This window comes from Tachysurus fulvidraco, chromosome 19 (assembly GCF_022655615.1).
Source record: "Tachysurus fulvidraco isolate hzauxx_2018 chromosome 19, HZAU_PFXX_2.0, whole genome shotgun sequence".
Taxonomy (NCBI): domain Eukaryota; kingdom Metazoa; phylum Chordata; class Actinopteri; order Siluriformes; family Bagridae; genus Tachysurus; species Tachysurus fulvidraco.
The window spans coordinates 10,516,685-10,632,766 of record NC_062536.1 but is presented as its reverse complement, the minus strand read 5'-3'; the positions used below and the strand labels follow the sequence as shown (position 1 = coordinate 10,632,766).

The 116,082-nt window shown below is 36.0% G+C and overlaps 1 protein-coding gene across 3 annotated transcripts; it reads left to right on the top strand.

Moving 5' to 3' along the window:
* The first annotated feature begins 60,753 nt into the window (after positions 1-60,753).
* On the top strand, positions 60,754-109,042 carry LOC113645482 (xylosyl- and glucuronyltransferase LARGE1). Of its 3 annotated transcripts, XM_027151096.2 has the most exons (15): positions 60,754-62,177; positions 78,170-78,362; positions 83,986-84,260; positions 85,003-85,085; positions 92,193-92,316; positions 92,723-92,894; positions 97,129-97,233; positions 97,823-97,935; positions 98,452-98,577; positions 99,536-99,691; positions 99,953-100,116; positions 101,844-102,122; positions 102,303-102,449; positions 106,886-107,081; positions 107,896-109,042. In XM_027151096.2, the coding sequence occupies exons 2-15, from the start codon at positions 78,173-78,175 to the stop codon at positions 108,091-108,093; spliced, it is 2,328 nt and encodes a 775-aa protein (XP_027006897.1). In that variant the 5' UTR covers positions 60,754-62,177; positions 78,170-78,172; the 3' UTR covers positions 108,094-109,042. The 3 variants fall into 3 exon arrangements, with proteins under 3 accessions (XP_027006897.1, XP_047660382.1, XP_027006899.2); XM_047804426.1 differs by lacking the exons at positions 60,754-62,177; positions 78,170-78,362; positions 83,986-84,260; positions 85,003-85,085 and adding an exon at positions 91,306-91,453; XM_027151098.2 differs by lacking the exons at positions 60,754-62,177; positions 78,170-78,362; positions 83,986-84,260; positions 85,003-85,085 and adding an exon at positions 91,742-91,986.
* The last annotated feature ends 7,040 nt before the right edge of the window (positions 109,043-116,082 follow it).

Below are 116,082 nucleotides of genomic sequence, written 5' to 3'. Positions count from 1 at the left end.
TCTTTTTCCAGTTCAAGTCATGTAACATTATAGCTAGTGGAATACACTGAAAAAAACAACAACAAAGATTTCTCTTCCAAAACAGTTGATAATGATGATAATGTTTTTTGGATGCATTTTTTGTTGCTCAAAGTGCCGGTGTAGGACTCAAAACTGGACCTGTTCAGTCCCTCACAAATCACATATCTAGCCATTACTGAAGTTTGGCAGCTACATATATCAATAGACTACATGTACGTGTGCTGTAGCCTAAAGCCAGTGCCTGGGTAAACAATCCTATAACACAGGAGATAAAGAAAGAGAGAGAAATGGCTTCATTGCCCAGCTGTCAATAATTTGTTTCATCTAATGTGGAGCTGTCATCTTATAAGAAATATAAAGTTTTTAGTACAGGGGCAGCCAACCTTCTGTCCAGTGGGCAGGTATAGCTGCAGGTTTTCTTTCCAAACAAGACTGGTTAATGGGTTGGCCTTCAGTCAAATCTGAGGTTTGGCTCTTGTTTAGTTGCAATGAAAACTGCAACAACACTGGCTCTTTGTGTATAAGATTTAATGCCAAGTCTTATGGTATTGAAAGATCAAGTGAAGGAAGTTCCAGTTTCACTGAGAATGCACTTTCTGCTAATTAAAATGGGATTATTCAAATAATTCTAACTGTACTTTTCAGTTTCTCAAACTCAATCACAGTAGCAGATTTACCAGTCAAATCAAGAAATCAAGAAGTTTTTATTGTTATTTTAACCGTATGCAGCTGATACATAGGAGTACATAGTGGAATAAAACAATGTTTCTCCAGGACTATGGATATATAAAACAATACGGAGCTACCTAAGACAACACAGAGCTAAGAACTAAAAAGTGGACAGTGTGCAACCCAGTGCAAGCAGTGCAAGACAAGGACAGTGCAAACAGGCAATGCAATTCTCACAGGACAAATACATAAACTAATGCCGACAGGTAATTTTACATTAAATGCCAACAGGTCATTTAAACTAATTTCCCTAACCTGCGATTCTTACAATAGCATGAATCATATGTAACTTCACATAAACAGAAAATAGTAGAAATGAGCAGATATATACATACAGACCTTGGGTACCAAAAAACAACCCCCACAAAAATCTACACATATAAAAAAATCATAAGTTGTCCCATAATTTCCTCTAATGTTAAGGTGTCCCAAAGCATGTCATGTGAAATTATCCAATGTATCTTTTTCATTTTATAGACATATCTGACTGTTATGTATTTGATGCCACTTAAGTAATCACTATTTACGTACATTGTTTTTAATGCTAGATGGATTGGTCTCAGTGTTTCAGGACAATCAAAAAATGCAATAGCTCTCAGTTCTTCAGGAAGAAACACCTTAATAAGAGGTGAGAGGAGAATGACCAGACAGGGTCTGAGCACGGATGAGCACAGATTCATAGAAACAGCACAGGAGAAGCTATGAACGAGAGATGTGATTTTTTTCAAAGCCTATTTTGTATTTTTAACCAGATATATAAAGTGTGTTCACCATTTACAGTCAGAAATCTAGCTAGAATTGAGTCAGAGGGCACACAATGGTTCTCCACACAACCTGCTGAAATAACCAACTACATAGAGTAGTTCACCATCACTGCACATGTCCATTCAATTACGTTTTCATCCAAATCCCTGACAAACATGATTCCTCCTTTCTGTACAACTGGCACATTTGTGGAATCACCACAGCATCACTGGTGGCCTTCTGTGTAAAACATTTGATGAGAACTGGCAACACAATTTGTGTTTTCCTTGTAGTCTCCTCACATTGCTCAGGGTTACGTACAAGCTTCCAGATTAATCTCCCATGAAATTGAGTAGGGTGATCCTGTTTTTGCAGAGGGCAAGTGCTATTTGTTGTGAGGTGCACAGAGTGACTTCAGAGTTGAACTACATGCTTCAGAACCGTAAGTGCAGCAAACTGTTAGAGGAGAGAAAGAGAAAAGCAGTTACAACGACATGGTTAGAGAAAACACTGTGGACAGTGATGGAGTAGATAGAAAAGAGTAAAACAGATAAAGCAAGAGTTTCTATCAAGTGAGATGACTTGGCTATTCATGATATTCACTGTGGGAAACCGGTTATGGTTTTAAACAACTGAAGAACATATACACAAAGATGGATAAGAGGGATTCTTAAAAACAGCAGAGTCACATGAAAGGAATCTTGGCAAAATTAGTTTACAGTAGATGCCGTGTGTATAAAGAAACAGAAGGTTATAAGCTTAAGAAGATGGATCAGATCTCTCTAGATTTGATCTACATTAAAATATGTGATCAATCATCAACTTGCTCCATAATTCTTAATTCTACCTAATGGCGGTTTAGTTTCGCTGAATGTTTTAAGAACAGAATTTTTTAGTTTATTTGGTTAATTTATATATATATATATATATATATATATATATATATATATATATATATATATATATATATATATATATATATATAAACATACATATATATATATACAACAACAACAACAACAACAACAACAAGAAACCGCACCTTAAACTAACCTTTGATGAACAACACTTGTCATATAACCATTAGAGGATGTTATGTTCCAGGTACATTTTGCGAATAGTGCTGACTTTATAAAACCAAAAAAACCAAAAAAAAACCAAACCCAACAACAACAAAAACCCAGAATACAAAACATCAAGCTTTATGAAATGGTTCTCTGAAAAAGAACCTAATTGCAGCTGTTCCGTGTTTGCTGGTCTAGTGATTTTAATATGATATGGTTTCTTTATTATGGCTTTTGCATTTTGTATTATTGGGGAAGAGTAGGAAAGGCAAACTACTATAAAACACTGAACAAGCTAAACCAAAAATGAAACAAGACTGATATGTCTTTGGTGAATGTGTTTTCAGTGGTTTTTATGGGATTCTAAGACTTTAATTCTGCAATCTACACACAATTTGGCTGTTAATACTGGTGTATTTGTGTCTGCAAAATTTTACTTCAACAACACAAAGAAATTACAAATAAAAAATATCGTACAGCTCTTATTATTTCCTCAGAATCAGACAAGCATTAATTTCATTCTGATAGGCAATGAAAACAAAATGTATACTATTCTTCTCCATACCACAAAGGTCCTCTGTCCAGGTCCTCTAACCGGGATGGTTTTTAATTCACACTGGAGGATTATAAATGCCAACAAAATTATAAAATATAAACCTCCCTCTCTCTTTCTCTTGACTTAATGTAAGATGAAATGTAGCATGACTATTGATACCATGTCTCTAAAATATAGCTGTGTTCTATTCAGCATATTCAGTCTGCTTGCTATTCATGAAGATGTAATTGTGTAACCTTCGCAATGCATTATAGTCCAGTCTGTCTCTAAACATACAAGAATATTTAAGGATGTTTTTTCTGAAAGAGAAAAGCTTCACATCATTACATGTAATTGCACATGGCCCTAGTTCAGCTTAATTATGTTTTCACCTGCCTTTGTTTTCTCTAATACTGGGGAAATTCCTATTGTAATGATGCTTAGGCAAGTCAGTGTGCTATGAGACTCTAGGGATCTTTTCTGTTAACAAGCTAGCTGCGCTAATTACTCCACCATTACTCACACCCCTGAATGAAACTGTGGATTAGTTGCCACATAGGTGCAAACACTGACACAGAGTTATATGAGTTATGTTTATATAGTGAGAAGTGCAGACACAGTGGATAGTAATACACAATACAACTCAGTAAAGACTAAAGACTAACATGCTAATATGAGTGACTGCTCTATATATGTGCATGGTGTGGAATTTTCTTATAATATCTTTTTTCTCTTGCAATATCAATGCGTCACAAGCTTTATTCATTGATGCATCACTCTCTGAAAATTGGCTAGAACCATATGTAAGGAACAATATGAGTTTCCGACTCAATATACAGCAGTTTGTAGGTGTTTATACGGCCGGGACACTTTGACCGAACACGTTTAGTTGTGCTGCATTATATATTCTTTTTAAACAAGGCCCTGACAAATAAAGAAGCCACAGGATACAAAATGTTATGAAATCTCAATGTGTGCATGGAAGCTAGGCTTTATCAGAATTTTCTTCAAAATTGTAGGTTTTTAATTGCTAAATTAATAGAAATGTTAATAATGCTCATGGTTTGAAGAACAAACTTACCAAGCATTTGTCTGCTTTGCATACAGCATACTTATATGTGCATCATTCATAATTTTGGTTATCAATTATTGAAAAAAATTCAGACCTTCATAAAAAACAATTTCTATATTAATCTTTCTCTGTATATGTGCAAATTAACTCTATATATGCCTCTGTATGGTTTAATGGTTATTCTATGTAGGACTCTGTGTTGATGGATGATAGGAGAATGTGTACAGTCCTGGTAGGTGAGAAAAAAACAACCAGGACCAGGCACCTAATTAAGATTTATTCATGCCCTATAGAACATGGTGCATTTTGGGTTAATAAATCTCTAAGGAGTTCCACCCTCTCTTTCGGTTGCTAAACCCACCATATCTTTTTCTCTTCCTCTAGTGATCTTCTCTGCATAGTCTGTGACGATAAACGGTAAATCAGATATTAAGTGACTCAAAATTATTCATTATACTGCAATATTATTTCACTGAGAACTTGCCTGGAGTTGGGTGTATTTGGATGGATGGACACTGAAAATGGCAGAGTTGCATTCGTTAGCCACAGTCATGGACTCACAGTGTGTTTCTATTTAGTGCACTGGCAGGAAGAGACACCTGTTTTACCCTCGATCCTTTTGGCAGTATGGACAATGTGAATGTGTCAGCAAAGTGTTTTTAATAAAGATCATCAAATACTTTTTCAGGGGTCATCAGTCTTGTTCATGTCTGCACATTTGACTGGGTGGAGGGATGGAAGACTTCCAAATACAATGATTAATGGATACTTAGTTTATATAGTCACACATTATACAAATAAAATTAATTTATGAAAGCCAAACATAAGACAAGACAGTGCTTTTGTTATTTGAGCTACTTTTGTACAGAACAGAATTAATTTATCAAGCAGCACTGAATAATGAAGTAAGAAAAATGTGTGAGTTCCTTGAGCAGTCATATATATCCATGCCACTATGCTTCATAAGGAGATAGGATACTTTGGATCTTCATTTTGCTCCAGACATTCCTCTTTCTATCATTGTCTTCATCACAATTTATCACAATTATTCACAATTTTCTATCAACTGTGTCCTTGAAAAGGCTTTCCTCTGTCATTGTTAGCACGCTGTAGCCCCATCTATGTTTCCCTGATGCTTGCTGGCAGTTGTGTAATACTATCTGTCCTCAAGCAGGTGTGCTTTTCTATTTATTCATGCAGCCTGATTTTTTTTATCGATCTGAGTTCTCTGTAAGGTTTCTTCCTAACATTGCAAACTTTTATCTCTGGTTTGTTCATTTGGGTCGACAAAAAAAGTTGAAATTGAAATTGTCAAAGAAACAAATTTCCCTTATTATCTTATTGAATTTTTTTTTCACAAACTACTGTTGTTTAACATGAACTTACAAGTTGTTTGGTATTGCTACACTTATTGGTATGTTTTGCTTCTTTACAACATTCCAGTGTTTGTTTTCTGAATTTTTATATTTTTATTCCAAGTTCCATAGAATTGCAGGTATTTTGCTTTCATGTTCAGAGATACACATTACCAAAAATCAACTGAGCAGTGGCTTAGTAAACAATAAAATTTGGTCCCTCATATGAGAGAATTCAAAAAGTATTAAATTAATTCCATGTTTGAATCCCAAAAAATCCCATCCATGGTTGGGAGTCCAAGAAAGTAAAGCAATCCGAACCAAAAATCAGAAAATAATTTAAGAAATAAAAAATAATGCTTGGGTACTTCAGGCCTGATTTAGGAAGGTGGTGTATATCAGCAGAGTTTGTGCACTTTTCCTTCAGAAGTTATGTAGTATACCTTGAACTACTTTATACTATAAACCTATGGCAATATAGTAAAGGTGTGATTTATAACGAAAATGTGCAGTTTGATACCTGCAGTATATTTCTGAGAACGTAATGATGAATGAACATCTTTGAAACCGAACCCAATCGATATCTTGTTGCTACAAAATCTCTTTAAATATTGTCCTAGGGGTACGCAAACGTTTTCACTCAGTTATATGAAACACGTCACACAGCTCAGGAAAAGTAGACAGCCCAGTACTGACAGTGCACATTACTAATACAAATGAAATGAATATATTCAAATATACAGAACTGAGAACACGTCGACCAATGCATAAAAAATAATGCAGCTGGTCCTGCAGGCTGTTAAAAGATAATAGGCTACACAGTCTGTCAGCTGTTGTATATATAAAAGAGTTCATGCTCCTCCCTTTGGCAAGGTTCAGTCAGTGACAGAGTGTTCGCCAAGGCTATTTCGGCTCACTCCCCACAGCTGAGACGGACATTAAATCGGACACTGCAGATGTGTTTCCTCATTTCTAGGCGGTTTCTGACAGTACACCTGACATTTAATAGATTATAACCACGCAGCAGGAGAGACTATGCATGTTATAGAACAAACTGCCTTTAACACACTATTGCTTTATGTCCAACTCTATATGTGCAATTGTGTGTGTGAGTTTGGCCTGCTTTTGTACTTATTGATCGGGTTTAGGAAATGGATGAGTTTACAGTTAATCCCAGCAATTGCTCTGGAGGAATCTCAGGTTAAAAAGTGTCATTAAAATGTGCCTAAATATGCTATCAATTATGTACGAAGGAAAGGCATTTCAATTTAATTAGAATTTAATTTACAGTATACAGCGCTTTCAATGATGCACAAAGCACTTGGAGTAGGTTTAGATACCTTATGAGCAAATAAGAGGCACCCTGTGCAAAAAAAACTTCCTGAGACAACATGAGGCAAAAAAACTGCAGAGGATGCAAACCTTTTCAGGGTGACACCAGATAATGTTATAATAAACCATTACACTTCTACACATTCTATATCATAAAGTCAAATTGTACTAAATCTACAATGAGTGTTGAAAAAATGTTATTAATATATTGAGGAAAAAAATCAGGATATTCTGTAATATTGCAGCTTAGGTACAAATCTGCAGCATCCAGGAAAGATTATTATTCACTATATTCCTTTGAAAGCCAAAAAAAAGCTTCTTTACAAAAAACACACATTCTGTAGTTCCTAAGCAAAGAAAGTGAACGTGAATTCTTCACTGAACCCTGTGTGTCAAGATTGACATATTAACAATATAAGCATGTCATGGAAGATGTCAGATGCTCTCAAGTCTTGCCAGTGATATAAAAGTGTCATGTTACCAATACTAGTTATAATCATAATAACTGCCTTAATGTTTGATACCAAAATGTTCCCTCATTTTGTCACTTGCTAACTTGACCTTTAGTTGACAGATAATTTATGTTATGATATGTGTTCCATTTCATATGTTATGAAAGTGTCCATTAATTTCATCTATGAAATTTCTTATGACTAACTTCTAAATTACTACATTGATCTAAATCAGTTCTGTTGAAATGTTTGGTTCAATATTATTAGAAAATGCCCATGACCACCAGTCTGGCCATTTAACTACTTTAATATAGTTACAGGGCTCTCAAGTTTTGAAGACAGTGACATCTCCAACCCCCCAGCCCCCTTGTTCTGAGCAGGTGTTGTCAGTGAACAGGCTGTAAAACTGTTGGCTAAGTTACAGACACTCATGAAAAACTGATGCTGATTATCTGGGAAACTTTCTCTAACAGCAGCCAAAATGTCATTGTTTGTGTCACAAACAAAGTAACATTACACCAGGATATCATGACTTACTCTGTGCTCAATGTGATGAGTGAAAGTGGATGATGCTGAACAATTCCAGGATTTGCTTTTTTTTCATTGGTTGTTGTTTTAAATCTTACCTAGATACAATAGTGCTATTTTCTGATTGGCTATTGTGTAGCCTCTTTTTATGATTGGCTGATAAGTGTCAGGCTCGAACAAGAGCTCCAGATGAGACGCGCTTGATTCCTGCTTGGTACCATAGAGACAGCGGTGCAGACAGATACTTTTTGGGTGCTGTGGCATAGTAAATATATGATAAATAGTTTTTCTGCGTGAGAAATACAATGTGTGGCTAAGTGTCCTCTCTGGAACACAAAAAAATTCTGCTTTTTTTTTTTTATCCAGGGCAAGCTGTGCTACATTATCTCAGTGAATTTACTGGTTATTTAGTACAGCTAACATGATCAGTTATTGATTGTTAGCTAGCCTCTATAGCTGATTTTGGCATCTGTAGGACTATTAAAGCACCTGTGACTCTCTTGATGCCAACACAATTTTCTTTGGCCTATCCTTCTCTGCTAAAAGCATACAGTATCTACCTGTTATCATGGAATGGAAGTCTTAACTTTCCATTAATTTAAAAATCTACCTTTCATAGTTGTATTAATAGAGTTAGTGAATAGTCCACAGTATTTGCCTTGACTAAAAGACTTCTCTTTTGGCATAAAGAAATTGGTTTAAGTTGACAGTTATGTTTGCATTACAGGATGTTAGCCGGAACTACTCTGGAATAAAATAAATATTTTTTTAAAAACGTTTCTAATTTCACTATTTGCATTGTAGCTACCTACACATGCTTACCTGTATTGTTTGAATTAATATTTTATTTGCCTTTGCATAAAATCACACATTTCTGCCCTTAGGCCTGGCACTACATGCAAGGTCAACATCTGAGCTGGTGTGGAGGATTTAAGTGGATGACTCAGTGTCCAGTGTGACGCTTCGCTCAATGTGCAGTCATGTGTGATGGATTTAATTGTCATTACATTTCACAGTCCATAGTACAGGCCTGTGTTGCCATAGAGACATCTGCTCAAGTCGTTTCTCACACACTGCCATCTGTTTTATTGACAGCTAACATGATTCACCTGTTTTCGGCCTGTTTGGTATGTGTAATCCATTAGTTTACCTACCAAATTGACATCTTGTCATTTTTTTGAAGGCCAAATGCTGTAAAGGTCAAGAACTTAAGATGAGTTGCTTTTTGTAAGCGAACAGACAATAGCAATAATCTCCAAAAAATGAAAAGCCTTTTGATCTTTTCAGTCCCTGTCAGATAGAATAAATTGGAACTAAGGGAGTCTGTCAATGCTTGACTTCTAGATGTGGATACCAAGGTTCAATAAAGAATATAAATATGACTATAATATTCCCTGGTTGAATATGTGTGATATTAACCCAGTGAATCCTGCAAACATCAGAGGCTGACAGTGATGTTTGCAGAAATATTGCAGATTATCAAGGCTGTGAATATCAAAAAATTGGAAGAAAGTGTCCTTCAGCATTAGAGTGGTGTAATTTTCATGATGGCTATAGTCAGTAGTGAAAGAGGATATCATGATGCATGGCATTGTGATAGCAGAACAATAAATGTGTGTCAGAGAGTGTTGTGATCTTCAAACAGAGATGAGAAGCGAAAGGCACAATGACTAAGCTTTCCGTTTGACTTTTGCAGGCAGATGCATGAAAGAGCTAATGACAGCTGTAGCCCCATTTTCAGTCCCAACAGACATTCATCATTAATGCTATGTTACATTATGCCCAGAATTAATTAGTGCAGACACCATCAGGCCTGATTTATGAAGAATCTCTTTGCCGTTTGTTAGTTTCTGTTCCATCTGTTCTTTCTCTATAATAGGGGCCTCAGATGTACAGTTCAAATTTTCACTGTTGCCAACACTACTGGTCCAGCTCATCAGTCAGTCATTCATCATCCATAACTGTTATATCCTGCTCAGGGTGGCCGAAGTTTTCCCAGGAATCCACCCTGGATGGAATGCCACACCAGCTCACACACACACACACACACACACACACACACACACACACACACACACACACACACACACACACACACACACACACACACACACACACACACACACACACACAATTTAGAGTGACCTGCCCAGATACTGGTTTGTTTTAAGAAGGAAACTATACACGCAGTGCCAGTGGTCAAGATCAAACCGAGCCCTTGGGTCTATGAGGCTGGCAACACTATTCTTTGCTTCATTGTGCTGCCCTGAGTACTGATTGGCATTAGATGTGCTAGAGCAAAACAGTTGGAGTACAGTACCTGACCTGATAATTGCTGCTTAAAAAAATTATTGAAATATTGATTTCATTTTACTATTCATCATATTCCTGTTTGATGTATATTTTTACAGTCTTACAGTATATAAATCTCAACATATTAACAACAAACATTTGTAGTGAAATGCATTATTAATGACTAAACTGTAATTAAAACACTGTTACTAATACATACATGTAAGACTATATTGAGTGCTGTCCACAGATGCCAGCTTTGATGCACATCAAGCTCTCTTTGAATCACGTTTCTTCATCTTAAAATTCCAATGTAAATCTTTTAAACTACAAATAATGCTTAATCGCTTAAATATCCAGGGTCCTTACATTTCTTGCATACCCATATCTCTTAATTTCATTGTAGTTGCTGAAAACATTCATAAGAGTTACTGAATAATAATTAAATTTTTCCACCCTTCTCAAAATATGTTAGAAAACAATATATTTAGAGCCTTTTCATTCGAAAATCTGTACAGAACCAATAAGAAAAGACCTAAATTAATTCACTTTGAGGACCTGCTTCTATAATCTGCCACATATCAGTTCAATATGCTCTACTGTAAAAAACGACACTCAATTTGTGTGAAACTTGAGGGAACAAGATGAGAGTTGTGCGGCAGGTATTCATAAGCACTTTTGAATGTAGTAGTGGGAATCATTCTCTCTGAATAAACTCTGATTAATGTAACTCACTCCCTCTGCTACTTTAATTCAAACCAGTAACTGGAGGGAAAAAATGGAGTTCTGTAATGAATAAGGAAGCTGCCCTGGGTAGCGATAAAAGAAGCCACAGAAGGACTTGAATACTGATTTTTTTTTACCTTTAAACATAATCTCTTGGGGTAACCTATTATGTTCCTTATACTGTCAGAATAACATTGTCATGTGGATATGGAAAAAGTATCATTGACAGCTAATAACAGGTAACTGAGAATAATTGCTTTCTTAAAGATGCAGTAAAAATGTAAGGAAATTTCAGTATTTGGAGGCCTGTGTAGTAAAAATCTAATATTTCCAAGAAACTTATGTATGATGTAACTTCTGCAAATTTTTATCTGAAAGTGAATGGATGGTCAATATCCATCAGATTTTCAAAGCAATATGATTTCAATATGCATCAGATTTTCAAAGCAATATGATTTCAATATGCAATCAGATTTTCAAAGCTTATGGAATAAAACGTTCTTGAGGATGTACGTAATTACCTGTTGCAATTAGTATGATTTCATTGGTGTTACAGAATGCTAGAAGAATAACTTCCAAATTGTGTCCATTGATCCACACCCAGGTGCCAAACTGATTTAAACCTTTGAATTTGTTTGAGTTGCTGTCGAATTCATCACCAACACACTACAAAGTTATCATAAAAAGAAAGTAGTGACCATTTCAGTGCATGGTTTAGTTTACAATCCCAGTTTATGTCCAGATACATGAATGTCACTCTGTACAACTGTGGGGAGCAGAAAAGCATCTCAGAACACACAACAATCAAACCTTAAGGTGGATCGACTCCAACAGCAGAAGAATCTACTTCTGTCAGCCACAAACAGAAAGCTCTGTATGCAGTGGGCACAGGCTCACCAAAAGACTGGAAAATCTCGACTGGTGTGATGAATCTAATAAATTTCTGTTAAGGCACACAGATGGTAGCATCAGAATTCCACGCCAAAATAATGAATGGACCAAATCAGACTATAGTCCAGCTAATAAAGGCCTGTTAATAACAATTATCGCTTGAATGACATAACCTGTTTCAGTATGGTTGCTGGCCACAATGTACACATCTTCTAAAAGCTACTTCTAACAGTAGTTTAGTCTCTTCTTTGTTGAAATGGGAGATTTCAGGAGCACAAAGAAGATGAGTTGGATGGACATATACAACAGTATTCGTTTGACATAAAGTGAAAAAGTAAGGTCATAGTCCAGACTGAACTTTTAACAATTGTTTATGCCAGATGCAGACATGTGCAGAAATATGCTAGCTAGCATATTTAATATATTATAAAGAAAATGAAAAGCATAGAGGAGAGAGCTTGCCATGGTAGAACAGCATTAACAGTAACAGGTACAGTAGTATTAGTGCCTCACGCTTACTTGTGTACTGTGGGGTTTCATTTGGGTTTTGTCCCATACCTGACTCCTTCAAATTGCTCCTAGATGTGAATAGTTGTCTGAATGAATGAATGCAGAATCAAGTCACATCTAGGGAAAAATGAAAAAAGACAAATTTATACAAATATAAATAAGCTGGTGATTCCCACCACTAGATTGGCATCAATTGCAGGTTGCATTCCTGGCCTCGATATTCCTCTGGATGGACTGGGACCCTGTTCAGGATAAAGTGTTTACTGAACATCAGTGTGAGAGTAAAAAGGGTTGAAAAAAAAAATCAGCTCAAATATAAATCAGGACCTGCAATAAACTTTTGCAATAAAAAAAGTATTCATTCTGTCAAAACTGCATGCAAACCATTATACTTTTTGTGACAATTTAAGGACAAGTACAAGAGAAATAGATGATTTTTATGTAATACCAGAAGAACAGAGAATACACAGTGGTTTTGTTTGAAAGGGAAAAATTCAACACATAAACAGAGAGGCAATATTTTCTTCCGAATTGCATTGGACAATTGAAAACTCGTCTGGACCCACCAGACAGCTACCTCTAAAAAGAAAATGTGGACTATGTCTGAGGTAGAGTAGACAAAAACCGAACTATTTTGCTATTCTTAACCCACAATTTGTTTGTTCTTTATTTTCACAAAGAGAGCTTTTCTCAGTCTTCATTCGAAGGGCATCAATATCTGTACTAACCGGACTTTGCTGACAAATGAAACCCATCATAAAAATTGACATACATATTTCAAGCATATTTAAGATACACAATTTAAGATAATGATGACACTTAAAAAATAGAAGAAGGAAGAGCAATGGTGAAGATGCTCTGGAATGGCATTCTGAAGTTTATGTAACTAATTTCACTGCTTGTAAGTTTGGCATGAAGAAGAGATGACAAATCATTCTTGCTTAAGGTCACTGCCAATTCATAATAATATTGCTATGAAGTGTTAAACTTAAGCTACGACAATGTCAAAGTAACATTTTATAACATCAATTTATTTGTGTAGCGCTTTAAACTTAAATTTCACATTGTCTCAAAGCAGCTGTACAGAATAATAAAAAATAAAGTTTAAAGTTTAAAAATAAGTTACTTAATAAATAAATAAATAACAAGATTAGTTGAGTAACTTTATATCTTTAAGACACGTAAAACACCCACATTTGCGCAGCAATGCCTGTACTGGCTGTTTTAGTTGCAAAACCTAAATGTAAGAAACGTATTTAACTAAAGTTATGATAACAAAGAACTTTTCAAATGTGTTAAATTAATTGTATTAATATCTGCCGGCAGCGGCGGGTTGAATTTACGTCATTACGTCATTACGTCATTGTGAATTACGTCATTATGTCAGGGCGTAAAAGATCTGGTGAACTGGATTATTGAACTGGTTCATTTAAATGAACTGTCTGAAAGAACTGGTTCGCGGGAAAAGAACCGAACTTCCCATAATTAGATGGGACAAGTGTTCAAAGCCACTGTGTATGTCATATAGGTGATTTCAGTAGAATAGTTAATAGTTATATAGTAGGAAAGTATCTAATCAGGATTGGACAAAATGATACAAAGGGGAAAGTCTTTAGAAATGCCAAAGGTTAGCAGGAATAACAGATTTTGTGTTAAAGAAATAAATTGAATAGGAAAAGTTAAGCTCATTCAGTAGATCAGAGATACTAATTTGACATTCAGTGACAGAAAGTCTATAGGCCATTTGTACTGTAATGTAAATATAGAGTATAGAGTATGACCTTGTCAACGGTTGGGAAAAATAGGCAAGCCTTGACTTTATAATTAAAGGATCAATCAATGTCAAAATGAATGTTAAAATTGTAGCAGGTTACAGTAGGCAGCTCATAGACTGCTATTATAGAAGTGTGCTTGGGGATTAATAAATAAATGCATAAGCTTAGACGTTATGAAAATAATTATTCATTCATTCATCTTTAGTAACTGCTTTATCTTGTTCGGGGCCAGTGTGTATATGGAGCCTATCCCAGGAACACTGATCACCAGATGGGAATACACCATGGATTCCAGCCCATGTGTAATTTTTCCATGCATTTTATGGACTGTTAAGAAATATGAATTCAGCACTGTGCACTGAGGTAGCATTTTGCCAAAAGAATGGTAAAATCTGGGTTATTATCATGACAATGACAGCCTTTTGACTAGATACTAGAAATTTAATTTCAAATAAGCATTTCTCAAAACAGTTAAAAATATTATACAAAGATATCATATAGTTCCAAAATGGCTTATACAGTGTAGCCTGCTTGGATGTTATGTTTTAGAACACAACATTTTTTGTATGTGATATACAGTATATATTTTTGATGGATGAATGTATTGTTATGGCTCTTTAAGTTGCACTCTATCCTCAAACATAGTTAATTGATGTCTTAAGCCCATTGGTTCAAAGGTTTGGCTGTTAATTTGGACGCGTGTGATTGGATGGGGCGGGACTTTGTCGTAATGGTGATTGAAGACGAGAAAAGAGAGTCGGACATTTTGGTTTGTTTTTTTTTTTGTGCTGGACAGAGGTGTCGCTCATTATAAATAGTTTCTTTTCACTTTTTACTCCTGTCAAGGTGACAGGATACAGTGTCCAGTAGACACTTTAAAACCAATAGTGACTTTCGTGGAGTTATTTTTCTCTGTTTCCTGGATTCATATTGCCAAAGTTTGCTGCGGATTATAGGTGTTGTTCCCGAACTTTCATTTGCCGCTGAGGGAAAACGTGCTCATGTGTTCGTGTATCACCAAGACCATGTTCGAGTAAAGTAAGTGGATTATACTTTCTTTGACCCTGGATTCAAGACTACAGAGTGATTGTGAGTATAAGTTTTTTTTCTTTCTTCGTGGTTTATGCCGATAAAAAGAAGGCGAAGTAGCTTCTCGCCCCAACGCTCACAAACATCGTTCAGGCCACGTTTTTCTTTTTGCTGTTTGTTTTACTACTGTAAGTTGGTCATGACCATAACCTGGTTGAGTGAAAGATATTAGTAAGGTTCAAGTTAGTAAACTCATTACGAATTCTAAGTAGTTTGTTAAATAATAAAGTAATACTTTATTGTTTTATTCACTAATGACCATTTAGGTAATGTTATGTTACACTGCTAATTTTCTTTGTTTAAATTCAATATATATATATAGCTACTGTGATTTGTTTTTGGATCTAGTTAACGAACCCAGAGTGCTCTTATCTTAAAGGGTGGGATAGGAGTGCTACAACAGTATATATACATATTAGCTATAAATTAGGGCGTTTTTACACCTGGTCACTTCATGTGATAGCTATGATTTGTTAAAACTGTTCCATTTACATTAGGCCACATAAATTCGTCTTGGCGAATCGGATATCAATCCGATCTTTCTACTCCCGCCCAATATGCAAATATTTCATCTCATTTCTGGGGTAATTGAAATGTATCACGCTTTGGTGTGTGTGTGGTTGCTACAAAAAAACAGCATTTACTGTTTGCTGCGTTTTCGCTGGCGGCAGCAGTGCATTTTAAGGCCCAACGAGACGCCTGGGTAAAAGATCGGAGCCAGGCGCTGGTGGGAAAACACATTTGTTTCTGGCGCGATGCACGACTCTCGAGTCACCTGCGAGTGACGTACTTCCGTTTGGGAGGAGTATAGCGCTGACGTATGTGGCTTGAACAATTTACACCTGTCTAGTTTTATCTGAAATGCGTCCCAGACCACCTCCTGAAGGGGTTTGAACGATCGGATTTATATCCGTCTCGAAACCGTTTCGGAGGGCATTTACACCTGGTCTTTTTACGATCGGATAGCTATCTGATCACAGAAAACGCATGAAGTGAAGCCCCATAATGTGTTATCTATATTTTTACATATCTATTTGTCTAATTGATTTAGTGCAGATTTAATTTGAATGGCTATATCCTCAACACATGGACTATTAAGTAGGTAGCATCCTGGAAATAATACTTCCTGAAATAAAAACATTTGTGCCATTTTAAATAGCCCATGTAATTAAAAGTATGAGGTTAAAATCCAACATACTGATTGATATTGCTTCATTGTCTAATAAAAGGCCAATAAAGACTGATGATGCCTGAATTGCAGTTATTTGTGTATGTTGTGGATGTGTACACACTCAGTTACACAAAGCACTGATGCTCTAAAACAATATCAATGTTTGTCGTTGGTTATTAGGAGGGTCTCCTTAAGTTGAAAAATAGACAAATGAGTTGTATGCAAATCTTTTGTGCCATATTACTGTGTGGTAGTTGAACTCTGAGGTTTTCTACTTCATCATTTTGAGCTTAACTGTAGCAGTAACAAAACTAAAACACAGTAAGCACACTTTCTCTGACTCAGAAACCCTTCTAGTATATGTAACAAGAAACCTTACACTCTCTGTTAAAGGAGCCAAACCTGGGTTGAAACAGAGACTTCCTTGACATTACCTATCTCCACTTCAGAGATCTTGGCCCATATTTACCAAAGAGCTTAGCGAAGGGGAAGAGAAGTGCTTGTAGTCTCAAGAGATGAAGAGGTTACCATTTTAGAAAGGGCAATTAATCATGAACACTCAGTGTAAAAGGGAGAAAGAGGAAAGAATATGTTGTGAAATATTAATCATCTGAGCTTCTCATGAATTCAGCTGCTTTTCTTTTTTGCTGCAGCTGCTTTTCTTTTTGCTGCAGTGGACTGCAAAGAGTTGAGGAAAGGAAAACGTATTCGGCAGAAATGGACAGTACTATTGAGGTAATCCTGTTCTAGACTTTGACCTTATTAAATAACAATTGCTTCAGAGCTAAAGAGAAAACTAAAAGATAAAGGTAAAAAGATGAGAGATACTGATTTCATTCAGTGACATAAACACACTCTAGTTCTCCGTGGAGGAAGTCACACATTACAACTACTCATTTTATTGTAATTAAGTAAATTTTTTCGTGTACTTGTACTTTTATGAGTAAATTTGTACTAAAGTACATATAGTACTGTCTATTTCTGTCTATTTCATATAGTACTGTCTATTTTCTATTTAAGCCTATTAATTGATTTCGTTATTTTTAAAATCACAATTCATTTCTGAGCATGCCTAATAGACCAATGAAAAGGCAGATTTACGTTAGCTGACCGTGATCGTACAGTAAAGAGGTTATTGACTGAAAGTTTGGGACAAATGGAGATTAAAGACAACAACGATGATTAATCTAAAGAGTGCAGAAATGATTATTGTGGAGGATGAGTGCCCATGGCCACACCTGTAGGAGCTGTTCACCTATACTGTAGGTGTGCTGATTTGCCATCTGCTGTGATTTCAGCCTCTAGTCTAAAAAAAAAAAATTATGGTAAGAAGACTAACAAACTCTATTTGTGTGGTTTTATTTATTTATTAATATGTTTAGAGGTGTTCTGTGATTTGCGCAAATAGGGTGACTAGATTAATAGCAAGCTAATACGGTTTACAAAGTTTCAAAAGTGTTTTTAGTCTCTTTAAATGTCTCTTGTAAAATGTCTTTTGTCTGGATCTTGTCTGATTTAGCAGTTACCAATAATTCAATAAATATCACCAACTAAAAAGTAACACTTATTGAGTAGTTTTTATGAAGAGTAATCCCATTTAAAACCTTATGTTTCTGTTCAACTGTGCTCCTTCTTGCAGGAGAACAATATCTTTTAAGAGTTTCAGGTTTCCGGCCCCATCATAGCACAGAAACTGCACTTCTTAAAGTTACAAATAACTTGTTTTTGTCTGTTTTATTGTATCATCTGTTTATTTTATGTTTATCTTTGACTTTGTTCAGCACTTTGGTCAGCTCTGCTGTGATAAATGTGCTATATAAATAAACTTTACTTACTTGTTCTTAGCTTTAGACCAAGACTGCATCTCACTCAGTTCTACTTGATCTTAGTGCTGCATTCAACGCATCACAACATTCTCCTATATCGCTTACAAAATTACACAGGTATTCAGTGACAGGCTTTAAGTTGTTTTAAATCCTGCCTCTATGATCGATACTATTTTGTAGGCTTAAATGGAGAATCCTACAGTTTATTTACAGTTCATTATGGGGTCCCTCAAGGATCAGTTTAAGGACCTCTGCTATTCTCCATATACAAGTTTCCCTTGGTAAACATAATCATCAAGACATACGATTAGTTTCCATTATGCTGATGATACTCAGTTATATATCTCACCAAAACCATAAGAAATATCTAAATCGTCTAGGTTAACAAAGATATAAATGAGTGGATGACCTGTAATTATTTATTGTTGTTTTTGTTGAATCAGAATTTATCGGTCCACAGAAGCTCTCACAATTCAACATCCATGTAGGGGGATGTACTGTAACTACTAGCTCCACAATAAAAGACCTGGGACTTTTGAAAATCATATCACCCATATTACAAAAAAAGTCGTCTTCCATCTTAGAAGTATTGCCAAGCTAAGATGCTAAGATGCTAGTTCATGCATTCATGACCTCCAGACTGGACTATTGTAATGCATTACTAGGTGGTTGTCCTGCATCTTCAATAAATAGGCTACAGTTAGTCCAAAATACAGCTGTTGGTGTTCTCACCAGGTCAAGCAAATATGATTATATAACCCCAATTTTATCATCTTTACACTGGCTACTCATGTATCTATCTAGTCTTATAACATGCTACAATCCTTCATGTTCTTCGAGATCACACATCTCAGGACTTCTGGTAGTTCCCAGAATATCAAAATCTACTAAAGGTGGAAGAGTGTTTTTGTATTTAGTTCTCAAACTTTGGCATAGTCTTCCTGATAGTGTTTAGGGCTCAGACACACGTTCCCAGGTTGAATGTAGATTAAATGTATTAATGTAGTCATCTCTTTAGTCAGGTATACACCGAATACATCCCATAATCTTGTGCTCTAGTACAGCTGATCAAATGCACCTTATCATCTGGTTCCTGCTAACATTATGAACATCAGCTAATACCTCTCCACTGCTTCTTTTTTTTTCTACCCATACTGCGGCATCCAGAGATTGTACCAGCTCCAGTTGTGTTCCATGCTATGAAGATTTTGGACCGTAATTGAGATGAACCCTGTGAGGATCCTAAGGCATCTAGAGATGTACCAGCTCCTGCTGCATTGATTCTGCTTCATGAAGTATTTGGACATTTTAAGAGGAGCCAACTACATGTGGTCTTTGAGGACAACAAACTCCTCATCAATACACAATTGCCGAACTGTATATTTATAATCACACCCACCAGTTTCACCCAAATAAGGATGAGGTTTCATTTTGAGTATAGTTCTTCTCAAGGTTTCTTCTTTTATCTAAAGCGAGTTTTTCCTTGCCACAGTTGCCTCAGTCACATCAGGCTTGCTCATTGGGGATAAATACAAACGCATTTAAATATTAATCTTGAATTTTCAAATTAATCTTATTGTAATATAAAATTTATTTGTATTATGTTTATGTTCTGTAAAGCTGCTTTGAGACAATTTCCTTTAAGTGCTATACAAATACATTTGACCTGAATTTTGAATTGAATTATATTTCAGTAAAAATAACATGGGGAAATAATGCTAATATAATACTAATCAGCAAAATAAAATTTGAATGTCTTTAAACACCTAATCATCATGTAAATATATAATTATACCACATGCAGTGAGCGGCTACTTTAAAAGTGTCTGTTTTATAAATGATATAATCCTATAGAATAGGGTCAAAAAAGGGGGATTTAGAAATATAAAATACAACAAAATAAGAAAGTAGAATTGATTAAAAATATATTCCAAAATAAAACAGTTATTGTTGTGAAAGTGTTGGAGTGAAAATGATGGCTGAGCTGATCTTTCCAGTCCTGATAGCTAATTGTAGTAATGTCAATATGACAAAGAAAAAAAGCAGCATGAGGAGGAAAGAAACCTAATAACTTAATTTGATAGAAATTAGATATTGAGATTGATTTCTAGAGCATGATATAATGAGAGTGAGATTTACACAGATATATAGACCGGGATTAAAGCATGAAGATACCAGTGTGAATATATTTCAGCACAAAAATTAGATTGAGGCCTCCTGAGTCTTTTTGTTTTTCTGAAACAATCAGTTTCCCTAAAAGCCAACTCTGTTTCTTATTTCAGTTCCAGCGTGCAGAAAAAGTGCACTATGTGCCTGCAATTTATACACCTGACTTTGTATACGTCCCTAACGGCAACACTTTGGGTTGACCCCCAGTCCTCCAATCAACAACCCAGATCTATAACAGACACGTAGATAGGCTATTTATTCATTCTTAAAAGATTTGTAGTTTAAAATTTGGTGTAGACACTGACTGTGAGAGAATGGCTAATATTGTCCTGGCACATACTGTGAAGGCATTAAATATGAAAAGTATACAAGGATTGAAGAAAGATTTAGGATTGTAACTCTGCCTTGCATCCTATTGTCCAAAGTGTTTTATTCCTTATTTATTGAATGTTAAACATAACCAAAATACTGTTATAATTATCAAATTAGTGTGTTGTTCACATAAACAAATACATTACCTACTACCTATTATTAACCACAGTAACCTGCTTGATCTGTCTATATCTTAGCTAGCACATTAGACACTTTTTTGCCCCTATCCGATTAAAGAAGGTTAGAGACAAATCACTTGCACCATGTATAATAGTCATCATATTCACACCCTTAGTAGAGCAACTTGTAACCTCGATAAAAAGTGGAGAAAAAGTAAACTAGAGGTTTTTAGAACTGCATACAAGTACAGTATGTCCAGCTATAGACAGGCTCTAAAAGCAACTAGGGTTGAACACCTTTCTAACTCATAGAAATTAGTCAAACAATCCCAGTTTTTTTTATTTAGCACAGTGGCTAGATTAACAAAAATCAGATATCTGAAAACACTGTTACTTCACAGTTCAGTAGTGAGGACTTTGAGATTTTTCACTGATAAAATTAAAGTATCAGACACAAAATAGTGGATGTTCAACCCCTGACAGCATCTACACTCACACTCTGCACTCACAGCTACAGTGCTTTACAAGTATAGGATAGGAGGAGCTAGATTACTTTTACTACAGCTAAATCAGCAACGTTTGTTAGATCCCATTCCAACTAAATTGCTGAAAGACGAACAAATTTCAACTACTCATGATACTGTAATTAAGTACATTTTTCGGGTCCCTGCTACATAATTTCAGCAATGTAACAGTACTTGTACTCAGTACTCTTTCTGAAACTGCTAATTCTTTAGAACAGGATATGGTCACTGTCAAAAATCACTTTAATGTTTCCTTTCAATATTGTTGTTAAAAATCATCTGCATGTATGCCAAAACAACCCATTTGTTTTTAGTAAAGGTCTCTACATAGACCCGATTCTATAAATACGATTCCATTCTAAAATGGAATTACATATGAGTGAAAATATTTGCTTTCCATAACAAACAAGTTTGACTCATTTCTATTTGAAAACTTTTCACTTCACAATTCTAATAACTTTCAGCAATCCACAAAAGCTTTGCTTCAGTTGACATTGAAATAATCACCATTAGACTATATCTACAGACCCTGCAGCATTTCACTGCAATCCTATTGTTCCTAAGCTGCCTCTGTAAACACAATTTCTACTCAGGCCAATTCCCATCTAATCAGACTAATGAAACTGCACTGCAAACACTGCTTTGTTTTTGGAAGGAGCTGCTGATTTTGCTTATCAGTAAGTATCATATTAGCGCTAGCAGCAGGAGGCAGCTGATGGGAAATAGATGAACTGATTCCACCACTTTATAGTTTCTCCTGTAGATAAATCCTTTTAACTGCAAACTAATAAGGCTATAAATTAAGTCCTAATATGGGTGTCTTGGTATAAGATTTATATTTTTGAGCTATTTATTTCATTTATCTTCACTAACCCTTTATCCTGGCCACAGATTTATTCCTTTTCCAGGAAAACTGGGTGTGAGGTGGGAATACCCTCTAGATATGATACCAGACACTCAGAATTTTCTGCTAGGTGTATTGTATAAATCAATTTTCGCTCTTAGTTTGCTTCAGGTTGTGGTTTATACCTCTTAAGGCACAAAATCTTTGGTTTATCATTGGGTCTGCTGGAGTACCATAGTGTTATTACAAGGTAAACTTCATGTTCTTTTTGGATTTAATGGAATAAAGTAATGAGTGGCATTTAAAATGTGCTGAAGCAGTGGGATTGTCAAATGCCTTTTTGTTCATAAATGTGTGTGCATTACTACCTCTGGAAATTCCACACTCCCTATTAACTCAGATGTAGAGGAGCATTATGTCTCATTTCTCTCAACCCAGTCTTGTCACTATTTATATAGCCTCATTTAAATATAAATAGTGTACTTCATCTAAATAATAACAAAATCATTAGCTCATTGTAGATTTCTGGGATGAATTTCTTTTAGGGTAGGGGACTCTGTAAGCACAAATCTGAGCGCCCCCCCCCCCCAAATAAATAAATAAATAAATAAAAATAAGACACAGGTAAGAATCATCACATCGGTTTGACCCATGTCTAGGTGTTCCTTCTACCACACTTAGATTTGGGAGAGAAAGGAGGGCACAGACATCCCTCTAATTATGACCAGTCACATAAGTAAACACAAGATGTTTAAATTAGATTTTTTTTGTTCAAATGTAACCCCTGCAAAAATTTCACTTGATTGTAATTAAATTAAAATGTCCGAGAGCAATATCTACATAATATGCTTCACCCTAACTAATATACATCTATTTACAGAGAAGGTCCTGACTGCTAAAGTGTACCTGATATCACTTGATATGGCTTAATATTCTGCCAATAATGTTATTTTAGTACAGTAATGTTTAATGGATTTAAATGGGAAATTTATGCTTCACAAAATCCATGTGTAAACATGAAAAAAAAATAAAAGGGTTGAATGAGCATTTTGTCAACACATGAAGCTAAAAATAGATTGTGTAAAATAAAATGTGTAAATAAAAGTGCACCTTTAACAGTACAGTCATGTCACTATAATGGCCAGTGTATGGAAGCAGAATTTTGGACTGTGGAAGAATACGTTAAGGATAGCATGAAGCTTTTGAATGTCTCTCATGGTCCCATTTGGCAGCATTCTTAACACAGCTTAACACAATTAGATTGACTTAATTTCACTGTTATTAAAGCGTAGAGCAGAGAAGAAAAAAAAATAATAAAGCAGTTATTTTTTCCCTTTAGATGGCATGTAAAAGGATGCCAGTACATCAATGAGAAACTTTTATTTTAATTAGGAGAAAGAAGAATTGTGTTTTAGTGTAATAGTCATTGCCGTGTAGAAAATTACCGTTTAGTAAATAGTAGTTGCTTGGGAAACAAAAACTTGCTCTTTAGTTCTCTGAAGAAGGCTTTGTGATACACACTATTAAGATCATTTTCTTTTCTATTAAAAGTGCAAGAAAGAGAAAATGCACTCAGGACCTTTCTGTAATTTGCGATGATGCTTCTTAAGGCAGCTGAATCACTTTAAGTAGGTGTGTGTCAAACCTATTGCAGCTTCCTCAACACTGCTCTCTTAATGCACTTTATTGTCAAATCTCATTCACTGTGGTTTGAAAACAAGTCCACTGTCCAATGGTTTAGAGGAAAAGAGAGACACGTTCTATATATTACCTGTAAATTATTCATTTATGACCGTGGCTTGAGACAGTAGATCCTCAGCTGCCACAGTCCTTCTGCTTTTGTTTCTTGCATCTGCACCCTCTAATCATGCCTTTTATCTGTTTTCTAAATAGACAGAACATTAAGAATTAATGAAGGATTTGCCCTAATAAAGATTTTTTTCCGGATTCTAATGTCAAATATCTGGCAACAGCGTACACTCTTGCACTATCCTTCAATTTATATTCCTCATTCCCATAACAGCATACTATACTTTTTTGCTAGCTTTGATCTCATTGCTGAATTGTATATTATAGTTAGTGAACAATATACATTAAAAAGAATGAAGTGAATAAGGCAGCCCACTCACTATACAGCCCAATGTTTAAAAAAATAAAAAAGATGAAAAAATTATTTAGGAATTAATCATAGAGGATTTCTGATGACTTGATATACATCAAAGTAAAATTTGAACATTGGGAGTCATGTGCTATCTTAAAAAATGAGATGCTACAGATATTTGACAGCTGAGATTCTGTACAGTCTGGTATATTATTTTGAATACTGGGAGCTAGAATCTATAATACATAATAAAAGTCATTTTTGTAGCACTGGGTAGACCCTGGTCCTCAGGAATATTGTCCACATTGGCATGTGAATATAATATGTAATGGTGCAAAAAAGTCTTTACAAAAGAAACGTACAAATCAGACACCTAGCATTTTATTCCATGGAAACAAAATGATCTGTTTCTATATTAGCCCACCTCACTTCACATTAGGTCTTTTAGCTCTGTCTCAATGAGTAATTTATGGTGATTTTAGGTTACAATTTCTTTTCTAAACAAACAAAGAAATAAAGCTTTCTGGAATATAGCATAGGATTTTGTCATTGGTGATGCATGGCACAGTCACGGTCTCATCTTCAGACATAAAATCCTTGAGTAATTTCGTAAATATCCAATCATTGCACCGCAGACATGAAATTTTCGATGGTATGGAAGCACATTTTCAGTATCTACAAAATAATTTTTCTTTTATTTTATAAGCTTTTATTTTCTACTCTCTCGGTCACTGTCTCTAACTTTACTCAACTGCTCTTTTTTAATCAGAGGCTCAGGGGCATTTTAAAAATTGACAACATAGACATCACACTTATACTGTTACTCACAGTAAGAGCTCATTTAAAAATGAATCAGAGTGAGATTCCAAACCCCAAAGCCATTTATTTAAAACTGCCTCTAATGCACCAACAATGTATCACTAATCTAGAATTGAATACATTTTTGAGGTACTATTTAGATGATGGGTTCCAGGTTTCTGTCAATGCCATAATAAACACTTGTAACTTGTTAAAGAAAGTGGCCTATTCAGAAGATATCAGTAGATTTTACTTACCAGATATTAAAGTGTACATTTTGGCTAATTCACCTTTAATGTGTTGAGATATTGAAGTGTAATGGATGGAAGAATATTCTGGTAATATGTAGCACTGTGTAAGAGTTTTCACGTGTTTTATATTTTATATTTCATTTTAATGTTGGACTGTCAAGCAGAATCAAGCATTTGCTCAATCAATTTCCACCAATCATTACCCTTTAATCTAAAACACTTCTATATCTCATCTTCTTGTAGTCACAGGTGCAATGCAAGATTTTTGACAAAATTAAAAATATTATTTATTTATTTATTTATTTATTTATTTATTTATAGATTTAATTCAGTCTAGAAGCAGTTGGGAAAAATATTTATCAAATAATATATTTATTAAATTCAAATTTTATTTGTCACATACATTTTAAATTTGAATTTGATATATATTTCCCTGAATGAAATCTAGATGTTTTAAATAAAAAATAATAATTTTTGTCAAAAATCTTGCATTGCATTATTTTCCAAGTGTGTCCTACACTGGTCTCTAGTGACTAAGATCTGTGTTAGTTCTTCTTAGTTAATATTCTCAGAAAATGGAGGGAGGGGAATGATGTACTAAATAGCCACTGTGGAGCAGGAACTGAGTAGGCTCTCTAACCCTAAACTTAACCCTGGGCCACTAATTGCATTTTTAGTTCTCCTGCATTTCTTTTTCTCCTAGGTAGCATTAAATCAATCCCTGAGTTAGCATGAGACTACAAAATATTGAGAACACTGGGTTCCTGCTTCATGTTGCATATGCAGGTTTTCCAGCTTCATGTTGCATATGCAGGTTTATGATGCACACGCAATAAAGGTAAATGTCCCAGAACATACAGAGCAATGAGCAATTACAGTTATAACATTTCACTGTGAGAGGACTAGATGAGTCAGTTGTGTATTTCCAATGTGTTAAGCCTTAGAAAATGAGCTAAATAGTACTTGAAACAGTATAACAAATATATTTTGAGTGTCCTGATTCATGTAAATAAGTTCCACAATGTGGCTACTTCAATCTGAAAAATGCTGCTTAATTTTTTTTTTTTTTTTTTTAATAATTTTTTTTTTAATAATCTGGAAAGCTGTCTGTGAAAGCTATTATAGTTCATGAACGTAGATGTGCTGTACCTAACAAAATAGCAGTGTCTTATGTATCAAATCCATGCGCCATCTCATTTGATCCCAGAATGCACCTCAGCATCTCTGAAATCAACCTTGTGAACCTCCGTTCTGCTCCAGGAATTCATTTAATGATAGATCTAAACACAAACTAAGTGGTCCAGTGAGACATTGCCTGTGCATATGGTAGTGGAAATGCAGTGTAATACCAAGGGTTGTATTCATATTATTGGGAGTGTATGAAGTCAAGATGTGAATGCCACGGTTTACTCGTTGTTTGTAAGACATCTGTGCTGTAGTGGTATAGTGTTAGTAGAATGTAATGTATAAACACAGTGATGTACCAGGAAGAAGTGTCTTGCTTGTATTCAACTTTAAGTGTATTTATGTACTTTGCAAAAGTACTGTATGTAAGGATTTGAGCAGATTATACAGCAGTATGCAGCATTATGCCAATTATAATAGTAACACAAGGTTTCTTCTTTGTGTGTGTGTGAGTGGTGAAAGTGCAAGTATCTAGGATGGTAAATTCTTCCTCTCTTTCCCTCCAGAGCTTTTTGGTGATTAATGGTACAAATTCAAAGCTTCAAGGTAAGTGATGCACAGGCTGATTTTTCAGTATGAATGTGACACTGGTATAATGTTAAAGTCATCAGAGTAATGAGGTGACTCAGGCACCCAACCCTCCTTCATCTGTCTTTATTTAGTCACATCCTCACCAGAGACAGTCATTCTCATTCTACTTGAATCTAACATCTTGGACAAACATGTGTGCAAAATTGTGGGAAGTATAGTGTAAAAGATTGCATAATCTTCTGAAAAATGAAGATGACAAAAATGAAATGAAGTATTTTTTTTTTTTTTTCCTTCCCTAGTGTATGAGGATGCAGAGGAAAACTGGTTCATTCTGGACTCACAGCTTTCACTCAGTCAGGTTCAAATTCACACTCCTGCATTACATCCTACATTCCTGCAGTCTGCATTTCACTTCCTGATTATGATATCAATGTTTCCTGCATAATTTTACTGTCACGCTGCCTTTATAATTGCCTCAACCAGTTTCATTTCATCTTAGCAGCTTCTCCTTTGTAATATTTGACCCTGAAGGCTATACACTTTTACTGAACTCAGGAAGGTGTGATATCTGGTTTTCTTATAATCAGTTAGGACACAGAGAGACACTCAACACCTTCAAAATAGTTTCCTGTTCAATTTGCAAACCATTGCAAAAGCACTTAAAATTGCCCTCTATAAAGTTTAAATAGAAAAGGTTTTCAAGATCACTGAAAACAGTTTTTTACAGTAAACATTTTACTGCATTTAGTATTTCAGGTTTTTATCTCTCTGAAAAGTAATGCTATTTTGTCATTATAAAAAGTAGAGACAAGCTGGAAACATAAAGACAGAAAAGGGATAAAATCATTAGGACTGTTTGCTTTTACTGTCTCTCAAATCCTATAAACCTTGTCTATTTCCTGTAAGTACAGTATGTGTTATTTTGGGCTAAAAGTCATAATATGATTTTGGCTTAAGTGTCGTGAAAATACTTTTAAATGGAGGGAAATTTCAGTCTTCAGTATTTCTGTCTAGAATTTTTTTACAATTTGAAAATGTTTCTGAATAGTGGCTTCATTTAGTGTAGGAATGAGTAAGTGGTTGCCTACAGAATTAAATATTTACAAGATTTATTTCCGTATACTTCAAATGAAAGATCAATTATAAAATAAAACTAACTAAATAATGTTAAATCAATAGTTATCATGGCCATATTTAATATAATCTTAACAGAGTGTAATGTGCAGTTAGATATATATAAGAAGTTGTCATAATCCAAAGCTGGGGTTAAAACGCATCTAGTTAACTACACAGACATCAGATAATCAACATTCAGAAACAGTGCAAGCAAGAATCATAAAACCACAAACAATGCATCGAAGTCTGCACCACATGCTGGTGCAACCAACAGGAATGGAGAGAACAGGGTATAAATAACAACATGCGATAACAATGGGGTAAATAACCAATAAGAGGACAGGGTGGAGAAAGCACAAGACAGTTCTATTTGAAGAAAAAAGGAACCATGTAGAAACATACCGTAAACAATAAAAGGCTAAATATTGCACTTGAAGGATTCTTGTCTTTTGTCTGTGGAAAGTATAATTCTAACTATGTATAAATCTAGAGGTTAATGCATGACATGACATAATAAAATCAGGCCTTATTTCTTACATCCTAAGTTGGCTTTTTAATGTTACATATCAATCCAGGCTCAGCGAGTTCGATCAATGAAGTTTTCAAATTCAAGCTGGATTAAAAAGAATTTGGCAAATTAAATTAAAGATGTTGATGAATATACAGACATATGTTAGAACACCAATTTATAATTAAATTATAGAATTAGTACAAAAACCTTACTGCAAATAAAATTGTAACCTTGAAAATAAAGGCTATTTACATTGGTATTATACTCTGAACTATGATTTGTAATAAAAATTGATTTGTAAGAAATACTGTAATTCAAGGTAAGATTTTAATCTAGTAAACTGTATTCATACAATTTTATTAATATTTTTTTCAAGTACATGCAAATGCTGTTACTGCATAATAAAACGGTACCAACCCATTTGTTTTTTTTTTTTTATTGTGACTGTTACATAATTTTCATTGTTACTTTTAGAAAAGATTACAAAAATCCTGTTATATTTTATTGCTGTAAGAAATGACATAGAAAGCCAACACTTCAATGTCTAGACACTTTTAATTTGTCTACAGTTTCAGACAATATTTTAATATATCAACAATGAATTTCGAATTTTTTTTTTTAAATAAACCATTATTATTCACTTACATGCACTTAAAAAGTGCCAGAGTATTGACTTGACTATAAGAAGTGATTCATGGATATAAAATTGATCAGCTGAAGGCTATTTTAACCTTATTACACCTTTTAGAATATTTAAAGGATAACATGAGCAAATATAAATATTCTTTTTAAAATGGCATGAGTATACATATTATGAACTATGATACATTATCTAGCTGGCCTTCAAACAGTCTTCTGTCAAAATTCTTAAATATTCAATATGTTTCCATAATTCTTTCCCGACTGTGATGGAATTAATTCTGCAAATTTATTATCTATGCAAATCAACTTAACTAAAGTAGGAATTTCACGATGCTTCCCATTAGTAAAATATCGGACAATTGTATAGCATATTGTGCACTTAATGGCAACATGCTACTGCTAACACAGCAGAAATCCTCCATTGTATGGGATAGCAAAATAAAATATATAATTGAATGTTAAATGAGTAGTGCACCATTGAAGGAAACTACAGATCACTTATACTTAATAAATGTTGAAGACTCCTGAACTTGGAGTACACCTGTCAAGGAACAGGAGTTATTTGGGTCTGTGAGACAGAGATAAACTAAAACAGCAGTCTTCCATTAGCCACCGTTGCTGTCTCTGGGTTGGTTAGATTAAGACTTCAAGCAGCAAAAGGCAGTGACATGCTCTAATTGATTTCAGGATCGATGCATGTTTAAAAAAAAAAAAAAAAAAAAAAAAAAAGGCAGTGGAGTGGGTGAAGATTTTGGTAAACATAGTGAAGGCAATTCTGCACATGAACAGACTGGATGCTTTCTCAGCTCCCTTTGCAAACAATCGGTTGAAATGCTAGGGTGGAAAAAAGAAACAGAATCTGATCACTAAAGTAAGATAAATAGAACTAGTTTGCTGTAGTAATTAAACTAAGTGCGTTGTTTTCTTTTACCTTGCGGTTGATGTGAACTTGCTTTAGTGAATTATCTGCCAAATGAAGGTACAGTGCTTAAAGTATGGTGTCGTTTGTCTTTGTCATTTAAAGTGAAGTCTATTTAAAAGAAGGGTTTACAACACCTGTGTGTTTAGGTTAAAATATTTGGAGAAAATCCCATGGGGAACAAAATTGTATTGGCTGATTGGATAATGTGGATGGATGCTGCTGTTGGAGCTTATTGCTGAAAAGTTTGTGTATTTGCCTCCAAGGTGTCACAGTTTTCTGACAAATATCTGAGTATAGTGTCAAGTTTCAGTAAAATTGAAACTGAGCTTGTGCAAATTTGGAATTTAAAGTAGCATAGAGTTTAATGTAGTGTAATGTCATTTTTAGGGACACATCACAGCTGCACTCTACTCTCTAAAGCCTTTCCTGTCTATGCAACTTTAACACCTTTGGCAAAAGCATGTCTGCCCTTTAACATGCATGCCTAACAACATCAGAATAGATCCACTGCTTGGCAATATATGACAGGTATTATAATACTTTTAAAAATAAACTCAAATCGAAACCAGTATTAAATAAACTGACTAGAAGAGGGGAAAAACGGCAGGGTTAGCTTCTCTCAACAGGCATCATCAAAGTGGTGAATCACAAATGAACATAAACCAACATGGTGTAATATTGCATTATGGCAAAACAAACAGACCACATACTATCCAACAGCCTAACTGGAAAATCAGTAATAAAGATTAAAATACATGGAAACAATAAAACAAGTAAATAAGAACACCTAGGAACACATACGGTACTAAAAGATCTCCTAACACAAAGACGAGGCTAAGGCAAATTATGCTTCTTCATGGAAACATAGCAATAATACAATGTCTTTCACCTTTAATTTCATGTGAAATCAAACACCTTTAAGCTCGAAATCAGCTCTCAGATTCTGTAGGTGCTAATTCCCCTGCTGCTGAGAAGAACTTGTAGAATTTGCATCCATAGCTGTTTATTCTCTTGTCAATGGACAGCCACTGTAAAGCTAATTATTTTATTACTCACCTTTTGTTAAACTATCCCACCCCAGTTTGGCTTGAAGGTTACCCTGGGTGAAGAGGTTTCATTTAATACCTAAAAAGTTAGCATCAAAAAAAGCAATCAGTCATTTCTATTCGCCTTGTTCTAAGAAGAGGTTTTTGGCTTGCAGTGGGAGTAAAGCTATCACAGGTAAGAGCACATAAAGCAGCAGAGCGTCAAACAGCACAGATTGTGTTTAGATCAACTGCCTACATATTAGTTGCATTCCCTCAGGGGTTATTGAATGAATGGTAGGGCTTATAGAAGGAGCTGCTCTATCAGATTGGAACTTGCCCCAACTAAATTTGATGAAAAGCAATATCAGTGAAAAAATAATAACAATCTTCCGACCTGGGAGAGCCACAAAACAACTGAAGAGCCAGTCAGCATGGTGTACAAGGTCAGAGAAAAATGAAATAAAGACAAAACTCTATTTGCTCTTCATCAACCAAAGTTAGCCTTTCTAGAGAGGCCACAGTTCTACATAAAAAAAATAAAAAAAAACTGTGGAAAAGAGAAAAGTCCTGAAACAATAAAAGCTAATTTGTCAGGCAAATATCGTTGTGTTTCCTAAATGTGCACCTTGCAGACAGAGTGATAAAAACCAGAGCTCATTAGTACACTCAAGTGAAAATAAAAAAGATCATTAGAATGAATGTATATAATAGAGCATTAGACAGCGCGCGCGCGCGCACACACACACACACACACACCAATGTATTTTGAAGCACTTCCCACAAAACTGCATGAAAGGTTCATTTAAGCTGCTTTTTTTCCTATTCTCTTTTATATTCCTTTGACACTAGTGTTTAAATATAAATGCGCTACTTGAGATAATTATAATAATTAAACAATTCTGCCAGACAACTGTGTTCATGCAGAGGAAGAACAGTTTGAGCTGTACACTCATGCCTGCTGGCTCTTCCATTTCCAACACTGCATTACAGTTCCTCAAAATAGATATGTTATCAACCCTGTGAGACATTACAAGCAGTGATTCGTCATCTTTATTCCACTCGCTGCTGTTTTAAAGTCATAAGTTTTTGTACTTTCTTGATAACATTATTGTTAACTTACAAAGAAAATAGAGATAAAATATGCTTAAACAGAAAATAAATGAATGAATGGGTGGATAAACGATCAAGTGAACAGGTAACGTCTTGTAAGAATATTCTCATCTCCACTTTCCCAAATTCTTCAACGCTGCAGTGCAGTACGTTGTGTGATCGGGAATCATGAATCATGATCTCAATTGTATGAAAGTCTATTTTTCACTTGAGTATGAACCACTTTAGCTATTTGAGGGCATGAACTAGGGTGCAGTCAAAATGAACTAGAAAACACAAAACTGCAATTAAGCAAACCAGCATTTCTATTTCACACACATTCTTCTACAGACTCTATCAGTAACCAAGTAATAATAATAAAAAATATATTTCCTACATGATTCTTTGCTAAGTACCAATTTGATGTGGGTAGTTACAAAATATCCCTGCTCATCCTCTTTCCCAGTCTCTTGTCAAGGAGTTGAGGATGTTGTTTATCTCTAATCCTTTAAATTTCTTCATTCTAATAATTAACTTGGAGGATAGACATCATCAATGGCCAAGCTATATGGGAACCTGAACATTTCCAACAGACACTTACAGAACATTGACCTAAATACAATGTTTCTGATGCATGAAAGAATACCTCAAAAGCTGCAAAAATACTGCTGAGTTTGCCTCATCTTCCTCTGGTGTTACACAGTTGCAGCAAGGACTGAACTGAGCAGAAGATGTGACAGCAGAATCCACTGGGAATAAAAAAAGTCATTCCCAGTCTATAAGGGACAGGAACAGCACTGGGCTGAAAACTCCACTAATCAGTCCCTTGGAAGAAGAGCAAGTGCCTTTACCACAATGAAATGCAAAAGAGGGGTGTGCAGAGGGCATGGGCCAAATGCAAGAGCTGTTGGAAGCAATGATGTACAGTAAAGTGCAGACTTAGGAGGGGCTTAACATATTTCACACACCTCACATACAGAGACAAACACTGTACATGCAGAAGCTGTGTCTCATTCTCTAAGCTTGAGGGTATAGACAAGACATGTGAGTTCTTAATGTCAAAAGCAGCATGAAACAAAATGCTTCGTTACACAAGCAGTAGCTCTCATTTAGAGTTCTGAAAAGGAGCGCTTTATCAGATCTATGTAATTGCACTTTGTACCATTTAATCCATGACATTGCACTCTGCATGTCCATATCTTACACATAAAATATACCCTGTACATTTAGTTAGCTTAGTGCATTTATATTTATCCACATTGCACTGTATTTCTTTGTTTTTTTACATACTTATTTGTAATTTGCATATAATAGTATATTTTGGCCATCTATGTTACACTCATTCTATAAACCTTCAAGTGTACCTGGCGAATAGAGGGTCTGAATGACCAGTGGTGGACTCAAGGGCAGGGACACAGGGACATTGACAGGTGTTGCAATCTGATTTGGCACTGAAGAGATCTTGTCCTGTCATTTGTCACTTCACAGCACTTCACTGGCTCAATTTGAAAAGATTCACAAAAGTCACACCAAAATCCATTTCAAAGGTGTGTTCTACCTTGATAACTAATGGACAGCCACCAGATTAATGTGACCGCCCAACAATAAAGGTTATACAGTTACACATGCTCCATGTTGCGATTTAGGATATTATATTCTGTGATCACATACAGACAAACCATCACGCTCAAAGCAGGTAATACTCTGAACGTGCAAGAGTGTGCATCGTAGTAGTGCCTGTTTTCTGTGCTATGTGGGTTAGGGAATTAAATGACTTATTCATTTATGGAATACAAATCCTTTGATTGACAAAATTCTTACTAGATACCCTTATAGCATCATAAGTACTGTACAATGATTTGCTTTGATTACTTTTGGGAAACCGGATATTGCTGCAAATTTTGCTTTGTTGTTGGCCTTTTCACCAAACGTATAAGGAATTCTGATGGATCAAATTGTCAATTAAATTATACTAACCAATACAGCTGACATTTACTGTGAGCTAATTGCACTTTCCTAGTAACTGTTTGCCTGGATTCAAGAAGTTCAAAAACCTACAAGTGGGCAGATTATGCACATTGGTCCTCTAATCCTGGGACCATCTCAGCACATATTTCAAAAAGAATGGCACTTGAAAATGTAAATTGGCTCAGTGGCCAGTCATCAAGGCAATGACGTCTTTGTGGCATCTGAAAAATGTTCTGAAAATAATTGTTCGCTAGGTATGGTCTTATAACAATACCAAAAACACAGCCAATAGACAACGGATCATTCTGTAGCTTATCAAAAGACCTATAAATATGTAAAGTTTGTAAACTTTGATTCACTTAGTTGCACAATTTGCCCTAATATGACCTTTGAATGATTCTGAGTCGCAGTAATGTACTGTATGGTGTCAGAAGGTTATTATCGCTCATGATGACTTGGACATGCTGTCTCCACTAATAGAAAAGGAAACTGGCCTGGAGGTTCAGAATAAAAGAAAGTATAATGGAAACTTTTATAGGTAGCCATAGTTCTATAAAGAAACGGAAGACTACCAGGGCACAGTGATTCACTTGGGATGAAAAGATGGGCAGAGGATAAGCATGACATAGTGGAGACCTCTTATGAGTTACTCATGTGGAGTTATGAGCTAACCCTAACCCAGTTTCTTGGAAAGGAAACAAGCAAACTGAAAAACTCCACTAGTTCTGAAGGAAACTGTCCAGGTAGTTCTCATTTAAATGTATATTTGTGCAAGCACTGTAACTGGTGTTTGAAGAAATACAACTGCTATTTGCAACTGCTAATTTCCAGACATCATATTATATTTTTATGCTACTATTAGATTATTATTATATACTCTACTATATACACTTTACACATGCATTAATGTCAATATCAAAATTTGGTATAGTACAGATTTATCTGAATGCTGTACCAACATTTTTATGGTTCTTCTAAAGTAAATGATATTCCATTTTTCTGAAAAGTTCAAAAACACATTTGCTGTGTCAGCGGGATTGAATAAGAAACATCATAAAGAGATTTGTATGATTTGAGAACATCCAAAACAAATGAATGTGCATCCAGTTAATTGCTAATCCATATCCATTTATATGCTGAGGTAGTTCATTTTAAAAGTTGTGCCTTTAGAGGTTTATTGAATTCAGAGACCACAGAGAATCACAGCAGTAAAATTTAATCTGGCAGCCATTATGGATTAACAGATATCATCAGTGTCATTACTGTGATCACTTTATTTTTAAAAAGATTTTACAAAATGACATGGCAAAAAAAATAATGAAATTTTCCTTATTCGTCTGACAGAAAGGTCAATCTGGAAGATAAGGGAGATGGGGCAGCCTATGTAAAGATATTCTTTAAACATAATTCTGGACAGGCAAACCGAGAAAGATCCCCAGGTTAAACTATAAGAATCAAGAACGACTGCTTAAGATTAGTATCATCTTATAGGGATTACAATATTTTTGGCACCCATAACAGCTTTCCATAAAGGATCCAGGATATCTTTTTGTATCTGATCATTAATTAGTGCCCAAATGAAATAATGACACACGGGAGGAAGTAACAAGCACAATATTTAGTGCTGGTTAGTTCCGTGTATAGCACCAGACACACAAACACCAAAAGGGTTTATTCCAGACCCCTAATGGGAACATCAGAAATGCATTTACCATATTGTTGGGAGATTGTGAGTTTGTATCCTGGTGATGCTACAGCCATCTGTGACTGGGAGTCTAGAGAGCAAAATTGGTCATGCTGTCTAGGTTGGAAGAATGTCATAATCTTTCTTCCCTGTCAAACACAGTGACAGTTGTGTGTGTGTGTGTGTGTGTGTGTGTGTGTGTGTGTGTGTGTGTGTGTGTGTGTGTGTGTGTGTGTGTGTGTGTGTGTGTGTGTTTGAGCTCATGTATTCAGATGAGGGCAGATAGCTCTTTTCTCTGAGTGTGTTACCCTACTCTGTAACACAGCATGAGCAGCATGCCAAAAATATGTCTTTACCCTCCCTGGTAGGACGCTGTTGTGTGATAGAGAGAGCTGGTTTTTGGGTGGAGATTCAAACAAACAAACAAACATAAATGATATTTTTATTTATATAGAGCAGAAATTCATTTCATTCATAAAATTCTTCAATATTATTGCCTTTTTTGCTTAAAGCCTGTTTTAGTGGTCAATAAAATTTTAAAGCTTTTTGTCAGTAATTTTGTTGTGCACTAGTTAAACAAATAGCAAAGAAGAAAACTATTTTAATTTAAATACATCTTCCATGTTAGATTTTTAAAGTGAGGGCTCCAACAGTGTAAAAGACATTGAACTAGAAGCCTGTTTTTCTCCCATTTGGTTCAGTTATTGTTTATAATTGCCTTAGAGAGGGATAGTCAAGCACGTACTTCAATATGAAGTTCTTACAACTGCCCATACTTCAATATGTTTAGCTGACCACATTGTAACATAAGATAACACTATTGATCCCAAGGGGAAATTAGAGTTTTCCAGCAGCATACATAAGAGACAAGGCACAAAAAACACAAGAAATAGAGTAAGAATGAAATAAGGATAAGATTAATTAAATGTAATAAAATATTTAAAAAAAAAGAAAAGAAAAAAGGCATGCATGGCATATGTAAATAGTTAACATATATATGTATCATAGGCATCTCTTTCTATATTGTGTTGCAGTTATAGATATAAGCAGTAAATGTGATGGGGAAGAATATTTTCAACCATATAATTCTGCATTAAATTTGTCCTTCATATGAAAACGCTTAATAAACTTTTCTTATTTGTCTTATGAAGGTTGCATCAATGTAAAAACAATAACGTTCTATTTTCTACCACTTAAGGCAGGGAATCCACAAAGGATGATTTATGATGTATAAGCTCATGCATATTCAGGCCCTCCTCACACACATACTATGAGACTATGGAGAAGTGATACCATGGGGGAGGGAAGCTGGTACATCCAGCTGGTGGACATTTTTTCCTCTATATACACCAAGGATGGTCTGTTGTATTTCAGCCCTATGGAATTGACTCTTTGCTTTCTTCCCTCTATTTTAAGCTACAGTTCATAATGATGTTGTACATAAAGTCATTGATAGCTGTTGGGTAATTAATATCATCATAGAACATTTGTAAAACCTTTTCATTAATTCACAGATGTGAAAAATGTCCGTTATAAATGTGTCTGACAAAGGGACATTTATTTCTTTAAAAAAAACCCAAATAGTTCAGAATGTTGACAACTGTGTAGTTTTACTTCAGATATCAGTTGTAACATAGCTTTAACCTGGGACTTAATAAGATGACATGTGAGATGATCAACCCTACTCCTCCTCTCCAACCTGACACACTGGCTCATCCTTACACACCACACTCTCTGACTTTGTATATGTTTAATATTAATTCTTCTTTTCACAGTTAAATGTGTGGTAGACCTTGTGACAGCTCCCGTTCCTATCTTAGTCCCTCTGGTCATTCATCTTTCATGGTAGATTAAACCGCATTAGACACAGGCCTAATTCGCTCTCAGTGTGCATAATCCTTGCCCACTGAGGCTATGATTGTTCTGCTTTTAGGAACCACCCATCTAGGCACAGCATTATGATCTCACTCCCACCAACAGATATACTTCTCCCTGTTATCACCCCAGCACCCACCCGTACAGAACTGTACCTATCAAATACCTTTGATTCCCTCAAATCTCTGCAGCATATCTTTATCCTGTAAGCTCAGAGGAGGAAACAGATAGCCACTGTTGCCATGACAGCCCAAAACCTGGGAGAGCACATCCTGCTTCATACTGAATCTCCTTTTTGATTGACAGATTGCTGGGGCTCAGTCGTTTGTCCTAGTTAGTGATCTCCTGCACGTCATGTCCTCCTCTGTACCTCCAGCTCAGATGTTTTTGTATGTAAGAGAAAGGCTGGAGTTTTTCTTATTGTTTCTTATCTTGTAAAGTATTCAGTAGCTATGCTGCTTTGCTTCCAATGTTAAATATGTGTCTATAGTTTCATGTACAGAAGTTTGAATGGGACGTTTTTACTATCAAAATGGTTCAGGCATACATAATGAGAAGAGGATAAGTGTTTTTTTTTCTGGTTAATACAGTATATTGTTTTGGGTAAAATGGGAGTTGGTAGGAATATGGTGAGAACCTGTGAAACTTCTCACAGTGAGATAGGGTCCCTGGTACTCCGTGTGTGGTTGTGTTTTATAAGTCGGTAATCTAAAATCTATTTAGAATCATATCATATATATTTTACTATTATTTACTTTAACCATTTTGTTTGAAGTTTGGATTGGAAATGTGTACAATATTTCCATGTGAAGTTTCAAACAAATATTTAAAATCATTAAACTTTTAAATCTGAGTATACACACACACGCACGCACGCACGCACGCACGCACGCACGCACGCACGCACGCACGCACGCACGCACGCACGCACACACACACAAAGCACACAATATATTTCATATAGTGACATATGACCCAGTGTTTCTAGGCAAGTCATGATGATAGAATGCTAATGGCATATAAAGAAATAAAAGGTTGTATATTGTCAGATGTAAACACCTAAATTAATGAAGAGGCTTTTAGCCAGGACTCTTGAGTGCTGAATACTAACAGGAAGGCTACCGTGTCTCATGGACTTTATAGCAAACAAGCCCTAAAAAGACTGCTTATTAATATTTTATTTGCCATGAATTTTTACTGGAAGCTAGTGTACTATGGTTAAAGTAAGGCTCTGGTGGTTGTACTGCCATTTTACACTACTGGAAAATTCATACAATTGAAGTCACATTATTATAAGAAGAGGATGAGGATGCTCATTTCAACAGATTCTTCCAATCTCCTCCAAACCACACAAATGAATGTGTTTTTGAGTTTAAACTCAGTGGAGCCATTTAAAAATGACAGTCTATGGGCTCAGCGTTCAAGCCATCATTGTGAGATTGTGTGTGATTGTGTGTGATCCCAACAATGCCAGTTCTGTGGGTAGGAGGCATGTCATAGAGGGAAGGGGAAACTGTCCTTCAAGTGTGTTTCAGTGCGACGCAGCAAGAGCAGCAGACCAGAAAATTATGTCTCAAAGGAAGCATGTGTTAGCATGTTAGCCTTCACCCTATGTATATACTGTACATTTTTGTGATTGTACATAGATAATTTTTTTGGGATATATATATACACTGAATATAAAATGATGGCAGAGTTTTGTAAAATAAAAAGTGTACACATGACAAATAACATAACTTGGTTCCATATATTTTTGTCATCTAAATGAACTGAATCAAATCATGCACTTAAAAAAAAATTGAAACATCAAATCATCATTAGCAACAACTTTGAAAAGACAGGTCTATTTGAGAGTGGATGAACTAAACAGACTTCTGTGAAAAGAATGTGCTATATTGTCAGTGACAATGTTTTGATTGCTTTAGCCAGACACCTGTCAAGCTAAAGAGACATGTGTCAGAAGGAGGACGTCATTCATTCATTCATTCATTTTCTACCGCTTTATCCGAACTACCTCGGGTCACGGGGAGCCTGTGCCTATCTCAGGCGTCATCGGGCATCAAGGCAGGATACACCCTGGACGGAGTGCCAACCCATCGCAGGGCACACACACTCTCATTCACTCACGCAATCACACACTACGGACAATTTTGAGGCACGGGGAGAACATGCAAACTCCGCACACACAAGGCAGAGGCGGGAATCGAACCCCGACCCTGGAGGTGTGAGGCGAACGTGCTACCCACTAAGCCACTGTGCCCCTGGAGGATGTCATCATTAACTTAAATTTGTCCTTATTATCACAAAAAATGTACATAAATATCATGCCCTATTCAAATTATGTTTGGATTATCTGTCATTTCATAATTTATGTTGTTGCCAACTTTAAGGATGATTTAGTTTTAATTTACATTCTGCTCAAAGACAAGACTGGACAGGGTTTTAACACATTAATGAAGCAGACTGAGATGTTCTATGGAAGGATGGACATTTCCTCTGAGGTTGACTGACTTTGTGTTGTTTGTCAGCTGGTCAGTTTGACTGATAAGTCAGAATTTCTGCCATTCTACAGAAAGATGGCCAGCCTAGCTAATGGAAAGAGTGTCTGTCACTCTGACAGCAGTACACTGTCTGCTGACAAGGCATTTAAACAGATATGAAAGCTTTAGGATCTCAATATGGCAGCTTTCCAAGATGCCTTCTCAACATGAATGCCATCTCAGCACAATGTATGAATTTTTAAAATGAAATATTCCAAAATGTATATAGAAGTCATCCACATTTGATAAGAAGTGTCGAAATGCTGTTTAAAAAAAAACCAATAACTTCCTGTGCAGAATAATATATTAAATAACTAGCCAAAATAAAGACAGCTTTACCTGGTATTAATTGTTTGTCAGGTATGTAGCTTCACCTTTTTTACAGACCTATTTGTAATGCCATTGACTGAAGTATTAGCAGTCAGGTCAGGTAACCTCATGCTTTATAGCTTATATTTATAAAAATATTTCTCTTCAATTATTAATTTTACACTTAATCATATACTGCCACAATAAAACACTATGTGTCAATGATTTAATTTCATAAGAAGAAATGGTACAAACCAGTGAGTCACATAATTGCTTGGCATTCCTTTACTGCAGAAAGTCAATTTCAAATGCAGTTTCCCTGGTGATCATGACCTCATGTTTAAAATGGACGACTTTAATCATAATTAACAATGTGCCGTGATCAAATTGTCAGTCTTCGACACAAAGCACTTAAAATTGTACTGTAAGTCCCTGGACCGAATCATTCTAATAAAAGCAAGTCCTCAGTAAGTACGTATGAAGCAAGTATAAATTGCCTTAGGTTCGTGTGATAGTGTGTGTGATAAAGTTTGAAGTCATATACTGTATATTGCTTCTACATATATATATGACAAAACCTGCACCACATTTACTTGTTTTTTTAAAAACAAAATCCATGGGTTTCCCACAAAGACCATTCTTTTCCTTCTTGCTGTTCTGAGACTAGTGGCCTAGACCCTGGTTGTGCATCTGCCCTTTTCTGTAATAACACATTTATTTCTCTGATCACTGTATACTGAGTCACCCATTGCTCTAATAAGATGTTCTGTCTCCTTTGAAGCCGTTCCTACAGCTCTTACCTCGCAACAGGCTTGCAGTCTCGCTTGCTTTCTGTTCAAGTGAAAAAATATTTCTTTCTTTTTCACCTAATACAGACATCTCTTATCTCTTAGCAATCCCCTAGTCCCTATCGAGGATGATTTCTTAAGCAAATGTTATTGGATGTTTTATTAACAGGCCCAAATATACATTTCAAATATTTACTGCCATTTTCAATTTGTGCTGAAAGGACAGGAATTGAGAAATATAGAAGTATTTTATCAAACACTGTGCTTTCACTGTTATTAAAATAATTTATTGCAAAAGTGAATGCAAATGGAAATGGAACACCAGTTAAGCTAAAAGGGAAAATACATTAGGTGAATCTTAAAGTGAAAGCATTGGTTTAAGAATTAGCATCTCATCCATGATTAGCAGAAATGAGTTTTGATGGTATTAAAGTCAAAGACAAGGAAAAGTCCCTTTTGGATTTTTTTTTAATAAGAGAAATATTAGACTGATAATAAATTAATTTCTAATTAGAGTCTAGCTAATTAGACTAATCAATGCAAGATAAACTGAAACATTATACAGAACACTTCTTTCAGTTTGTTTTCAGTATTCAGTATATTTGCTTTCAGTTTGTATACAGTGTATATATATCCAAATACTGTACATCTCTCATACAGAGTTTTTCTTCATAGAGTGTGCTGGCATAGAGTCGATGTCATGGGAACATTGTATGAAACAAATATGGAAATGACATATATAAAAACTTCACACAGACAAAATCCGAGGCAAGAACAAGCTGCAGAATCTGTGTATTTTACAAAATACTTGGTAACACTAGAATAAAATATAAGACAATGTTCAGGATAGATAAAGTGGAATTTATTATAATTAGGATTATTATAGTTATCTGTGGAATTACATTAGAAATTAATTTAAACAAGGCAAAGAAATAAAGATTTTTATCAATCTGTGTTTTTTACTGAAAGTAATTATTGAGATTTTCATAGTAGTGAAGCTGTTAGCAGACATATAAAATAGGTGTAATAGAAACTATTCTGAAAAGGGATAATAATATTTTTTCTTAAGTTGTAAAGAAAGAGTTGTAGGTGGCTTGCATCATATAGTAAATGGCCAAATGTTTGTGAACACCTAACCAACACAACAATATGTGCTTTTGGGACATTCCATTTCATATCTGGTCCCTCCCATTTCTGTTATGCACCTCTCTTCTAGGAAGGCTTATGACTGGGTTTTGAAGCATAGCTGTGGGGATTTGTGCTCATTCAGCCACAAGAGCATTACTGAGGTCAGACACTGATGTAGTGTGAGGAAGCCTGGTGTGCAGGCAATGTTCCAATTCATCCCTAAGATGTTCATTGGGTTTGAGGTCAGCAGACTTTTAGCAAAAGTGTGGACTGAAAAATCACCAGAAACCACACAACGAGCTGAATAAAGCAATTTTATTTTACTGTCCAAATATACAAAGTCCAAATACATGGCAAAATATGATTATAATAATATGGAGACACGGTTTTCTCTTTAGCACAGATCAATGCATTTAACATAAATCTAATTTGGTTTGCATAAATGCATAAAATGTTAAATTAACAACTGAATACTTGTGGACATGACTGCAGCAGCGGCATGCTTATAATACAATCATGTAATCATACAATCGATTTGTTCATAATTGGGTACCACCTGTGAGCTTTTGAATATATAGATGGTAATAAGAATAAGTTAAACAGGAGTTAATCAGATAAAAAAAAAGACACCTGTTGTAACTTTATTTAACCGACTGGGGTTTATTTACTCATGAATATTGAAGAAGCAGTCATTAATTACCTGAAGTCAGTCAACCACCTGGGACATTCTCACTGAACGCTATATTAGGAACACTATACTAAAATGAATAACAGCCTCAGCACTTTGTGCCATGTACTATACAAGATTTTGGAAACATTCCTTTGAGATTCAGGTCAATGTTGATGTGATTGCATAACATGATTTCTGCAGATGTTTTAGGAGTCTGTTGTGTGAAAATCCCAGGCGTTCAGCGGTTAAAGATATACTCAAACTAGTTAGTCTGGCACCAGTCAAATACTGAGATCACATTTTTTCCCCTTTCTGATGGTTGATGTGAACAATACCTGAATATGATGGTCTGTATCTACAGGATTTATCACAGAACTTCTGCCACATGATTGGCCGGTTAGATAATTGCATGAATTAAATGCTTGAAAACAGGTGTTCTTAAGTGTTCAGTGAGTGTATGTCGATAATTTTATTGTTAAGAAGAGCAATGGGCTGGATCAGCAAGTACTGTTCATTACAAGCTTGATCACTAAATTATAAACTGTCTCAAAATCATGAGCCTAGAACATCAAATCAAGCATTTTGGGTTATTACCAAATTCATTTTTGATTAAAATAACAACCCAACTTTTGTTATGTGAAGCTGGCATGGTTCATAAAAACTGTATTACTGGTTGATCAATTTGGTGGCTCTCCATTTACTCTGCAGCTATTACCAAGGTGGAATACACATTTGAAATAGTGAATTTAATAGAATATAGGGAATTTAATATTCAGTTAATTTGGCTTTAAAAGATAGACTTAAAAATTAAGCCATGACATCTATAACACACAACAACATCGGTCTGGATTTGGTCTACAAACTGAGGCAGCAAAAACATTTAGCTTCTTCTTTTAGTTCTTTTCGGGCCCTGTTTTTTAAGGCAATGTTTTTACATTGTACATAATGAGGTCTACTGCTGATATAATTAGCTGTCTTTGAGTGAACAGGCCAGGAAATATTACCTTTTAAATATGCCTTTTCCCCACACTGGGTACTTGTCCTAGATATACTCAATAGTAAACTATAAAATCCCAGTGAGTATTAAACATAAATCAATATTTATTGTTCAGTATCTGTATACAACTTACCATATCCAAAGAGAATGACATTAAATCTGATGTTGAATTACAGGGGGAAAAAAGACAAAATCCCACCATGTGCCAGAAATGACATTAAATATATCATTCTAATGAGCACTCCAAAATTCCATAGAAGCAAGTGAAAACCATATTAACTAGTTTAAAGTTTAGATGTGCTATATGATAATAGTATATAAGTGTGCATGTGTGGAAAGAAAGAATTTCCCTGAACACTTGACATATTACACAAAAACTCACACTATTATTCAGCCAGGTCATCAAACTGATTGATTTGGTATTCAAAATTGTATTCAAGGTAAAAAAAATAAAATAAATAAAAATTAAGAGACGTGATCAGAAGGTCAAGAGTTTGAATCCCATGTCCACCAACTGTCCACTGCTGGGCCCTTGAGCAAGGCCTTTAAACCTCATTTGCTTAGTTGTATATTAATGAGATTAAATATTAGTTGCTCTGGATAATAACGTCTGTCAAATTCTATAAATAGAATGAAAAATCTACTTACTGTCCCAAGCACACAATGTATATCCAAACTGCTGTACAGTATCTTCTAACCTTAATTCTGCAGTTACCTGAAAAAGACTCTGCTTATTTTTTTGCCATTCAATATCTGATAAAAATGTGTCAGTTTACTCTATTCCAATTGCAGTGTATACATATAAATTTACATTTCTGAAAATATACCTTGGCAAATACTGATTTTGTCTTGTATAACTATTTGTTTGACTAGCAGACATCATCCTAATGATTGGACGCACTGCTGGGCCCCTGAGCCTTAACCCTTAACCCTGAGCCTTAACCCTCAATTGCTCAGTTTTATAAATTGAAGTAAAATGTAATTCACTCTGGATAAGGGTGTCTGCTAAATGCCGTAAATGTAAATTTAAATGTAAGTAGAGTTAGTAGAATTTGTATTCATCAAATAGTAAAATAGAAAAATTAATAGAACTATTGTCAAGTCATGGTTAGGAATAATGATTTCTTCTTTCCACCCCTGTCCTCCCTTATCACAAGCATAAAATCCAGAAACACACCAGCATCAGTGAGTCAGGTATTAGAGTTCTATCCACCTGGATCTCTGATCATCGGCTTCTTGTCTTGATTTTGTCTCATAATTCTGGCTGATCCCACCATGATTGCAGCCAAGTCTCCACCAATGCAAGACACACACAGCAAAATACCCAGTGTTGAACTAGCAGATGCAAAGCTACAGCTAGACATTTAGCAAGATCTTTGTTGAACTATACCACACTGAGGATACTTTTGCTGCAATTCTCCACTGATGCAGCCGCTGACTAGACTGAAGTCACTTTACGGTTCAGGGCCACACCAAAGAGACATCAACAGAACTATAGTTTTTCTCTATGCCCTTTTTTTAATGCTGTTAGTTTAGCTAGAACATAATACATAATGCAGTTTGACTTTTTTTTTGCTCATTTCTCTTAAAAGGGTCTAAACAGTTGTCCACACTTACAGTGTGTGCCTGCTATAAAGCTAATTTTTTTCTCATTATACAATTGTCGACCTATCAACGACCTCCACTTCATTTGTACATGCTGTATTTTTAGTTTTAATATTATTTGTTTAACAGTAAACATTATTTTACTGCACTCTAAAATATACTTGGTTCATTTATTTATTTCACAACCATTTCTAATCAGACAGATTTGACTACCTAAGAGAGTTGGGCAGTGATTCAGACTTTTAAATCAGGCCACAATGAAACAGCTGTCTCATAGACCTGCTGCACTGTTCCAGTGTTCTAGTGTGGATTTTAATGGAGAGTGGATTATATGACCAAAGACCAAACCTCAAGCATTTGTCTACACTGTGTTGCATACCTTTGGAGAATTTGCAATATACGTAACATTTAAAAAAAAAAAAAATTTTAAATGAGAAAGTGTGAGTGAGAAGAGAAAGCAAAACAAATGTATCATATTTCATATAGGACTTAAGTTAATATACAGAATGACACAATCTTCAAACAAAACATAACAAAAATGAAAATAAGGAAAGAATCCCTGTTTGCATGACTTTAGTTCTTAATATAATGTATTGCCCATTTTAGCGTCAATGATGGCGTGCAATCTTTTGCAATAACTGTGCATGAGGTATTTAATTATTGCAGGTGGTATAGCTTCCCATTCTTCTTGGCAAAATGCCTCCAGTTCCTGTACATTTTTTGGTTGTCTTTAACAAACTGCAGGTTTGAGATCTCCCTAAAATGTCTCAATGATATTGAGGTCAGGAGACTGTGATGGTCATTCCAGAATTTTACCTTCAACTGCCTTAGCCATTGGAGGATCAACCTTGGAGGCTTTCTCCTGGCAACTCAACCATGCAGGTCATTTGTGTTCAAGTACCGCCATATTGTGCTCATTGAAACAACACCACCACTTTTTTCCAGAGCAGCCTGTATTTCTCTCCAAGTTGTTTGTGTGTTTTTCTTCTGGCAGTAGTGGGTGAAACATTCCTTGGTCTACCTGACTGTTGCTTGGTATCAACAGAACCTCTCATTTTCCACTTTATTAGAGTTTGAACAGTACACACTGGCATTTTCAAGTGTTGAGAACTTTTTATATCCTTTTCCTGCTTTATAAAGTTCAACTACCATATTACTCAGGTCCATTGGCAGTTCTTTTGTCTTCCTCATGGTGCAGTATCCAGTCAGAGCATCACCTCATGAGCTAAGTAACTCACTGACTATTTATGCACCGACATTAATTACAATTACAATGAGTCACAGGTGTGGAAACATCATTTTAATAGCCCTTTAAACCTTTGTGTGTCAACCTGTGTGTTTATAATGTGGGCAAACATTCAAGGATATGTAAACTTTTGATCAGAGTTGTTTAGGTAATTTCAGTTATCATTAGGTTTTAAAATACAGTATAGGAGTCAAACAACTATGCGATAATTAATGACTTCACATGACCACTATCCTTAAATACAATATATATATATATATATATATATATATCTATATATATATATATATATATATATTTATATATATATATATATATTCGCCATATTTTCCAAATAATTGGCAATGTTTACAATTTATTTTAGGGTATGCAAACTTTTCAGCACAATTGTATATTGAATTGTACATGAACTCTGTTTAAAGTTCTGTGGACACACATAAGTATATTGAGTTCAAGAACCAGTTGAGAAGAATTGAGTTCGACCGCTCTCCCAGTTTAAAATAAAATCATTTTTTATATTTTGTGTGCAATTGCCAAATATTTAATTCAGTAAAGTAATTAAAGTATGCACTTTTAGGTTGTCATATATTTACATGAATTTAGCAAAGAGCATAAAACAATTCAGTAATAATTTGTGTACAAATCACATATTTGTTTTTGTCATACTTACTGAATACTCATCAGGTTTTTTTCTAATGTGGCTGTAGGAATTTGTGCACATTCAGCCTACAAGAGCATTTAGTGAGCTTGGGCAAGAAGCCATGGTGCACAGTCAGCGTTCCAACTCACCCCAAAGCTGCTCAGTGGGGTTGAGCTCAGGGCTCTCTGCAGGCTGCTTGAGTTCTTCCACAACAACTTTGGAACACCATGATTTTATGGAGCTCTCTTCCTGCATGCGGCATTGTCATGCTGAGACAGAGTTCAGAAAGGCTCTTTAATTTCTGAATTTAAATTAAATTTAAGCTGAAATCTTTAAGTTACAGCATACAAACATCTTCTAGACAAGTGTGTGCTTTTAGTTTTGTAGGAACAGCTTGGGGAAGGCTCACACTTGGGTGTCATGGGTCAGATGTCCACATACTTTTGCTTATATAGTGTAGCACGCTGTCAATAGATAATTTATTGTACAAAATGTCCCTTTATTTGAACTTATAACAGTTCACATGCTGCTGCCTCTTTTTCTAAGACTTGATGATCTCTAAGGATTTCCTGTTTAAATATGTGGGTGATGAAACAGAATGTAAATAATTTGCCTTCTGAAACAGCTATTGTAATGGACTTGTGTCAAATATCTCAAATTCACAGTGATTGGAAATCTTTTAGGTCCAAGGACATAATAATAAAATAAATGGAGGTAATTTTCCACACTCATATACAGTATTTTGAGACTAGGAAAGTTAGAGAAAATATATTAGTAGCAGTTTCCAGTATCCATATTTTCAACCAATTAATTACATCTAATACCTTATTTTCAAGGTATAATATACAGGATATTTTAGCTGAAACTGCATGTCACAAAAAGAAAATGTCCTGTTAATAAAATAAAGATAAATAGAAATTACAAAAAATGTATGAAGAATGACATATGAGAAGTTTTATTCTATCTAGCTTCTGAACTCTCTCCTGTCTTAAGCCACACTCATGTCTTCTATTCTAATCCATCATCCGTTAATACTTCTGCTGAAGTAATTTCCCTATATATCGAAACTCATTATGTCCAACCAGCATAATTGAAGCACAGAGTGCATCATGAAAGAAACAGGCTGAATTGAGGCTAATTGAGGTTGAATGAGACTGGATGCTGCATCTGGTGTATGTTGGACATTTAGTTTTCTGACGATGGCACAAAATGCATCAGTGGTGTTGGATGTGTTTTTATCTTTACCTGTATACTATTGATTCAACTGCTGATGGTAGGAACTCAGTGTATTCTGATATCTATTATAAATGTTCAAAATTCTAAAGCAATTATAAGTGTATTATACCTGGTGTGTGTGTGTTTGTTTGTTTGTGTGCAGTTGAGAAAAAAGAAGGAGAGAGAGTTTTCTCCTGTTCATTATAATCATTATGTGCAAAATCTTTCAACTCACATATGTTTATTGACTTCAACAGATTGATCCCAAATCTGCCTCCACTCCTAAAGACACAATAACCGTCAACGCTGATGATTACAATCTCTGCCTGACTTGCAAGGAGACCAGTAACAACACTAATATAATTTCTCTCTACATGGTCAATAAATATGTAAATGATCAATTATGCAGGGCAAAATGTTTTCCAATGCTGAAAGTTATATTCAAAGTCATGTTCTTAAGTCCTAACTATAAGGACATCTCTCTTTTTCTCCTCTCTTTGTTCTCAGAGTTTTTGAAACTTGTCTTGATTAATACAGGCCCTGGTTCACAAGTTAAGAATGAATCTTATTAAAGAAGTCCACATTTAGTTTTAGAAAAAAAAACAGTCCTCGAGTAACAATGTTGAGCTTTTCATCAGAACCCAGATCTGTCATATCCTATTTTAGCAGGTGACTGCAGTGCATTGAGGGTGCACTCTGCAGCTGCCTAATGCATCTTTTTAAGGGATTCTGCTTTGGAAAGTAAGATTGGCTCTGAATGCCCTGAACAAACAGTAACTGTGATCAGTGCGAAAAATGAAGCTGCTCCTAATGGAGTCTTCATTAAACACCTAATGAAACAACTAACGTCTAAAGGCGCAATATACTGCTTAGATTTGTGTATGTGAATCTTATTATAGCTAAGAACAGACACATAGACAAACTACTGAACCAAAATGCATACATGAAGAACAAATAAGCTTTTTGGTGTTTATTTGTGCACTGTTAATAGAACTCCATTTTCATTCGTATATATCCATTTGTAGCCATTACTGAGTATGTACACCACTAATGGTTGCCATGCTGAATGCACTTTCTGTTATGTTAGAAAGCAAATGAAGGATGTCAGTGTTCTTTGTTTATTTCCTTTTCCTTTCTTTACTGAGGAAGTTCATACTGTAGCATTTTAGGACTTTTAAACATCTGTTATGAACTGCTTTACCCTCTGAATTGTTCATGCCTGGCTTCTCTGCTCAGTTTCAAATACTGCTACTGCTAGGTTACATAAGACTTACTCTTGGGGCTTAGATTTCCATTTGTAATTTTAGATCATTTCAGACAAGGCGGTTTGACTGAACTTTTAAACTTCTAACCTCTAATTAGCTTGCTAGGCTTCATTTATTCCATCATATTTAACATATTTATCATTAGAGTTAACATATAAAATATTTATCATCACAGTAACTGATACAGTTAAAGATTCACTGAAGTTAAATTCAGGTTCAGGTTCAGAATGGTGTTTGTTCTAGACAAATGGAAAGACATATTTTAAAACAAAGATGCCTTTAAATGCAATCTAAGATACATGGAATGTTATTTAATTACAACACTAGCATGTTATTGTGGGCATCTTGGTGAATCTGCAACATTTCTTTTATTTTGTAGATAATTTCTGATGGCAAGCATTTATTATTGTCTGAATCCTGGTGTATGATATGTTCCTTTACTGAAATACTGGAATGAAAAAACAAATTCTAAAACTAAAAAACAGATTATATATATTATATGTATATACAGATAAATTATATGTATATACAGATATAAATATATGAATACATTTAAAATTTTTTCTTTAGATTTCGGTTCTATGATAGTCCAATTTTCTGGAAACTGGAAACATATTCTGTTCTGACTGATACTGTTCATGAGATGTCAAATCAATGACCTTACAAAGATTGAACATATACTCTTGGGTTGTGGGTTTGATTAGTTCAGTTAAGTCACGTAACCTACACTGCTCCACTAGATGCCCTGGGCTTGATGCCTGTCTCAGGGGTCAATAGGTTGAGATTCTTCTTAGGCCAGGCATTTAGCAACTGCCAAAGTATTTATCAGTTTTGTCAGTTCTTGAATAATAGCAGCTCTCCTTTTCAGGGGAAATTTATAGGCTGCCAGACCTGTACTGCTATCCCTGCCTAAACAAAGATGGATATCTCCTCTGGGGAAATATCTAACATATTTTTACAAAAAGGAAAAAAGTTACTGACCTTGGTGATAAAACTGGATTCTGCAAAGGGATTGGAACTAAATACTGCTATATTGACTCTAAACTGTTGTAAGTCCCAGTGGAACAGACAACACACACTGGGTAAATGTATGATAGTATCTACTGTTTACGGAGTTACACGGTACATGCTGCCTGTAAGTACCTGATTTCACGATTTTATTTTCAAACCTATGGAAGGTTTATGTAGGTCTAATACTAGGAAAATATATGTTTTATCTTGGTGCGATGAGATTTTTATGATTTAGTCGCATACTGTGATGTTCTGATGCTGGTTTGAGTACAAATAACGATATAATCATTTGTACCACTTCATTTAGGTTTCTTATGCCTACTCTATGCTGAAATAAAAATAAACCTATCTGAAATTTAATGAACAAACTAACTAAAATAAAATTTCCAAAAATATGAATTAAATAATGCTTACTGTTTAATGAAAGCAGAAAGAACAATTCACCACATATTCTATTATTATATTATAGAAATATAAATTATATAATATAGAATGTTGTGATAATAATAGTCTTACATTAATTTATGGACAAAGAGCTTTTATTTTAGAATAAACTGTATTAATGCAGTGATGGTAAATATTTAAATGGCACTGAAATACTGAAAGCCATCCATCTGTACACTAATTAAATTGGTGAAATTAACTATTTTTTTATTATTGTTATCTAGAAATATATATATTACACTCTTATTTTTCCCAGTACATGTTCATGCTAACAGAGTTACGATTTTATTTAATAACACATCATGGTATAGTTCACACATCAAAAATAGGACTTCCTACTTCCTAAACCCAAATTTAACTTAGCAATACAGTATGGACAATCAAGACCACAGTTACGCTACCACAGTTTCATGGCAATAATATTTAACAACATTATTATGATATATTTATATTTTATTATAAGTATAATTATATATTTTTCTTCAACTTGAGTTCTTCAACTAATTATGCAAAGCTTTATATATGAAGCAAAGAAGCTTCATATATAAAGCTTTGCGTAATTAGTCTTCTCCAGATTGCATTTGTAGACTCAACCAATTAATAAGTTACTCTTGCAGCTCATAATACAGTTTTATTATATACACTATGGTCAGGATTCCAAAACCCTGCCCCAATAATGCCACCAATACCAACATTATTTCCACCATAGTGACACAGTTTAATGTGTTCTGTCTTTTTTGTCACAGACAGCAACACCCAACACAAGGCTTTACTTATCACTTTCTTTCCTCACCATTGTGCAAATACAACACATACAAAGTCAGTTTTTCATTTCTCTTGAGCAGTCTAGTGCTATGGAGGCTCATACAATGTATCCAGGCTTATAACAGTGTGTCAGGATCAGTTTCCGCTATCGTAATGAGATTGGAAACTACATTTTCTTTACGCCATAGCTGAGTGTCAATGCAGGATGAAAGTTAATGCAGCAGCTAGCAAGAATAGCTACGCTTCAGGTATAGTTTCCTTTGGAATGCATATTGGAATGCAGATGTTTGTTTTGATTAATGCTTGATAAATATGTCTCTGAATATTCATCTCACAGTTGGTGGTTTATCACAGAATTAAATTTAGAAAGACACATTAACAGAACGACTACAGTGTACTAAATATTCAGTGCAAATATGGTTAATTGTTTGAGGAATAATTTTATGTTGCAATCCAGTCAAATATGTATATGTTATATTTCCATGGTTTCAAACTTTCTTGCTAATGCCATAAAGTTGATATCCTTTTCGAAACTAACATTTTTTTCCATCAGTATGAACATGATGAGGAAATCTTTAGAATAAAGATGTAGTAAAGATGAATATCATAAGAGATTGTTTGTTTCTATAGAAACCTTTCAACCGAGTGTCACTATATGAGTAGAGTTTCCAAGTAGAATATTTTTAGTAGTTTTCATTCATTCATATCCTGGTTAATGTTCCAGTGGATGTGATGTCTATCACAGGCCACCATGCACACACAATTAATCAGCCATTTAACTAGTGAATGGAAAGTTTATAATTAAATGATTCTGCAGAATATTAAAGCCTGATTCCTACTTGCAGTTCAAAGTTCCACACTTTTTCTACCGGATCCTACTCCACATGGAAAACAAGTCATAGCAAGAGCTTCATATCTCATAACCCATGTACTGCATGATTCCTCAATGTACTCTAAAAGCAATGTTATTTTTTATTATTATTAGTTTGCATATGCAGCCTATTTAACAGTATCATTTGCATTGCAATTAAACGAGCATACATAAAACCATCCCATTAGCAATGGTTCATTGACTCAGGACTGATTCTAGAGATATGCATGTGATAAAATAAACATAAAATATCACATAAAATATACTACGCTCCAGGCTGAGTCAGATTATTTTGCAATGTCTGAACTGCTTTTTCCCTACCATGTCTTTTAATAAAAAGGACAATACGTTTCTTCTCAAGGAGAGAAAATGTCTACTTGATGCATGACATTACTTCACTGCGTGAGTGTAGTGAGTCAATGAATCAGTGAACAGTGGAATGAAATCCTCTAAACCGAAACCAAGATCTCTGTATAAGCTACATTACAATTAGCCATTCATTGATTATTTTGTTGTAATTATTTAATTATGTCTTTTATATTAGCGTGTCAGTGGCAAAGTGCTAAATATACACTTACCGAACACTTTATTAGGAACACTAATTATTCATGCAATAATATAATCAGCCAATTGTGTGGCTGCAGTGCAATGCATAAAATTGTACCAGCAGCTTCAATTGATGAGCCATAGGAATTGAGAAAAAATTGATCACAAGTGATTTTGACTGTGGCATGATTTTTGCTGCCAGACCGTCTGCTTTGAGTATTTCTATAATTAACTGATTTCCTGAGATTTTCACCCACATCAGTCTCAGAACGGTACATCAAAACACATCCAGTGAGAGAAAGTTCTATGAACAGAAATGCCTTGTTTATAAGAGAGGGCAACTGACAATTTCCAGACTGGTATAGGCTGACAGAAAGGAATAACTCATATAATGATTCTGTAAAAAAAAAAAAAGTTGTTAGCAGAAAAGCATCACAGAATGCACAACATATTGAATCTGGAGACAGATGGGCTACAACAGCAGAATACCACAGTTTCCCTTGTGTAAGCCAAGAACAGAAAGCTGTGGCTGCAGTGGGCACAGGCTAACAGCAACCAGACCGTTGAAGACTGGATAAACATATCCTAGTCTGATGAATCTCTTTCTGCTGACACACACAGATGATGGGGTCAGAATTTGGCTCCATCAGCATGAATTCATGGACAAAACCTGCCTGGTGTCAACAGTCCAGGTTGACAGGTGGTGTAATGATGTAGGAAATGTTTTCTTGTCACACCTTGGGGCCCATTAATATCAATCAACCTCTTGAATGCCACAGCCTGTTTAAGTACTGTATGTAATAAAAGAATCGTATTTGTGTATTCAGAATGTTATTTGTTTGCTTTCAAATAAATAGTGATTAAATGAATTGAATGGATGATATGTACCTATACATCTGCTTTGTGTTAGTTGTGAAACTGACATTTTTTTCAATAGCTTCACTAGGACCTGGTTACTGAGTTGTATATTATTGGAAGCCTAATAGTATTTCTATGGCTTATTAGGTTTTCCTGTTCACATCATTTCTCTCTTCATACAAAGTAATCTTGGAGATGCTTGAATGTTCATTTACAGAATAATCTTTATAATTAATCACCCATTTAATAGCAAATGACATGTTAAATCAAGTGATTAATTAAATCAATTTGGTAGTCTATTGTAGCCTGCAAGTGATGATAAAGTTGACCTTCCAAATGATTCCCACTTACACCTACACTTACACAAGTTCCACACTACTTCACTCTCACCTTTGCCCCTTATCCTTTTAGTTTAAGGCCCTTTCATCCTTCTTTTTGTCTCCACAGACGCTACAGTACATTAACCTTTAACATGAACACTGAATGCTCACTGCATTTTAGACATCAGCCATTACTGTACCTCCTGTTATTAGTTTACATGTGCAGCTTATATAACATGTAGCATGATAAAAGGCTACATGTCTACACACTTGACTCCATTTGTATTACAGCTGTAGCCACCCACTCATGTTTTTCCTGTTGAGGATTGAATTGAACAACATGTTGTATTGTGCTGGTGAATGGTAGAGTGTCCATGCATTGGTCCCCTGTGTAATTATGAACCAGTGCCTATTCGCTTGAGTTTAATTTGTTATGCTAAACAGAGGTGCTCCATCTTCACAGCCATAAACAATAACCTGATTCTTCATTCTGTCACAGGGAACTCAGGAGAGCCCAGAAAGACCATCTGCTCTCACAAAACCAGCTACTGTGATGAATTTTTCAGCCATATGAACCAGCATGGATCTGAAAACTAAACAGTTTTTTCTGGTAACAAAATAAAGTATGCACTTTGAGGAAAACGATACTGTATGATAGTCAGCATAAACAATACAGTACAAGGAAAAAATGTGGCATCGCATCTCGCTGGAAGGGAAGGGTCAGAGAAAGCCACTGTCTCTTTCTTTTAACAGTAAACGTATTGCTAGCAAAGTTACTGCGGATAGTCCTTTACAGTAACCTTACTACTCTTGCTAAAGTCATTTACACATTAATATAATTTATCCTTATGGCATGTTACTGTAGAAATGCATATTTGCACTATACCTAAAATTAATTCTGGCATATTTTTGCAACTGTTGATGGATTCCAAAAGTGTAGAATTGGACATACTGTAATAGAATTGGAAAACAAATTCAAACTGTAGTAAGTTACTTATATCAAGTTTTTATTTCATATTTAAATTTCTTCTAGATTTACATGTAAATGCATCTCAATATGTATTATATGATGCAATACGAAAAAGGTACAGTCGAACAAATAGAACTGTCGTACATTTTAATTCCCAATTGATCTGATATTGTGTGTTTCAGTTCAGCACTGGTATGATTTCATTCTGATCAAATAACATTCAGTTTAGAGGATTTAAACATGCACTGATGTTTGATCAGTTTTGACTCTTTATGGTACAGCAATTTTGAAATATTTCTACACCGTCTTACACTGTTTTTATAATTGTATTTTATTTTTTTATACAGCATGTAAGAGTGTTGCATGAAGCAAAGTGTTTGGTTCTGCTTGTGTATTTTATATCAGTTTTGTACATTACAGAATTTTGTGGAGACTTCCTGCTGAGTCTCTGTCGAATACCACATAGTTCAAAAGTTCTATTCTTATTGTTTCTCTCTCTCTCTCTCTCTCTCTCTCTCTCTCTCTCTCTCTCTCTCTCTCTCTCTCTCTCTCTCTCTCTCTCTCTCTCTCTGTCTGTCTCTCTCTCTTGATTTAGGATGGTAGAATCCCATTTGTTTTTACTCCCATATAGCTTATTAATGGATAAAAATGTTTTTTAAATGACAATACTAAAAGCTACTGAAGTAATCTTATGACAACTACTATTAAAGTTCATTTATTTCAGTAATTTAACACAAATAGCGAAACTTGTGTATTATATAAATTCAGTACACACAGACTGAAGTAACTTGAATACTGCACTTTGTGAACAGCCAGCTTCTTTGGCGATGAATGTACTGTATGTGGCTTACCCTCCTTGTGAAGGGTGTCAATGATTGTCTTCTGGACAACTGTCAGATCAGCAGACTTCCCCATGATTGTGTAGCCTAGTGAAACAAATTGAGAATCCATTTTGATGGCTCAGGAAAACTTTGTAGGTGTTTCGAGTTAATTAGCTGATTGGCATGTCACAAATGATTGGTTAAATAACCAGGGTCTTGGTGGCTTGACTGGCCAGCAAACTTACCAGACCTGAACCCCATAGAGAATCTATTGTCAAGAGGAAAATAAGAAACAATAGACCAAAAAATGCAGATGAACTGAAAGTAACTGTCAAAGAAACCTGGGCTTCCATACCACCTCAGCAGACTGAAAACCTCCATGCCATGCCAAATTGATGCAGTAATTAAAGCAAAAAGAGCCCCTACCAAGTATTGAGTACATATACAGTAAATGAACATACTTTCCAAAATTTTTCAGTCTGTGTGTACTGAATTTATATTATACACACATTTTACTATTTATGTTGAATTACTGAAATAAATGAGCTTTTTTTTCACGACATTCTAATTTATTGAGATGCACCTGAACGATATGCAAACAATGAGATGCAAAGAACAATACCTCTAATTGCAAAGGACAAAATTATTAATTACATCAATTAATCAATTATCACCATCACAAGAATAATGTCTCAGTGCACAACACTGAGTCTCACTAAATATATAAATTTAATGGATGTTGTTTTACTAAAAAATAGTTCAGATATCAAAAATTCAAAATGTGTACCCTTGATGTCAAGTACAATTTTAGTGGGATTGTTGCCTTTATTTCCCAGAGTATATTGACTATTGATCTAGCGTGTCTCTTGTTCTCTTAAAGACTAGGTCAGGTTGCTGTAGGTTACCTGTGGTTTGTGACTGTCAAGTTCTGAAGGTGCAGCGGAGCATACGAAGTAGCCAAAGATATTTGGCATATGTTTGGTGCTTGAGCTCCTGTTTAATCTCCTGTGTGGAGTCGGTCTTTAGCATTATTAAGACCTGCTGATATTCACTGCATGTTCTCTCTAGCAATTCTGTCTTCCTTCCTATTGAAAGTCACTTTATTATAGTTGGCAAAGTATAAGATGTTGTCTCATTTGCTTGCAGTGATTTCTTCTTAGCACAGGGCATCTTTTTTCTATGTTAGCCTCATTAACAAATAGATAGAGTGAAGCCGGAGAGAACTCCATTCAGATCATCATCCTGAGCGAGCTGTCAGGCCAGACTCTTGGGGGGGAACTCACACAGATGTGCTCTATGTTCTGTCCTGTTGTTTCACACAGAGCAATTATTTATATGTTATAGGATTTGACAGGCAAAACAAATCATTCAGATACTCCAGGTACAAAGAGTAGCATAAAAACACAGCCATGTATAAATAATGTATTTGCAGAAAACATGCTTGGGGCAAATACTAATTGTTATTACTCTGATATTCTCCACAGAGAATATCATCCTTTTACACTGCCAAATTCTCATTGATTGACATTTTAAATGAACGTTTTTGATTATTTTTGCTGCCTTAAGTAGTCACTATATAGAAGTAATGCTATAGATAATTGTTACTTCCCCCCACTACTACTACTTGTCATTGATTACTCTGATACCTTTATAAACTGTGGCACAGTAAAAAAAAAGTCTGACATAGAACCCAAATGAGAGACAAATCATAAAATATAATAAACTTAAAGCTCATAACCATAGATACTGGTGTTGCAGGATGACATGTATAAGGACACGGCCTCAAACAAAAAGAAGTTGACAGTCTATCTGACATGACTTATGCTCTAGGCTACTATTCAGTGAATTTTAGTGTCAATCCATAATATACAGTTGAGATTGTACAACATTGTCATCCACCATGCAGTCTAGCAGAAAACAGCTAATTAAATGTATTTCCCTGAGTGGAATTAGGAAGTTGATATAGCACTTGATATTACAGCCATGCTCTAACCATACCAGGTATTGGCCTGTGAAGTATCCTGGCAAAGTATTATATTACAATGATTAGCTCAAGAATGGGATTTTATGTCCCACTTGAATCTCTTCTCATGTCTTCTCAAGCCTGGTCTATTCCTTCTGACTGTATCAGCCAATAAAGTCCACTGAGACTTTACTTCACACGATCCAAGGATTCTGACCTCTATTACTGATTTCTAATTATAGTAAAGGTGCTGATAGTGGAAAGAATATATTATACTCTTTCACAGTGGGTACTGATTCTATTTCAAAAAATGTTACATGATTTTTGAGCTTTTTTAAGTGAAATAAAAAGTAAAAAGCTGTTAAATTCTCAAATATGAAGGTATTCATTTTCTATATCTGTATGATAATTCAAATGACAGCTATTCATCAATGTCTTTCTTCTAGTATTACCATTTCTATAGTCAGTGATCATTTACAGGGACTTATAAGGTGGACAATTTACACAATCTTAATATACACAAATAATAAATGGAGTAAAAAATGCTATTTTACAAAGAAAATGTGCTGTGTATCTTTTGGTATGGTGATAGGAGATATTTATTTATTTTTTATGGAAGCAGGCTCCAGTATCAGTGCTTTGTAGCAATATTCTTTGTCATGAGAGAAACGTATAGCCTCGATAATGTAATTGATAACATTGTCTAACATGATATTCATGGATTTAAATGAAACTTTATACGTTTCAGTGTGAGTTCATTTTAACAATTTAATTCATGTTTTTTCAAATCAAAATGATAATTGTACTATACTATTATAACTAACTGTGTTGTTCACACAACTCCTGTTTGGATTACTTTCCTATAATATGTCCAGTTTGATTTCTTCCTTCTCATATGAGGGATGGTATGAGGGAGAGACCTTGAGAGCAACCAGAGTCAAAAGGGAGCCACACATTGGTGAAGTACCAATACTAATGTTACTAGTGTTTTGTTTTTTTTTTTTTTTGTTTTTTTGATAGAAAGGAAAATAGTGAGGGAGATTTTAGTAACCTTTGCTTAACCAGATACCTGTATATAAACTAATCCTAAATTCATTGTGCAATATAATTTTTTAAAAATAATTCAGTAGTATACACACTATAAGAGCAACATGTTTTTTGAAATATAATTTACATAGTTGCAGAAAGTAATAAAAGTAGCAGTACAAATCTTTAGAACATGTTTGGCCTATGGCATTGTATGCATGTTTGTGCACAGACAATTCTTATTTATGTTCTGAGAACACTGCCTATGTCCAGCACCTGTAGGAGCAAAACCACCAACGGTGAAAAGAAAAAGCAGCCAGTTTGATGGATTCCAGCTTTTCGATGATTTTTTTTTATGCCAATACAAGCATTCATTCTTGGCAGTAGAGTTAGCAGCAACATATACAAATGTATATTAAGAATAAAAAGTGACACAAAAGATAACATGCCAGTGCTTTATGGTGTTTACAAGTGACAACAGTGATAAACAAAACACATAAAATACAATAGCTAGAAAAAAACCCATACTGATTAGAATGTCTAGGTGGAAAAAACACAACATACACACATACAAACATGGCACTTAAGCATCAAAAGGATTATGTACAGAGGCGACAAGTCTCAAAGGTGAATTTCATAAAGAGTATGCGGACTGGGTTAAAGTAATCAGGACAAGCACGAAGGACTTGTAATGTCTACTCGAATTAAGCTATATTCAAGTCCCCTTTTTTATGGTTTTCCCCATCGCAAAGCATAATAAATGAAAACCTTCCACTTGTGCACGACAGCAATGTTTTTCTTAAATTTGTGATCATTTCCACAACTTCCTATGCTGGTAAGTAATCCGATCCGAACATCTGTGCCGTGTTTTACCGAGCACGCAGTGGCGCGGTGAGGATTGGATCCTCTATGCTTTACATTACCGGGAGGATACTGGGAGGATGAAGGCGCTGTTGTGTTCAGGCAAACAGCACATGCAGCCGGCGATTTCAGCCGGTCAGACCAAGTCTGATGATGATCAATGAATAAGGAAGCGTTCTGCTGAGCAGAAACATCGCACTTGACTAATTTCTGGCGCTGTGGATGAATCAGGATTCGACCTCAGTATTTAAAATGAACACACACACGCTTTCTGTGTTGGGACTGTGAATGACAAGCGGAACGAGAGCGGAATTTCAATGATCGCATTTCTTGCTTTAATGCGGAATTTGTGCAACTTTGTCGGCGATGTGTGTTGATCTGTCAGCGTGTGTTTGAGAAAGACGTTCAGCACTATGGACAGCGCTATGGCACGGATTAGCTTTATTTAACACCGCTGGCCAGTCAGCGTCCTGATTGTGTCCTTACCTTGTAATGTATAAAGAGATTAAATCGTTAGGCTTACACGTGTTTATTTAGGAAAATCTCCTAGTTCGTTCTCCTGCTAAACACGTCAGTAAAGTCCGTCAGTGGCTGATACATGACTGTAGGGAAGTTATGATAACTCTGTCAGTTCTTTATTATTGTTAGTTTTTTTTTTATCTATCCAGGATGGCGGGTCAAATAAGACATGCGTGGTTTTGAAGGCTTCTTCTGAACTTACTCGGATTTTGCCTCCTGTCAACATTTTTCAAGCTGGAAATCGCTCTGGATAACGTTCTGGGTGGGACGAGATGGTGTTGTAGTTTGAGACTTTTATTAAGGGTCAAGAGAGAGTCATAATCTGGTTTCTTCAGAAACAGGTTTAATGTGAAGATTAAACCAGTTCAGGGGCTCTCTGATTTCAGATGGGCATCGCCTACGTGCGAACACGGGCACATTTATTGACGATTATAGACCGTATGACTTAAAATCTCAACAACAAACATTTAACGACTCTGTCTCTTTTAAAGTGAACGCACTGTGCGATTTACGGTGCAAATCACGGGGCATCGCACACAAGATAAAGGCAAGGCGCACAAGACCTGGAACACAACGATCATTCACGATCATTTCACTCTAACTGGGTGTAAAGAGTGGCAAAGCCTTCTCTACAATCTTGGTTATTTATCTGGCTCTTGACAACCAGACTACAGGATTTAGGTGTGTGTTCAGCGCTCTGTGAGGGCTTTTTCTTAGAGCTGCACCGTCGACAGAAACCCTGACACGTCTCCCGTCCCCGTGCTGAACCGGTGCCGAAGCGGAGCTGTCCACCACCGCGGGTTCTGACGCAGAGATTCACACGTTACTAACACACACACACACACACACACACACACACACACACACACACACACACACACACACACACACACACACACACACACACAAAACCCAACGGTTTGCCGTGACTGCCAAACGGAGCGTGTCAGCTCGCAAGGTAAACAGACTTTTGCTGCACCTTATTGCTAAACTGAACTGAAAATATTTATATACGACGAAGCAAAGCTATATGTGGAGCCTCTCTCTCTCTCTCTCTCTCTCTCTCTCTCTCTCTCTCTCTCTCTCTCTCTCTCTCTCTCTCTCTCTCTCTCTCTCTCTCAAACAAACACACACACACACACACACACACACACACACACACACACACACACACACACACACACACACACACACACAGAGAGAGACACAGACACACACAAACGCAAATGTATATACAGAACATGCAAAGTTTAATGCAAATTAAATATCATATTTCCTAGGGCTACCCAAGGCAAGTGATGCTTTATAAGATGCTTTATAAATAAAAATGTATACTAAATGGACAAAGTACAATTAAAAGTACAGTATTCATTTTTTATTTAAATAGTTAAAGAAACATATGATAAAATCTGTAAGTAAATTGGAACAGGAATGTCACAATTTAAAATGTCTAATATTAAGGCATTCATGTGGTTTTCCAACATCTCGAGTCATCTAAAAGCAGCATAAAAGCTAAAAGCTTCTTCTTTCAGTAATTTTGGTGTGCATTATTGGACTATTTCACCATATCTTAATATTTGCATTTATTTAAGCATGGACCAACATACAACTATATGCTACAGTATGTTGTATATAAATATCTAAGTATATATAAGATTTGAAAAGTAATGGATAGTATTCAGAAATTGGTTAGCATTAAATAAACTTACATGCATATTGTTCATATATACAGCACAGTGAACACCATTGCTGTTAGGATAGCTTTCTGAGTGAAGTAAATTAAGAAGTTTTGAACTTGACAAAAGTTTCATGTTGAACATGAACTCTTGAGTTCTTACATTTTTCTTAAACAATTTTCTTTCCATTGATGCTTACGTTCAGTTCCACTTTCGAAATGAAATCAAAGATATATGATGTCACAGTCCTAATGCTACAGGTATCCTAAAAGCACTGATATTTTCTAACTCTTCTGTGTATTTGTAATATGCTGATTTTGGATCAGACTTCTTATTCTTATTTATTTTATCTTATTATTTTATTCTTATCTTATTTATCAAAATTTATTCCTAAAAACAACATGAGATTATGTTTCTGAATGACAAATATACAAATATTGTACAAATATATTCTATTATTAGAAAATCATAATATTATGGTAATGTATCATGTATCAATATATACTTAGGCAGATATACAAAAAAATGAATGTACAAATGAATATACACATGCCTGTATTTAAAAATGGAAGAATATTATAGTTAGCTATAGTTAGCTCTGTTGCAGAAGTAGGCTTACAACATTTTGGGTGAATGAAAGTCTTTGGGAAAAAAAATTGTATGTGTGTTCAGTTTGACATTATTCAAATATGTACATAATTAGTGCAAACGAGATAGGCCTGTCACTTCGATTACGCTCCAAAACCTAAAGAAGTTGCAGCTTTTTGCATATATAATAAAAAAAATGCCCTAAGCAGATGTCCAGTATGTCTCCAGAATATTTTATGTATGATGTCTAATTTAGTGCCACAGTGAAGGTCACATTTTGGCTTGTGAAATAATTGTTGACCTAGTTAAGTTTGAGGGAATCTAAAATTATTTTTATGTATAAAATCCATGTAACACAATCTTAACCTTATTTCCAGACCATACTTATCAACAAGACAGCTTGCTGTTCCTTCAAAGTTCAAGATCAGAATGACCAGATCGAGGTCAGGAGATTTGCATAGATAATTTTGGTGTTTAAATAGACCTTAAGATGAGCCAGTGCCTGTGTGCTTGGTCAAGCTGAACATCATTTGTATTTTTGTATTTAGTTCTCACTTCATTTTCTCCCTCACTCTGAGAGAAGCAGCATGCTCCATAAAGACTCTAATTGTAGCTGAGGAATTAAATGAATGTTCTACTTCTTGACCTTATTTCCTCCTTTAGCTCCCTAAGTTATTTTCCCATAACCTTTGATTTTTTTTCTTTTTTGTTATTAAGGAGATATCACAGATCACAGGGTCTTCAGTGTGTTTTGGCGTTTAGCATGTTCTAACCATGCTGTGTAGGTTTATTATCGGTTGTTAGGTTCATTTGTTCCCACCTTCCAAAAAAAATGCCAAATAGTCAAATAGGTGTGTGTGTGTGTGTGTGTGTGTGTGTGTGTGTGTGTGTGTGTGTGTGTGTGTGTGTGTGTGTGTGTGTGTGTGTGTGTGTGTGTGTGTGTGTGTGTGTGATTCTGATGTATTCATATCCCATCTAGGGTATAATACTGTTTGCGTCTGATGCACTGTGGCTTTGACCAGGATAAAATAAAACTATGAATGAAGATGAATTAATTAGTTCTATAAATAATTAGGTAAATTGAACCACAGACTTTTTTGGAAAAGGAAATCACAACACTTTGTCCTGATGTTATTTTGTGTATGCTGCATTTGATATTTTGTCCTTAGTGTTGCATTTACACAGTGCTGACTCCACTGCACAGGAATAGACTCTTACATTCTTACTCTTAGACACATGGGCAGGCATTCAAGTACTTGTGTCCCAGTTTTTTTTTCTTCAGTTGCACTGCACTATTGCCTGCTGTTTTACACTCTTATGCGGGCGCCGACTCTCCAAATGTGTGTTTACGTTTCTCCCAGCCTCATACAGTAGCACAGTGACTCACGGAGTTGGGAATGTGTTAGCATCCAGCAGTAAGAAAAGCTTTGTCTTTGCAGTTCTGCAAAAAGCTACCAACACCCAAAGATTTAACCTTTAACCAATAGGTTTGATTGTATTCACCTTATTTTACCTTATTTGTTTACTTTCAAATACCACACAGAGGATGAAGAAAGCCAACACACCCTGTTTTTAGATAATGAAGATAAAAATAACTAATAAAGAAAATGAAAAAACAAGCTTGCAAAAAGATTAGCTTACTTCTCAACTAATACTTTGTTAAAGCACCATTTTCTTGTAAAACAGCACCCAGCAATTATTCGTAAGAGTCTACCACCTTAGCACATCTTGATTTGGCTATTTTACTCCAGCTTTTGTTGCAATAATGCTCCATATCTAAGAAAATGTGAGGGGACTCCACAGGTTTATGAAAGTCTTTAGATCAGGGCTCTGACTGGGCCATTTGAAAACATTGATCATCTTCTTGTGAAGTCACATACTAAATGGAACTTATACTAAATAAATGTCATTATACTAAAAGGAACATTTATTCTTTAGCTGTCTAACAGAGCTTTGCACATTTTGTGCCAATATAGATCGCTACTTGGAGCTATCCATGATTCTCTCTGTCTTGATTAGAACCCCAGTCCCATCTGAGAAGCAGCTCCATATCAAATTTTATGCACACTTATGCAACCAGATTGTTGTACACTACAATTTTTTTCTCAAAAATATCTTAACTTGTTTTTTTTTTGTTTGTTTTTTGAACTTTTATTTTGTTGGTTGCTATATCACAGTAAAGGGGGAAACTACCTGATATGATTTATCTTGATTCATTTTTATATCTCTAAAACCTGGAATTTGACCAAAACATTTGATATCCACCGCATATGTTGTATTTTGTGTCCTTTTTTCTTTTCCAGTACTCATTGTCTTTTCCCCAAATAAGTTATTCGGTTGGTTTACTTGTATTTAGTGCTGTGGAAAAGACATTGAAGTTTGTGTAGAGCAAAAGATTTAAGCAATAAGCGTAGCAATTGTAGCTAAATAAATTCAATGCAGGCACAGTAGGCACACACATTTTAATCTAACTGTGATCCCACATGAGTCACTCAGAGAACTGAGGAGTCAAGGTACACACACTGCATGACTCAGTCTCAGCAGAACACTTACTTTCTATGTGGCTTTATTCTTGATGGAATCTTATCACAGTGTGCATCACACAAGCTATTTCAGACTACATGACTTTCAAGGGTAACTTTGTACAATAGTCTCCTTAGTACAGTAATTGAAAACACTGAAATATATGTTCCTTTCTCAATAATGTAGAACTTTCTTTCTGTATAGAACCTACATAATCTTGTCCTGCCATTTACCAAGGTGAGGACCTGTTGGTACAGTGGGTAGCATTGCTTCTTAGAGCTACAGGATCTTGGATTTGATCCTGAACTCGAGTTAATGTGTGGCATTTAGCTTGTTCTATCCTGTGACTATATGGGTATCCTATAGGTCCTCCAGTATCCTCACACCTTCTGAAACATGATATATGATGTAGGTGGATTGACTCACTAAATTGAACGTTCTGAAATGAACTGCCATTCCATCAAGGATTGCTTGCCTTGCACCTATTGTTCCGGTGATCCTGTGTGGTTCTGGATACACTGAGCTTGATCAGAATGTGGTCACTAAAGATCAATAAATGAATCAAGAGCTTAGTTAATTGGTTAATATTAGATATCGGCTTTGTAGAGGTTGGGATATTAAATCATATTGACTGGGTGATCTATCTATCTATCTATCTATCTATCTATCTATCTATCTATCTATCTATCTATCTATCTATCTATCTATCTATCTATCTATCTATCTATCTATCTATCTATCTATCTATCTATCTATCTATCTCACTGTCTGACTGTCTGTCTGTCTGTCTGTCTGTCTGTCTGTCTGTCTGTCTGTCTGTCCATACATTCATATTAATACATACTAAAACTATAGGAACAATACTGATCTGATTAGGGGCTAGTCTTGTTCTGATAAAGATTTATACATATGGGCTTATAATGTACATTGTAAAAAGGCTGCTTTCTTTTCATTTAAAATGCAGTATACTGAACCTGATAAAGCATTTCTGGAAGATGAATGCTTAAAATCTAAATGAGTCCAAAATGGAACAAAACTACAAAGGTTGTATTAAAAATGGGTCCTTTTTCCCTCTAGTTGGTTGAATGAGTCAGATGTGTCTGATGTCATGTTGCCAGTGGGGCATTCAGTGTCACAAATCTAATTTCTCTGTGCGTGTGACCTTTCAACAAATCACAGTTCAGAGCATCTGGTTGGTAGCAACGACTACAACTTCAGGTTTTGACTATTTTCTCTTTCAATGTTAGGTGAAAAGGTATCCCATTGATCTTGCTTATTTTCCTTTACAGTAAAGTCATGATATCACAAAGACATACATGAGCATGAGCAATGACTGTTAATATACAGTATATATAATATATAATTGCTGTAAGTAGGGCTCGGGCTAGGAGACATTTTTATTTTTTCTGCCATATTTGAGTCATTTTCACTCAGGGAAGCTTAATCAATTTCTTCTAGCAATTTCTATGATTGTGAATGAGTGTGTGTTCATTGGCATGGCTTCTGCAATTTGTTAGAGCTGGAGCTGAATGATATTGCATAGGTTAACTCCTTAGAACTTAGTATGTGGTCACACTGTGTTCACACTGACACTGTTTAAATCCTGTCTGTGTCATTGAATATTTTACATATAAAAATAAGAAACATATCATTAACTTTTCTGGATTTTTTGAGCTTATATGAAACTTGAGGACATACAGTATAGATGTCTTCTTAAAGTTAAGCGAATAACAAAATCTCTCTTTTTAGAAACTTTCTTTATCTGATTATATGTTTCTTCTCTCTCAAACTGACTTATGTAATTTATTTTATCCGTATATTTCTTGTTACTCACTTATTCTCACTCCGGTGGTCACATGGCTCATCGGTAAGCAGTTTTTTATAGCTATGGGGACTGCTTCATTTTTACACAGCATATAAATATCAAAGACTCTTATTGAACATGATCTAATTTATTTAGTTCAACAAAAGTTGTGGACTCATATTTCAGCCTGCATGTGTAAGTGTACATTTTTAAGACAATGCAAAATGAGATGGGTCATTCACTGGGTGTGCACGCTTCAGATGTGTAATGTGCTAATATTTTTTTATTAAGGAGTCAAGTAGACCTATGTGTCATTTCCAAGAGAACGATTTGCATAAGTGGAATGAGTTTTAATGTGGCATTTGATAGCCTATAAATCATAATGGGCTCTGCTGTTGCTGTGGCCCACTGCACTGTAATATGACTACAAATTGATTAGTTTGTTCCATCACCACACTTGGTTTCCCTTTATCACTCAGGTACAGTTATGAGCAAGGTTCTTTGTAATCCTTGTGCAGGAACTCACAATGAAAGTCTAATTTTCCTAAAGGGAATTTAAAGAAGTGAATTTTTACCACAGAATCAATGTGAATTATCAAAAATAAAACAGGTCTAAATTTTAGCTCATTGTATATCACGTACCTTTTGCCATAAAAAAGTTTAAGGAAAAAGCAAGTCGAAATGTCTAAAATAAGCAACTATATATTTGTACCTGAAATTGTTGAAGGTACTTTTGACTATCGACTCTTGCAGAACCTGATATGAAACAATGACACACTAAATGTTTTGTAATAAATGTTGTTTAGTCTGCTTATAAGAGACAAATTGAGCTGCCTCAAAAATAACAAATCAAGACCTTAAATATAAACCTTTATAGTCTTCCAAGTAGACTGTGTGTGAGTCCTGCTTTTGGAGGTGTCACAATTTCGGCATGACCAGCTCCTTGAATAGGACCTAGCCATCAGCTAATTTATTCATTAAATACAAGAATAAAATATAACACTGTATTTCAAATTACAAAAGGAAGAGAATTGTGGACCTCCACAAGTCTGGTTCATCCTTGGGTATAATTTCCAGATGCCTGAATGTGCCACGTTCATCTGTGCTAACAAATATACCCAGAATCAGGTTATTTGGCCAATTGTGTTCCAGCTGTTTGTGACTCTCAAAAGTACAGACATAAATAACACTATACTACTATACAAGACAAAGCAACTATAAACACCATGGGAATGTCCAGCCATCATTCCCCTCAGGAAGGAGATGGGTTCTGTGTTCCAGAGATGAATGTGCTTTGGCTGAAGCTGGGAAGAGAGTGTCATTATCCACAGTGAAACAAGTCATTACTTCTAAAGCAACATAAAAAAATTACAGTTTGCAGATGCACAAAATGACAAAGACCTTCATATTTGTAAACTAAAATGATGAATCTAAAATGTAACTGTTTGGCGGAAAATGGAAGCTTGCACGCTTGAGAACACCATCCCAACTGTAAAGTACAGGGGTGGCAGCACCATGTTGTGGGAGGGTTTTGCTGCAGGGGGACTGGTGCACTTTCTTCATAAGGAAAGAACATTATGTAGAAATATTGAAGCAATATCTCAGGACATCAGCCAGGAAGTTAAATCTTAGGTGCAGATGGGTTTTCCAAATGGACAATGACCCTAAGCATACCACCAAATTACTTTCAAAGTGGCTTAAGTACAAGAAAGTCAATGTTTTTGCATGGCCATCACAAAGCCCTGATCTCAATCCTATAGAAAATTTGTGGGCAGAGTTGAAAATGCATGTGCGAGCAAGGCAGCCTACAAACCTGACTCAGTTACATCTGTTCTGTCAGGAGGAATGGGCCAAAATTCTAGCAAACTATTGTGAGAAGCTTGTGGAGGACGTTTGACACAAGCCATACTATTTAAAGGCAATGCTACCAATTACTAAGGAAATGTAAACTTTAAAGAAATTTTCTGACTTTAATGAAAGTAATAAATGAATATCAGCAAAATTATCTCGCTCATTTTTCTGGCATGTAGCAAATAGAAATCATTTTGGTAATACTAACTAACCTAAAACGGGAAAAGTTCAGTGTGATTTAATGTCAGAGAGTGAGAAGAAAACATTGTGTCTTTTTATACAGTGTATTTATAAACTTCTGTTTTCAACTGGATAGATAGATACTGTAGTGTCACTATGAGACCCGGTGAGACAAAGGCGAGTGAGGATCCAAATGCAGTTTAAAGTTTTAATAAACAAAACACAAATGAACAGGCAGGCAACACAGAACAAAACGGGAACATGGACATGAACACACCACATACCAACAACGACTAACACCAGGGAAGAGAACAAACAGAGTAAATGTAGTAAACAGGAACCAATCACAAAGCGGAGACAATCAGAGACAAAGACAAAACACCTGGGGAAGAAATGGAGTGCAATTAGTGTCCATGGTAACAAATGAGTGGGCGGAGCAAACAATTAACAGGGCAAGGCAGCAGACAGAAACAAAGGAAAACACAGAAAGACTCATTACAGATAGATAGATAGATAGATAGATAGATAGATAGATAGATAGATAGATAGATAGATAGATAGATAGATAGATAGATAGATAGATAGATAGATAGATAGATAGATAGATAGACTGATTATCCTGTTACGTTGAACAAGTGTGAAAGGACAGTCGGCTGTTGTCAGTTATGTTGCAAGCAAGAATAAGGATCTGGGCAATTTTGAAAAGGACAAACCAGGGTCCAGTGAAAAGTGTTCCAGTTAAGGACAACTTGAGAAAACACTATGCATAGCAGCATGCGGTGTATGGAACTGCATAGAAACAGACTGGTCAGGGTGTCCAAGCAGAGCTTATCCACTGCTGAAAGTGCCCACAGTAAACACGTGCCCATTAGTTTTGTGCCATGAAAAATGGTGACCTGGACTAAATAATCACATTCTTTTACATCAAGTGAAAGCCCAGGCATGTGTGTGTCACTAACCCGATGAAGGCATGGCACCAGGATGCAAGCTGGCAGAGGCAGTGTGATGCTCTGGGCAATGAATGTTATAGCATAAATAGCATGGCCAAGGGTTGAGTTAGATGGAAACAGATGATTCCCTGATGGGAAACCACTAATGACCACTAATGGGAAAAGCTTAAACCACCAAGAATAAAAAGGAAAAACACTAAAAAATAATACCACAGAAGGCCTACATAGGTACATGTTCCACACAGCCTGTACAGCTGGTCACCAGCCAGAAATGCTCGGAACACTGTGCCATGGATCCACAAATTGATTACAGGCACATAACCCCACAGAGCACTAAGCAGTCCCAAAACCAGGATGATCATACAAAAATCTCCACCATTGACAAGTGCAACAGGCACACTGTAGTACATAAAACACTGGTGGACACGTATGGAGGTTCAAGTGCTGGGGAAACCTCAGAATCTAAATTGGGTCTGGATCGCTGCCACAACTGGTACCCAGTGGAAAAAGGGACAAAAACAGCAAAGCATTAAAACAGAAATGAAATACAGAGACGCAGACAAAAGAATGCAATCTCAATAGTTCATTTTGTCCTTACAAGGATAGACAAGCTTTTGTGGTGTGTGTGTGTGTGTGTGTGTGTGTGTGTGTGTGTGTGTGTGTGTGTGTGTGTGTGTGTGTGTGTGTGCGTGTGCGTGCGCGTGTGGGAATGTGCCAATGCATGTTGGGGATTTTTGTTGACAGACTGTGTCTATGATGGTGTTGCTAACCTTGTTTATAGATAGGCTATGACTGACAGATAATATTCACTCTTAGAAGGGTTCTATAGAGATTACAACTTTGACATACAACTCACTGTTCTAGCCTCTCTGAGATCTATGGTGGCTCGGGATCTATGATAAATGAACAAACTTTTTCCTGATTTGGTATTTAGTGGGTTAAGGGCACATATATTTTGTTTTAGCATTCTGAACTTGTTTAACGTTTGGATTAACTCAGACATTTTTATTTTGTAATCAGTCTGTCTCATTTACAGCTTTCACCATCGCAGCAGTAAACTGCCATAATTTGCTTCTCTTTGCTTTGATTCTGTTGTCTGTAACAGAAGCAGGGAAAATGCAGACTGTTCAACAGATGGCTAAAGGATTTAAAATTGATTTGAATTTTGATGCTGGCAAAGTTTTTTAATATAATATTTGTCCTGTTTATGTGCTTCAGTTTTAATAAAAGTTACATTTCCTACATTCACTAACTGTGTAGAATCCTTAGTTCAAATTTCATACAATATGTTTAGCTCTTTTTGGAGAATTTGTATGTAGGAAAATTCGATTTGCTTCAGATGGAATTAGAAAGAGGAAAATAGATTATTTCACCCATTCTTGTTTATGATATTTTCATTTAATATTTTATGACATTTTCATTTAGTTCAGAAGTTTCACATTGCATTCATTTTCACACCTATCAAATGTTTTACATTCCTGAATGTGCATTAATTCTTCACGAATATGGTAGCATGTCCTCTGATGGACTCTTATCAGTTGCATTGAAGGATTTATTTTTACTTTGCATGTCATGCAGGTGCATTTTAATAGTGAAAAGTTAGAATACTATAGTTAATTAACAAATGATAATCTGCCTGTTGCTAATAATTCTACATGCAGGAGTGTTTTAGAGCCATATATAAAAGTCAGTAGCAAAATATTAGATCACTAACCATTTCTGACATTTTTACACACAATTATGGAGCTATTGTATGAAAGCACTCTATTGTTAATTTAAGGAATTTAATATAATACAAATGAATGTTAATTGACCTACATGTGGTCTAGAAATAAATACATGCTTGGCAGAAGTGTTCATTATTTTTGTTGTTTATACAAAGAGCAACAATTCTCACTTGCTCTGTCTTCTTTTATTTACATTATAGCCTCATACAGATAGATATCTTTGATTGGTAAATCAATTCTGCCTCAACACTGTTGTGTCTTTAAATGGAAAACTCCATCAAAAAGTTGCAAACTTGCAGTCTGATTTAATGGGCTATCATAATGGTAATCTGACTTTACATTTGCATGTGCTACAATATAACAATATAGTTTGTTCCAGTGAATAATTTTGCAATATAATAATGGGATTCTATCACAATGTGTAAGACAAACATACAGATTTATATCTAATGATAACCCATTCACTAATTCCAAACCATCCACATGCATGAATTTTATTATAGAGGAGACTTGCAAATAATTCTTTTGTAAATGTATATGAATCCCATTACAATCCTGCATAAGTAAGACTGTTGAATTTGAGGGTATGTCATATAAAATTCATATGATACTGCAACTTAAAACATAATGGTTAATCACTCAATATAAAGATATCTATTTGCATTCTTAACCATAGATGATAAACCATTTTAATATCCAAAATTTTGGGTAATTTTTTCTCTAAATGAGTAGCCTAATCCTCTTTATGCCAACATGATTTTGGTTAAAACATTCTATAGCATGTTAATGAATGTCTAAGTAAGCTAATGAAAAATGAACCACTTTACATCTCTAATCAATATATTTTCTCTGGACGAGCCAAGCTCAATTTTACGCAGCATAGCATCAGAGTATGCTTTTACAGAATAATTGGCTTCACTTGAAGAAGAGATGAGGATGAGGGTGGAGATTCACCGAATAGGGGTCAGAGAGAGAGAAAAGGCGAAACAGTGCCATGATGAGATGGAGAGAGAAGACTCGCCTCCTCAGTTGCTGGAGAAGAACCTGAGTGGAGGCTCTTCATTTTTGAGAGTTATTTTCTGGTGTTTGAAGCCAGGAAAACCACACAGTCTCTCCTTCTATCTATTGTGAAAGAGATTAATAGACTTCTTCAATTACCTCATATGGTGGAAGCATTGTATTGGAGCAAATGTGACAGGCTTAATATGCTGGTTAGAACGCTACAGCACAGCATGACCTACTTTATACAGTTTGTGCTGTTTCCATGTGGCCTTGTTTTAGGAGCTAATTAAGCAAATGGGAGAACCATTCAGTAGTCTTAAGAAGGTGATCAGGCTTAAAGTTACTTGCAAAAACCACTGAATTTTCTAGATTGATAATAATTGCCTGGATGATTCCTGGATGACTGGGATCCTTGATTACATTTTTTAATGGTTTCCTGAATGGAGACACTTTAATGTTTTTATAAACATGGATGGCCATTATTTCTGATAAACTGTATGTATTTCATAGAGTAGTACATACTAGGACATTATACTATAGCGTAGTAACATCATCTAAACTAGAGGGTTTGGGTACTGCAACATCTCAAACTATAGCTAAACTACTTTTTTGATAAATTATTTTATTATATTATAATTTTCCATGGAAAAAAGTAGCATTCAGATATACCGAAGCTATGTGTTTTTTCAGTGAAGCTACTTGGTCAAACTGTGAAAAAGGAGCCATGATATTTTCAACCTTATCTAAGAAAGTGATTCATCTATAATCCATGTGGTTATCACAACTGGACCTCTGCCTGGTTTAGGATGCAGGAGGGCATTAGCATATGGCCTCTTCTAAATACTTGTGACCATAGTAATACCTTCAACTGGTGCCCTGTTCTCTGATCAAGTGCCCTGACAGTATTATTAGTTAAAAAGAAAACTGGGCTTGCTAGCTTTGATTTGCAGCGAGTCTTGGAGAAGAACAATTAGGGACTCTTATCTCAGCTAGATGGAACTTGTTATCCTGGTCACGTAGCTCATCTAGTATAAGAAAAATGTCAATACTTAAAAACAAACGCACAATGTGCCAAAGTGTGCTGTATGCCCTTGGCATTAGATGATCATGGTCCAACTTGCCATTTGGATTGAGTACTCTACATCCTACCAGTATTTTTTGCAGTTTCACAGGTACCAATATATCCAGCCAATATATTGGTTCCATCTTTTTTTTGGATTCTACCAGCAGATTGGGTATCTCTTCTGCCTGCCCTGGCATGTAGCATCCAAGAGAGATTACTCTAGCAATGTTGTATGCCACCAGTACAACAGAGGGTGTGGCAGATACTGTATAAAAACTAATTAAAATGGGCATAACCGCATCATAGAAGGCATTCTCACCCACAGCTACCATTATGCAGAGTGTGACACATACCTCTTCTGATTAGTCAGCAAAATAAGGCTTTTTTCACAGTACATCACTGCAAGAAGAGGGGCTGGCCACAAATTAAACTCTTTTGGCATAACCAACCCAGAGAAATACTGTAGAAGCATTTAATTTGCTGTGTAATACTGTAGATGCTCTAGCAGGTTTCACTAAGAACACTGCAATATGATCAAATGGCCCCATCTCCACTTTCTGCTGTCACATCCTTTGGAGACAGAGTGCAGAAATGCTTACTGGTATAAAGCCAACTGGGAGGTAATAGAGTCAATGACTGAGACAAAAACAGAAAGCTCTGCTGGCATACAATAACAATCCCAGCATCAGCACATGGAATCCCCTGAGAGCTGCAAGAAGCAAAGCCTGAGAAACTGCCTGCCCTTTGATGCACTAACAATTACAGAATCAACTGCATACAGTTTGCAGCAGAAATTGCAAAAACAATGTATACAAGAATAGTAATTGACGGCATTAAAAATGACACTGCCAGCAGGCAGCAAGACTGCCACTCTGAAGTCCATCACCGACAATGGCAGCAGATATAATGCTGGGTAATACAGATCTTGAGATGTATTTAACCCAGAAAGAAGTTACCAGAGCTTCCCTGGATGCCCTCCCAGATCTGCCAGTCATATAAGAGCTTGACACACTGGCAATAATGGAAGTACTCAGCAAAGACACTGACTGTCTTGCTTGTAGGAAGATCACTGTTATGGATATTTACATGAAGGGTGGGTAAAATTCTCACTGCTTCCTCACTTCCACAAGCTACACTGCCTCTGCTTTAAGCAATTATATGTCCCACAAGACACTAGAAACACCAAAATCATCATTATGGTGACCAGGTGACTGAAACAATCACCATGGCATCTTTCTTCTCATCAAAGTGGGAAAGGTCTTAGAACATGTCACCCAATTCAGTTCAATTCAATTTATTTGTATAGCACTTTTAATTCACATTGTCTCAAAGCAGCTTTACAGAAGTATAGAAACAGAAAAAAAAAGTTTAAAATTAAGTTACTCTATATCTTTAACATCTATCCCTATACCCAATGAGCAAGCTGGAGGCAATGGTGACAAGGAAAAGCTCCCTGAGATGATATGAGGAAGAAACATTGAGAGACACCAGGCTCAGTAGGGAACATCCTCATTTGGGTAACACTGGACAGTACATAATGTAAATGTCTATAATGTCATTTCTAAAACAGTTTATAAAAGTGCAACTGAGAGCTCCCGAGGAATTTATGGATCAGCGCAAACTCTGAGTTCACCACAGACCCAACACTAATTTCTTCCTGCTGATGTCTTCAAATGATTGCTGATAAAGCAACAATGCAATGCAACAATGGTTCAAAGAAGGCATGACAGTCTCCAGGAGGCCCCATCCACAGCAATCCCACGAGTCACTGGCTGACCATAATAATAGACTAGAAATAGCATAGTAATAGCCTTTTGTATCTCTCCAGAGACTCAGTGTGTTTTAAAACTGGCCAATCCACAGTGGACATGATTTTCTATACCAGTTGCATTAGTCCTGCAAGCAAAACTTGCATGTAACCAAACAATAGCATGTAACCTGATCAGTAGCGGTGGACTTTTCGAGCAGCTACATAAGACTGGCTGTCCTCCCGACCTGCTTACCTCCTTCTACAAGAAAATGACTGCTTCAATGGTGCAACATCCGACTTCACAGTGAGTAGTGACATGAAGCAGGTCTGCATTCTAACCCCATCCATCACCATCAATAGCCACACTCTTGAGGTGGTTGACAGTCTAGACTATGTAGTCACCTTGTCCCTGAATCCTGACATAACCAGCAGGAGAGTTTTGCAGAACAGGCACCTGAGAGAGAAAAGCAAACAGCTCGTCTACCAAGCCCATGTCCTCAGCACTCTCCTCTACAGCAGAGAGACCTAGGCGATCCAAGCTAGTCATGAAAAGAGATTGAACTACTATCATTTTTGCTGTCTAAGGTTGACCTTTCAGATAGCATGACAGTGCTCATTACCCAGAAGTCCTACAGCACACAGTCTTGCATAAGATGTTCACCATTCTCATCCAGAGGCAACTTAGGTGCCAGAAGCATAGACCTTATTCTGTAATCAGTTGTGACAGTACTGACAGAATATCTGTCTTACAAAATATGTTTGGTTTTACAGCAAAATATCTTTAAATTGAGTTTTTTTTTAGCTCATTGTATATAGTCTTAGAGCTATAGTACTTGTATTCACTGCTCTTGATGTTCTGGGTTCTGACTGCACTTCTTAATTTATCTCCCTACATTCCCTCAGCACCTGTTTCTGGGTCAGCCTAGTTTCTGCCATCAATCTCATCATCTCCTCTAAAATGAATAGCAATGTCATTCACTTTTATAGCCCTTCACTATCGTCCCAATGCACCTTGGTCAGTTGAATTACATAGACTTCTACCAGATAAAATGATAAAACTGATGTGGCTGATGTTTCTAGTGGAACTGCAGTAGAAGCAGCTGTGTACTTGTTTGACATTTTGTCAGGTCACCATAGATTGCCTGGGGCTGAGTGTAAATGTGTCTTCAATTGGAGGTTAAAGAATGAACCCAAAAACTGCCTGCCTGAAGTGCCAGTCATTTTGAGTTGTCCACCATTTTCAGGGTTACACACCGATGCATGCAATACTGTGGTAAAAACTGAAAAATCAGTATGTACTTATGTTTCAGTGTGTTGGTTTTTTGCCGATATGTCTGTTAGCCAAATGGATGGTGATGGAAAAGTATTTTTGGCAGTTTGAATAAATTCTACATTACTTTGATTTGAGGGCTACTAGTGGAGATGGCTTGAAGGCTTTTCTTTTATGAGTCGATGACTAGTACATTCTATATTCATAGTCTGAATACATCCTGCAGAATGTGTGTTTACTATTGGTAAAACTGGCTTCAGACCAAATCATCACAATCTGAGATTGCAGTGTGTGTCAGATTCCCAAATCCTGCTTTCTCATTAAAATGAATGACATCTCAGAGGATAGTTTAAACTGGAAAAAATAGAGAAAACACTTAAGCAGACAATCATTCATGTAACAATAAGTTGTAAAAATTGTTGAGCTGTGCTAAGGAAATAATATTAAAAAAAAATAGATTACACTTATCTAAGGATACAGTTTGATCTATAATCTGGAAGCTTGATCCCATATATACCCAGTACAATTCCTATAATATTTGCTTCTTTTACTCCTTTTTATTTCAGTCAATGCCATGTTCCCCCCGGCTAATACCTGCTGCCCAAATAGAGGTCTGTCAGCCTCCTGAACGCCCACTCTCTTCAGTGCAGAGGATGCTGGGAATGTGTCGTGGGCGCAGGAAGTTCCTGGCAGCCTCCCTCATCCTTCTCTTTATCCCGGCCCTTACCTGGCTCTACCTGTCTGCTACCAACTTCACAGGTAAGAAGTCTGTGCTTATTTGCAAGAAAATGTCCCTCTGCTTTTCTCTCTCATGCTCTGCTTCTTAATATGCTCAGTTCCATCTGAATGAACCTTGTATGACATAATTCATGAAAGAAAAGTACACTGAACCTAACCTTATGAAGAATGTTTGCTTTTCTTAATACTATATGGCAGTTTGACCTTTGTTGTTTTTACACTGTTAGCTAAATAGAGAGAAGAGTGCCTTTGTGTAACCAAAAGCTCGACATCAATCAGAGTGACCCAGAAAGCAAACTCATTAGACTCAGCAGTAATCCAAATACTTTTAAATTGAAGAATTATATGAATTAGAGTATGTCTACTGAGCATGTTTTCTCCATATGTACATATTTTTAGCAGTTAACTCTTGCACGTATTTCAGATTGTAGGAAACTGCAAGCATTTTTTGCACTCCTAAACCTGATTAGTTGAATTACAGTAGATGTATGTAGGAGAATCAAAAGCATCCAACTGCCCTGGCTTATAAAATCTTTGATGAAAGTCAGGTCACAAACTTTGCATGATTCCTTATTACAGCTGATTATTTATCTATAGGATTTTCTTTTTTTGCTTTGTTAATTTAGTTACGTTTAAAATCCATGCAATCCCTTAATTTTCTCTCATTTTTGTGGCTGATTATGAATATGAGATGGAATAAATTTTTTACATTTTTTAAATCCTTTCATAAGCTCAGTGGTGGTTTATTTTATACCTTTGTAACTAATATAGTTTTTTTTTTCTGTTCTGTTTTGTTCCTTTGCTAATTCCAGAACTGAACAGGCATACACTGACATTGGTGAAAAAAATGCCAGTGAAATGTTGTTTTACCTAATGTTAGAACTTTTATTTATATTCCATTTTGAATTCATGCTAGCTTATTCAGGGATAGGAAAAGCAGCAACCGATCCTCAAGAGCAACAGATTGGCTGCTTATTGAACCAATATATGAATAAAAAACAAAAATAAGATCAGAATTTGAAGAACAAAATCTGATTTGTGACTCTCATTTTTATTAAAGCTGGACAATATAACTTTATGAATGATTCTCTATTAAGATTTGATTTTTTTTTGCTATTTATTTTTTAACTTCATAAGTGAACTTTTACATTTGTTAAATCTAAAACACTGACTAAACAGTGAACTGTATATTGGTGGATAATGACATAATTCTTTCTGGAACATTACTACTTAGGATGTAGTGAAGCATTATATTTTTCTTTAATTTGTTCATTTGATTTTTCAAACCTGTACCAGTTCCATATCTCTTCATATCCTATTTGAACCTTCTGTTGCTATGAGCCGAGTGCTCAGTGATGCCTGTTTATCTTGCCACACAGTGTTTTTCCTTCCAATTATCCTAACGGGTTAAACTTGGATTTATGAATCATTGTGTTATCATTGTGTAAAATTGAAAATCATTAATTCTAACTAATCGAATTAATTGTGAAATTTGCCCAGCTCTCTAGATCTTCTGCTCTAGCAAATAATAAGACAGGACCTACTGTAGTTCTATCATTTGCTGGGACATAGTTTGGAGTCTTATCTCTTTGTGTTTTGACACATAACTCAATTTATTTATGTCTTTACTGTCACTGGGCCCAGTTGCTTAGTCAGTTTACCCTCTGGCAACATGACAAGAATGCAAAATCATTTCCCTTGCCCTTTTCCAAGACATTTTAATCTTGGCTTGCAGTCAAAAGGTAATTGCTTTACCCTTCCATGAAGGAGCATTGACTCAATATTGAAATAATATTAAGATAACAGTGATGTAATGCTATGCCAAGGTCATGGCTCTTTTCCTCCTGTCCCCTCCCCAAAGCTCAGGGCAAATATGTCTGAATACAAATGAACATGTATTGAAAGGCCCTGAATTCATATTATGATTTCCCTCTGTTGCACCACTAAAAGTAAATAAAGAAATATAACCAACTTTAAAAAAAAAAGTTCCTCTAGTGTAATTGAAAATCATTTCAGTGATTTCAGGTGACATTCTAAACTACTTGAAGTGTCCCAGCATTAATATAGTTTAAATATAGAACTCTGACTTTCCCCATGGATGTCCCCACTGGTCTACTACAATTGATGAAACCATAAATGGCACCTTTCTTTCCTGGATTGACCTCAGTCTACCTTTAATCAGAAAATTTAATTATTGTACTTATGAAATGAGCACAAACTGTACGTGCTCATTTCATAATTCCTTATTGCTTACTAATAACTTCTTTAACCCTTTAATGTATTAGTCATTTATTGTATGGCTGCACTATTCAGTTATTTTACTAGATAATTATTCATGTGCATTCACTGACAAATAATCCATTAAATGCTGCTTTACAGTACTAATGTGGCTTATAGGACTGATTGTAACAAATATTACTGGCCATTATTTAATTTGAACTAATTACGTTTTTATTGTTTTATTCTACTGATTTTCTCCTGGAAGGCTAATCTAATTATTGTTACAATAACTATAACCATAACTATAATTAAATTACAAATAAGGAATTTGATAAGGAATAAAAAAAAACACACAATAATTTAGAAATTTGTGATTTAAATGGATCTTTCTCTTCTGTCATTTTATCTACACCTTACTAAATCACTGACGCATCATCATTGATCTTAATTAGACAAAATTAATACACAAAAAAGAGCCATAAAAAACACATTTTTTTTGTCTGTACAAAGTTGCATTGAGTTAATACTATATATGATTTGAAGTTATATTATAAATCCAGTTAGATACTTTGTTACCCTCAGCACCGCGAATGATAATGTTCAGTGACTTTCCCTTAAAAAGAGCCATAATAAAATTCATAGTATTGCTATTGACATTATACCCTATTATTTAATTATCATTACATCATCAAGCAGTTTATATTAATATGTAGTAGGGTTGTGACCTAATGTGAGTAAATTATTCAGATTGAATAATGTTTATTCAGTGTCCTGAATAAATATGAATACAGATATGGACAAACAGGTGGAGTATTCATTTTGTGGTCCCCAGGGATTAAAAGAAAAAGCTTAACCCTGTGAGCCACACACACAGACAAAGCAAGCCAAGGGCACAAGGATTAACTAAAAGATCAGGCCCATTTAAAGTCCTGGCATAGACATGTTATTATTCTGTAGGATCTGTGCAGTAGGAATGTCTGGTTATTCCCCTACCAGTCTACTTATTAATAGCTATTCAAATCAAGAGGAGGCGTTATTAAGTCATAACAGGAATTAAGTTATTGTACTCAAGCCAGTAGGACAGAATGAAATTTAACCTGTAAAGAAACAGGAGCCCATCTGGACCATCAAGGATTGAGACATTAGGAGCTCTTGATATATGCCCAGTTATTGTGGTAAGACCAATACTGAAACTGGTGCTTAGCCACCTGTAAACAGAACCTCCTTTCTTCCAGTGTCACCTTAACTGCGAGCAGTCTGTGATTTCCACTAACATAGTCATGCTCTGTAGAAGTGTGTTGGTGACCGTTGTGGTCTGTCAGAAGCATAAACCTCAACAATGAAAGGTGCGATGGGATAAGCTACGAGGAGCATTGGGGCATCCGTGATTCAAATATTAAGTTCAAGGAATACCCTCTAGACCTCAGTTGTCCACTGGGACTTCTTTTTAAGCTCAATCAGAGAGGTTGTGACTGAAGTGAAATTCCAGACAAAGCTTTAGAAAAAAATGATCATAACCCATGAAGTGCTTAAGATGCTTGACTAAAGTAAGGTAATTAATTAACAAGTTGCCACTGATTATAATTAAGATCTTGCTCCTTGGCTTCCCATGATGGCAGCTAGCTGGTTTGGCAATGCTTCTGATTGCTCTCTGCCTCCCTGTAGTCAAGGTACAAGGCTGAGCCGGCTTTTTTTTTGTTCCATTATTCTATACAAAAAATATATGCTCCATATATACGGTCCCTGCTCCATAAGACTCATGTAGACCATGTGCTGTGTGCACAGAACAGCAAACCTCTGCTGGGTCTCCAAATATTTAATAAATTTTCTCCAAGAAATATTTGATATAAAACGTATTCTAAAACTTGTACATACATTGCTGATGTACAATACTATAATGATATGCCATTTAAAGGACCCCATTTTAACTCACAGAAGAACTTCATGCCAGCGTTATAGCAGCTCCTGATAGTATGTCCTTTTTTAATCTTTCTAGGATGTAACAGACCCAAAAAGGTAAATTTGGTAAAATACTGTATTATTAGATACCAATACAAAACAGAGCACTGCACAGATACAAATACAAATACATCCAAATACAGATAATGACATTGCATTACACCCCTAATAAGTATGTATGAGGACACACTTTACCGTGACTGGATATAAGCCACAGACTCAATCCTTCAGCAAATTGATTAGAGCCTCTAAAAGTGATAAAGGACATAGTAGCAAGGATCATTTAGTCATTGCATGCTCCAAAGTAATTTACTGTTGCATTTATTTCACCTCTCACGACATGGCTGCAGTTAGAATTCTCCTCTCTTGTTGTGATGTGAAATTAATTGTGCGCATCAAAAAAAAAAAAAAAAACAACAAACCAGCAGTAATCTGTTTTTAATTGAAAGTGGGTGTCTGGGGCCAAGTGGGTAAGAGCTGTTCATAAAGAATCATCCACTCTGTTGACTAAAGGTGCTAGGCGTAATATTAGAGCTACTCTAAAAACCTTTACTGCTTTGAGTACAAGCTCAACCAACAAAAGAAGGAGAGACCAACGTCAATTACATGTCACTTATGAGCACACAATGGTTTATTTGCACTTCTATGCATTGTCCATCATGTATCTGCCTATTTCTTTAATGGCTCTATCCTGCCCAAATGATCTCTGTTGTCAGATTTCTAAATGAATCTAATTTAGGCTTAGTATTACAGCCAAAGCAACCTCTTGATAAGCTGTTATGATGCTTACGTACAGTATCTATTAAGACTTTCCACCAAGGAAGCCTGAGTAAAAGGGCTTTCTTTAGGCATTCCTCAGGTTAAAGAATGGTAGATTAGGAGTTTATTGAAAATGCTCTTAGAGTAATAAATGGCTTTAGCCACAGTATCTATATTATTTTTTCTATTTTCTGTACTCTCTGTTCAATCCCTGAGGAAAGCTACACATGGGAGTTAGTGCTGAGATGAGTGATGATGCCATACATTAAGCTATCTGTCTTCTGACCATGATCAATAAGAGCAATAACAGCTTACACCCCCATTTACTTTGTTGCTGTATGAATTCAATTGTGTGTGTGTGTGTGTGTGTGTGTGTGTGTGTGTGTGTGTGTGTGTGTGTGTGTGTGTGTGTGTGTGTGTTTGTGTGTTTTGGTGTGAAATTGAAAGACAAAAACATGGATACTCTAACCTTTATTTACCATTTTGTTTTACCATCATGGTAAAAGTGAAATTTCCGGTACGGCCCTTTTGATATTTTTTGGCTACAGAACATTCCTTTAAAGATTCTTTAGTTTCTGCCTCTCTGGAAACCATTAAATGTTTATTGTATATTGAATGACAATGATAATGTCAATGACAATGATTATAACCATTTAAAAAAGCTTTAAAAAAAAAGTATTTAAAATGGATAAATTCTTGCCCTCAGTGAAGCCGCTGCCTCTGTCTCCACTGGAGCCTCAGTCCTCTACGCTGGCTCTGGAACTACGGGTACGGGAGGTGGAAGAGGAAAACCGAGTGCTCAGGAAAGAGCTGAGTCAGCCACCCAAGAACCCCACCCATGGTAACCAGTATGGCAGTGGACGCCATGTCAACCAATCTCATGTTGGCAGAGAGGGTTCGAGACATGCAGAGGCTCAGAGAGGAATCTCACCAGGAAACAGCTCTGACTGTGTGTCTCAGCCTGTGGTGGATAAGTGTGAGGTAAGGCATGGTAATGACCGCTAGGATTTAACTAATTATTATTATTCATACTTACTGCAAGATCACATAGAGCATGAGTAAACAAATATGCTTCAATACATCACGCTTTCACAAAGCCTCAATTTTTGTTTGTCCACTGTAATGCATTTTTATATATTGTTATGTTTTAGTAGTTTTGATTTTCTTTTTATGTCTTTTAATTATTTTTACTCTCATTATTCCATGTGATCCAGTGTGGTCACAGTGCACATTGTTGTACATTCACAAACAATTTTGAGGGTTGATGACCAATTAGATGTTCTATAAATAAATATTCTATATTTATTTGCCAATCATTTAGCAAGGGTGTAGCATTTATCCATAGTGAAGTATAAAAGTGCTTTTAAGTCTCGATCAAGTAATACGTCAATGAATACTGTTGGTGTAATTATTTATCAGCAATGCAATAAAATTCCATGGCAGGATAACTATTGACAAATATGATACTTTGATATCTAATGTATGCACTGAGCATTTAATAAGTGTTTAGGATGTGAATTTGTATAAAATCTTATTGAGATTTGTATAAAGAGTCATCAGTGTCCTCTTTAGTGGAGCTTTGCAGAAACAAATTGGTACTTAGGGTTGTTAGATCTACAATAATGCAATGGTCCTTTATAGAAACTATTTTACTTACTTTTACATAAGAGTGAAACTTTCTGTCTTTTTCATTTTTGTGTAATCTTGTCCTTGTTCTCTCCAGACAATTCATATGGCCATAGTGTGTGCCGGGTATAATGCCAGTAGAGACGTGGTGACCCTGGTGAAGTCTGTCCTGTTCCACAGGTAAGGATTTCATCATAATTTGGTACCCAGTGCACCTTCCAAGACTTATATAGAAGTATCCTTGGGCTTATTTTTAACTCCTATAGCCAAAACCGAAGGTGGTGTCATGCCATAAGCTGTGGACCACTCCAGAGTCTCAGCTTTTTTTGTCAGATCAGCAAGTTCTCCTTTCCAACATACAAACCAACCCACCCATCCACACACCCACACACACACACGCACACACACAGTCTCTGTTGCCTGCTCTTTCTCTCTGTCTCTCTCTGTGCCGGCCCTGTTGTTGTCCTTTGCTTACAAATCTGAATATGCTTCTCTCACAACGGCAGACTGTTGCCTGGCAACGTAACCTCCATGAACTTCAGCTCTCATCCAATTTCTCCTCCTCTTCTCCCAAACAAAGTCCTACAGTGTAAAGAGAGAGACGTAGAGACAGAAAAATATATAGCAAGAGACATATAGCACAGAGTTGTAAGAATAAATCAGGCAACTACAGTATAGAGTGGTGTGTTATTAAACTGTGTAGGGTTTGAAAATATAAATTCTGTTTCTGTTGAATTTGCTGACCATTATCATTTCAAACAACATAGTGATTATGTGGTTTATGTGTTTCTTAATGTGCCATAGCTTACATAGCATAAGCTTTTAAAAGACTTGAAATATCTGGAGGTAATGACTGCACATTGACCATTTAGTTTTAAACAGAAATCTGATGGTACATTTTAGCATTTCCAAATTTCACTGACCTTCACGATTCTGAGGAGTTTTCTAGCAGTTATAGTATCAGCTAGCAGACATAGTATCAGCTAGCAATTATAGTATCTGCTAGCAGATATACTGTAGTATCGGCTAGCAATTATAGTATCTGCTAGCAGATATACTGTAGTATCGGCTAGCAATTATAGTATCGGCTAGCAGTTGTAGTATCGGCTAGCAGTTGTAGTATCGGCTAGCAGATATACTGTAGTATCGGCTAGCAGTTATAGTATCAGCTAGCAGTTATAGTATCGGCTAGCAGTTGTAGTATCGGCTAGCAGATATAGTATCGGCTAGCAGATATAGTTACGGGTAACAGTTATAGTATCGGCTATCAGATATAGTAACGGCTAGCAGTTACAGTATCGGCTAGCAGATATAGTATCGTGTAGCAGTTATAGTATCGGCTATCAGATATAGTATCGGCTAGCAGTCATAGTATCGGCTAGCAGTCATAGTATCGGCTAGCAGTCATAGTTATATAGCATAGTCATGTAGTATCACTCTCCTTCATGGTCAAATAGCCCTTACACAGCCTGGAGGTGTGTTTGTCCTGTTGAAAAGGTTGTGTGTCCAAACTTTTGGAAGGTGTGTCCAAACCTTTGGTCTGTACTGTAGTATCGGCTAGCAGTCATAGTATCAGGTAGCAGTTATAGTATCGGCTAGCAGTCATAGTATCGGGTAGCCATATCGGCTATCAGATATAGTATTGGCTAGCAGTCATAATATCAGGTAGCAGTTATAGTATCGGCTAGCAGATATAGTATCGGGTAGCAGTATCGGGTAGCAGATACAGTATCGGCTAGCAGTATCGGCTAGCAGATATAGTATTGGCTAGCGGTTATAGTATCGGCAAGCAGATATAGTATCGGGTAGCAGTTATAGTATCGGCTAGCAGTTATAGTATTTATAGTATATCAGATATCATATCGGCTTGCGATATTGGCTAGCAGATATAGATATAGCATATATAGTATCGTCTATCAGATATAATATCGGCTAGCAGATATAGTATCGGCTATCCGATATAGTATCGGCTATCCGATATAGTATCGGCTATCCGATATAGTATCGGCTAGTTATAGTATCGGCTAGCAGATATAGTATCGGCTAGCAGTTATAGTATCGCTAGCAGTTATAGTATCGGCTAGCAGTTATAGTATAGGCTAGCAGTTATAGTATCGGCTAGCAGATATAGTATCGGGTAGCAGTTATAGTATCGGCTAGCAGATATAGTATCGGCTAGCAGTTATAGTATCGGCTAGCAGTTATAGTATCGGCTATCAGATATACAGTAGTATCGGGTAGCAGTTAAAGTATCGGCTAGCAGTTATAGTATCGGCTATCGGATATACGGTAGTATCGGCTAGCAGATATAGTATCGGGTAGCCGTTATAGTATCGGCTAGCAGATATACAGTAGTATCGGCTAGCAGTTATAGTATCGGCTAGCAGATATACAGTAGTATCGGATAGCAATTATAGTATCGGGTAGCAGTTATAGTATCGGCTAGCAGATATACAGTAGTATCGTCTAGCAGTTATAGTATCGGCTAGCAGTTATAGTATCGGCTAGCAGTTAGAATCAGGATTTCCTGCACACTCTCAACACCCTGTTCATGTTTACTGAATTAAATGTGTAAAATTACAGTGGAAAAGGCTGCTCTGTATCTTATCTGTCTGTCTTGCGGCTCCTCCGTGCAACTTATTGTTTCTGTCCACTCTGCCAATCTTCCATTCACAGACGATTAAACATAATTGTTATGTTTACACTGTCAATAGAGGGAGAGGGCTAACGCTAATTTAAAACTGTCTATCTTGCATCACTCATTTTGATTACCAATTAGAATGTAATGTACATAATGACAAAAGTACTCATTTTTCTGAGATGTTTAACTCATTCAGCTTTAGTAACCACTTTTCCTGGTCAGACTTGATGTAAACCAAGAGCCTATTCAAAGAACACTGGATGCTAAACAGGCAGACTGCAAGAGAGCAGTTCATGCCAGACCACTATGCAAACACCCCCTTCCACACACTCATTCATACACAGAGGCAGTTTAGACAAGCCAGTCTAAAGGGTTTTAGGATATGAGCGGAAAGTGGAGAACCTAGTGCATGGAGACATTTCAAGAAGTGTAACTTTACCTGATACCATAAAAATAAATGTTTTTTACTTAAAGTTAAATAAAGTTGTTGTGGAAGCTTAAAACATTTAAAATATACTAAGTATACTATAAAAAGTGAGGAAAAAAATAAAACAAATACTGAGAAAGTAATAAATAAAGTGCAGACTACAGTGGGGATGCAATACGGTGTAAATTCTGTACAGTAAAATACAATGGCGGGGTAAATCACAGAAAAATGGAAAACTGTGCAAAATAGAAATAATATGTAATAATAAACTACTGGCATAAAAGGTGTGTCCATTAAAAGTAGTTCAGTCCAGTTTAGTAACCACATATCTTGAGGTTGGTGTCCAGCTGCTTCTGACTGAAATGTGAAGGAGGTCATCAACTCGGGATGCATTACATCTGGAGATCAACAGTTAAGAATCTGATTTACTGAACAGAAGGTCAGAGGTTCAAGCCCCAGCACTGTCAAGCTGCTACTGTTGGGCCCTTGTGAAAGACCCTTAACCTTCTCTGCACCAGTGGCACTGTATCATGGTTGACCCTGCACTCTGGCCTCAGCTTCCTAACAATGTGGAAAATAAAGGCTCATCATTTCACAATCTCACTGTTGCATACAGTATTTTCCCACAATTAACTATTTATAGATGTAAAATGCTACATCTAACATTTTACTATTAAAATAGCTATGATTGTTAATTTATTTATATATTATTTCATGTTTTTCATGTTGATAATAGAGTATGCACTCTGAAATGCACAAAATATACTGTATGTTCAATGGTGAACAATTCACATATAACTTGTCCTCTTCTTCCAGGTTTTTGAGTCCTTCTGCTTATGACTAGAGTATGACACAACTTTAATGAGATTAGCCTCCGGTGTTTTTCATGAGAAAGTAAAGCAAGAGAGGCATAGTTTAGGGTATATATTATAAGATTGCTAATTCTAAAATTAGTTCATACCTAATAGCATTTTATATTGCCTAAGGATTTTTGACACAAAAAAAAAACGTGTTGGCATTTAATTTGCTTGTGCTGGGTCCTTCAGAAAGTCTGCTATATACAGTATATGTAGTTTGTTACTAAGAGAGGAAAAGTAATTTTAGAAATAGCTTTAGGTACTTTTCTCTTTTTCAGCTCTGTTTTGTGTAATTATGGGTAACACCAGCTCTAAAGTTAGCTCTGACCACCAATTTCACACTTCACACATACAGTATAAGTGCAAGGTTTTCAGTATCATTGTGAAGTTGCCTACATTCCGAGACTCGTTTCTCTCTATTATCCCTAGATGTGTCTAGTCCCTATACCTGTTCATTTGATTACTCTTTGGTTCTCATCTTTCTTGTCTGATCGTGTTTGCCTTGCGCCTGCTCTGCCATGTTATATTTTGATTATTGATCCTGTCAGTAAAACATCCATTCTACATCCAAAAACTTCCCCTGACTGCTGTTGACCTCTAGCTGAAGTGTGTTTTAACTGGTTAGCATACTCTATGGTGAAAACCCTGCCGTGGTGGATCTAATGACTTTGTCTCTTTTACTGCTTCAGTGAGACATTATGAGTCCTGTTCTTTTGCCTGGAGCTGCAATATAATGACAGTAACATAACATCTGAGTCCAAATCATGACATTCACTAGCTTCCATGTCTTCACATCATCATGACGGTATAACAGTGGGTCTGTTTCCCAGCATAGATTTATTTGATAAGGCAGTTGATGAAGAGGTGCATGCTTTTTGTTTAAAATATTGCACTGGATGATTGTAGACTATAGACATCTGCAGTGTCTTTTTCAAGTTTGGAAAGGTATTAAGGATCCCATTCAAGGGTTTTGGACTGAGCTACAAAAATCATCACACACTGACCTAATGTGGCTTATTTATGGTGCATATAGCCAAAGCAAACTAATTCTGCCATCATAGTGAAAGCTCTTTCATTTTACATAAACAAACATTCCTAATGTCAAGATGCTCTCCATGTTAAATACATTAGTTGTGTTTGTACTGTCTATCATAGTCCATAAACCATCATAGCCACTTCTCAGATACATTTGATTAGATGTAAATTAGAGATGTAAATGTAAATACAGTTATACCTCGAGATACGAGTGCATTGACATACAAATTTTTTGAGATACGAGCTATGATTCGACCAAATTTTTGATTGAGATACGAATACATTTTTGAGATATGAGCATCCGAGCCGCCGCCGCCGAAACAAAGATCCCCAACAACCACGTGTGAGATAAGAACATCCCAGAAATAGTTGCAACTGGTCGTGCATCAGCGTTGTTTAATGACACTTGCCTTACACATTTCCGAAACATTTTAAAAAGAGGAAGAAACAAACCTCCTTTGACAGGTTTTTATTAAAACAACTGGCAGATGTTAGTCAGGAAAGAGTGACAAAAAAGGCAAAAACAAGTGAAGAGAAAAGTGATGAAGAAAATTAAGCAAAATTAATGTAAAGAAAACAGAAATTGTAGCAATTAAATTCAGTTAAGAGAATTTAAGTTCATTAAATTTAGTGAAGTTTAATGTTAAGTTCCATTTAAGTGTAAAGTAGCATTAAGAGTGTACAGTGGCGAGTAAGTGAACGAAAGTGAAAGTGTACGTACGAGACAAAATTCCTCCACCTGTTTACTCCTCCCTCAACCTCCGTGCGCATCTTCCATTAGCTCAAGTCGTCTTACCTCCAAGGTAAATAATACACTTCATAGTAAAACCAGTTTATTTTTTAACATTCTCTTTTATTACTGTATGTTTTTATACAATATTTGTCATTTATAAATACAGGTACTGTACATTTTTCATATTCAAAACACAAACCAACTGGAGTGGAATTTTGCGAGCTGGAACGGAGTAAATGGGATTTCAATTAATTTAAATGGGGAAAATTGCTTTGAGATACGAGCAAGGTCACAGAACGAATTAAACTCGTATCTCGAGGTACTACTGTATATTCTTATGTATACCGTACTTTTTTCCCACGCTTTGAAAAAAAACACATTCTGTGACGTGCTCAGCTTTTTGCTTTCATTAGACCAATGAAATTGCCGAACGGGTTAAAGGTCTCCGATGTTTGAGAAACGCTTCAAACGTGTAGCCAATGAGCAGAAAGGGGCGGGTCTTGTTAATATGCGGCGGAGAGAGTGTCCAGTGCGCATGTGTGACATTAGCAGGAAGCGGTTTTAACATTGACATGGAGGGTAAAAAAGAAAGAAAGCGAAGAAAGGCTTACGATAAGGCAAGAAGTAGAACGCGGTTGTAGCTGCCTCTCTATATTACTGCGATAGAAAAGAGGTGTTATTTGTGTAGTAACAGCGTTTAGCTCAGGTGTTATTGACTCAGGGAAACTCCAATCTGTGAATATGCGCCAACTTCCTGCTCCTTCAGTTCTCTCCAGCGCTGGAAAGCTGATCCTATATGAACACGGTCCTATTTCTTGCCTTATAGGAGGAAGATTGTGACCAATTACTTTCTTGGTAGGTGTAACACGTTAATGGAGATTTAGGATAGCTAATCAAGGTTAGGCCCGCAAAAATAAGGACGGAGAACTCACAAACGTTTCACCCACAACGGTTTATTCCTCCGTACACAGGAAAAACCTCCGTAATAACATGTTAACAAAACGAAAATGAAAATAAAAGACAATATCGGTTATAGCATCAGACTTCCACACACGTGGTGTTATAACTGAAGCGTGCACTCTTTTGCGCATGCGCACATCCAACTAATATACACAGTAATAAAGCACTGGCACATTGCTCTTAAAGGGGTAGCACCACTCCACTCGTTACATAGGCTACCGTTTACGGCTTATTTTTTATTTTTTGTTACAAGCCGTGTTTCGTTAAAGCCTGTGTAAAGTTTTGTTTAAAAAAAAATGTTTCAATGTACCTGTGGGCACCTGCGGCTTATAGACATGTGTGGCTTATTTATGTTCAGGATAATATTTTTTTAAAAATTCAGTGGGTGAGGCTTTTATTCCGGTGCGCTCAATAGTCCGGAAATTACGGTGCTTATGATACTATTACAAAATACCAAAAGAGTCATAGACTTAAAACACCATTTTTGAATTAGGTTCAAAAACACATACAAGTATAACAAATATATATCTTGTTTCTTGTTCTGTTTCAGAGTGCAGAGTGTGATTAACTTGTGTGTGTGTGTGTGTGTGTGTGTGTGTGTGTGTGTGTGTGTGTGTGTGTGTGTGTGTGACAGACGGAACCCTCTCCATTTCCACTTCATTACAGACTCTATCGCCCAGCAAATCCTGGCCTCCCTGTTCCACACCTGGATGGTTCCAGCTGTCCAAGTGGACTTTTATGATGCTGATGAATTGAAGGTGAGTACATCCAATTACACTTTTTTGGTTAAACATTAATGGGCTATGCTGTGTCAATGATTGGAAACATGGTAGTGTGGCAGGTAGTGGTGTTGCTGTTTCACAGATTAAAGATCTTCTAAATATTGTCTGTGTGAAGTATCTTTTCTTTGGATACTCCTCTTCCCATTGACCTTCAAAAACATTCTTACAAAGATTATCTTCTGGGGTGTTTATGAGCAAGATACCTTCTGTTTCCCACCTTGCACTATGAGGTTGAGCCCTTTCCATTACTTAAAAAAAGTCTAAAAGTAATGAATTCTTTATTAATTTGATTGTGTTAAATCTTTGTATGCCTTTATTTGACAATTTTTAACTTTAATTGCTAAACATATATAAAGACATTTTCTCTTTGTATCTGTGCTAGTCTGAGGTGTCGTGGATTCCTAACAAACATTACTCGGGTATCTATGGCCTGATGAAGCTGGTACTGACAAAGACGCTGCCATTAAACCTGCAGAAAGTCATCGTTCTAGATACTGACATCACCTTTGCCACAGACATCGCTGAGCTGTGGGCTGTCTTTCACAAATTCAAAGGTATTTTTTTTACTTTTATCTATTCACTTTTTTATGTGTTCCACATTCATTAGGTGCATCATTAGACCTGCTCTGTATTTGATTAAATAAAAAATAAGAACATTTCACAGAAGATGAAAGCCTGTTTCTGATCACTGAGCTTATTTTAAAGTCCCCTTATTACATTCAAAACACAAATGAAAAATGTTCTTTTTTGTCCCACCTAAAAATTGTAGGGAAAAGTGGTAGTACACTTCATGCCAAGCAGCTAAGAGAGTTAAGCTGGCATTCGGGAAACCATGTAGAGCCTGGCAGGATTATGGAGGGAAATCATGGAGGAAACTGGGATCAGCCTGGCAGTCCTTCAAACATGTCTTTAATGCTATTACCCCCTTGGCTATTTGCATGTACATCTTCATACATCATGTAGAAACCATACAGCACTTAATTCTGCAAAATCTTCCTCACTACTACAGAGGAAAGATTGACAGGTCAGTGTGTTAACAAAAAAAAATGAAGCTGGAGGAAATTATGGAAAGTAGAACCGAAAAAAATATTCATGAGCCATTGTTTAAGAGCAATCTTGTTTTCTGGTATCTGGATAAGTCTTTATAAGTCTCTTTAAGTCTTCAATATATTCAGGTAAAATAATAGGCAATGTATGTAGCTAAACTCTGAGGGGTACTGAAATGCAATTAGCCTTTCTACTGGGCTGTTTCTCTTTAAATTTAAAGTGGTGTATTATACAGCATGCCTTAAACTTACTCTAAAATGAATTTAGCGTTCAATTACGTACTTAGTTTTTTTGTGTCAAAGGAACACAAGATACGATTTACAGGTAAAAGATACATATTAAAGACACAAAAGATACCATCCTTAGTGACAAATATAGTAGAGTTTGTGTGTGTGGAATATAAGCCTCAAACTAACAAAGGAACATGGGAGACTTGGAGTACAGGATTCATTCCACAAGCCAACAATGTTCCACTCCTGCTCTTGTTTTTACCCCCGACAGAATAACCAGCTCGTGTGTGTATGGCTATTTCTCCAGAGGAGCTATTAACACAATCAGTGGAGTACTAGAGGGACTAGAGAGATTTTAGGCTGCATTTCTGCCCATTTTAGCTCATTAATAGTCTAATGAAACTGAACCTAGTGAAATCTATGCAGAGAGGGACTAATTGAATAGCTTGCATCTTCATTTGCAATCAAGAATATAAAAGTGAAGTGACACTGAACATTTTTTGATTTATACTTTTTATAAAACAGCTTGGTAATCTTAGTAATCTAACATGGCAAGTAGAACATGACCTACCAGCGTCACATAATCAGTATGTTGATATTCTATTGACAAATGTAAAAACAGTGAAATTAATCATGAACATGTCACATTTCTTATCTACACACCGTGACATATACCTCATTAGAAGTAAAATATGAGCTACGAAATTTGCAAAAACAATAAACGCAGCACATTTGTAATTGCACACTATACACTTGGAGCCTTTGTTTGCACTGACACAGTACATCTGATAAAATCATATTGGCAAGGATTTATTGTAATAGTACAGCTATGTTCTGTGTAGTGACCCTTCAAATTTTTTGGGTTTTTCTTTCAGATGTTATAATTTTTTGATATGCCACACTAACTTTATATGAAATGTACGCCTTTAAGCTTCTTTAAACCAAAACCAGAGCCACTTATTCTGCATCAAACAGTAACCTCTCTGGCCTTGAAATGGCTAATTAACTTTCTCTGTTAGCTTCTCTGCTTATTGATCCTCAAATCAACACTGTATTCACTAGAGGTCTGGCCTCTCAGACAAAAGCCAATACAGGCAATTTAGGGATTTATAACAGATACAAACAGTAAAACTTTCTACGCACAATTGACATTGCATCACAGGCACATAAAACCTGAAACCATATTTAGGTTTCTGCCTGTTAGGAGCAGCTATTTATATCTCTATATAGAAAATCAACATAATGTATCACATGAATGTAATTATCAGAGTCTAAGCCCAAGGAGACCTCTATCAGTCTACTGCTGTAATACTGCTGCTGACACACAATAATGATCAATGACAAGGTCATCACAGACAGTCAAACTCTTTTATATAACTTTCCCTGAAGATTTCATTATAAGATTTATAGAGTCAGCAGGTTTGTCTAATCTTATAAGGATATATTCTGGCCATGCATTAAAAAATTAAAGTGATAGGGTCCTTGCTGTGAGAAATGACACAGAAAGTAAAATATATTTTGAGATTTGGTGTCTTGTGTCCTTGGAACACTGAAGAATAAAATCTAACCCCTCCCCCCCAACCCCCACCCCTAGAAATACTAAATTCTAATAAGAGCCTCAAGGTATGAAAACTATACTTGGAGATCCTAAATGTTCTTTAGATCTCCATGAAACTGCTATAAATTTCTTCACAGATTGTCTGAGCAGATCTTCTGTTCACGAGACCATTACAGATCAGTATCAGTACATGAGAGTTTTGACTAAAGCATATGGAAATAAGTAAATCTACAGAGTAAGCAGTAAGGTCAGTGGTGTGAATAATGGAACCTAGTAAATAATCCATTTTGAAATTTGTGAGCAAACATTTTGAACTCATTACTCAGATTATTAAAAATGTCTGTCCATGAGATGTGAGCATTGCCTTTGAGCAAGTTATTAGTTCAAGCTCTTGTTTTTTTACAGTAAAAGAAAAAACAAATCTAATGAATAATGCCTTTAAAATACATGAAAATAGAGGGTTGATATTTTTTAATCCGTTATGCCATCAGGTTAACTTTAGCATTAAATCTATTTTTAAGAAACAATAGTTACAGATCTTTACATTTACATTTTGTGTAGGTGCTCTGCATTTTAACATCAGAGTATACTGCTATAAGTTGTCATTCACAATGTGCAGAAAAAAGGACAATCTTCTTTTCCCTTCAAATAAAAAGATGAGCCAATCTAGGTGTAATTCTGGAATGACTGACAGTTACACAGGGGTTTTCAACTGTCCCTCTTTTGATTTTCCTGCTTGAAAAATGTGGCACCTTTGCTTTCTTCCAAGGTAAATGCAGAATGTGAAATACAATATACTGTATAAGAATGTTTCCAACCTGGTTGAAAATTGTAAGGAACAACACAATTTTCAAACAAAAATGCTGTCTAATACTAATAACTAATATGATAAAAAAAAACCACTTCTAATTCTCCTCTGATTTGCACCTTATACAATGGGAGTATACATATATAGATGTTTTTGCAATAAGCAACAGGCAACCTGTCAGGACTCAGCCTGGACTTTGGCCATGTGCATCTGTTTATGTGTTGGTTGTCACGTGTATTTAACCATGAATCCTCTGATGTTGTCCTGTTGTTGTCTGATGTCATGTCTGGTTTAGTTTTCGTCCTTGTCCCTGTTTCATGTTTTTTAGTTAATAAACCCTGTTTTATTTTACGCTATCCTGCATTTGTGTCTATTTTATTCCCGTGTCACTGACACAACCATTCTTTAATGCTAGAGTGTAATTGAATAAGAAAACAGAATGATATCATGGGAGAAAATACTCCTAAAAAAATCAGCAATTGCACCTTTCATTGTACATGTAGTATAGATTTCTTGGTAGTTAGACAGCTTCAGATACAGTATAGTGTTAATGACTTACAGTACAGGTTACTGAACTGTACTGTATTACTAATCTGTATGTTATAGGTATATAAAAATTGAGAAAATAAAATATAAAAATATGAGAGAGTTTTATCTGTGCTGGAGGGGGTTCGATTCTCGAACTCTTATCAGCATTATCGAAAACCTCCAGAGTCGGGGTTCGATTCCCGCCTCTGCCTTGTGTGTGCGGAGTTTGCATGTTCTCCCCGTGCCTCGGGGGTTTCCTCCGAGCACTCTGGTTTCCTCCCCCGGTCCAAAGACATGCATGGTAGGTTGATTGGCATCTCTGGAAAAATTGTCCGTAGTGTGTGAGTGAATGAGTGTGTGTGTGCCCTGCGATGGGTTGGCACTCCGTCCAGGGTGTATCCTGCCTTGATGCCCGATGACGCCTGAGATAGGCACAGGCTCCCCGTGACCCGAGGTAGGTCGGATAAGCGGTAGAAAATGAGTGCGAGTGAGTGAGTTTTATCTGCCGCAAATGGAACACAATTTCATTGAGGACAGATCCATATAAAGTTTTAATTACTACAATGCAATACAAGCTTTGGTTGTTCAAGATTCTGTCTTTGTCTCTTTTCTCTCAGGTCAGCAGGTGCTTGGTCTGGTGGAGAATCAGAGTGACTGGTATTTAGGGAACCTGTGGAAGAACCATCGACCTTGGCCAGCTCTAGGTCGAGGCTTCAACACTGGTAAGTATAAAAACTGATTTAATGTGTTTAAGGGGAAAACAAACATTTAAATGCAGTGACAACAATTAGTGTTACAAATACAAGATATAGATATGAAAAATCTGTTTTATACTATCCTAGCCTCAATCTCAGAGCTTTCTGGGTTGTCCCGCATGGATCGGTTTTTTATGATATTGTATATTGTCAGTTTATTATATTTCACAAACAGATTTTCCTTCAGAAAAGCAATATCTGAGGTCAGTCAAATGACCTCTTCTTGTTGTTGATTTGTTGATTGGTGATTTATCAAGCAATAGAGAACAAGAATGCCTACAAGAATTAAATAGCTTGTATTATTAAATTTCTTTATTTCAGAATCTAATGTTGCTACCATTCAATAACTTCCAGCTGGTGTTAAAAGCCGAGTTCCTTTTAAACTTTTAACATTTTTCAAGTCCTAGAGCAGTTTAAGATATGTATGCGTGCATAAAACTAAAATTTTTGGTGTTTGTATGAAATTTGAATTAACATGTGCATATAAGGAAATATTTAATTAAACATTTAATTCACATTTTGAATTCATGATATGGTGTGTGTGTATTTGTTACAGGTGTAATTCTCCTGCTGTTGGATCGTTTGAGGAAGCTCAGATGGGAGCAGATGTGGAGACTGACAGCAGAGAGAGAGCTGATGAGCATGCTGTCTACATCACTAGCAGATCAGGTCCATACACATACACAGACACTTGGTGCAGCTAAACATATTATTTACATCAGGAATTTAACTGGTACTTAGAGCCTCTTTCCTGCTGTCCCTCGCTTCCTTTTAAGGCATGTTTATAATGCCAAAAGACATCAATTATGTGCTTGCTAATAAAGCATTCAGATTCTTCTATTCACTAAATAAAAAGAAGTAATGCATTGCTGTTTATTGCTATAAAGATGTTAAAAGCCTATACTCTGTTCTGTCAGTCTTCCGCTATGTTCCTTCTGTCTACAAAGTCTCATCGGCTTGCCATTCACTACCCCATTCATCACTCTTTTATCACTTTCTACATTATCTGGATTATAGCCTTTAATGTAGCCAATTGAATATGTGAGTCTAAGTGATATGATGTCTGGAAAGGCTTTTGTACAGAGGCTTTTCATATTAAAAGAGACGAGTCCAATTCAGTAGTGTCCACAGATGTCTGAGGATGTTTGTAGCTGATGGAATGTTAAGTGTTTTTTTTTTTTTCAGGATATTTTCAATGCAGTCATCAAACAAAACCCTTTCCTGGTGCACCAGCTGCCCTGTTTCTGGAACGTTCAGCTGTCTGATCACACACGCTCCGAAAAGTGCTACAGAGACGTATCTGACCTCAAGGTGAGGGACAAATGAGATAAAAAAATATGTTTGTTAAAATGATGTCTTGTGCAGGAAATGCATAATTGCAAAATGCAAGACACCTTTTTTGCACTGGTTCATTTGCAGTTCAGGTCACTATTATTTCTAATATCATTTATTTTTTGCATTTTTTTTAAACTTTACTATGTAGAAATGTACATATAATAATAATAATAATAATAATAATAATAATAATAATAATAATAATAATAATAATAATAACAATAACAATAATAATAATAATAAAACATATTAATAATAATAATAATAATAATAATAATAATAATAATAATAATAATACGTTTTTATTATTATTATTATTATTATTATTATTATTATTATTATTATTATTTTCTCGGTTGATTTGGAGGTGATTTCTTTCTTCTATTTTCCTCGAATGGACTGTCAGTAAGCATGGAAGTGTTAAAAATAAACATGACCGAAAGCAGCTTCCCAGAAATCTTAATGTAGATAATCAATGAGCAAACCAGAGGTGACAGTGACAAAAAAATCTTTTTACCAAAACATGATGCGCAATCCTTGTTCAACAAACTATGTCTCTTTTGGGTGAATAGGATAGTGAGATTATATATCATTACAGATCAGGGTTGGAAAAGAAAAAGTAAAGGCAAACAATACTAAGAGTGTTAAAAGGATAATGCATATTTTTAATAAAACTCCTGGGATAAGCCTGACAATTGTTGTAGCAGTTTCTGAAAGGTACATGTGGTGTGATCTACAGCAGCAGACAGTGCAAAAGCTCAAAGAACTCATAGTATCATGGTGAATCGGGCAGGTCCGGTGCATGAGAGGATTCACAGGTGTAAAAAGGTGTCAATTATCAGACACTGGCTTCATTTCAGGCAGCAAGAAAAAATCTATGCCTAAACATGTTGGCTAATGAATAATAGATTTTTTTTGCTGTCTGAATGTCCAGGTGATCCACTGGAACTCTCCTAAGAAGCTGCGGGTGAAGAACAAGCATGTGGAGTTTTTCAGGAACCTTTATCTGACCTTTCTGGAGTACGACGGCAACCTGCTGAGGAGGGAGTTATTCGGCTGTCCGAGTGAAACCGATCACAATAGTGAGAATGTAGGTACATAGAATTACCCAAAGAAAGTGGGAGATGTACACTAAAACTGTCAAATCAGTGAAAAAATTACCAAGAAAGTAAATATTATCTACAGAATTTATATATACTATATATGTGTGTGTGTGTGCGTGTGTGTGTATCTATTGCTTGGTTAATTTTTTTGGTTAATTCACTGATTGAACAATTTTGGATCATAGGGGATCTCAATGAAAAAATATACATTTCATTGCTGTCTTATTAACATGTTTGTGGTGTTTCAGCTCCAGAAGACTCTACTGGAGCTTGATGAGGATGACCCATGTTATGAGTTCCGGAGAGAGCGCTTCACTGTGCATCGCACACACCTCTACTTCCTGCACTACGAGTACGAGGCCAGTGCAGACCAGACTGATGTTACCCTCGTGGCCCAGCTCTCCATGGACAGGTGAATGCAACATATTCACATTTTCAAACTTCTGAAGTATTTTTATTTTGCGAACTTCTGATATTTCTGATATTCGGTTGAATAATTCCTTACCTATACCATATATTATTAAAGCTTTTACAATACTATGCTTAGAATCTGAAACTCTGATGATGTGGGTGGATGGAGAAAATATAACAATGAATAACTGAACCATTTAATTACATACATACAAGGCAGTTGCCAAAACATTTAGTTCTCCGACAAAATACAGGGTGTGCCACCCACTAATAAAAGTAGAATTTGGGACAAAAGCCTTGCTGGCCATCTCAAAACAACAAGTGAAGGGAAGGTTAGCAGTAACAAAGTGCCTTTGCCCTTCTCACAAAGGCAAGGATTTGTCTCTGCCTTTGGTAAAGTATTTGGGCTTCAACTGCAGGGTGATAACAGACTTCTGATAGTCTCTTAGTTTCAGCAAGCCTAAGGGAATTACCACTGGGTGCCATCAACAGTCTTATAATCTGCAGCCTGAGATGGTATCACACATATTGCTTTGCTTGAATACGAATGGTGAATGAAATAATGTCCACTTCATGTTGGGGTGAGAGAGAAGCTAACATTAATAAATCGAGCTCTTTTCAGAGTTTACCATGACACAGAGAGTGATGACATGGGCCGGGAGGGTGGACATGTCATGAATTGCCTGCTCCTCAGTGGGGGTGCATTGGAGTCGAAATATGGCAATGGAATAGAAGATACAGGATCAGTTGCATACATCTTGAAAACATCCATGGCAGTAGAGAGAGCCAGAATGGTATAACTTTGTATTAGAGTTCCAGACTTTGGCACATTTTAAAAAGAAATAGAAAAATTTAACATATGTTTCAATCCACCAACTAGTTCTGTGGTTGCATGGCATGAATTACATCTCACAATTTAAACATTGATGGTGAGGGACTGGTAAATGTTTGTTGTGATTGGAAATGTTTATTTATTTTTATTTTTTTGCCTGGTAAAATATCCTACAGCCAGCCCCTGGGTGTGTGGGACCCTTTGATGGTGGGTGTTGCTCAGAACCCAACCTCCAGAGTGAATATGAAGCACTCTGTTGGAGTCATGCAAGCAGAACTTGGTTGTGGTAATCTAAAGCAAGGTGTCGGTGGTTTGTTTGGTCCTGCAGATTTTGTGATTTTGAAGCATTCACTCTCTGTTGCAGGGCTACTCTGGCACACATCTAGGAAAGCAAAGTGTGCTGCCTACACTGTTTTGGACTGCATTGTGTAAAAAAGGTGTTCAGTGAGGATATTGTGATTAAATATATCTATATGAAACTAGGGGCATCCATAACTACTATTAGTAGATGAGCTGCTAAGGATTTTAATATGCATTTAAATGCAATAAGTAAAGGCTCCAGAAAACGTTTATTTATATTTAGGTGAAATATTACATTAAGACTATGATGGTCACAATATGTTTTCTTTAAAATATACCATAAGGGAATGCATGTCTTCATTACTTTTAAGTCATTTGATTTTTTATAGTTCTCTAAATTTACCCTTGGCCTTTGTTGTTCATAAATACCATTCTAGTAGTTTGTAGTAGGATTAAATTAAAAACAGTGTTATCACAGGAAAAAAGAAATTGTGATGCAATGTTGTTTAAATCCTGGTGGTTGAAGAATCCCCTCAGTGGCAAAGCAGGTCCTTTGTACCTTAACAAATGCCTTTTTTGCTATTTGCATGTCTTAGGCTGCAGATGCTAGAGGCCATCTGTAAACACTGGGAAGGACCCATCAGTCTGGCTCTCTACCTGTCTGATGCTGAGGCACAGCAATTCCTGCGTTATGCCCAGGGTTCTGAGGTACTCATGAGCAGAAGCAATGTGGGATACCATATCGTCTACAAAGAGGGTCAGTTCTACCCTGTCAACCTGTTGCGCAATGTTGCCATGAAACAAGTCAGCACACCTTATATGTTCCTGTCTGACATCGACTTCCTGCCCATGTATGGACTCTACGAATACCTCAGGTAATATGATCCTTACAAGTTTTCAATGCAGTACCTTTAAAATGGCACATGTTTATGTTCGAACTATCCAATCACCTTATCTAAGCACCTGTGTGATATGATCTAGACCAAAACTAAAATGACTTGGACTCTTTTGTGGGTTATGTACAATCAAATCCAAGTATATTGTTTGTCTTGCAGAAAATCTGTAGTACAGCTGGACATGGCTCACACTAAAAAAGCTCTGGTGGTGCCTGCATTTGAGACACTGCGATACCGGCTGTCCTTTCCCAAATCCAAGGCTGAGCTTCTGTCCCAGCTGGACATGGGCACCCTCTTTACCTTCAGGTGAAAATAATGAAAGAAAATGAGAGATGTGTATTTTGAAGGTTTTGAGTAATAACAGTATACATCTAGTTCAAAATGTACATCAGTACTTACAATGAGAAACATTTTCCATAAGTTACCTTATGCAGGTGTTCTTTTTTTTTAAAGCCTATTCAGTTTATAAAAATGCCTGTTCAGTTTTTTCTTGCATAGAATTTGCTGAGAAGTTTTTTTTTTCTGTTTTTTTAGACTACTGCCCTTAAAACCTTTAATTTACAATGGGTTGGTAGAAAATGCATTCTAAGCTGGTTGCTTTTTTCTTTACCGTCAGCTGCAGTATGATTTAACAAAAGCAAGAGACAATTTATAAATAAGCCAATGAAAAAAGTCTATTGCACTATACATTATATGGTCAAAGGTTTGTGGACACCATTACACCCATACCTTTATCCATACACCACTTTTTTTGGAGCATGGCTGTGTAAATATGATCATCCATCCACAAGAGCATTAGTGAGGTTGAGGAGTGTTGTTGGGCAAGAAGTCTTCAGTTCATCCCAGAGGTGTTCATTGGGGTTGAGGTCAGGAGGCCATTTGAATTCTTTCACACCAACCTCAGCCAACCTCGGAGCCAGAGCCTAATTTAGAACCAGTTCTTTCTGTTTCGACAGCCAAAGCACCGTCTCTGAACCAGGAAAAGTGGTTCTTAAGTAGCACCAAAATGTTGCTGGTCTGGACTTAAGAACTGCTTGTGTCAGGGGCTGTGGGCATGTTTACTGTTAGCGCATTTGATAATATACCTAATGTTTACTAATGTTTAATACACTTTTACTTTACCGCAATATAATCACTTATCAGCACACATGATAGTAGGTAGCTACATGCTAAGGCTAACTTTTTCTGTGTTAATGATCAAATAACGTTATGTACTTTCTCGATTACAACCTCCCTTTTTATACAAATTACACGGAGCTGCACGTACACGTTGGATTCGCCACGTTTGGATGCCAATGTATGTTTACAAAGCCATGAGCATTAACAGTAAAGCAACATCCGCCATTGTTGTTGTGTTTGTGTTTGCCGCTGCTGAGGTACCGTTGCTGCGCTGGGACACGTGACGTCAGACTCGGCTCTGTGATGGCTCTCTAGCCCATGGAAAGGCAAACCGGTTCTTAGAGCGTTCGCCAGTGGAACCAACTTTGAACCAGCACTCAGTTATTTTTGGTGGAAAAGGGGCATTAGTTTCAGTGAAGTGAAATTCTAAACCATACCAAATCATCCCAAACAATTGTGTGCTTTTAACTTTGTGACAACAGTTTGGGAAAGATCCAGATATGGGTGTGGACATGTATTCATATAGCTGAAGAATGTAGAAGTGTGCATTAGTCCAAGTGAGATCTCACTGTGTGCTATTATAGAGTCAGATTAGAGGCACATGCCTCTATACAGACTAAATACAGACTGGTTTTCAGAAACAAATGAGAAGAAAGTTGAATATGCTTTAAAAACTCAGATGATGCTGTAGACATTTCATCGCCCATCCATCATTAAGCTAGGATTCTAGCATCATTAGGCCGTATTGTCAGTTAAGCAGTGCTTTATCTACAAAACTGCATTGTAAGAATTGACACATATTTGAACAGTGTAACAGGATACACTGTGTTATTTGTTTTGTGCATTTGATTGCACCAGTATATTTGTTTACATAGAAGAGTAGTGTAAAAGAGCAATGAAGATAGAAATATAACTTGGTATTTTTGCATGGCAGTTAACTGAAATATAGCAATGCTGAAAAGCTTTTTTGCTTTTAAATTTCCCTTAATGTGTACATGGGATATTGGCTATTTTACAATACTTTCAATTTACTATTTAAATCTGAAGAATTAAAAAATAATAAAAATAATGCTAATGTTTTTGTTAATACTTTCTACTCACCTATAAAGAAAATCTACACCCATTTTACAGAATAAGCTGAGCAAGAAATTATCTGCTATAGTTCCAGCTCACTGTAAATAACATTATAATTTACATTTACATTGAAGGCTTTTGGAGTGCCCTTATCCAGATCGACTTAATGTATAGGAGTGCTTTGAGGTCTCTGTTGTTGTGGTCTTTAAAAACATCCTTATCCTGGTTCACTAGTGAACTAAGAGTCTTATGACTAAGTCTTCTTAGGGAGGTTACTGTAGTAGAAAAAAAATGAAATAAAAAAATGCTTAATTAATTACTAATGAAGAGGTAGGTCTTTGTAATATGGAGTCAGCCAGTGACACCAGTACCTAGACACCAGACCAGAAAATATATTGATGCATGCCTTCCTTGTGCACTAATAGATGGTGGGTCCAACTGAGCAGTGTTAGAGGGTAAGAAGGAATGGGCTGCACTGCAGGGTGTAAAAAGTAATATAGATAAATGCTGGTCCACTTTTGTCTTTGTATGCAAGCATCATTGTTCTAATCTGATGTGGGCAGCTACAGAAAGCTGGTGAAGGGATCGATGTGGTGGTATGAGAAAAACATGGGAAGTTTAAAAACAAGCCATGCAGCTGCATTCTGGATCAGTTGCAGAGGTCAAATTGTACTCAGAGGCAGAGCTGAGAGAAGCATGTTGCATTTGTTCAGTCTCAAAATGACAAGGGCCTGAACACGCACATGAGTGACCTCTGTGGAAAGAAATGGAGAAATTCTTGTGATGTTGTACAAAGGAAATTGGCATGAGCATGTCAGATTAGCTTTGTGAGATGAGAAAAAATGATTGTCCATGGTTACCCCAAGGTTGCCTGCTGTAACAAAAAGGAAGATCTGAGAGTTGAGAGAAGATCAAATCAAATCAAGATTATGATTTGGGGATTTATCTCCTGGGATGAACCACAATTCAGTTTTGCTGGGATTAATATCAACTGATGAGCTGAATGAGATGTTTGTCAAGTCGTACATAAATATCTGAGGTAGGAAAGAAGAGAAGGAGTTGAGGGTCATTTGCATAGCAGTGTTATGAAAACCCATGTGAAAATATTACCTCACATGGGAGAACAGATAAGGACCAAGCATGGAGCCTTGTGGGATTCCAGAGGAGAGAGTCTGCATGGAGCAGATGTGATTTCCTGCCATGTTCTGATAGAACTTTAGGTAGGAAGCAAACCATTTCTATGCTGTGACATTATTTTCAAGATTCATGAAGATGGACAAATGAATTTTGTAGTCAAGGATGATGAGGACTGGAGATGATCTAGTGGCATGGAGCTTCTCAGTTATGGTTACCAGGTGCAGATTTTATAGAATGTGTTGCGTTAAAGCAAGATTGTGTAGAATGTTGGAGATTATTCTGGGTGATATAGAGAGATGAAAGATTGTAGTCTGTGCATTTGAGGATTTTAGAAAGAAACGAGAAACTTTTCTTAGAATCAGAATCAGCTTTATTGCCAGGCATGCGAGGCATTTGTTTTAGTGCCAGAAGCTCCACAGTGTAACAGAATGACATATGACAGGTGTGAAATGTGCAGTTTAAATATACATATGAAATATACATATGCAAATATAGACAATTTGTATGTACAAATTTGCAAGTGTGAGAAATGTGCAATTTAGGTATTCAATATATACAATTTGTATGTACACATGTGCAATTGTAAAACATGCAGTTGAAGTAAACAGTAAACATTTAGACAATATGTATATATGTATGTACAGATGTGCAAGTATGAAATGTGCAATTGAGGTATACATAGTACAAATATTACGTATCCAGAGTAGGTTTCTTAAGGATGGGAATAACCCTAGCTGATCAAATGGAACCATTAATGATAACAGACAGGTAAGGGTAGTAGTAGGACGTCTTGTGAATTGGTCTGTAACATTAAGGTAGGGACTCATCTGGCAGGTGATTTGCAAGATGACTTGTAAGATCCTTCTGTAGATAGAGGGGGAAAAATTCATCAGAGAAAGGCCAAGTTTATCTTGTGTAGTGTAGGAGTCAGGGTAGGAGAGACAGGAGTCTTTGTCACAATATCTGTGTTTGAGTTGAGTCATTAGGTCAGTTGTGGGCTACTTTATATTTATTACTCTCCATTACTCTCCATGTTCAACTCTCCAAATGTGAAAAAAGTCTATATGTGCCCTGTTTTCTAATCCAAGAATAACATGAATGCATGATGAATTTAGTAGCCATCTATAGTTTTGTATCTGGGGCAAGTCCTTGAAGGCTTGGGCTTAGAACATCTTCACTTACTGTATGAGCACACAGTGTGATTTATGGTCTCTGCATTCATATGAAAGTCAATTGACACAACTTAGCTGAGCTGGTCTATTTTTAAATGTGTTGAATTTTAAAAGGTTAAATGTGTCTTTTCTGTTTTTATTAATGCCTTATCAAGCTTGGAATTTTACAACTTGCTTTACAAGTCTTATAAGTGTTTCTTTTTTTTAATCTTCAAGTCTTTCTTTCTCCTTATTTCTCAGGTACCATGTATGGACAAAGGGTCATGCTCCAACCAACTTCGCAAAATGGCGCACAGCCACAACGCCGTACAGAGTGCAATGGGAGGCTGATTTTGAGCCATATGTGATGGTGAGGAGGGACAGTCCAGAATATGACCGCAGATTTGTGGGATTCGGCTGGAACAAAGTGGCTCACATTATGGAGTTAGATGCACAGGTATAATTCAGGAGTAAACTGAACTGTCTGTCTCTAGTACCCATACTGTATATTTAGAAGACAAACAAATTTATCTAAAGATTTTAATGTTCATAAAGAAGCAACTGAGCTTTAATCTGATGTTTTAATGTGATCTTATTAACTTCACAAATAACAAAAACTAATATCCATGTGATGGGTTTAATGTAATACATTATAGGATACAGCATACACTGATTTTAAGGATCTTTTACTGCTTTTATCCACAACAAATTCTGTATTTAAGAGAGCATTAAATCAATAAACCCATCATACTGTATATCTACATATAAAACCTACATAATATCAAATACTAAAAAAAAAGGTTTCTCTACTAATGATCTTGCATTACTTGTATGGACATACAGTATGTGGGCTAAAGAATTGTGGTGAATTTATTTGTTTCTTCTACACAAACTTAATTATTATTGATATTTTATTTTATTTTTTATCATTTTTTTTAAGCAACAGATCTCATAACAATTGATTTCTGATTTGAAATCACTATATTTATTATACCCATCTTCACCATTTCATATAAATTATTATTTATATTTTATATTGAAATGTGTTGATTATTTTTTTGGGGGGGGGGAACTGCATACTTCTGCTTTCGGTATATTGCTTTAATTAAATAATTATCAAGCCAGAACTATGAAAAAAACCTTTTGTTGTTTTGACATTCAATGACTTCTTACACACAACCTATATTTACATGTGTTGTTACCTTGTTTTCAAGGATTATATAGTTGAATGACTAATTTATTTTTAAATTACAATTGTGTTTCCTTTGTAGGAATACGAGTTTGTGGTTCTACCTAATGCCTACATGATTCACATGCCTCACGCACCGAGCTTCGACATCACCAAGTTCCGCTCCAATGAGCAGTACCGTGTTTGTCTCAAGACTCTTAAAGAGGAGTTTCAGCAGAACATGTCCCGCCGCTACGGATTCGCTGCACTTAAATACATGACTGCAGAAAATAACAGCTAGCACCTCTGCCATACTGAAATTCTGCATGTGAGCTGGAGAGATCTGCTTTAGAGTAACATAAAAAATGGCAGAAATGGACAGTAAGAAGTGATGGAAAGTAAGCGGACAGTAGTAAATGATGAAATCTTCAAATCACAGAGCGGCTGGTACGCTCATAAAAAACAGACTTTAGACGGACAAGTAAATTAATTTCCATAAGTCCCCACAGCGCTACACCTCTGGCTAGATAGATGTTAATCCTGCAAATTTCAACCTTTGAAAGGTATATTTTTTCTATAGGTTTTTCCTATTTTTGCCTCAGCACAAATTTGTGGTAGCAAAAATGTTTTTTGTTTTATATTTCTTTTAGGGTCATGATTTAAGGTTTTTTTTTTTTTGTTTTTTTTTTGAAAGATTTAAATACATTGTTGTTTTCCAAATATCACCTTAATCATTAGATAAATAAGTATTTTCCAGTGTATTAAACATGCAATTATGTACAAATACTTTAGTATGAACTACACTGGAAAAGATAAAAAGATTTTGGCTCCAAATTTAGCTATGCATTTAAGAGAAAAATGCCTAAATACACAGCTATAGATTCAACATCAACTGCCAAGAAAGACAGCAAAGGTCTAAAAAAGTCCTTAGAAGCCTTAGAATGGAAATATGATTCATTGCTTTATTGAAAAATGTCACTGAATTAAGTAACTGGAAAATAAAGCCAATGAACATGCAACAAATAGAAAAGAAACAGACAGATCTTTATATTCCTTTTGATAATTAAGATTATTCTAGATAATCAAATCTTTTCTCCATAATATCATGCTGTACTGTTGTATACTATGATGAACACAATGTTGTGGCAATAGCGAAGAGCTGCAAGCGGTTCCTCTGAGCCAGTGAAAACCCCAGAACAATATTGTTAAAATGAATATGTCTATTTTGATAATAAAAAAAATCTTAATAATTTGTTTTTATCTTCTTGATCTGTACTGGCTGTATAAATCTGTCACTAAAATTAAGACCGTGGTCTGTGGTTTAAGTGACTGACACAAAAGGGGAAACTCATTGACTACTTGTCTTTCATGTACACTTATGTCAAGGTGCATGACTCTGTAAAGAAAATACATTTGCCCCCTTTATTAGTCAGGCTTTTTATAACAGGCAACATGAAGAACTGTTCATGGGCTGAAAGACTTTACTTCTTTACCACTTTAACAAGACACAGGATTTATATATTGTGTGTCATTCAGCAAGGCCAGAGGCTATGGTCTGAGGAGTGAAAAGTGAAAGCTGGATGACAGTATTTATTTAATTATACAGCATGATTCATGAAGTATTGTGTCTTCCTTATTGGCTATCGAGTTGGCAGTTTTTAAGTTGGAAAAGGGAACAACGTTGCCATTCTTTGATCCAGACCTGAAGCTTGTCAACTTAAAACAGGAGAAAAAAATAGCATGTGTCTAGCTTGAAAATACAACAGACATTTTGCTAAATCAGATTCTCTTATGAGCTTTTATGATAAGTGAATACAGTGTTCATTCCCTTGTTACCAGTTATGCCACTTTCTTAAGTTCATTTTGATGGCCAACACTTCCAGGTGCCTGAGTGTTTATCTCTTATGTAATTTTTTTAAACAATGAAATGCAGTGGATTTAATTCATTAAATGTATCCACTTTGGGGCATTTTAAATAAATATATTATGGTAATGAGAGCATTTTTTCAGAACTGAACATTTATGCATTGTATATGTGTAGTCATGGCAACCCAAGAACCATGAGGTCGTTGGGAGATTTCATGATGAAGGGAAGTCCCCCCATACATAGGGGAACTTTTTTCGAGTGAACGTCCATTCACAGACTGCTTTGCCATCCAGAATTTAGGCATGATTTGGATCTTTCACAGGTTGTAACAGATTCTTGAGCAAATGAGCTTTATTAGATTCAAGCGACGTTTCTGGCTGATCCTGAGCGTGATAAAGAAAGGATGTACAGTCTGAATGATGAAGCACTCGCTGGTAGATCAATTGCTGGAGAATTACTAATGTTATATTTATTCAGGATTTGTGTTTGCCAGTTTGAGAATAATTGAGTCCCTGTGCTGGTTTGTCAACCTCTGTGACTCTGGTCATAATGGCAGATTATCAATTATACCTTCAGCACTAACATCTCTTTCTCTCCCTTTACCTATCATCACAAAGTCCAGCTCACTGTCCTCTCAGAAATCTTATTCTTTAGTGTCTACATCTCCATCACATTCATTGCAGGTCCTAATTCTACATCCTGCCTTTACTAACTAATCTCCGTGTCAGTACAGAGCCTTCTACAAGAGAGATGAACAGAGGAAGGATATAACACTGAGGCATAAATGGCATGTTTGATATGTTATCAGGTTCAGGTTCATTTGCATAGAATATTGAATAGAATTTGAGGTGATAATGGAATTAAAACTTGCTTAATACATGTTAATACTTCAGTATTTCATGATCAATGAAAGATTCACACAATCCATCTGTATTTACAAACTTCGTTTACATATTGTTTTTCACATCGGCTAGCATCTTATCTGTAAAGATTTTTCTCAAGCTTTACATTACCTCAGTGTTTAGATAGAGATAAGAACAGCTTGGAAACAAGGTTCTCATATTTAGGGATATGCAGACTTTTGCACAGCACACATCTATTTAGACAACACAGCGGCAGCATATTAGGTCACTTGCCTCGAACAATTTTGTTCTCATTTGCTGTCTTTGGAAAGAAATGTGTTAGGAGTCATTTCCCCTCACTTTGTTTCTTTTTGTGGTATCCTTAATTTTGTTTGGATGTTGTGCTCGCCACAATTCAAATATTCACCACACTCACATGACTGCCTCTGTCTACTGAGTCCATACTATCTCACAGCCAATTAGCGTTTGGAATTGCTCCTAGACAACCAATCAAATCATGCAAATTGCATGTATATTGTGCTCAAGGGAGCTTTGAGCAAAGACTTGTGCCAGAGCTTGTCAAAGAGGTGAGATCCAAACAGAGTTGTAGTGCAGGCATGGTACACATAGCAATTACTAATAATAGCTTGAGAGTCTTAGTATCCAATTCCTATGTACAAATTCACCTCCGCACCTCTTCCCCCATCTTGCAATGCCCCTGGTAGCAACTGTTGCAATCTCTGTTTTTACATAATCTATTTATTTTAATTTCATATTCACTGAGAGTTAAGCTGAAACATATATAAAAATGGAAATGTATACTATGGACAGTGCTGATACATGTCTCTGAAACCTGGAGATTCTTATTATGTGTGAGGAAATTCTTTACAAAGCTTGTATATTTCTATACTTCTTATATTACTTCTATATTTCTTGTTTTATACAGATATGGGGAAACATTTCTTCCTGTTCATGTTTCTTTTGGCAAAACATCGTTGGTCTATTCATCACTCATGATTACATAAAGAATAGACATTAATTAAGTGTTATCTAAAGAGCTACCCATAGGCAATGTGGACCTCAAGCATGTGGTATGATAAAAATGTGCTTGTTTCTCCTACTCCCTAAGGTCTTACTCAGTGTATTGTCCCTGATAAGCCACAATCAATCCTTTACTATGAGAGAGGGTTTCTGACAGAATGAATACAATAATAATACATAATTTATTTACAGCTGTACAGAAGCGCTTTTTTGGAGCAAATTAGAAACCACCTTTCTCCAGCTCAACCTTACGCAATCCAAAGTTATTAATGCAATAAACTAGCTAATGTTATGGACAATGAATCTAATAAAAACAAACAATGCACAGTAACATGTTCCACGATACCTCCAGATTCCCTCAATTAATATTAAGTAGCAAATTCATTTTAATACCAATATCAGTATCCATGACTACCAAAAAACTTTCCCCAGGAATGCGTTAAGCCATTTAGATTTATATATATATATATATATATACACAGTAAACTATAATATATATAGTATTCTACTACACCAAGCTAAGCTAAAGCTAAAACCTGACAAAAAGAAAGCACTGTGAAATCCACCTTTCAACTCAGGTAGGCAGGGCTGCCAAATTTGTCCCACCTTTGTGCATCACCAGAGTCATTTATAATCTGGTTAACAACAGAGAAATTTTAATTAGTAAAAGCAGTTGTTGATTAGTTGAAAAGTGATTGCACACTTACAATAGAGATCGAAAGCTACTGTGGCCCAGAATTTTCTCTCATCTAACGCTACTAATTAATACATGCAATTCAATACATAACAGTGAGTACTTCTTTGTTTACTTGTCATAGTAAACACCACATTCTCACTTGCCTACCTGTCATTCACACTTTTAAATCTGACATGGTTTCATTCGAACAGTTAATAGTCTCAGACAGAAAATGTGTACAGTTTTTGGGTCTTATAATAGCTCTCAAATCAGATGGCTGCCTCTGTTGCTTGGTAACTCCAAAGTGATGTTGATGGCATAATTACCACCCTGTGTTAATCCAGCTGAAATGTGATTCCTTTAGCAACAATGAGGTTTTGGATATCATGTTGAATGAATAGCCAAATTCCTAAATTATACTATATGTATATTTTCAGATTTGGATCACGAATATTTCAGCAGACCAAAAATCACCACAGACCAACTTGAAAAAAAGTAATTGCACCCTGAAAATCACATTTATTGTAAGTAGCACTTCTACTGGAATGTTTTCGTTTATGTAAACTAATTTTAAAGTTTAAAGTTTAAAGTTATGAAATGAACAAAATACTCATCACTGATTTATTTCGTAGTCTTATGCAAAATTTAAGAACCCCTGACAATTTCTGTTTTTCATTTATACTGTAAATATTTGGGTGTTTGGATCAGCAATTTCATTTTGATCTATCAAATAACTGAAGGACAGTAATATTTCAGTAGTGAAATGAGCTTTATTGGATTAACAGAAAATGCACAATATACATCAAAACGAAATTAGACAGGTGCATAAATTTGGGCACTCCAACAGAAAAATCAAATCAATATTTAGTAGAGCCTACTTTAGCAGAAATAACAGCCTCTAGATGCTTCCTATAGCCTGTAATGAGTGTCTGGATTCTGGATAAATGTATTTTGGACCATTCCTCCTTACAAAACATCTCCAGTTCAGTTAGGTTTGATGGTTGCCGAGCATGGACAGCCCGCTTCAAATCACCCTACAGATGTTCAATGATATTCTGGTCTGGGGACTGGGATGGCCATTCCAGGACATCGCACTTGTTCCTCTGCATAAATGCCCGAGTAGATTTTGAGCAGTGTTTTGGGTCGTTGTCTTGTTGAAATATCCAGCCCCGGCGTAACTTCAACTTTGTGACTGATTCCTCAACATTATTCTCAAGAATCTGCTGACTGGAGTGGAATCCATGCGACCCTCAACTTTAACCAGATTCCCAGTACCGGCACTATCCACACAGCCCCACAGCATGATGGAACCTCCACCAAATTTTACTGTGGGTAGCAAGTGTTTTTCTTGGAATGCTGTGTTCTTTTGCCGCCATGTACAAAGCCCCTTGTTATGACCAAATAACTCAATCTTTGTTTCATCACTCCAGAGCACCTTATTCCAAAATGAAGCTGACTTGTCTAATGTGCGTTTGCAAACCTCAAGCAACCCCGTTTGTGGTGTGTGTGCAGAAAAGACTTCTTTCGCAGCGCTCTCCTGTACAGCTTCACCTTGTGCAAAGTGTGCCGAATTGTTGAACGATGCACAGTGACACCATCTGCAGCAAGTTGATTTTGTAGGTCTTTGGAGGTGGTCTGTGGGCTGTTTTTGACCGTTTTCATCATCCTTCACCTTTACCTCTCAAATAGTGGCCTGTCACTTCTGGCCTTAACAATAACTGTGCCTGTGGTCTTCCACTTCCTTACTATGTTCCTCATAGTGGACACTGACAGCTTATATCACTGCGATAACTTTTTGTAGCCTTCCCCTAAACGATAATGTTGAACAATCTTTGTTTTCAGGTCATCTGAGTGTTGTTGTGCACCATGCTACTGTCCAGGCTCAAATGTGAACAAATTGAACCTCACATAAAACCGCAAATAAACTCCGCTAATATCATATTTATAACAGAATATTGTACTTTGCAGGAACATAGATTGCACCTCAGAAAAAGATAGAAATTTGTCACAAGGCTATCTCACATTAAATTTAGTGTAACTGTGCCTCACTGGATAACTCTCTTGTATGAATGCAGACACTTGCTGAGAACTTTCTGACCATATGACATAGGTTTTGATATAGATGTACTGTAGGTTCCTCCTTAAAGAACCTTGCAGTCCATGTCTATAGGATACAGTACAATGTTGTATGATATGGTGGGTAATATGGCTATGGTCCCAAGTTCACCCCTGACTCCCACCATCTGACCACCAACACATGCAATACAAGCTTGTTGCTAAGGCATGCACTTCTCCCACTAATCTTTCTTATATGATCATTAGCCAAAAGGCAGTTTTTAGTCATATTCAGTTTAGTGTGGTGACTGACCTACTCCTCTCAGCTAGTTTGCAGTAAAGTTATGAGCCCACAATTGATAGATAGATAGATAGATAGATAGATAGATAGATAGATAGATAGATAGATAGATAGATAGATAGATAGATAGATAGATAGATAGATAGATAGATAGATAGATAGATTCTTTTTAGTTAAAAAAAATATTTTAAAAAAATATTTTAAAACATGAAGAAATACTTAAGTAAACAAATTACACAAAGTACATTAGTGATCATCTGGCACCGATCAATTGTTTAAAAATATTATGCTTAGTCACTTGTATCAGTACTTGTTTGTTTCTGTTGTACTTTCACAATTTCTATTTCTGAATTACTTTCAGTACAGTAAAGAAAATTTGCACTGCTAAGTATAGACTTTGCTTATATACAGTACTTAAGACTGTTTCATGAATGATTCATAGCCTCAGGGATTATGGCACAAGGGTATTTTATTATGATCCCTTTCATGTACCCCGAGACAGATGAGATTTGCTGTAGTAAATCCCTATTTTAAAGGGGCCAAGGCCCCTCTCACTCTATTACCCCTGACTCTCTGGGAACACAAGCTGTCCTAATGTCCAGAGTAATAAATTATACCATTTCATATATACTGTTCCTAACAGCTTTCTCTGACTTATGATCATGTGATGTCTGGCAACCAGTGCATTGTTCTGTTCTTAGATGAGCTGTATGGTGGCACACAGTCCCTGTATAGACAAACTGACTGGCTCTTTAAAACTTCTGTCAGGTGTCATCTTGTGTGACTTTACAAACATAACCCAATAAAACTATACAAGTAAAATGAAATTGAATATACAAAATGTCCAGTGGTATATATGAATGTAGCAGCTATCTTGAGCATGTGGGAGAGATGTGTCCCAAATGTCATAAATCATTTATTATTTCAAAACCCAGAAGGATACCAGTGAACCTGCTGTGAATGGTTTTGAAACCATTCTGGTAACTCGACTATCACAGAAAAATTCTGCAAATAAATATATATATATATTTTTTTTTTACATTTAACACTTGTTTTCATGCAGCCTCAAGCAATGCTAAGCTTCAATTGGATCATTTAAGTCCTATCGTGGTTTTGACTGTTTGATTATATTTGTGGTCAACGATTCAGTTACAGTCTTTGTGGAATTTCACAAGGGTTTTGCATGCACATCCACAGATGTATATAATAAACATGGGCGTAATAAAAAAAAAACAAGCTGAAATAAATTAGTTAAAATTCTAATTTAGCAGAAGTATTTATATGTATGTCTTTTACAGTACTACTGTGTTTGGAACAACACCAGACCATCTATAGTAAAAACAGAACACAGCATGTGTTAATAGTGGTAATAATGTTATAATGCCAAGTGAATGGTCAGGTTAAAATTTACTTTTAAATAAACTGTTTTAAAAATCTCAGAAATGCTGCTTTGTATATTTGATCTATTTTCTGCATGTCAGACTGAGTAATTAACTCAAAGGTGTTTA

What these genes read in the sequence shown, in the direction of transcription:
- LOC113645482 (XM_027151096.2), top strand. Translation starts at nt 78,173, where the DNA reads ATGCCATGTTCCCCCCGGCTAATACCTGCTGCCCAAATAGAGGTCTGT. An exon ending in AAGTCTGTCCTGTTCCACAG is followed by an intron (nt 85,086 to 92,192) that starts GTAAGGATTTCA and finishes TGTGTGTGACAG; the next exon opens with ACGGAACCCTCTCCATTTCC. An exon ending in GGCACCCTCTTTACCTTCAG is followed by an intron (nt 102,450 to 106,885) that starts GTGAAAATAATG and finishes CTTATTTCTCAG; the next exon opens with GTACCATGTATGGACAAAGG.